This window comes from Carya illinoinensis, chromosome 6 (assembly GCF_018687715.1).
Source record: "Carya illinoinensis cultivar Pawnee chromosome 6, C.illinoinensisPawnee_v1, whole genome shotgun sequence".
NCBI lineage: Eukaryota > Viridiplantae > Streptophyta > Magnoliopsida > Fagales > Juglandaceae > Carya > Carya illinoinensis.
Window position 1 is genome coordinate 33,004,218 of NC_056757.1, and position 127,426 is coordinate 33,131,643.

Genomic DNA, 127,426 nt, shown 5'->3' on the forward strand with positions numbered 1-127,426 from the left:
ACTAAATAAATAAAAAAAGTTCGCCAGTTTTGTCCATATTATAGCTACTTACTTTAAAGAAACAGAACTCCGTTGCCAATATAGAGTTACATGATAATAAGCAGACCAAGACATAAAATAATGCAAATCAAGTGACAAAATCTCACCTCTTGTCAAGCCTGAGTCTTGTTCCACTAGCTAAAAACAGACAAAAGTAAAATGAGTAGCCAATTCAAGGCATTGAAAGTCAAAATTATGTTTTAGGTTGCCCAGAAAAGTAGAAATACATCAATACAAACTGGACTTATTATAACTTCTATTGACAGTAATAATTGACAAAACCTAACTAAAAATACAAAATCTCAAATACGCAATTCATCAAACAGCTCCAAAAACAAACCTAGATACTAAATTCTTCTTACCTCCAACTTATTTCCTTGTTCCACAACACCTACCTATAAAATCCAATCCGCCTCAGCTTTCTTCAGATTACAAACATTCTCCTCTAGCTCAATTATTTGATACTCTGAGATCTGATGACAGATACACAAGATACAACAAAACCATAGTGAAATTTAATGAAGGATTACCCACTTCTAGAATAAGCATATTGAAGGGAATACGAGGAAAGCCCAGATGAAAAAAACAATAAAAGTACCTTCTTGGGAGTGATCTCAGCTTGCTTCTTTTGGACCTGGTGGTAAAATTGTGCTGCGAGATTTTCGCAGATTTCTGGACGCGATTTCATAGTATTTGGACTCACACCGTCATGAGACTGAGATGAAGGGTTCGGTTTTGTGAGGGGACTGAGGCCTTCACAGTGAAGAACAAGAAAGGTCACGATGTGAGGGGGATTGAGGGTTTCAACGTGAAGAAGCAGAAGAAAATTCACAGTGAAGGGAGTTTTCGTTGAAGAGGATTTTGGAGGTGCTGGTGGGGGGATGTTGACGACGGAACGACTCGGACACACGTTCGGGAGAGAGGAGCTCGAGCTCTGTTTCTAAAAAATCAAATGTGAAAATACTAAGGGAGGAAACGGAAAGCTGAGGAGAATTTGGTCATTTATCCAACGCCACGTATGGTGTGCAATTGGCTGCTCTCAAATAGGGGCTGCTCCCAATATTTGTTCTTCCCTCTTCCACTTCATACTTTTTTTTTTTTTTTTTTTTTGGAAACTTCACACTCTCTTATGACTTCAAGAAAGAGAAAAAAAAGGAACAACGCATCGCTGATTGCTGTTGCTTTTCCTTCCTCTTCTTCTATCGCCAACCTCAAGTGCTCTCACTCCTTGAACTCTTAAGAAGGTTTTTTGTTTTTTGTTTTTTTTTTTTTAATGTCTTTTTCCAGTTTTCTTTGGATTTTTGATATCTAATTTTTATAGATTAAGGGTTTGAATGCATTTGCTTATTTTTTGGAGGTTGCTTAGTCATTTTTATCAAAATTTCATATTAGAGACTTTTCTTAAATTTATTTTCTATTTTATGGTTTGTTCTTCGTTTCTGTTTGTCCGAGAAGATTTTTCCTTGAAAATGCTTCTTTGAAAAAAGTGTTTTCCTCAGTAAGCCTACAGGATAGCGATCTTGATTTTGATTTGTCACTTTAAGGTTTTCGAAAATTGGTGGGTCAAGAATTTACTTTGTTTGATTAATTCATTTGGTCCTAGCGGAATCCTTTATCCGTATCTGTGATTAGGCAAGGGCACTGTGTCGACTGTCGAGAGAGTGAGAGACAAAGACAGAGCGGAGAAAAAGAAAATAGAACTGTGAGATGTGTTTTATATTTCGCATCTATTATAAATTTATTATTAACTGTTACGTGTCACCCTATTATTAGAGGATAAATTCTCCAATTACACCGCGTCCGGCCTAGAGGGACACCCTTAAATTTTAGTATTTTAGAGCATTGGCAAATGCAAGTTCAAAATGACTATAATTCTGCATAAATTTATCAGCGACGGCCTGGCTCTAGATAAAAAATTTGACATAAGTGTGGTACAGTAAATCTAAAGAGCTCTCCATGTTTGGCGAGACTCCGTACAAAGACCAAATAATTTTTTAGAAAATTTTATATACAGTTATTTTTGTAGACTTTTTTGTACACTCCAGTGATATGATTGGTTATGTATTAAAAAAAAATTAATCCAGCCAATCATATCAGTGGAGTGCGCAGAGAGTGCGTAAAAATAACTGTACGTAACATTTCCCTAATTTTTTATTTGTTTTCTACTGCCTGCCCCTGTCATTTCCTCTTTCTTTTCTCTCTCCCGAAGCCTGGGTCTTCTTCAACCCGTCGCCGTCCTTCAACCAGCAACCCCAAATCTCTCCAGTGGTTGCCGTTGTCCCTGTGCTCGGCAAGGTATGTCTCTCTTCCTCTCTCTTCCTCACTCTTCTCTGTTGAATACCCGTTCGATGAAGAATCATTGAATACCCACCAACAAGCTCAGAATAAATTCATCAACCCATGACAGATATTTGTATTCAATTCGTCATTTATGAAGCAACCTCTCACCGGCGTGACCGCCCCATGCTGATGGTTTCTTCCCTTCCCAATGCCCTTTCTTTACAAGTGTCTCTTTCTGCCTCTAGGAATGGACCCTCCTCGTTTTCACCATTTGAAAAAAAATATGGGGCTTTATTTAAATTCAGTGCAGCCGACCGAGAGCTTGGCTCATGTTCTGTAGAGAGACAAAAGTGCTTCTTCAGTTGGGTTGTTTGTATCTGTTTGGGTAAATGCGATCCCTTTTTTTTTTGTTCTTGAGGATGAAATGGTATACATTTGTGGTGTATTGCAATTTTTTATTTGAATGACTAGATCTCCACATGCTGTGTCTACGTTTTGATTATTTGAAATGGTATTGCATTTTTTTCTCTGTTTTGGCATATTCTTGGGTTCCAAAGCTTCATTCAGTCACTCATTTTTATCCTTCACAACATAGTTCTAATTAGAAATGATTAGATCCAACAAAAGGGAAAAACTCCAACAAATGTGGCTCAGCATGTTTTTGAGAACCTTTAGGAACAGATCAATAATATTCTGAAGGTTCCAGCCTCATGCTTGCTCTTATTGTATATTTTGAAAATTTGAAGTGTCCTGGGCACGGACTAGGAGACACCATAATATTTTGAAGGTTCCAGCATGCTTGCTCTTATTGTTTATTTAAGAGTTGGGTCATGTATATTTTTAAAATTAAAGAGCAGGAATTAGAAATTGGAAGAGTAAGAATGCTTGTTGGGTTATAAGCGAGTAAATGAACCTTGAAAGAACAAAAAAATAACATAAATGATTTTGGTTCATTCTTAATAAAAACAACAACAAGATATGAGTGTAATTGCTTGATTTCAATTATGAATACCATAGATATTCATCCTTGGTTAGTTATAGGAACCACGAATAGGATATTCATTCTTGGTTAGTTATAGCCAATGTGAAACTTATTGAAAAGCTTTTCTTTTCTTGCTTTTGGAAGTGGAAGCTGATTTTGCATTTTACTCTGCTAGTAACTGATTCAACTTGTATTGTGTTTACTTATTTAAATATTGGAATGATTGGTACCTAATAAAACTGTTTACTTATGACATTCCATATACTCCCACTAGCACCAATCACAGTAAAAAATACCTGTTTCTCAAATGAACAAAAACATGTTACTTATGATATAAGGGCAAAAGCTAGGTGCTTAGCCAATAGAGATATAAAATCTGTTCAGAATGCTGAAAACCAAACTAAATTCATGAACTGACCTGCATGAGTAACAAAGCCATAGCCTCACCGGATGGTGCAAGATAACCAAACTGTTTTGGAAGTGCCGTGGCCAGAATAACAACAATCGCTGTTATGGCTGGGAGGCTGCCCCCTTGAAGGAGAAGTTTGTTGCCAGACTCATTACATGTAGCACAGGCAGTTTGTTGCCAAATTTCCACCTTCCATTACATGTCATTGTTATGGTGATACAATTACATAATTTACATTCACCTGCTACTGCCATTTTCTGTCAACTTAAAATTATTAGAAGCTAGAACAGAATATGAAATATGAAATCCAAGTATTTCCTTTCATTTCCTTAAATCAACTCTGCACATAAATTATGGTTTGGTCTTTCCATTCTTATGTAATTGTTTTGGTAGGATTGTGGATTGTTTTGGTAATAGTGGACTATTTTGGTAATTTTTGGACTGTTCTGGTAATAGTGAACTGTTTGGTTATAGTGGACTGTTTTGTTAATATTATTAAAATAAATAATATTATATTATTTTTTAGACTTGGGGATAGCTAGTCCAATGTGGACTAATTTAATTAGAAGTCTATATTATGGCTAAAACACAACATTCTAGCTAAATTTTAGACTTGCCAATGCTCTTAGCCGTTCTTCCTAAACTCCTATATTCCCTTCTTCCCCTTCGTTCCCCCCTCTCCCAATCGGCCTCTCATCCTCTGCATCTCTCAGCATCCAGCTCAGCGGCTTCACGCCGCCGCATCGCGCAGCACCTCCATTTGAAGCGCCGCCACCATCCCCGTCGCACCCCACCGTGAAGGTAAGCCTAATTTTCCTCTCTCTCTCTCTCTCTCTCTCTCTCTCTCTCTCTCTCTCTCTCTCTCTATGTATATATCTCACTGTTTATTCCCACTCTCTTTGCTCCGTGCCAGCCAACGTGATCGGTAGAGGACGCCGCACCGCACGTCCAGTCGCACTTGACCGTTGCTGGGAGCACATCACGCCATTACCGGTGAGAAGTTAGCCTTAGAGGTAAGAATTTATACTAGTCTTTGTGGTATTGGTATATGGTATCTAAATAGCTCATAAACTAAAATTCTATTGGTTTTAGTGCAATTCTTTGGGAATGGATTTGGACGACCCATTTTGTGATGATATTCTGGAGACAGTTAAAAGTAAACGTAGGTTATTCTGACACACCCCTCTTAGCTTGTTATTTTTAAAACTATTTTCCTCTTTAAGCAGTTTAAAGGTTTGTCAATTTTTTTTTTTCCAGCCAAGGCTGGTGGCAAGTTTCAACCAAAGGCTAAAGCCAGTGTGAAAAATGGGACTTCTACATCAGTTCCATCAGCTCCTTCAGGTTCTATTGATGAAAATTCTGTTAGACTAACCCCCTCAGGCTTAGAGACTAAACAATATGCTCGGCCCGTTGTCGCAGAAGATAAATTGACAACTGCGGATGGAATTTCTGCAGCTACCTCAGAGATTGTATGCATTAACCAGAAATCAAAAGACAATGAAAGCTCTTTTGCTGACAACAAAAGCTTGGAATCAGTCAAGACCTCATCCCAACATGTGATGGGAGAGGATATTGGCTCTAAAGATGCTCTGCATCCAGAGGTTGGAACATCTGAGAGCAACATTGGTTGGCATTCCTGCATAGGAATCTTGTCAGCAGAGGTAGATGTTTGGATATTCCAAATATATTTTTGTATATATGTATTTGTTTGCTGATTGGGAACTCCTTTGGTTTTAGATAGACTCCATGGAATTTGAATTGGAGCCCTTTGGAGGTATTCTTTCTGAGGCTGACGCAACAAATGGTAATGATGATCGGGAAGGTTCCCTTTCTCATTCAAAAATGCCTACTTTTCTTGATTTCAACAATAAGGATTCAGTGGAGCATTTTGGTATTCGGGCATGTAATTCTGTTGACTCTTCAGCACTCGGGCCATGTGATGCTGCAGAGCCTCAAACTCGTCCTGATGCTCATACAAACCAAGATACAGTTACTTGCAGGGAAGCTGGTGTTTCTAACAAGGGTGTAGACGTTCGGATTGATAATGGAAGGTCGGAAACAGAGGTGAAGATTTTTAACCTTTAAAAAAGGACTCTGTTGTTTTTCTTTTGCTAAGTCAGATAAATTTGTGATTAGTTTCAGGAAGCTGGGGCCTTTTCTGGCATGGAAGATCTAGATTTTATGTCTCAGGACAATATTCCATTTGGTATGTTTAGAATCAGCTGCATGCTTGATTTATTCTTGCTTTATGTTGCATTTATAGTTGTTTATTTTCTCCTTCATTTTTTAGGACTGCATGCTGGCAAGTTTCGACCCAAGCCCAAGATGAAAGCAATAAAAGAGAAACCTAGTACTGACACCTCTCACCCAGAAGTTGAGTCTGTTATGCATTCACAAACTCCTGAGTTGGTTCCTTCTTACACTGGATATGCGAATGTGAACTCAGTTTCTGCCTTCCCGGCTGACGATTTACAAGATAACTCCATGAGGTTTGATGATTTTATTACATTGGACCCAACTTCAGAAATTTCAATGAACGAAGAATCAATAAATCTTGCCAAAACTTACTCCGATGGCCCCGTTCCGAGGGATACTCTGCATTCAGAGGATGTTCCTGAAATTCTAACGGAACTGGTAATTCAATTATGTCAGTTTGCTATGGTATTGGTGTTTGATAGATAACCAACTTATTTGCTCAAATATCTTAATACGGTCTTGTCATGTTTCTGCCCTAGGATTCTAACTGTAGAAGAGGAGAAGCTTCTACATCATCAGATCTTCTTCAAAAATGCAAAAGATCTGCTACAGCTGATGAAGAGAACAATGATGGCAAATCATCGGGAAATCTAAACAATGATGGCAAATCGTTGAGAAAGTTAAGGAAAAAAGTATCTTTTCAACTTATCGACGAGCCAGATGGTGAGGTTAATGAAAATGGGGGCTTCTCTGGTGAACCTCCCACTGATTCTAATATAGGCGAAGTTGAGGACCGTGATGATGACGATGAATATAGAGTGGAAAGTGATGAGGAATTTAGAGTGGAAAGTATGTCCCAGAAGAAAAGGGCTCCAAGAAAGTCAAAGAAATCTGGGGTTGAAAATGGTAAACCCGTACAAAAGCGCAAGAAGGCCAATGAAGCAGCTGACCAGTCAACCAAAGAACCTCCCAAAAAATTTTCTCATTCAACGCGTCGAAACAGGAGACGTGGTAAATGAAATTCCCAGATCTGTGAGACTGCAAGATAAAACACTTTCAGATATACATATTTGCATAGTAAAGTATTAACAGAATTGTTGGACTACTTTCTCTTTTGTAGTGGATAAGGTGTTACTTGAAACACCAGAGGATGAAATTGACCCTCAAAGGTTGCCTATCAAGGATCTCATTTTGCTCGCTGAGTACAAGGAGCGACTAGCGGTACATATTCTGCACTCTAATTCTTGTTCTTGTGATGATGTTATTTTAGTAGCAATACTAGTCTCTTTTTCTTTAGTTGTAGCACTACCTTGCTATAATTATTGTGTCTTTGCTAAATTCAACTTTGCTAATTTGCTTTGGTCATCTATGACTTGCCCACTCATGCAGAGCAAAGAGGCAGAAACGTCAAAAACACCCTTGACCAATTTAAGGTACCCTTTTAAACATGACCTAGATGTGGCTAGACCTGTAGAATTGCTATTCGTTTTCTGTATCAAGTGACATAATGTCTGCATTCATAGGCAACTCAAGAAAATTTGAGTTATTATTATTATTATTTTTTCGATGTAGTCTTTGCATGTCTGTGGGATTATGTTGTTCCTCTAAATAAGGGTTTATCTAATGTATATTCTTTTTCTTTTTAGTTTAGGTTCTTACAAGACTACAATTATCAGATAATGTTTCTTGATTTAATGTAAAATTTCATTTTAGGAGTGTTAGGGCAGACCCCCTTGGGGCTAGGCGAGTTTATAATGTTGCCATGTGATTTTATGGAACATGTTGTTTGGCCTGAAAGTTGTTGTATTATTTGATGAAATGTGGAATTTCGAATAGCCCGTAATCTAAGCAAATGTTGTTGGTTGTTGGTTAGTAATTTGGTTTTATTGTACCTGGAATCATATGTAATCCAATGTTGAGCCCCTGGTGGTTGCCTCAAGTGGTAAGAGCCTTGGTCTTGGCGGTATGCTCCCTCTTGGTCCAAGGTTCAAAACCTTGGGTGCAAGCAATTTCTAGGGGCTATGTCCCATCGGTTAAAAAGTCGATGATTTACTTGATCCATGTGATGGGGGGACACATTACACAGGTCTGGTGTTTAACCAGGTAAAGGACATGTTGTGTTTGCACGCTCTCCAGGATTCCCTTTCATAAAAAATGTGATCAAATGATATTTTTTTTCGTGTCACAATTATTTTCTGTGCAGGTCTTACAATTCCTTTCCTAGGGAATCATCTTACAATGGAGAGGCTACTTTTGTTTCAGAACAAGGCAGAGGTTCTGATGATGATCAACCAAGTTATGAGGTTCCAACTGACCCTTTCGTTAATTACCAGTCTTTCATGGACAAAACTCCCAGTACAAGATGGTCAAAACAAGACACAGAACTGTTCTATGAGGTACAGCTGTAACATCTTATTCATTTCTTGTTTTCACTTGCCCCTTCCCCCCCAAAAAAAAAAATCTTGGTTATTTCTTCTTTCCATTAGTAAACCATCTAAAGTATATGATCAGAAAGATGACCAAGTTTTAGTCTTGCAATCACTGTGAAAGCAAATAAATAGTCTGTTTCAGCTTATGAAACTGCCAAAACTGAAGTTAGTTTGATTCAAGGAAATCACAGAGAATTAGTCCATTGAAATCTATGGATATCGCCCAAAGGAACTAAGTTTTGTGCAAGAAAGTTTTAAGTTCATCTAGTGCCGCTTGTGATCTTTGAAATTTTTATTGTTCCTCTCCCTCTAGATACACCATGGTAGACAAATGGGCATCAGCTTGCACACAGCTGCACTTGGGCGTTACCCCTTAATTCTCTCCAGGTAGCAAGTAGATCTACTACCTGTCGAGGCGTAACTGATGCTAAATTGACTGTCAAAGAAATTCAATTGTACCACAGGGTACTAGCAACCTCACAGTGAAGTAGTAGATGGTTTCCCCCCCTCCATTTCTGCACATACAGCACCATCAGTGATGATATGGCTTATATTTTGTTTGTTATGTGCAACAAGTAGATCCAAAATAAATTGGCCAAATTGTTATCTTTTTAGTGAAATTTTGGAACATATGTGGTGTGCGATTATAATCCAAAATAGAGGAAGATGAAGGTATATTGGACATTACAGATGGAAAATGTTATAGGATTAGTAAGGTTGGAGATCTGCTCAGTGGTTATATTTAGTTTACAGTGAATTTTGTGGGTCTGTTGGGAGATAACAGTTTTGGTAATTAATGAACACTTTGCAAGATTTTCGTTTATGTCTCTATGGTACTGGTAGTCTAAGGTTTTTGTGGACTTAATTATTATTTTTTTCTGTATATTTGAAATTAATCTGTATTGTGAGGAGGAGGGAGGTCACCCCATTAGTGTGCTAATGTCCATTGCTTTTCACTGAACTGTTGCCACTACCTGGAAAAATTATTGTTTAGTCATATAAATCTCTTCTAGCTCTTAACTTGTAATTAGGTGTTCTCTGATTTAGACTTTTTGTGTACTTGGGCAATATCTATTTACTTGTTTCAATACAATTTTATATTACTTATAAAAATAAAAATAAAATAAAAAGGTATATGGGCGAAGCCCAAGTACGTAGGAAGTATACAAAGGAGAGCACCTAATTACAAGTTAGGAGCTAGAAATAGATACAAGAAAATCATGAAAACTAACTCCACATTAAATCTCGAGGAGCATGCTGCATTAGCTAGAAATAGATACAAGAAAATTATGAAAACTAACTCCACATTAAATCTCGAGGAGCATGCTGCATTCCAACCTAGAGTTGATTTTAAATCTATAGTTGAGTTTACCATTAGTTGAGCTTTAAAACCAACCCTAGATTTGCAGTACTCTGGAAGGGTTTTGCAGTGTGTCAAGTGATTTCCATGAAACCATATAAAGCATTTTGTGATGTTGTGATTTAAGTGCATCTTCTTTTCTTTTATTCCTTTTATTCCTTTTTTGAAGTGGGTCTTAACAAATAAGATGGATTTTGGTTCCTTCGATCTGTCTATACGAACCTTTCATGTTGCAATTTTCAATCATTTTTATGCTAATTAGTTGCACTAAGAATGGGATTTTATGCATTGACTGCAATGTAAACACCTTCCCTAGCAAGATTCATGTTGATAATGAAGCATTTGTTACCAAAAAATAAGTGTAGCCTGAAAAGCTTAAAATTTGAGATGGTGCAAGAGAGGCAAAGGGGTGGGACAGCATTAACTCCCTAGAGTTGGTTACTGATTCGTCCTTTATCATCCACTGTCATTTTTTTAAATTGGAATAAAGAATTTAATTGCTCTATTTTTTGTTCTTTTTCTCCAGACAAAAGTGGCACGGTCCAGTCTATCAGTTGCCGTTTACATAAAAATTCAACTAATCTCTGTTTTAATATGTGATATAGGCTGTTCGGCAGTTTGGGACAGATTTTTCTATGATACAACAACTTTTTCCTGGTCGAACTCGTCATCAAGTCAAGTTGAAATTTAAGAAGGAAGAGCGTCAATATCCATTACGGCTTTCTGAAGCCCTAACTAGTCGTGCTAAAGGTGAAGTCCTTTATCTTTCTTTTTAATCTCTTTTCTTTTTCTTTATCTCTCATTTGTACCATGATAATTTTAGTAGTCTCAGCGTGATTTAGATTGTATTAAGTCGTAGTCTCATATATAAGCATTGGGAAACTAAGCTTAACCATTTTGGTACTAAACTCAACAGGATATATTTAAAGGTTTCTATTGGAGTCTTTATCAAGGTAATCTTCATGAGTAGGAATGCCGAAAACTTGCCTAATATATAATTTTCTGTTTTAGATCATTCCCATTTCCACTTGGTGATTGAGCGGTTGCAGCAAGCTTCTCAGGCAGAAGATGCTTATGTAGATGACGAGGTTGCAAGGACAGGCAAGGAGGAGGAGGAGATAGTGGAATTGACTACTCAAGCGAAGGTAAGCTTTTTGGTGTTTTCTTTTATCTTCTGCTAAGATAATATGGAACCTGGTCTCCAGGCCCACTAAGCATGCATTGACCATGTTGAGGCATCTTATAGCTTGACTAAGCTAGTTAGGATTATGGTTAAAGGTTTTTCTGGTAAAATGAAGTTTTTTTTTTGTCTTTAGCTATTTCATGCAGTCTTGATGCTTCTTTCTAACCTGATAAACAATAATTGCTCTTATTGATATGTCCACAGGAGGAAGTGGCAAAACCTGAGCAGGATGGGGAAGTAGTCGTTGAAGATCAGGAAGCAGATTTGGGTGAAGTTCATAGTCCTGCAAAGTCTGATGCAGGCGATGATAACCTCTATGACTGGAGTCAATATAAAAGTGATTATTAGCAATAAAAATACACAAATCTATTGGTTTTTTCTTTTTTTAATTTTTTAAAAAATTTTATTCTAATTGAAGTAAAGCAGCCTGTACAGCACTCTGACACATAAAAACGCCCATTGCTTCTTGTAAGAGGTGATCAATTCTTGTCAGAAAATGCCTGTGGTGTCATCAAACATTTTCCTTATCTTTTCCATCCTTTTGACGATGTTAGATCATCACCTTCAGAAGAAAGAAATGTAGCATTTGGAAATCAATGCATTTCTATTTCCAATTAGAAAGAAGAGTACATCCATGAAGGAACCTTCCCCTCACCCACCCCCCACTTGTTAGGATTTCAACATCTAATTGCAATTTACAGGTTGGCTTGTTAGTTTATGCGTTCCATAATTAGGAAGAAGTCTTAATCGAAAGGACCTCATTGCCATTGGTAAGTACTACAAGCAACTGATAATTGGATCGAGTTGACCTTGTAGCACTTAGATTTTAAGCACAAAATTTCTACAACAATTTAAATAAAGATTTGCTGCTCATTAGGCCTGTGCAAAAAAGGGCCTGGCCCGATCAACCCGTTAAGCTCGAGATGGCCTCACCTGGCTAAAATCATGTTCAGCGGGTCAAACCCATTACCGAGTTTATTACCCATAACATCGGTCAAAATCGATCACCTGCAATGAAGAAGAACAACGTCCAGCAACCCCATTGAATCTCATATATTGTGGTGATGGAAGTGGCACAGGCGGGCGCGAGGACCAAGGTTTGACCATTTCTAGCCATGGCGGTGAGCTCATCAACCACCACTAAGAGGAGGAAGCTCCACGTCGAGGAATGGAAGTGCTCTTCGTCGCCATTTTTGAAGTTGAGAAGGAGACGTCTCACGATCAGCACAGAGGCGACGGAGGAGCACCTGTGCTCCAGCTCTACTCAGATCATGACGCGTCACTATGTTGCTAGAGTAATAGATTGAGTTTGCTGCTCTCGGAGGAAGAGAGATTTCTTCGGTATGACACTTGGTTGCTGCCCCTCAATATGGTCTCGTTTTGTCCCATTTCACACAAACCCTAATCCCTCTCTCCTTTCCCAGTCCTCCCTCTCTCTCGTTCTCGTTGAGCTCTTCTCTATTCTTTTTTTTTTCCCTCAAGAATATATTATTGCATTATTAGCCATTTTTGAGATTGATTAAGATAGAAACCCATCTTCTTCTTCCTCTCGCTAAAGCTACGATGCAAAAAGTCATTTTGCCCTCCGTACATGGTAGAACAAACGAGGAGAAAGCGAACAGGTAGAACGGGTTCGACCCGACCTAAATTTCACGGATCGGATTGGATCGTATCAATTGTGTTTTTGTTTTCCCTGCGGTTCGGGTCAGGTCGGATCAAAATTTGAACCGGGTGGTTCGGTGTGCAGCCTGACTGTTCATCATTCCAAACATTATATTTATTTTATTTTTTTTAATTTTATTCTTCATAAACTAATTGATTTTTTCTACTTATTATTCATGTACCTCATATTTAGTAAGGGAACAAAAATTATATGTGGTGTGAGAATAATGCATAGAAATGTTAGTTCAGATAAGGTGGAAGGATGTCTTATTATTATGTCCTCTTAGTCCCACTTTTATTCCCGCAAGTTTAGTTAGTATTTAAATGCAATTTGTCACTTCTTTTGGTTCGTATAAATAAGTAATGTTAGATACAGTTATAAAATGTACAAATCATGTATATTTATTAAAAAAATACAGGATCTATTATTAAAAAATTTATTTTTTATATATGTTTCAAATTTAATCATTTTTTTTTAAACGTAATGAGACTTGACATTAAATATCATTTCTCATTTTATAATATTTATTATTATTAATATAAGTGTTTTATACAATATTAATGTCTATAAATTTTAAAAAAAGCAAAAAATTAAGAGAATATTTTAAAATAAAGTATTAACCAAAATAAATGTTTTAATGTGTTTGTGTTTGTATTGAATACGTTAATAAACAGAATTGTAAACAGATTCATTTCGAACTTTAATCAATAAGAACGTGTAGGGTCTTACCGGGTCAAAAGTTAAAACTCCTTGCACCCCTTTTGGGTTACAAAGGTATGATATTTGTAGGCATGCTTCATGTTGCAAGCTGGTGCTCGATTGCCTTAGTAGCACGTTAGAACATCATTTTTATTAAATTTTAAACTTCTCTTTATTTTTTATTTTTTGTGGTTTGTCTAAAAGAGTCGAACATTAACATAAAGATAAATTACAGCTGGTAGGTAGGAAAATGAAATAAGGGACAATATATTATTATAGTTTGACAATTAATAAAATATAAAAAAGATAGGTCAACTATGGGAATTGAAAAGAAAAATAAAACAACGTGGCTCACCAAGAAAGCTCCATGTGGCTGCTTTTTGCCCTTATTTCCGCCAATAATCTAGCTTGCATTTGGAGAAAATTTCTTTCCAAAGAAGAAGAGGAGCAGTGTTTATGGGTGTTAGGTATTGATTAACTAACAATATTCTGAATTGATTAATATTAGCAAATATCGTGAACTTATTTTTAAAAAAATGAAAATTATCATTAAAAATTAATTTTTTTTAACGTAAATTTTATATTTATTTATTTATTTTTTAAAAAATTACACGATACTTGCACAACTCATAACTGTATTTTATATTACTTTTTCAAATTTCGATTGAAATAATTAAAAATAACGTTAGATATAATTTTAAGTTGGATAAATTTTGCATCACTCTTTTTTTATATGAATTTTATATTTTTTTAATAAATAAGTGTGTAGGATTGTATAAATGATTTTTTAATAAAATTAAATGATTAATATTGAAGTTCATGGAATGAATTTAAATTTTACCATTTCAAAATTTAGAAAATACATCATTGAAAATATATAATCTCAACAAATATAAAAAAAAAAAAAAGGACGGTGCTACTCTGCCACCCAGAGTGCACCGCTCCATTTGACCGCACGGTCAAATTTTTTTTTTTTTTTCATTTTTCGTTTCAGATTTTTTTAATATATTTAAACATTTTTAAAAAATATAAAAAAAATATCAATACACTTAAAATCACTTCCTTAATCATTAAGAAAAAAAAATTAAATTTTTTTTTTTTTATGACCAGCGATCACTTTGAGGAGGCACGGGAAGCGGCACAAAAGCATTTTCCAAAAAAAAAATGCTACTCATTGGAACTTTGTTCAATCAACCACGTGAGTAATAATAACAAGCATGGCTCCTTTAATGCTACCCCATTAGAAAAAGGGAAAAATCCTTTGTAAATACTAACAGTGGGATTGGAGTAGGTCACAGCCAGGGACCAAATCATTGCTCAATCACAGCGACAAATAGTGGTAGGAGTAGCCGAGTAGGTCGCACATAGCTCCGGCTACCGCCGAAGGATCTCTAATTCAACGCATCTGCACTCTCCACGTGTCCATCCTAACCAGGCCCCATACCCCCCGTCATTTATGTCATATTTAACCCCAAAGTTCAAGGTTCCTCACCCTCTCCGGCTCTTTTTCCTTATATCTCTTGAGTCTTCGCCGTGTTTTATCGGCGATTATTTATTAAATTTAAGTAATTTATTTGTCAATTTCTTCGAATCTCCAGCAAATTCCTTCTGATTCGTCTCGAACTTAGCCGATCCGTTACAGCACCCAGATCGGTAAGGAAGGAATTATTGCGACGCATTTATGACCGTGGGATCTTCCTCGTGATTCGTGACGAGAGCTCTCTCATTTCCTTTCTTTCCCCTCTCTCTCACCGAACGTGTACTGCTGCTCCTACTACCACTCGAGGGTATTACTACATTCTCCTCCCTAGGCACCAGGTTGTGCCGGAATTTTGTGCTCTCCTTTTGGGGGTTTCTGAGCTGAATGCGGGTATTCTTGATAAATCCATCATCCTCTCAGCTTGACACGTGACTGACTGAGCAGTGCCGCGCTGAAGAGCTTTCTTCGTGCGAGATGTCGGGCCCTCTGGACTGGTTCGCCAGGCCTTGTGAGTGCCTTCCAATTTTCTTATTTTTTCGTCCTTTTTTTTTTTTTTTTTTTTTGTTTTTTTTCCCGAAATGGAGTTCTGAATGTTTGTCGATCCAGTGCAATAGTGTTCAGCTTGGTGGGATGCTAGGGTTTCACTTTGGCCTCTTTGTTTGGTTGGAGAGTTGTTGAAGTTGTTGAATCTGGTTGTTTGTAACGAATGATTGGGCTGACGTTTCTGGGAATAAGAAACAAGAATACTTTTCCCCCCGAGCTCAAGGAAAAAGAATTATCGGGGTTAGGCTAAGGTGAATGAACCATTTTCTTTTATTGGGTTCCTTAATATTGAAATGCGGGTAAATGTAGAAAATTTTACGAATGTTTTTCTTTTTATCCTTCTGCAAATATTCTCGAGAACCAAACGCAATTGTTTCAAAGATTTTTTTTTTTTAATCAGTAATAAGACATTTTATTAATTCAAGTAAATAGGCATGACCCAAGTAGACAGGGAGTATACAAGCGGAAACACCTAAATACAAGCTAGGGACTAGATACTAGGCAAGGGTGAAAGAAAATCATTTAAATTATCCCCATTCAATACAAGAACTTTCGCACAAATACAAATAGTTTGAAAGAAAAACTCTCTAAATTCTCCCAACAAGCGTTCTCTATCATCGAAACAGCACCAATTCGTTTCATGAGAGTGGCCACGAGTACACTAATTGTTCAGTTTCACTTTTGCCCCTTGGGTTCGAGGCGGCTGTGTGATGTTTATCCAGTTAAGAAGTTGATTCCTTGAATTTTGAAAGTTTTGAAAAAGATGTGGATGCCCATATTGCTTATAATTGTTTTGGGTAAGATAATATATAGCTCTAAAGAATTTCTTGCCTCTAGTGTGCCTACCTAAGTGGGGCAGTAGAGTTGTAATTCAGGCTTTGCCTTTCTTTGATCAATAAAATTGTTTATTTATCAAAAAAAAATATATAGCTCTAAACTACAAGGCTCTGGAAATTCAGCAATATTAGCAAATTTTGCTGAAAGAAAATATAGTTTCTGTGGATACACTTCAATCTTTCATATTTTTGCATTGGTCATTTGCATTATATCGTTTCATGATGTTCCTTTGTGGCAGGCTTTGAAGGTTTCTCTGGTAGTGATGAGAGAAAAGAAAGAAAATCTGATTTTGAGAACTCTGAGGATGAAAGGAGGACTAGAATTGGATCTCTTAAAAAGAAAGCAATCAATGCATCTACCAAATTTAAACACTCACTCAAGAAAAAGGGTAGAAGAAAAAGTGATGGTCGAGTCAGCTCTGTTTCAATTGAGGATGTTAGGGATGTTGAGGAGCTAAGGGCTGTTGATGCGTTTCGACAAACACTACTCTTGGATGAACTGCTGCCAGATAAACATGATGATTACCATATGATACTGAGGTGCTCTCTCATCTTTTTACAATCTGTCTATCAAATCCATACGAATTATTCTTCCATATTGAGGCACTCTCTCTCATCTTCTGTTATTTTTAACAATTTATGAGTACAATTAAATTTAAGAATAAGTCTGTACATGCTTCTATCATTTAGCCAGTTTCTGTACAGGCAACAAGGAAAAGAAAGATTTAGTGCCTTTTTAAAATGACTTTCTTTTCAACTTATATTTTTACGTGCCTCCTGAATATGCCTCATTGTCTTCGATTTTCAGCTTGTAAAAATTTGTAGATGTTTCCATTAGCTGTCCTCCCTGTTTTGAATAGGATTAAATACACTTTTCACTCCTAAATTATAAGGTTTTGTTCACCTTGCACCCTCCAAAACTGACACATTGTACCTTCAAACTACTATGAATTGGCAAACAGCACACTCCGTCTGAGTCTGACCATTAAGATGGAGAAAAATAGATGATGCAGCACATTCTTGACTGTTGAATCTTAATAAAGGGTATTACTTGACAGTCAACTTAATTGGAGGGTGCAATGAGCTGATTTTGGAAGTTTGGGTGAAAAGTGTGAAACACCTGATAGTTATGCTCTTACCATGTATTTTAACCCTTTAAAAGTATATTAAGTACTAACACTCTCAAGGATTATTACAATAATTTCAGGTTTTTGAAAGCAAGGAAGTTTGATATTGAGAAAACAAAGCATATGTGGGCTGATATGCTTCAGTGGAGGAAGGACTTTGGCACCGACACTATTATGGAGGTAGCAATGTTTGACTGGATTTAGAGTGCATGGTAGCTATATTTTCACGTTATTTACCATATTGATGTTTGCACCAGGATTTCGAGTTCAAAGAGTTAAATGAAGTCTTAAAGTACTATCCTCATGGTCATCATGGTGTGGACAAGGAGGGAAGACCTGTATACATTGAAAGACTGGGAAAAGTTGATCCTAACAAACTTATGCAAGTTACCACTATGGATAGGTATGTTAAATACCATGTGCAGGAGTTTGAGAAAAGCTTTGCCATAAAGTTTCCAGCTTGCACGATTGCGGCAAAGAAGCACATAGATTCGAGCACTACAATCTTAGATGTACAAGGCGTGGTATGTGGCCTGTACATAATCATTGCTGATTGCAGAGTTCATGTTTTCGTTTTAAAAAGAAAAATTGTTATTCTTTATTTGTTCATCCTAATATTTTAATCATTCAGGGCTTTAAGAACTTCACAAAGTCTGCACGGGAACTCATCACGCAGCTGCAAAAAATTGATTGTGACAATTATCCAGAGGTACTAAGTCTGCTTTCTTCCAATGTTAGATTATTATATCTTTGCACATTCATCATTAAGTATGTGATAAATTAATTAAAGTCTAATGTCTGTTTTGGAACTTGGTGTGATATTAATCATGCAGACTCTTTGCCAAATGTTTATCATCAATGCTGGCCCTGGATTTAGGTTGTTGTGGAATACTGTAAAGACTTTTCTAGATCCCAAGACAACCTCCAAGATTCATGTATGCATCGTTCCCCCTCCTCATGTGTTTTATGCATTATGGTACAAACTTGTATGGCCCTTAACTTATTATGTTGTATGTTCACGAACAAAAACATGCTTTTGTTTCGAATCATTTTAGGTTCTTGGAAACAAATTCCAGAGCAAATTGCTTGAGATAATCGATGCCAGGTATTTTGAGTTTGATATTTTTATAGTATGTGAATATTTTCTGGTGGCCATACTTTCATGATTTTTACTAATCTTCGTTTCACAAGTGCACTGGTTGTTAACTAATGCAAATCTTTGGCATTTGTACAGTGAGTTGCCAGAATTTCTCGGGGGTAGCTGTACCTGTGCAGATCAGGGAGGTTGCCTCAGGTCTGACAAAGGGCCATGGAAAAACCCTGAAATATTAAAGGTTATGCTGGAGCCTCACTTTTTTATATTTATAAATATGCTTTTTTGTTCACCATTTCTACTTCAGGTTGTAAATGGTTGTTTGAAACTTTCTTGCAGATGGTGCTTAATCGTGAATCAAGGCGCGCCAGGTCGGTTGTGAAAGTTTTGAACAGTGAGGGGAAGGTTATTGCTATTGCTAAGCCGCAGTACCCTATGGTTAGACTCTTTTGATTCACCCGTTTTTATGGATGGAGCCACCTGTCAAGCATTTCTTATCCTACTATGATTTCCCCATTTTTTTTTATTGATGGAGCCATATTTCAAGTGTTTCTTACCTGACATAGAATTGCCACATTTTTTGTCTTTTGTACTATCTCCAAGCAGGTAAGAGGGAGTGATACATCCACTGCTGAATCGGGATCTGAAGCTGAAGACATCACTTCCCCAAAAGCAATTAAGAGTTATTCACACCTTAAATTGACTCCTGTTCGTGAAGAGGTTGGTTTCTCACCTTTTTAATCTATGCTTATGATAACAGAGTCGATGTTTTTCATCAATGATTTGACCAAATGATTTTGGGTGCCTTGATGATATTTCTTTTGCTTGTGGTAAAATGAAAACTAGAGTTTAATATTGAATTTTGGATTTAAATTCAAATATTGGTCAGTTTGGAAAGGGCTGTGGCATATTTCTCTATTTCTTTTGCAGCTTTCCTATTTAACTTAGAGAGATGCTGATTTATAATGTATGTCTGTAATGTAATAGGCAGTTTTATCAAGGAATTTGTACAAAGCCATCTTAAATGTTAAATATGCCCATATTTTTAAGAAACTGATTACTTTTTTGATTTACTTTCATGGATATGCAGGCTAAGGTCATTGGAAAGGCAAACTATGTTGGTAGCTTCTCAGGTTATGATGAATATGTTCCAATGGTCGACAAGCCTGTTGATAATGGTTGGAAGAAGCAAGTTCCCCCTGAGAGGCCTAATGCTCTCAAAGGTTGGAAACTGTACCCTAGATCTACTGGCATCTATCATGTTTGTATATTCCTGCAGTCTTGATATGACTGTGAAGCTAGAGCCTTGTAATAAAACAATTTCAGAAACTTCCTTGACTTTTAATACTTGTTATGTTACTTTGGCATTGTTGTTGTCTTCCTAGAAGAATAACACCCTTTATATCCAATTCAATGGTAAAATGACCTTGGTATTATGATCTAAATTCATTGGAGTACTTGGTATACATGCATAAGAAGTTCAACTTTCCTATGCAGGGTCACTTCCCCTGCCTGAGACTCCACAGACACCTGAAGGAATTCGTGCTCGGATTTTGGTGGTGATTATGACCCTCTTCACGACTCTTTTCACTCTCTTCCGTTCAGTGGCTGGTCATGTGACAAAGAAACTTCCTGAAACACCATCTAATAGTGAGCAAAATATTCCTGCACTCACTCTTGATGCAACAGACAAAGAGGAGTTTCAGCCCCCTTCACCAACTCCAGCTTACAAAGAGGCAGATCTCCTGTCTTCTGCACTTAAGAGGCTGAGTGAGCTTGAAGAGAAGGTTGATACACTCCAATCAAAGCCATCCGAGATGCCGTATGAGAAAGTGGAATTGCTTAATGCTGCTGTTTGTCGCGTGGATGCCCTCGAGGCAGAGCTGATTGCAACTAAAAAGGTACAACAGCTTAAGTCCTAAAGTAGTTGTTTTCCTGCAGGAGCATTAAGAGTATTGATGGGGAGTCCTTTCTCCAGTCAGTGATTAGAATGTGTAGTGGGGGGTTCAGATATTGTCCAGTTGCTGGATTGTCCAGTGCACATTGAAGAGGCATTGTTGGTCATATCTCAAAGGTGGGCACAACATGTAATAGATGGGTGCTATGTGCATTGGAAGCATCCAACGATTGGACGGTATTCAGCCTAATCCATACCTTCGTTACTTTTATGTTTTGAGAAGCTTGGTGGACATCTGCACGGCTTTTTCAGGTCTTTTTATACCATTTGCCACATAACTGGATTTATCATCACTTTGGCCTGTGTTAAAAGGGCCTGAAAATGATGGGACAATAAAGGCATTTAATTAATAAAAGATTAATGGAAGTAATTGAACAAGCACCCCCTCCCCCCAACACAACAACAAACACACACCCACACACACACAAAAGTCTACACAGAGTTTGACTGCAAGTACATTTTTTATTGGTGTAAAAAAGATAATTAGATGTTGTAGAATTCTCCTTTTGTGATGTATGCGCACAATATCTTGACTCTTGTCTTGCAATTGTGATGCATGCTTTACACCCCTCCCCTTTTTCTCGCCTTGTAAATTCCTGTGTTGTTATGCATTTGGAATTTGATTTGAAGATAACAGCATATTCATGCTTCATGTGTTTTTTATTTAGTGCAATTTCAAAAGATGGATGTATTGATTGTGACCTTTCTTGCGAGCAGGCCCTGCATGAAGCTTTAATGAGGCAAGAGGAATTGCTTGCTTACATTGACAGTCAAGAGGAAGCCAAGTTGCGGGTAATGGGATTTGTGTCTACAAACATATAGTTGATCTATTATTTCGTTAATGGGATTTGGGGATTGGTGATTGACATTTTCTTCTTTTTGCTTTTTAATCAGAAAAAGAAGTTTTGCTGGTAAGATGTTTGGCCAATGACAATACTGCAGGAGAATACTTGTTTGTGATCCTGCTATGGAAACGCAATCTTAAACAGTGTATCCATCGGGAAATAGACTTCGCTGTAAGATGTAAAAGCATTGGATGTTCCCAAGTCTTCAGTTTGTTTTTGTTTTGTTCTATGACTTTGTGCCTCCCAATATGATGTTTGGAAAGAGTGGAATTCTTAACCAGAGTTTTCATATCGTTGAATCTAGTGAGTTTGTTTTGTTGGGAGCCTTGAGACTACCAGATTGGAACATTTGACGGGAGACTTATCCAATTATGAATGAAGCACTTTGTCTCAACTCCTAGAATTATAGCTTGTACATTTCTTGCATTTCAATGCATAGATATTCCTGTAATATTTAGAAGTTGGACAAGTTGAACATTTCTTGAATATCTTTGAGGCCAAAGAAGCCTTTTGCACACCGTATATGAATAATAACAAACTAGTAATATTATTATTTTTCTTTAAATATGAAATCAGTAATATTAATGGAAATAAAAATTTTATGTACAGTCAGTTTTGTATATTTTTTATACATTCTATTGATGTAATTGGTTAAAATAATTATTTTATATTAAAAAATAACACAATTAATTGCATCAGTAGAATGATATGATTGGGATTAAAATATAAAAGTTAACTTAATGGGATAAAGGGATTAAAATGGATGAAAATATAATAAATAACATAAGTCTTATTTTTTAATATGAAAGTATTGATTTATAACACTAATTTATAAAGAAGCAATTAATGAATAAAAAAATAAAATTTAAAAGACTATAAACCCTAATACCCAAGTCACTTGACACACTAGAGTGACTTCAAAGTATTTTTCGCGCAATCCTTTCTTCTTCGTCAATGGCCGCCACCAGCTTCATCTCCCACTCCCCATTCCTCCCTAAAACCATCAGATTCCCTGTAAACCAGAAGCCATTTTCCCAAATCCCAATCTCGCCCCTCAAACCCACCCCAAAACCTCTATCCCTCAGAGCCGTCCTCGCCCAAGACCCCACCAAAACGCCAACCCAGACCACACCATTTGAGCACTGTTTCACCAAATCCTCGGATGGGTTTCTTTACTGCGAGGGCCTCAAGGTCGAGGACGTCATGGAGTCCGCCGAGAGGAGGCCTTTCTATCTCTACAGTAAGCCCCAGATCACCAGGAACTTCGAGGCCTACAAGGAGGCCTTGGAGGGGCTGAGCTCGGTCATTGGGTATGCTATCAAAGCCAACAATAACCTGAAGATTCTGGAGCATTTGAGACAGCTTGGTTCTGGTGCAGTGCTTGTTAGTGGAAATGAGCTGAGGCTGGCTCTCCATGCCGGATTTGATCCCACTAAGTAAAATCATATGTTCCCACATTATTGATTTTGAATTTTTGAGATATGTAGAGCTCGATTAGACTAGTAATGCTGTTAGTTTAAGTGCGATTTCGCATTGTCCTGTTTTGTCATTAATTCTTTAGCTTAACTTTTATGTCGACGTTTGGTGTCCGGATGAACAGGTGTATTTTTAATGGGAATGGGAAGCTCTTGGAGGATTTGGTTTTAGCTGCCGAAAAGGGAGTCTTTGTTAATATTGATAGTGAATTTGACTTGGAGAATATTGTAGCAGCTGCAAGAATAGCGGGCAAGAAGGTTAATGTTTTACTTCGGATCAACCCAGACGTGGACCCCCAGGTAGGTTGGGTAGATTATACTGCCTACATAGTCACCGATCATAGAATATGTGGAGCTATTATTAATTGTAAAGAGAACATCTTTTACAGGCTTCAAGTTGAATGCTTCGAAATCTTTGCCTATTGACTGGATTCATTCATGATCTCTGTGAATTCTATACATTAGATGGTCCTTTGCAACTTAACTACACGTTGGGTTTAAATAATTTAAATTATCCCTTATTCAACCATTGTTTTATAGGTTATCATTCCTTATTCAACCAATACCCTTGATGCATATAATTTGGAACTTGTTCAACTCCCTATTTGTTTAAGACTTTAAGTCATTTATACTAGGGGAGGCAGAACAAGGCTCACCAAAATTCTTTCTTTCTTGTTTTTCTAGTAATGATCCTCTTTAAAAAACATTATAATTTTTGTTTTCATTTTAAAATTTGAAACTGATATGAAATATTTATATGCATTTTTATTGTCACTGTTTCACAACTTGTAATCAGATTGACATTTCCCCCTTTTTAAGGATGAAAGCAAACTTCATTGATTTGTTGGAAGATATAATACCCAATTGAGTTCAAGTTGGTCTGCTTTGCATGGGGAATTTTATCTTAATAATGCATCTATTATTTTCATAGGTCCATCCTTATGTTGCTACTGGGAATAAGAACTCTAAATTTGGCATCAGAAATGAGAAGCTGCAATGGTTTTTGGATGCCGTGAAGGCACATCCTGATGAGCTGAAACTTGTGGGAGCACATTGCCATCTTGGGTCCACCATCACTAAGGTATGTCAGCTACGTTGAGTTTGTCTCCTTTAAATTTCTCTGGTGTAACTACAATATAGAACCAAGGTCTGGGAAAGGTAATGCTCTTTGTATAATAATTATTAAATATTGTAATATACATGACAAAACTCTTCAAATCTTTTGTGAGTTGAGTGTGTTTTGGTTGTTTGATGCTATTTCAACTGGTCAGTGGATGTTGCTGTTGAAATAAAATATATTCTCCTATGTTTTTCTTTTCTATTGGCACCGGGTCTTTGGAAGAAAGTACTAACCCCGGGAGTGCACTGGCCCTCGGCAAGTAGTTTCCTGTAAGTGCACAAACTCTCCCAGTCCAATGGCCCATAGAAATTGTTTACACCCAATGGCTTGAACCTTAGACTTGGAAGGAGCATACCAACAAGACCAAGGCTCATCTGTTTTCTCTATTAATCTTGCGCATTATACTCGTGTTGATCTCGATTTCATTGTCTGTCTCTTTCAAATTATGATGTTATGCATTAATTATTTATTTCTCTCATTTTGAATAAGGGAACATATATGTTCTCTTTATCATGTAAAATTTGGAGCTTAGTTTTTTCATATTTTCAGGTGGACATATTCAGAGATGCAGCCGTTATTATGGTAAACTACATTGATGAAATCCGAGCTCAAGGTTTCGAAGTTGATTACTTAAATATTGGAGGTGGGCTTGGGATAGATTACTATCATACTGGTGCTGTCCTTCCCAAACCTAGAGATCTCATTGATACTGTGAGGATCACATCTCTCTATCTTGTTTTGTGGATTTTATTAGTATGGAAATTATGTTTGTATGGTTGTGATAGATTTGTTTCTTGGCCAAATATTTTCTCTTCGTACAACCAAAACTTTGATGATGAAAAGTTTCACTCTTTCCTTCTGGTGATGTTTTGGTGCATGTAGTGGTGAGTTAGTGTTTGTTTATAGTGAGTTATGAGTCCTTCGAAACTGGTGGTTATTGAATCTAAGGCTTTTGAGGTAATAAGGGATGGGAGGTTTGTACACATTACGGAGAAAGGTTGGAAGTTGGTGAAAGAGGTTAGTCTAGGGCTAGGCTTGACAAGGTGGTTCCTTAAATAGGATTGCTTGAAGGCAGGGAGGAAGGAGTTTTATTCTGCGCATAGAGAAGGTGATACGGGCTATGTTCCATAGAGATGCCTTAACTCTTGAGGTCGTTTCATGGAGTTGATAGAGTTTTTTTTTTTTTTTGGGGGGGGGGGGGGGTATCGGAATTTCTTGTTCATTCTAGAGGATAGGGAAGGAAGGGCTTGGAGAAAGCTGGTGGAGGCGTGGTTGTGCAGGTGGTGTAGTGTTTCAGCCACCACAACAACCTCCTTTCAGGTTGTACAGGAAGGTGCTACAACGCAGAGGAAATGTCAGGGGTAGCCAACACTCTTGACATATTAGCAGGCTCGAGAGGAGGGATAGGCCTGCAAAGGGGCGTTGCCGCTTCTGTAGGAGCCCAGGCTAAGGGGGAAGCTAGCAGAGGAGTTGTCGGTTTGAATGAGGAAAGTGTGCTTCGTGCTTTGTAGGAGATGAAGTGCTAGGGTGACATGCTGCAAGCTAATATAAGCTGGTTGATACGATGCACATAGGAGAGAAAAGGGGTAGGTGTGGGTTTGGGTCTGGGAGTGGGCTATGGCCCAAGCAATGATGTTGCATGTGGGTTCATGGGCCAGGCCTAGCCAAGTGGGTCACAGGGCCAGGGAGGAGATGTAGATTTGAAGGGGAAGAGGGTGGTTAATGGGTGAGTAAGAAGCCCACGCCTGGTCTGGCAGAAGAAAGGCCTGAGTTACAGGGTTTCGGGTTTGATGGTAGAGCGCGAAACCTTACTATCGGGCCCAAGCCTTGGGCCGTGTTTGGTACAGAAAGGGTTGACCGTGAGCGGCGATTTAGGTGGTGGTCCCTTAGTCGCCGGAAGTGGAGGTGGGGCAAATTGTTGACGGTGTTGTGCATCTCCCTACCCTTGATGGTTCTGGAGCTACTCAGGGAGGGTCACCTCCTTGTGGGTCGTCATAGAATCCTTCGGCGAGTTCTGGGTCACCAAATCTGGTGGCATTATCCTCGGTCTAGGTGTGGGGGGAAGAACTGGCTCATGGTGAGCCTTTTGAGAGTGTTCGAGAAGACACTATAGCTGTGGTGGATTGTGGGTATTCGTCGAATAATGGGGAAGGTACTCTAATGTTGTATGACCCATGCAATCACTCAACAGAGGGGGAGGAGGTTGTAGGAGAGGATCCTACCCCTTTAAGCATGGTCCCTCCTAGTATTTCCACTGATTGGGTTTTGAAAAAGTTGGAGGAACTTTAGAGTTGCATGGGGATCTCATGTGTGGGTTATGAAGAGCAGTTTAAGGCTCTGATTATAGCCATTGAAGTAGGATAACATGGTCTAGTGTCAAAAAGAGATAGGGAGTTGAAGTGATTGACGTGGTCCATTAATTATGATGGAAAGGAGGGGAGTGCGAGTTTGGAAAGAAACAAGGGGAGGGCTGGAGTAGTTTATAAATGAAGCCCAAAATTTTGAGTTGGAATGTTAGAGGGTTGAATGAGATTAACAAATGCCTTCGAATAAGAGCTCTATCAAGGCAATGGAAGGCGGACGCCATTTGTTTGCAGGAAACAAAGTTGAAGCATATCAATAGAAGAATTATTAGGAGCATTTGGAGTTGTCAATATGTAGGTTGGATATACGTACCCTCGAAAGGGGCTTCGGGTGGAATTCTGGTTATGTGGAAATGAGGGTAGTGGAGAGCATTGATGAGTGTGTGGGGGAGTACTCGATGGGGTGTTTCTTTAAAAATTCTGATGGTGTGTTTCTTTGGGCCTTTGCTGGGGTATATGGTCCTAACTTGGATAGTGAGAGGTGGTTGCTTTGGGACAAGTTGGCTGGCTTATGTTCTTGGTGGGAGGTTCCATGGGTGTATTGGAGGGGATTTTAATGGAACAAGATTTTCTGGCAAAAGATCAAAGGGGGGGACGTCAAAATCAAGCTATGGTCGATTTCTCGGATTTCATTTTTGAGTTAGGCCTTATGGACATCCCTTTAATGGGAGGTGAGTGTACTTGGTCTAATAATCACACTTGGTCAAGACTAGACAGGTTTCTCATTTCCCCTTCGTGGGAGCTTCAATTTCCAGATTTAAATTAGAAAAGGCTCCCGAGGATATGCTCTGATCATTTTCCTGTATTGCTTGATGGTGGTGGTATTCAAGGGGCTAGACGGCCGTTCAAGTTTGAGAATATGAGGTTAAAAAAGGAGGGGTTTGTGGATTTGGTTAGACATTGGTGGAATTCTTATTTTGAGGGCAATCTGAGCAAGGAGTTGGCTGGAAAATTGAAAACTTTGAAGAAGGACTTGAAAACATGGAATGAACAGGTGGTTGATGATGTAGCCTTACAAAAGAAGTGCTTGTTTCAAGAGTTACAAAGCTTAGAGGGTGTAGGAGAAGAGAACAACCATAAAGAGCAAGTAGTTTTTGATCTAGAAAGATTGACTTTAATGGAGGAGATTTTGTGGAGGCAAAAGTCAAGGGCCTTATGTCTTCCGGAGGGGGATAAATGCACTAAGTTTTTTCACCATGTGGCTAATGCACATAGGAGGTTTAATTCCATTGAGTCATTGAGTATTGATGGAGTTGCATCCTCTGATCAGGTGGTGATGAAGGAATATGTGGCTGGCCATTTTTAAAACTTGTTGTCAGAACCTCATGCATGGAGGCCTATTGTGGATGGACTAGACTTTGAGATTATTGATCAAGATGGTATGGTTTGGTTGGAGAGACCTTTTGAAGAGGAAGAGGTACACCAACTACTCAGGAAAATGAATAAAGATAAAGCCCCAAGCCCGGATGGCTTCACTATGGCTTTTCTTCAGACTTGTTGGGAGGTGGTGAGAGAGGATGTAATGCTGGCTTTTCAGGAATTTTTCACTCATGGAAAATTTGAAAAAAGCTTAAATGCTACCTTTATCACTCTAGTCCCTTAAAAATGTTTGTACGGTTGATAAGTCAATTGAAGGAAGAGGGAGTTCCTAATACATAATTAGCATTTGCTTTTGGAACCATGGACACGTTTCAAGCATGGACTACTAAGTTTTAATCTCAAAATTACACATATTATAAGCTGCATGTCAAATACTCTATGGTTGATCTTAGAATGATGAGTGCACAAAAATTTCTTAGATTTGCATTTGCTGCAAAAATATAGAGCACCATATGTATTTGAGGGACAGGATTTTAATTTTGCCATGACTCTCACCATCTACAGTAGGGGTGCTACCCGCACCATACGGTGCGGGGTAGGCCCCCCGCCCCCGCATGGGGTGGATGGGGAAAATCCCCCCCGCCTCCGGTGTGCGGGGGCGGGGTACCCCGTCCCGCATGACGGGGTACGGGTGTGGGGGGCAATCCGTCCGGCCCCCGAGCCCCCATTCTGGACCTTGGGTCCAGAAGCAATTTCTGGGCCGAAAATGACCCACAAGTATGTATTTTTGGCCCAAAAATACCTTGTAGGCCATTTTCATTTTTCAGCCCATAAAATTATAAGTAAAAAAGAAAAAAAAAATTAAAACCCAGATTAAAAGAAAAAAAAAAAATGTTATGTCTAAGAGTCTAATACGTAATAAACTAATAATAATAACTAAGCTATTACAAAATTGAAAGGCTAAACAATTACAAAATTACAAACATAAAAGTGTCCAAAGGACATTGTATCAACATTACAAATTATTGAATATAAAATTTTTACAAATCAATAAAAATTGATCATTCTAAAGAGGCTTGTCAGCTGTGGCTTGTCTTTGAGTTAAGGGGTGTGACAGTTGGAGCGGCCCGGGCTTGAGCACATTTTTATGTTGCAGAGGTGCTAGACGTCTCATGTGTTACTACAAAAATTAATATTAAAATTAATAACGATGAAATGGAAATGAATATAAAAAAATTAAAATAATAAAATAATACAATAAAAAATAATTACCAGGTGGTCCAAATCCAGACTGATCACCACCCTCATCGGTCTCCTTAAAATCTAAAATATCCGGAACATGAATATCATTTCCTATCGTCCAACTCTGTGTGCATATCAATGCCTCTACAGTTGTAGGAGACAATGAACTACGGAAAGGATCCAATATACGACCTCCGGTACTAAAGGCTGACTCTGAGGCAACGGTGCTAATAGGGATGACCAAAATACAGCGGGCAATCTCAGAAATGATGGGATATTTCTTTGAGGCATTCTTCCACCATCCTAATATATCGAAATGATCATATCATCTTGGACCATATCCGCTGACAAATAGTTGTCTAACTCAGAAACGACCTCCGTAGATTGATGGACTAGTGTGGGATTCTGTGCGAGGGTCTTAGTCCACAACATTCTGCGCTTCTTTGTAGGAGGCCCGGTCACGGTGTCTGTAGAAGGAGTTGGGGTCGGTGTATGTGTCTTCGATGTAGTACCACCCTTAATTGCCATAAACTCGTCAAACAATTTTTTCAGGGTATCTCGGGCCAATTCACCAATAATGTCAGTCCATACCTGATCGTGAACAAGTCCCAACCCATATAACAAGCCTGAAACTTTCAGACGGGGATCAAGAATAACAGCCACATATAAGAAAATATTCATTCTAGTCAAATCTCCCCAATACTTGTCATATTTTAGCATCATGGTCACTGTCATCCCTCTCATCCTTTCATTGGAACCCCTACGTATATCTTCTAATTCTTTTTTTACCCTACATATTTGTTGACAAAACTCATGGGATGTAGGGTACAAAGAACCAGATATATTCAACGTGATATCATAAAATAATCCAAGAAAATCAACGAAAGTAGAAACTACCACCCAATCATCATCATTAGGCTTTTGTGATCCCCCGTGCTCATCAAAGTATTTGACATATTGGATGTCTTCATCACCCAATAATTGAAAGGCTGCTTTATATTCTTGGGCCGCCTCCAACATCAAGAAGGTTGAGTTCCATCTGGTAGGAACATCAGTACAAAGACCCTTCTTCGATGTTATGCCCGCAGCTTTTGCAGCAATTTTGAATTTCTCCAATCTAGAAGGAGAAGACCTCACCCATTTCACAGCCATTCTAACTCGTGCAACCGAGTCATCAACATCTTTCAACCCCTCAGTCACAATTAAATTCAAAATATGTGCAACACATCTAACATGCAAGTATTCACCACCCAAGAATGTCTTATTTGCATCTTTAAGATAATTCTTTAGATATCCCAATGCGACATCATTAGACGACGCATTATCAGCTGACACAGACAAAACCTTTTCCAACCCCCACTCCTTTATTGCGGCCTCCAATGCCTTCCCAATCGTCTCACCCTTATGATCAGTTATTTGACAAAATTTAATAATCTTTTTGTGCAGAACCCAATCAGCATCAACAAAATGCACAGTCAACGACATGTAATTCATATTTTGGATAGAAGTCCAAGTATCGGTAGTGAGGCAAACTACCAAACCCGCGAGTTGGCCCCTCAAAACATCTTTATCACGAAGGTACATCTTCTTAATATCCTTTGCCACGGTGTGACGAGAAGGAAGTACAAATCTGGGTTCCAACTCTTGGACAAATTTTTGGAACCCTTTACCCTCCACAAACTGAAAAGGCAGCTCGTCCATGATAATCATACGAGCTAACTTCCTTCTACACTCATCGGGGTTATACTTCGTATACCCCTTCAATGTTGGCCCCCCGACCCCACTACTCCCATCAGCCATTTTAAAATCTAGTCTGAATTGGCCCTTCTCTACTAAGGATTTTAAAATTGGACTCTTCTTGCATTGTTCTTCTAGATGGACCTTCAGCTGGGATGTACCATGTTTCCTATAGTGACATCCATACATTTTCCCACAGTGATTACATTTAGCTTGTGGGTTGTTGGGGTCCCCACCCTCTAGTTTGGTAAAGTGTTGCCAAACTATAGATACAGGTTTCTTGCCCTGTGTGGGCTTCGGAGCAGGGCAAGGTGTACTCGTTATAGGGGTAGAAGTAGGGTTAGTTTCTGGGGAAGGGGTGTTGGCTGGGGAAGGCGAGCTATCACTGAAATCCGAAGACATTCCTGATTTTCCAACAAAAAAAAAAAAAAAAATTCAAAGTGCAATCCAACACAATCAGCAAAAACTACATACATAACTATTATTGATGTATTAAGTACTTTTTATATATAATGATGATAATATGAATGGCTACACTAATAAGTTTTTACACCTCATATAAGCAATTCCAAATAATTTGATTAGGAAGAGTCGAAGAGAGATGCTTCATATTTTTAATAGGCATTATTTTAATAGGCCACTTTAATAGGCATTATTTTAATAGGCCACTTTAATAGACTAATAGTTATAATTATTTAAAACTTTTAAATAAAACAAAAAAAAAAATGATAATATGCTTCATAGTTTTGTTTTCTCATTTTTACTTTTCATATATTTAATTTTATAAAATTATTTTCTTAATAGTTACTGACATTAATATTAGTATATTGGTATATTTTTTAATTTTTTAAAATCTTGAAAGATGTTTAAAAAATATGAAAAATAAAAAAGATCAAAAAGTGCAAATTTGCCAAAAACTTAATTTCATACTTTCAAGAGCAAAAACCCTAGCCAAGAAAAGAAAGATGCCAAAAATCCTAATAAATCATACCGTGCGTCCATGATGATTACTATCTCAAACAAGTTTCACAACTCCATAAATTTATATATATGTATATAAATAATTTATATATGTATATGATTATTATCTCAAACAAGTTTAGGGTCTTTTTTTAGGGGTTTCAATCCATGAAACCCCTAAAAAAAAATTAGGGTTTCGGATTGGAACCCCAATCCAAAACCCTAAATTGATTTAGATTGAAACCCCTAAAAACAAATTAGGGTTTCGGATTGGGGATTGGAACCCCAATCCGAAACCCTAAATTGATTTAGGTTGAAACCCCTAAAAAAAATTAGGGTTTCGGATTGGGGATTGGAACCCCAATCCGAAACCCTAAATTGATTTAGGTTGAAACCCCTAAAAAAAAATTAGGGTTTCGGATTGGAACCAATCCGAAACCCTAAATTGATTTAGATTGAAACCCCTTAAAAAAAATTAGGGTTTCGGATTGGGGATTGGAACCCCAATCCGAAACCCTAAATTGATTTAGGTTGAAACCCCTAAATCAAAATTAGGGTTTCGGATTGGAACCCCAATCCGAAACCCTAAATTGATTCAGGGGTTTCAATGATTGGAACCCTAATTTAATTTAGGGTCCCAATCCGAAACCCTAACCCCTGAATTGATTTAGGGGTTTCAATCATGAAACCCCTAAATCAATTTAGGGGTTAGGATTTTAATGAAATTTACAACAAAAATGGGCAATCCGAAACATTCAAAATGCTTGAAATCCGAAACAATCACACAATTTGACAAATCAACGAATCCACAGCACACAATCCACAAATCCCATCCTCCATCTCCGATTCAACCCCATCTTTCCTCCAATCTCCGATCAAAACTCAAAAAAATATATATATATATAATTTAACGGAGAAAAATTAAGAAAATAATACCGTGTGTCCGGCGTGGCAGAGGGAGGAGGGACGGCGTGCGGCACGGCGACTTAGGCTCGGAGGGGAGGGGATTGGGGGTTTCGGAGGGGAGGGAGTCGGGAGAAGGGTTTGAAGAAGTTTCTGGGTTTCGAACGCCCGCCGGGGGGGGGGTTAAGGGTAAGGGGTATAACTTAAGTGAAACGGCGCCGTTTTGTCAATGACAAAACGGCGCCGTTTCACTTAAGTTATACTTAAACTTATATATATAATATATAATATATATTATATATGATGCGGGGCGGGGCGGGGGAAAAACGGACCGGGGGGGGGTCCGTCCCCGTCCCCCGCCTCCGCTGGGGTTAGCCTTTCCGGGCCGGGGGGCCCCGCCCCGGCCCTGACGGTGCGGATGACCCGCCCCGCCCTTTGCGGGGACGGGCCAAACGGGGCGGGGCAGCGGGTAACGGGGCCCCGCTGCCCACCCCTAATCTACAGAGCCTAAAGTCATTTTTGTTGATTTATATGAAAATATAATGCCAGGCAGAAATAATCATAATTTTGACATGAATGGTACTTGGACCTAATGACATCTCCTATCCCTCTAAATAAAGGATGGGAGGTGAGCTCACTGTTTCAGTACTGTGTTGTGAGTTCTTAACGTACTAAAATAAACTCTTTTGATTATTTAAACAGTTTCTGTGCCTTCGAATCTTCTACCTGTGAAATAGGAGCTTTTTAAAATATATATATATATATAGTAGTAGCTTTGTTAATAACTCCGGTGAAGTGAGCATAAGTATGTAGTAGTTATTTTAAGGAGTTGTTGCCATTGTCAATCTCTACATACATTGAGACGGAAATGATACATGACATGTTTAGTCTTTGACACTTCATATGATATTCGAAGCCCACATCTGTACCCTCTTAGAGGAATTCTCCTTTGATGCCATTATTATTATGTTTTGACAATTATAGTGAGCATATTTGACAATTCTATGCAGTTCCATTGTGAACAAAAAACTTGTGACTATTTCAGAGTCTTAGTTTGGAATTAAATAAGGATGACAACTTAGAAATTAAGGCTTTGCTTCCTAGTGGGCTTTAGTTATCAAGAGAATTAGCAAGGTTCTTACTTTGGTTGCTATAAAGTTCCAGTGAACATTTTAGTTATAAGAAAGAAGTTCCCATGAACATTTTTAGGATATTGGTTGCTGTTGCAGGTTCGAGATCTGGTTCATTCACGAAAGCTTAACCTCATCATTGAACCTGGGAGATCATTGATTGCAAATACTTGCTGCTTTGTTAATCGGGTAACTGGGGTCAAAACTAATGGAACGAAAACCTTTGTTGTGATTGATGGCAGCATGGCAGAACTTATCCGCCCTAGTCTTTACGGTGCTTATCAAGTAAGCGTCGAATTACTCTTTAACTTCTTGTCTTCAATTGTGTTAGTGTGAATTGAGGACAATGGGTATTTAACTTTAACGAGCTTATTTTCATTGTTTTGAGTGTATCGTCAAATGCTTTGATATTTGTACTTGAAAACATTGTTCAACATGTTGCAATTGATCAATAGGATGTTAGTTGTTCAACATGTTGCAATTGACTCGTCGGCGCATGGTTGCAGCATATAGAGCTGGTTTCTCCTGCAGCTGATGCTGAAATCTCAACCTTTGATGTTGTGGGCCCTGTCTGTGAGTCAGCAGATTTCCTGGGGAAGGATAGAGAACTTCCAACTCCAGCCAAGGTATTATTGTGCAGTCCTCTTAGCGGATTCTCAAATCTTTAATTATCTTAACTACTATATTCTTTTTCAGGCTTCAATCTAAAAAATCATGATTGTACTCTTTTACATTGTCTGATCTGAAGTTTCACTTTGCAGGGTGCTGGTCTAGTCGTTCACGATGCAGGTGCTTATTGCATGAGCATGGCATCAACATATAATCTTAAGATGCGCCCTCCAGAGTACTGGGTATGGAAGAATGACTTGTCTTCTCGTTATCTTCTACCACACATCTTTCTGTACAAACGATACCAGTAAAATTGCACTCCTAGTAACTCTTAGAAAGTGTAACTGCTTTTATTATCCCCTAGAAAGTTCAGATCTTTTGCCTCAATGAACTCCTATAAGAACATCTTGTAAATTGTAGATATATTTTTTGCTCTAAATTTTGGAATTCTTACAAGTTATATAAAGTTAACTCTTGGGCATTTTGTAATTGTTTTAGGTTGAAGAAGATGGGTCAGTAGTCAAAATCCGGCATGGGGAAACATTTGAAGACCATATAAAATTCTTTGAAGGGCTTTGATGGACACCATGGTTTGTCTGTAACTGCAGGTTAAGATATCTGTCAGCTGCTCTTAATGCATGGTTTGCTCTATTCCAGACTGGATGTTGATTTAAATATTAAATTTTCAGCCGTACATTATGCTTACAGCAGTCTTATTTGTGAACCTGTTATAATTTAGCTCTCTTGGGAGGAAACAGATCGTGTAGACTGTAGATGGTGATGTGCCTTTTGTATTCTGTTAGATGAATCAATTGATATGTATTTCGAGAAATATTCGACTTAATGTGATGAGTCACATCTAATTTACAATAAAAAAAATAAAAAATAAAAAATAAAAGTGTTTATATTATATATCAGTAATACATTTAAATTTTTTTATAAGATTTATTTTTTAAATTAAATTAAATTAAAGCCTTTTCAAGCGCTTTCAGATTGTCGCCAAAGCGGACGACTGTATAAGCTATGCGTTTTGTTTACCATTCGCGGATACTGACAGGTATCATGCTGTTGGCTGCTGTAATGGATTTCCCGCCTTCGCAGCAATAGCCAGCACGCTGCTTTTGGGCCCCACAGAAAGGCTGCAAAGCAAAGAGGTCTTCTTCTTTTCTTTTCTTTTTTAAATTTTTTTATTTAAGATATTGATATAAGTTTTTCTTTTGGCATCCAGTATTTGGGTTTTTTCTAAGTATTATATTTAAGTTTTTCATTAATCATTTATGACTTCTTTTGGGTTTTTTAATTTAAGTGTTTTCAGTCAATTTATTTATTTTTCATAATTTTAGGTATTTTTATTTTTAGTTTCCAAAACCTTTTTCATTAAATGACTTTATAAATCTGAGTTGACTTTATAAATGTTATGTTTCCATTAGAGGATAAATTAATTTAGTTGATTTTTTTTTTTTTTCCTAAAATTGTTAAAATCCCATTTTAAAATCAGACAACGCAAATCTTAAAAATAATTTATAAATTTTAAACAAGTCTAAAAAAATAATATTTATCATTTCATGTTATTTATTATTCATTTATCATCTCATACTGTAGCATTAAATTATTGGAGAACTCTTTATTATGTATGACTTATTAAACAATTATTTTATATCATGTAAAGAGTTAACTAAAAACATAATAATATAAGTTTTTCTTAAAAGAATAATCCACATCCTCGTAATTCAAGGCACAAAATTTAAAGAAAATTTTTATCTATTATCTTTTTTAATTAGAGTAATAATATATATAGTGATAGAATACGTAAGTATCATGCAGTCACGTTACAAAATGATAAGATTTATTATTTAAAAATTAATATTTTTTCATATGAATCTTATATTTATTTATATTTTAAATAATTACTAGATACTTTTACAATCATGACTATCATTATCATTTTTCTAATAATAATAATAATAATAATAATAATAGGAACCTTACACGATTTAAAAACATGATACATCGCAGTGGACAACTGTGTCATATTTAAAATAAAGGTTTTAAAAAAGAAAAAGGTGGGGGAACATGTTGGTGAATTTAGAGTTTTGTTACATATAAATATAGTCGTATATTAATCTGTATATCAATATTGATTTATTTATATTTGAAATTTAAATTAATAATATTTTTAATAAAATTTATTTTTTAATCAACCATATTATATTAATATATAAATTAATATATAATTATGTTTACAATTATACTTTCCCGTAAATTTATAGGAACAAGTTGTAGGCTTGTAGCCTTTGATGTTTCCAACGACGCCTATATTTTCTATTCGCAGTATATATAGGCTCGGCGACGGCGACATTCCGCGTCAACCGTGCTTTTGGATTTTTCTTTCCCCTCTATTTTTCACTTTTTCCCCTTTTTTCCCCGAGAGAGGGACAGAGAGAGCCCGGGGGAGAGAGTTTGTGAAAGCGGTTTTGGGTTTAGCTCCTGGTTTTCGCAGTCTCTTCCTCTTCTTTCTTCTTCTTCTTCTGCCAGTCGTCTGAGTCTCTCCGAAATGCCGCATAGCTGATAACCAACCACAAGTAAAGCACCCCTCCATTACCTTTTTACCCTAATTTTTCTCATCCCAAACTCCCTCACTCTCTCTCTCTCTGAGTGAGGATTTTGCGCTTCGTTCGAGATCGCCCGTTTACGTTTGGACATTTTGATGATTTTTTTTTCTCCTTTTTGTTAAACGATCTCTTTTCGTTTTCATTAAGATTGTGGGTTTGGTTGCTTTGTTTATTGATTGCTGTGTGTGTGCTGATCAATGAATGCTCCAATATATTTTATCATGACACTTTTTTAGTAAATTAGTAGGTTTTGCTTATTGTTTTAGGATTTCGATGAACGTTTGGTGGATTTCAACTCCCGATAAGCTTCCTCCTACTTTTCCCGTTCTTCGAATTCGCATTATCAGTCTAATTTTTCTTAGTATTTTTTACTAACTGGAGTATCCGATTCCTCTCTCTCATTCATCTTCTTCTTTACTTAATGCTAAAAATCCGATCTTTAGGGTTCGTCAGTAATTATTGTTTACAAATCGTGGGAGTTCTCTGTTATTTATCAGGAAATATGCTGTTTTTGGTTTGAATCATAGTGGGTTCCATATATTGTCTTCGAAGAATGACCTTTCCCTTGAAACCGTTCACCTTTTTTTCCTCTGGGTTGAATAACCGTTGCAATGACACCCATCCCAGGAAAAAAAGAATAGAAAAGAAAGAGATTTTAAACTTTTGAAATAGAAAAATTGAAGGGTTCTTTCGCATGTGTGCATATCTGTGACATGATCCCCTGTGTAAGCTGGGTACCGCTCGTCTATTTTTGTTTATACATTGCTACATTGGTTTGGTTTGATAAGAACTTAAATTTAAGAGGTTATACGTAGTATCGGAATTTCGATTGAATCAGGATTTTTGTTTAGTTGACCCAATTTAGACGATTTGGATTGCTTGGATTACTAAAAAAAATAATAATCGCTTTTAAAAAAAAAAAAAAAAGGTTGGATGATTTCCTTTGCATGCTCAGATGTTTCAAATTGGATTGGAATGCCCTGGACTTACCTATTTTGAAGTGCTTGCAGCGTTCTTCTCTCTTCAACGTTTCCGGACCTTGTTTGTTCGTTTGTCATGTTGTTCGGGTCGTTACTTTTCTGATTGGATCACAGTTGAGGGATGGTTTTCCATATATTTTTATTTTTATTTTTTCTAATGAATCTTTGTGATCGATTTTAGGTTCTCCTGCACTTCTGCAAAAGTTAGCAGTTCGGTCCTCGTTTTGAGCCATCGTCCTAGTGTCGTCAAATTTTGGCTCGATTATGGCTAGTGACTCTTCAATAAGCACTAATGGCCATGGTAATGGCAATGGCAATGGACAGACTAATCCACAGAGGACTTACCAAGTCGTTGTGTCTGCAACCCGAGAAATGGGTATCGGTAAGGATGGAAAACTGCCCTGGAATTTACCCACCGATCTCAAATTTTTTAAGGACATTACCACGAATACGTCTGATCCTGGGAAAAAGAATGCAATTTTAATGGGTAGGAAAACATGGGAGAGTATTCCCGTTGAAAAGCGTCCTCTTCCCGGTCGCCTTAATGTGGTTCTGACTCGCTCTGGAAGTTTTGATATTGCAACGGCAGAAAATGTTTTAATATGTGGAAGCTTGGCTTCTGCTTTGGAATTGTTAGCTGCTCCCCCGTATTGTCTGTCAATTGAAAAGGTGTTTGTGATTGGAGGTGGCCAGATATTGAGGTGTGCTTTTGTTGGTCATTATTGTATTGACGAGCACTTTTTTTTCCCCCACTATTGATCATGTTTATATACAGGGAAGCTCTCAATGCGCCTAGCTGTGATGCTATCCATATAACAGAAATTGAGGCTAGCATTGAATGTGATATATTTTTGCCTACGATTGATTCCTCTGTATTTCAACCATGGCACTCCTCCTTTCCCGTGGTGGAAAATAACATTCGATATGCCTTCACAACACTTGTTCGCGTGAGGAGTTCTGCAGTTGAATCCCTTCGTCAAAATGGTGATCTGGTCTTTGATGGTAATTCGGATTCCCCGAAGTTTGAGGTAAAGAATTTCTCGTTCTTGCCCAAGATGATCTTTGAGAGACATGAGGAGTATAGGTATCTTAGACTGGTTCAAGAAATAATTTCCGATGGCACTCTTAAAGATGATAGGACAGGGACTGGTACTCTGTCAAAGTTTGGTTGCCAGGTAAAATCTCAGATTATTAAGCAAAATTTCTTTGCTTCCATTTTAAATATATTTTGTTTACATACCGATGGCCTTCAATCGGTCGCACTTTTTCCCTTGTACTTCCACAGATGCGGTTCAATCTGCGCAGATCTTTTCCGCTTCTTACCACCAAGGCATGTGAATCTTTCTTATTAAGGAATAAAAAAAAAAAATGTGCAACCATTTGGTTGTACTGCATGTATTTCCTTTTTATCAGTAATTTTGATTAATGACGTGTTGTTGGTCACAGGCTTATTTTATTTAAAAACCAAAATTCTCTTTTTCATCTGGATAATAAGTTGATGCATGTTGTTATCATTTGGTTAATAGAAAGTATTTTGGAGAGGTGTTGTTGAAGAACTTCTATGGTTTATCAGTGGGTCGACAAGTGCCAAGGTGATAATTTCGTTATGAGCCTTTAATTTCTATGGCAAATTAAGTAAAATAATTTCATTTACCCGTGGTGTGCATATTTTAAATTGAGAATCTTCATCTATCTGATGAAGATGAGATCATGGTGAAATGGAATGTATTCATAGAGGTTGGCTTAATGACAGGTCCTTCAGGAAAGAGGCATTCATATATGGGATGGCAATGCTTCCAGAGTCTACCTTGATGGGCAAGTATTGAATTACGATATGAATAAAAACATCTATGGTCATTTGCATCTATCATGTGTGCTCTGTGGCTTGTGCATATAGCTTATGTTGTTCATTGAGTTTTGTATTTATCTTATTTGCCTGTTTCCAGCATCGGTTTGATAGACAGGGAGGAAGGCGATTTGGGACCTGTATATGGATTCCAGTGGAGACACTTTGGTGCTCGGTTAGGAGGATTCAACTTTTTCTGGTTTCATCTTGTGGATTAATCTAAGAAAATTAAATTTCACCAATTTACTCATCCATCTAACATTCTGCAGGTATACTGACATGCATGATGACTACTCTGGCCAAGGGTTTGATCAATTGTTGGATATCATTCACAAGATTAAAAATAATCCTGATGACCGACGGATAATTCTCTCAGCATGGAATCCTTCTGATCTCAAATTGATGGCACTTCCACCTTGCCATATGTTTGCCCAGGTTTGTAGTGAAGTAGTACGTACAACTCTCTTTTTCTTAATTTCTCTTTGTTATTGAGTACATCCTCTTTCTCTTTGCAGTTTTACGTGGCTAATGGCGAATTGTCATGTCAAATGTATCAGCGCTCTGCTGACATGGGCCTTGGCGTGCCTTTCAACATTGCATCTTATGCTCTCCTGACATGCATGATTGCTCAAGTTTGTGGTATGCATTTTAACAGCAATCAGTTTGTTTTTACATGTAGATGAATGAAAAGAGTTTTTGATACTGCATGTGATGGTAAATGTTAAGTACATATGAGGTTCTGAGAATCAATTCACGGATGCCTGACTATGTGATGGTTCCCTGAACATTCAATTTCATGGTTTATCATTCACTTCTATAGATCAGATTAACTGATGATGTGTATTAGGATTGGATATATCACAATTGCTTCAAAAAACTCTTCATACAGTTTCGGAGAGATCTATTTTCTTGGCTCTACTATTTAAATTAATATTAACTTTATTTGACCTAATATTGGGGGTTTTCTTAAGAATCGGTTGTAATTACCATCTGTCTTTTACAGATCTCATTCCAGGTGATTTTATCCATGTTTTTGGGGATGCTCATGTTTACCGCACTCATGTCCGACCTCTGCAGGAGCAGCTTCAGAATCCCCCTAGGCCTTTTCCAGTATGTGTAATAATGTTCGGCCAAGATTTTGGTGACTTGATTTTAATTTCATCTTGAAATATAATGCTGGTTGGGAAAGGGTATGGTTTTTGCTACTTTTTTTTTAACATTATTTGCCCCATCACTTCTAATGCAGATTTTGAGAATCAATCCAGAGAAAAAGAACATAGATTCTTTTGTGGCTGGTGATTTCAAACTCATAGGTTATGATCCTCACCAAAAGATAGAAATGAAAATGGCGGTATAGCCATATTGCAGAGGTTCTCAACTAGATGGCCTCTTCTTCCAGGCAGTACTTCCCCTAGTTTTTTAGGCAAGTGTATGGTTCTCTGTTTTTTTGTTTTCTGTCAAATTTTCAAAATGCCCCCATGATGGCTTGCTTCTCGAAGTCCACGGCGTGTCCACACCATTGCAATGAACATGTTCTCATCATCTAGTCAGCGCGTGTTGTGGTTTATAGTCTAAGTGTTGTCTATGGTCTTCTTGCAATAGCAATCTCCATGATACATCATGCTCGATGCTGAATGGTGCTAGCAAATGCATTTATTAAGTTTTTATTGTATTTTATCATGTAAGACTGATGTTAATGCGCTTTATTTCTGCATTCCTTTACCTCTACCACAATGAGTAGGAACTGATGGCTTTCTTTCTATGATGTTTCAGGCACAACTGTTGGAGGTTTATGTTACTTTGTCAGGAAAAAAAATGTTGGAGATTTATGTTGATACTGAATTCTATACGAGTTTTATTTATTTATTTTAAATATACCTTAAATCTTTGGAGATGCAGTAAGAGAGAATCCTTTTAGTTCCACAGAGTTTGGGGGTTCTAAGGTGATTTAGATTATGTTAGCTTCTGGGTTTTTAAGTTTATTTTTCTCTTCAGCTTGGCCATCACTTTCTTCATAGCTGCAAATACTCTGGTCCTATGCTAGAAAGTAGCCCGAGTTTAAAATACAGTAATATCTTCGCTTTTGTTGTTAGAAGCAACCCAAATTGCTATCATAGGTAGTGATTGCTGTGCTTGCACTCATTAAAAGATTGTAAAAGTAGATTTCAGAAACTGTTATCCGCATATCCAATCCTTAAGGAATGCATTTCCTGAAACTTTCCATTACCCATGTGCTTGTCGGGAAATGGCATCTCCCAAAAGGAATCTTGTTCACAAGGATTAGACACGGGAGTCTTACAAATTTCAAGCCAAAGTTTGGGAGTATTTAATCGAAAGCAACTGTGGTGTAAATTTTCCATTGTATGTTTGTGCTTGTCGGGAAATGGCATCTCCCAAAAGGAATCCTGTTCACAAGGATTAGACAAGGGAGTCTTACAAATTTCAAGCCGAAGTTTGGGAGTTTTTAATCGAAAGCAACTGTGGGGTAAATTTTCCATTGCATGTTTGAAAGAGTAATGTCCACACACTGTAACATCGGAGTGGAACTTGGAAGTAGAAAACTGCTACATTCTTTTAGTAATTTTAAAGTACAACAGAGTACTGTTCTTCCCTTCGAAGCCTTTGCTGCCGGGCAATGAAAGCCTCCACCCTGCGCTGGAATTCCTCTTGATTAATTTCATCCTCAGTATTTGAACTCTTCGTCGTTCTGTCACAAGAGTAGGAACTCTTCCTGAGTTTTTCTGTATCCCGACGATGTGGTACAGGGAGTGATTTCTCACCAAAGCCTCTATTTGAGTTCTGCAAGTAACTTTGAACCCTCCGGTAATCCTTAACCTTAACTTTACTATCGTATGTGCTATGCTCTTCAAGGCACCGGGTCACATTTGAGTGAACTCTTTGAATTTTTTCACTTTTCTTAAAGAACTCTTCGTAAAGATCAAATTCGGAAGTCTTTGTGGTAGAATCTCTAGTCGAAAGCTGGCCAGACTTAGCGAAAAGAGTGATGACTATAATGTTTCCGATGACAAACACGAAGCGAGGACTTGCCAGGGTGATTGTCACGTTTTGGAAATACCCATCGGAGTTCTTGAAAGCAAGTGGGAGTCGCATGGAAAGCCTAGAAATCAAGACAAGAAAAACGCATACCTTGATTATCAGGCATATGTTTGTGATCTTTTGAAGCTGGCGATGCCTTTGCATCGCGTTGGCCTGCTCAACTTTGATGTTGTAGAAATTCAATGAATCCATTCGAATATAGGACTTGAAAAACAAAGGACTGAAAGCTCAGTTTAGTTTTTCTTTTTCTTCTTTGATTTGCGCAGCTTTCACTCAAAAGGGAATTGAGTTTTCATGGAAGCTTCCTTAGCTACTGTTTGTCTGAACAGAGAGAGGACAAAAACTGCTTCCATCATGGAAGAGAAGAGAGCAGCAGATTTGAGGTTTGGGAGCATAGACACAGTTAAAAGGCAGCCCAAATCAAATAGAAATAGTTGGACAGAGGAAACAAGATTAGAAGATGCTCTACTCTCTTTGCCCAATTGGGGATAATTATGCTATTTATAGGGTGTAGAATATAGATACCTTTCACTTTTCCCTCCATTTGTTTCCTTTATTTTTTCTTTTTCTTTAAGATCTATTTACTTTTAGTTCAAACATGGAAATTGTGGACGTTTGTACCTGTACCACTCTTCAAGTGTCTTTATGGCATGTATTTGGTTATCGGATTCCTCTCTCTGTTTTTCAAATTTCTTAACAAAAAAGAAAACATGTCATTGTAGTTCAAATCGATATGATTGCCAAAGGAGGCATCCAATAGAATGCAGAAACTACAATTGATATTGACTTGGCAGCCTTTTAGTTATAAAGGCTACCCAGATTGCAAACATTGAGTGGACAACCAGACACCAGCATCACTACCAGATCCATTTCTTACCTAGTAAGAAAAACAAAAAAAGCCTAGCAACCATGCAACACTATATTTTTCCTTTTTTTCTTTCTTTCAAACTTTCACCTTTATTTAGCAGTCGGTTACACTGCTTTTCCTTTTCCTTTTTCTTTTTCTTTTCATTTTTGAACAAGAGAATTAATTTACTCTGATGCTTCTTCTTCCTAGAACCCACCAATGATCGATAGTGCGGCTTTTTTATCCTTTGCTTGTCTTCTTCTTCTTTCATTTTAGTTGAGACCCTGAATTATATACTGAGATAACTAAAAGAAGTTACTGTTCTTAACATCATATGAATTTGCAGTCGAATAAGTGGGTGTGAAATACCCTTTTACTACTAAAATATTACTCGATAATAAGATAAATTTAAGCAATATTAAGGTGATTATAGCTTATTCTATCTATCTTCTTCCCTTTTTTGTGTTCTCGACAAAAGAGGATAAGAGACGGGTGGTTCGACAATATTAACATTCTGCACTCGTTGGCTTCTGAATATTTATTATCTTCTTCCGAAGTGACGGAGTCTGCAAATTTTAGGTGATAGACAAAAACCTTTAAAGAAGGCCAGAAGTGTACTAATGCTTCTACTCCTTGGTGAGATTTTAGGACATTTGTCTTCTTTAATTAACAAAGAAGCTTAATGCTTTCGGGCTTTATATATGGAGACTGGGAGAGTACTCTCATTGAGAGAAGGGAAAGCAAGATAAAATATATATATATATATATATCAGTGCTGGCAAGAAAGAAGTAGACGAAGAGAACATACCGCAAGTGGGTCATCCAGAGGGTAAAGATGATGATATTTCCAGAAGGAAGTGAGAAGTGAACCCAAGTGATCTTACCCCATGAAGTTATTGTTAGAAAAAATTAGATCGAGTGTACAGCAAAAGCATTTATCTCGAGAGCGGTAAATCTTATATCTGATACGGATTCATTGTTGTTGTTAATCTGAAATCATTTTCATCGATACTGGAGCGTGTAAATCTTAAATGTGAAATATTTGAGAAAGATTGGCGGGCTTTTAAAGGACAGATTGGCTGGCTTTCAAAGGACAGTTCATTCACAAAACCTTTCAATTCATATTCTATCGTTTAATTATTATAATTTTTTCATATTTTCAAACAAAATAAAATAAATAATTTATTTTTTTGAATTCCAAAACAAAATATATATATATTAAAAATATATATTTTAATGATATTTTATTTAATTTTTAACTTTTATCTTAATTCATCTCATCTCATCTATGCAAACAAATAAGATTATATTGAACCATAATTAGACCTGACATGAAAAGCCAAGGCTGCTCCCACTGTGTGCCCCCATTCCTACGGTTATGTTATCTCATGATAGTGTTCTAAATATTGATCAGTTAATCCCAACATGAGTTCTAACATAAATACTGAGCTTCTCAATTTTTTGCATACTTCTCATATCACTATTAGGGTTAAAAGACTTATCTTAGTTAAATGGATTCCGCCTCCTTTAAGCATTCTTAAACTGAATATTGACGGTGTCTCAAAAGGTAATCCTAGACCTGTTGGTTGTGATGGTGTTTTATATTCTAATAATTGCTCTATTATTGCTGGTTTCTTTTGTGTTTTAGGTGTCAGTACTAAAACTTTTGTAAAATTATCTACATTAAGAGTTGGTTTAACTTTGTGTTATAAGCTGAACATCACTAACCTGATTGTTGAGACTGAGTCTCTCATTATGGTTAATTGGCTCACTAAAAGCTCATCTTCCCCCCCTAATTATTCAACTATTTGGGATGACATTTTACAGATCAACAATGATTTTTCTTTCAATATTATTCATATCTACATAGAATATAATACGATAGCAGACAGTCTAGTAAATTATGGTGCAATAGAACAATATAAAATTTTCATCTTTATTTCAAGAGAATATCTTATAACCGGTTGGGCTAATAACCCTAGAATAACAGCCCCTAATTCTGTGATGACACATAGACATCACACCATATGTTTCATGTGGCCGCATTTGAGAGAATTGGAAATTCACATTCATTACCTGGACATCCCTCGCTTGCACCCCTCGCACCGGACCCTCACATGAACCCTCGCTGACATGACCACCCCTTGCATTGCTCGTAGCCGTCGTACCCCTTGAACTGCTCGTAGACCACAGCTTTTGGCCACACCCAAAAGAACACCGTCTCCAACAACAAGGTTACGACCAATCTAGTTTCTGTGAGAGTGAGGTATTGGATTGGATGAAATCGAAATTATCGGATGCATACGACTTAAGAGCAAGGGAGAGAGCACGCATGAAGATGAAGAAAGAGGACACGGTGAAGCTGATCAACGCTGAGGGTTTCAAATTCGTGGTCGATAACGAAGCCACCATGGTTTCTCTGGCCTCACTCTCTCTCTCTCTCTCTCTCTCTCTCTCTCTCTCTCTCTCTCTCTCTCTCTCTCTCTCTTTTCCCCTTTTTAAACTTCTTTCCAGACCGAATACAATTAGGGCTGCCATCCCTTTGCTTCACCGTCATGAAATGGGGAAATCGAGTTGATGAAATGCGTTCATCATTGAGTTCTTTGTTTTTTCTTTTCTTTTTTTTTTTTGGTTCGTTTGGCCTTTGATGGTGTGGTTTTCATAAGGTGCTCACCACTCTTTTCTTTTTCTTTTTCTTTTTCTATTTTTTGGATATGAAAAAAATGAGATTTTTGTGTTACAGTGGTACTGGGTGCTATTGGTGGTGGTGTTAGGAAGAAATTGTGCTCTATTTTTTATCCTAAAAAATAGAGGTTTTTTGGGCGGTTGGGACACAGCGTCTGGGCTATTTTCATGGTGGTTCAAGGTTGGCTACGGAGGTTAGACGTGGGGCTTCGTGGTAAAACTGTCCTTACGATGCCATGCAATGCTTGGTTGTCTCATGGTGCGGCGGTTTTTTTTTTTTAGGTGGCAAGGGTTGGTGGCGCATGGTGGGGCTTTGGGGGTGGGTTAACGTAGGCTAAATGGAGTGCACTTTCTCTCTATGTATGTGTGTGTGCAGTGGCTTCCAAATTTGGGATTGATGTGGATGGAGGGGCTATTGTGGGTTTTATCAAGCGGCGTGGAATTGAGATGGCGTCGGACTGGTGGTTCCGGCCCAGATTGGTTATTAAAAATAAATAATTTTATTTTATCTCATTTAATCATTATAATTTTTTTAAATTTTTATACAAAATATAATAAATAATTTAATTTTTTCAAATCTCAGTATAAAATTAATATAAAAAAATTATATTATAATAATATTTTATTTATTACTATTTAAAACATTTCATTTCATCTTAACTATGTAACCAAACCTAACAGCACGAGTGTAATGTAAACGAATGTAAGGTAAATTTGATGTAATTTTTGAAATGGCAGCACGAGTGTGGAACGCTATTAAACAAAATAAAATAAAATAACTCGACCGCTTAGAAACGGAACTTTTATTTCAGAGCATTGCTACTCATAAGCCCCATACACCACACACCACATATTTTTTATTTTTTTAAATTTTTTTACATTTTTTTTTAGATTTATTCTTTTTAAACTAATTCAATTTTTCTATTCATTATTCATATACTAAACATTTGATAAAATAAAAAAATAAAAAAATTTAAAAAAATGGATGGTGTGTGGTGTATAGACTTATGAGTAGAATTTTTCTTTATTTCAACTCCCCAAAGTATATGATTGCTCGATACACCCTAGATCGTGCAGGTATTTCTACTATTAGGCATTAAATATTATCAACTTTTACCTTATTTTTTTGTACCATCTATTTAAGATGAGCGGTGCTATTCTGTCGTTCTTTTTTACTGCACGGTCATTTTATTTTTTTTTAATTTTTTTAATATATTTAAATATTTTTAAAAAATATAAAAAAAAATACTAATATATTTAAAATTATTTTTTTAATTATTAAATAAAAAAATTTAAAAAATAATTTGTGACCAACGGTAACTTTGAAGGGGCACGGGAAGAGTACATCACAGCATTTCCCATACAAGATATCTATTTCTTTTACGAAACTTGGGAGGTTCTGTCTGTCTTAATTCGATTGGTTTTTGGCATGCAGACAAAGATGCCAGCCTGTAGATGAAAATGCCAGGAAGGCTAGTTTTTGGGTGGTTTTTCTATTTGCTTCGTGCTTTAGATTTTGGAAATATACCTTAGGCAACTTGGCGTACTGGAAGCATCTGAATTAGCATATAACAGAACATGGAATACCTTTTTATCCAGAGAAAAGCGTCTGATCTAGTATTTATATATCCTCTTATACGCATATCCGATCTCTAAGACACGTGTATTTCATGAAATATTGCATCAAGCATCTGCTTTTGACAAATTATTTATGATATCTGATAAATATTCAAGGGCACATATGAGGGAGATATTAATATACATGCACAGTTACGTCGGAATTGAAGTGAAATGCTTCACGTTCTTGAGTAATTCTATGGCACTCTTCTTCCTTACGAAACTTTTGCTGCTGGGTAATGAAAGCCTCCACCTTGAGCTGGAACTCCTCGTTGCTTATTTCATCCTCTGGACATGAACTTTTCGCCATAACCTCATCGGAAGGACCGGTAGTCTTGCTGCATTTCTGTGTCTCCGAACGTCGGAGTACTCGGATTGATTTCTCACACAACCCACTGTTTGAATTTTGCGAGAAACTTTGAATCCTCCGGTAATCTTTAAATGTACTCTCATCAGATACGCTAAGTTTGCCGACGTACGGGGTCATATCTGGGTGAATTCTCTGTTTCTTTTCACTGTTCTTGATGAACTCCTCGTATAGATCAAATCCAGTAGTCTTTGCTGCAGAATCTCGAGCTGAAAACTGCCCCGACTTGGCGAAAAGAGTGAAAATTATAACGTTTCCGATGACAAACACGAAGCGAGGACTGACCAAGACAACTTTAACCTCATGGAAATAGCCGCTGGAGTTCTTGACAGCAAGCGGGAGTTGCATGGAAAACCTGGAAATCAAGACCAGGACAATGCATACCTCAATTACCCGGCACAGGTTTGCGATCTTTTGAAGCTGGCGATGCCTTGACAACGCTTTCGCCTTCTCAACTTTGATTTTGTAAAAATTGATCGAATCCATTCGAGTACAGGATTTGAGAGACAGAAGGGCTTTGTTTTTCAACTTTCACTCGAAAGGTTGAGACTTCATCAAAGCTTCATGAGCAACCATTTGTCTGAACAGAGAAAAGAGAAAAACTGCTTCCATGGTCGAAGACAATACGGCAGATTTCAAGTTTCGAAGCATAGGGAACTTCAGAGGCAGCCACGGTTTCAGGGGGAAAATAGAGAAAGGTTCGGTGGGCAGAGAGAATAGAGTGTCTCGGTTTGTTCGCCAGGGGATGTTCTTTGAAATGGTTTGTGTTGATTTTTATAGGCTCTAAATTTACTCTAAACTTCCCTTTCTTCTTTTCCATTTTTCTCAAAAATCTTTTATAAAAAAGTAATTTTACAAATTAATAACACATCTCGAAAGACAGCATCCAACTACTCCTACTCATTTAGAATGATGTCATCCCAATTATATCATCTAATATACTATCAAAATATTACTAATAATGTTACATGCAGTTTTAGAATATGTAAATACTGTGTAATTATTTTGAAAAAAAGTGAAATCCACGATTAAAAAGTTAATTTTTTTTTATATAGATTCCATATTAATTTTTTTTTTCAAAAAGATTGTACACCACCTGCACAACTACGACTGTAGATATCATTTCTCAAATATTAGACTACCTAAAATATATCATCACAATGATATATGTAAAATTGAAGATAAAAATAACTTTTTTGAGTATTGCTACATCTGCAAATGAATGATACAAAATAATCATACAAACTGATGTAATTTTATTTGATTTATTATATCTATTTTATAATTTGATAAATCACATTAAATCACATCAGTTTTTAAGATTATTTTTATATAATTTATTTCTAGCTGAAGTGTTAAAATTGTTCAAATCGAACAAATTATTTCTTTAATTTTCCTGACGTCAGAATATGCAAATTGAGAGCTATTTGATTGAACCAATGCACTTTGTCGCTTTGGCTAATAGCATTTATCCAGAAAACCGAATAGAATAAATTCTCCATCCCTGGTTTTGGGGTAAGAATATGGTTCGTGTTTAACTTGTATACCAAGAAAACAAATTAGGTTAATTATACATCTAATATAATGCACTCTGCTTTTATGCATGATATGGTATTTAATAATTAGCCACTATTTATTATATTATATTTATGGATCAAGTATTTGATACAATGTCAAATAATATTAAAATGATGACGATAATAATTATTTTTCTTTAAACATACTACAAATTTTACTAAGTATTCACCAATAAAAAGCTACATCAAAATAAAAATAATAATAATTATTTATATATTTATATATATCAGAAAATCTATTTGCAATCTTTAAATATGAATTGCATGTGCAAGCCCTTTATTAAATGAGAAAAACATCATTTTAAAATAGATATTTTTTTAATTTTAAAAAATTTTAAAAATAAAATTATCTAAACCTGCATTTCAGTTCTCAAATAGAAATTATACGTAATATTGCTCTATATATATATATATATATTAAATAGCTTTGATTAGTTTGAGTTGCTTAATTCGGGGTCTAGAAGATGAATCAATTATAGATTAAGCTCTCTTTATCTCTCTCTTCCTTTATATAAATATATATATATATATATATATATATATATATTTCTATAGGATTGGGTTTATTCTTATCATATATGCTTCTTCCAATAGACCAACCCCTCTAAGCTGCTGCTTCTTCTTTTGCTTTTGATTGAGATGAATGCATGATTGGTACCAAATACGCGAAAGTAACACGGTTTTTGTCTTCTGATTGAAGATTCACTGCACGGTTTTTGTCTTCTGATTGAAGATTCACTGCAACAAAATGTTACTTTCCAAGCCATTGAGTTATTTAATTTCATTCTTCAAACCAAAATGTTAGGCCCCTTTTGGTCGTAAGATTCGGCTCAAATCAGTTCAGTTTAATTTAATGTTTAGTTGAATCTAATATTTAAATACTTAATTCTTAAATTACTAAATTTATCTCAATTCAAAACCTCCATATATGTGAAACATATAATTTTTTTTAACTAAACACGTCTTTATACGTAAGACTCACAACCTATTTTAAATTTTTATAAATAGTACTAAACTCATTTTAATATCTAAACACATATAAACTCATTTTAAATAATTCACACATACCTCATTTCATCTATTTAATTCGTTACTATTTATAAAGAATTCAGATCAGTTCAACCCAACATCCAAATGCAGCTTAAGAATTTAATGAATTCTTTATAGTAAAATATCTTCAAAATTCTAGAAAATCCCAATACTCTTTATATGGATGCTAAAAACACAAGGAAAATGTTCAAGTTATTACAAGCATTAAGAAATTAGTGACACATCACCCATACAGTAAATTTTGATTGGACTCGTGTTTTTATTATACTTTGAATTGTATGTAAAATCTATATTTTAAAATTAGCAGTCTAACTTTATCAACTCAAAAATGTGCCCATTAAGAAAATGATATAAGAAGTCTTGAATCTAAATTTCTATAACATGATATTAAGAAAATTAAATTCATGTCCATTACCCTAATTTTGTAAAAAAATATATATATATATATATAGTATTTTGAATAAAAGAAATTCCAACTGTATGCATAATAGACATATATAAAATTTATATATTCACGTGAATTTTTATCGTTAGCTATATGTATACGTATAATTTTGTAAAATTTAATGTACAGATGGGAAAATAATATTATCCTAGCAATGCTACGTATAATTGTTATTTAAAAATTATAGTACAGATCTAAATAAATTTATTTTTAAAATTTATAAAAATATTTTTTTTAAATAATATTTTTTTAATTTAATAAAAAATATGTATAGCAATTGCAAATAGAATTTCTCTTCTGTCATCCTACGTCCCTACTACGCAAAACAATATAGAAAAATATAGTTGTAAGTATAATTGTGCACTAATCTGTACGCTAATATGATGTGATTGATTAAAAAGTAAATTTTATTAAAAACAGTGTTAATTTAAATTTTAAATATGAATAAATCAGTATTGGTATACAGATTAGTGCGTGACTGTACTTATATGAAGCAAAACTCAAAGAATATTGATATGAAGAACGGCGTCGTTGGGAGATGGGTTTTCTTTTTCATATCATCGAAACCCTAGTTGTATAAGTGCCTCCGCTCTTCGTTTGCTGCACACAGCCTCTTTCTATCTCTTGCTCGCTCTCTTCGTCTCCGCGATCCGGTCCGATGGTATGCATCACCGTACTCGTGTTTTTCCGATGGATTCATCGTCATCTGTTAAGTTCCTGACTGCATCGCTCTAACAGTGTTCGGTTTTTTTCCCGTGACAGGCTCCAAAGAAAGACAAGGCTCCTCCACCCTCCTCCAAGCCTGCCAAATCTGGCGGTGGGAAGCAGAAGAAGAAGGTTTGATCCACCCTAATTAGTAGCCGCCGTTGGCTTATTTTATTTTATTATAGCGAGTGGGTGAAGTAGTTTGATGAACATTAGGTGGAGAGGCGAAAAATGGGTGTCTGATAACATGTATATAGTTATTTATTTATTTATTCGGTGGTAAAACAGAAGTGGAGCAAGGGAAAGCAGAAGGAGAAGGTGAACAACATGGTGCTTTTCGACCAGGGTACCTATGACAAGCTCCTCTCCGAGGCTCCCAAATACAAGCTTATCACCCCCTCCATTCTCTCCGACCGTTTGAGGGTATCCCCTTTTTTCTTTAAAGAAAAATTAGTGTCGTTTTGTTTTTCTTCGACGTTGCGGCGTGAATAATTAGTTCATAAGAAACTTTGTATTTTTTTTTTTTTTTTACAATTAGTGGGAATGTAAAGCAGGTAGGCTATTGTTGTATGTGAATATGAGATATAATCCGTTCAATCATGGATTAAAAATCACTGGGAAAGTTAAATAATTTACTAGGAACAAAATAGCTGCCTCCGCGACAGTCAGTTTTTAATTGTGTTAAGATTACATTGTTCATCGGGAGAATCCCTATCTGAGACATAGGTGCTGGTGGGCAATTTTTTTTGGGGGGGGGGGGCGGGAGATGTAGTATACAAACAAACATGTCCTGCTAGTTTGATGCTTTCTACAAGGTTATTATGATTGATTGTGGGTGAGTGTGCAAGGAAAAAAGTAAAAGAAAGAGAAGCTAACATCAGCCATTCTTAAAATTCCTGTGCCCTTCGTGGGTGGTAGGTCTGTACCAAACCTCTGTGGAAGAGAGGAGTCTACTAGGCTGTTAGTACATTGTTAAATGGCTGAGAAGTTGGATTCAATATGATGAGGAAAAGCTCCTTTTGTTGAAGGAGTTATGTAAATTCTTCGATAGATCATAGATTAACAAGGCAATTTTTTATTCTGCAGTTGTGATTATTGTGAAAATTTATATCCATGTATGATTTTGTTAGATTTCAATTTTTTATAGATTGTATGCTTATAGTTTTTCTTTTATTTGTGTGTGTGTCATAAGATAAATTCTCTTCTTTTTTTTCTCTTAGTTTTTTGTTTTTATTCGTTCCTCAACTCATTCTGTTAAAAGGAGGTTTCTAATCATATAAAACTTTCAGGTATATTCATATCTTTACAGTTTGATAAAAGAAAATGTGTACTTTGAATAATTTTCTAGCTGGTAGATATCTAGTACGCTTTCTACTCAATGCTTACACGGTCAAGGCCTAGGCTATTGATAGGGTCTTCAACTTAGTTTTACGTGAGTGTTTGCTTGCAAAGTTGACAAGGATGTCTTAAGTTACGTGAGAGTTTCTTTGGCTCTTGCCTATGCTTATGATCAATAAAATCGAATTTACCGATTAAAATTTACCTTGTATTCACCCCTAACTTCCATCTGTAACTAGGTATTCACATTCGTATACTTCCTGTATACTTGGACTATGACTAATTCTTGATTTAATAAAACTTTATTTTTACTTATTAAAAAGAAAGTTTACAGCTACTTTTACTTGTAAAAGAAAGTCAACAGCTACGTCCTTTTAATGTACTCAACACCGTCCGCTTTGCTCCTTTCTTTCTTCTTCTTATTTTCTTTATTTTTTAATATGTGTTCTTTATATTTAATTTGTCTCATTTTTGTATGGCTGGCACAGATTAGTGGATCACTTGCAAGGAGGGCTATCAGGGAATTAATGGCGAGAGGTTTGATTAGGATGGTTTCTGCACATTCAAGCCAGCAGATATACACACGGGCAACAAACACCTAATCTTTCTTCCCGGTGGTTTGGTGGTTTTATGTAGTGTTTTTGAGTTTGGCAGCTTTTATTATTTCTAATGTTATGACACATTCATTCTGGGTCATCTTCTATCTGCTAGAGTGAGTACATTAGCTTAGTTTTAGACTATCTGCTATCTCCGATTTAAAAAAAAAAAAAGAAAAGAAAAAAGTTATGGATCATCTGCTATCATTTAATCGTGATCATATGGAGTGATGGAGACTTTTATATCCGTGTTTTTCTTCAGAATAGCATCAATTCGTAAAATGGAAATTTGATGTTGATGCTCATGACCTTCGACATCGCAGGCTGACTGACTTGTGCCCTTTTGTAAGCCTAGGGCTAGAGTGCCAAAGAGTAGGTCTATTTGCAAGCTCCTTTATATTAATGCATTGTTGATGTGAGTTTGTTGTAGCAGTTCATATAAAAAATTTATTGATATTATTAACTCTTTTTATGAATATAAGTGGCGAGCTATGTACCAAGCTTGCAAATAGAATCTCTCAAGAAATATGAAGTTTTTATTAGATTAAATACTATTGTAGCAGAAACGATTATCACTTGGAATTAAATTACTTCTGGAATGCCGAAGGAGAGATAAAACAATAATAATAATAGAATGTTTATCTAACCGTTTAACCAGCCGCTGTGTGACGCCCATTAAAAGAAAAAGAAAAAGAAAAAATAACTACTACAGGCGGTTCTGGAGAATCTCATTCTGGCCTATTTATAAAATTATAAGTCTCTTAGGAAACAAAAATTTTATATGTAGTTATTTTAATGTATCTTTTTATGCATTTGATTAATATGATTAATTGTGTATTAAAAAAAATTAATCTAACAATAATATCAATCAAGTATATCGGAAGTATGTAAAAATGATTATGAATGTTAGATGTTGCATTAGGCCCCGTGAAAAGCAAGAAACAAGTCCTCAGTGTATCCTTATTTTACCATGAGTAATGTTTATTATAGATGTGATCGTTTTGAAAAACAATAAAATTTATTAATAAAAAATTAATTTTTATTTTATAAAAATTATTTATTTATTTATTTTTTTAAAATAATCACATGATATTTATATACTGTAAGTATTTTTTTGTTTTAACAAAGTCTACTATTAATAGAAAGCCATCAAAACAAACTAATGGCCCCCATCATTTCCCTTTTACCATTGTATGAAGCTGTTTCTTCTATTTTTTTCTCCTCTTTTCCGACCAATAATATAATAATATCTTTGCGTTTATCATTCTTTCACTAGTACTTGTTTTGTTCTATCAGGGGGGCCACATGCTTGATAGATAGATTGATATTCATGGCTCTTAACTCTTAAAAACCACGGTCTACTTCTATTCTGGGCCCACCATCAAGTGGGCATTAGATTAATTAAATTGCGAGAGAAGTCCAAGAGACAATTTGTTCGATGGATCAGTGCACAATTGCTGTACCATAAAGACAGGTGTACGGCGTATAAACTCAACAACTACGTAAAATCACATGGGGTCACTTGTCTGTCAATCATTAGTAGTGTAGTCGAAGAAATCATCAACCCTCGTATGTTTGGACGTTTCCCAGATTGTTATGCCCATGCCATGACAGATCAACCACCAACTCACAATTCGTCCATCAATTACTTAATCCCTTAGTGTACTGATCAAAGTTTTAATTAAGAATATTCTACGTATCAGAATCTTTCGATTTAAATTATATTAATTTTAATAAAATTTAATTTTTAATCATTCATAATCTAACATATATTTATACTTTTAACTTGATTTTTCTTTTATATATATATATATGCGCGCGCGCGGGGGGTGTCGGCTCTGTCATGCTTTAAATCTTTATTTGTAAGTATATATGAAGGAGGACAAACGCTGGCATCACAAATTGAAATTTTTTTAAATTCAAATATGATAAACAATTTTTCTTACAAATGGGTTAGTGCCATTGTGTTGTTCTCCATGTTGAGTTGCAAGCAAAAAGATTATTTATTATTATATTTCTAATGCAGCAGTTGGTAGAGTTGATTGCTGTGAACTTCTTTTGTTACTGGAAAATCAATTGCGTTGGCTTAGCCATTGATTAAGCAGTAACTGTGACTGCTTTTAGAGAAATAATGGAGCTTGATCTGCTGCTTACACAAGATTTATGTACAGGGGAATGACCTTTGGTCTTAATTTCATCGTATATAATTATAATTTGATATTGATGGGGGGCTCTTAGTGTCGGTAGGGACAGGTCTTGTGTAAAGAGAACCGTCCATGGGGTTAAGTGGTGGTATATGTCTGAAATCTAGTGGAGAGTAATAGACAATATGGACATGATTGAAGAGTCTACTCGTTTGAATCTGTGTTTAATGGGCCCCATGACACATATGGCCTCTGCAATGATCTTCGCAGGAAATCTGAAGAGAAATATCTCTGAAAATTAATCGAAAACATTTGCCAGGGTGATTGTTATCAACTTGGAATTGCTATAAAGATGACTGCAGGTGATTAGATAGAAAACGATTTTCATGTCTTGATGCAAACTTCCAAACCCAACCAAGAAATGAATGACGAATCATGAGATTGCAACCGACAACTGAACCAAAGAGGTTGGTGTCCTCATGGCATTAACGCCAGAAGCGGCTATCACCGTGGAAATTGAAGAGGAATCGTGAAGTAGTCTCTTTTGTTACAGCTGCAATCTAGACTCCATCTAACATATTTACACCTCGATTCAACTAGGTTTTGTCACACAAATATGGCAATATATTATATTTACATCAATAACTCCCATTCGGCGAGTGTCACAGACGCACAGTAATGGGGTCTGTCTAATCATATAGGCTTCTGGAGCCTCATTTTTGGGGTGGACATCTCCACTTCTTTGCTCATGACATGAACAGATTTGGTCCGATTTCATTTTCCCGTTTGGGAACATGATTGTACTGTTTTTGGAAATTATGGAAATAGCTCAGCTTCCCCATCAAAACCGTACCAACTGCAGACTAGAATTTGCATGAGACTAGAACAAGGTTTAGATCCTGCCTGTATGCGACGTGTCTAATGTCCAAGCGTATAAAATGCAACGCTTTTCTGCACCAAGAGTAATTTGACTTGTATCGGTTCTCTACGAGGGTGTCAATGAGAAATATACTGAAAAATGTTCGAAACTAGCTTGCCATTCTTGTGGTTTTTCTTTTTCTGTTTTCGTGTCTTTTTTTCTGGGATCGCGCATCCACAAAAAATCAAAATCAATGTGATAAAAAATTACAAATTTGGGTTTTGAAGATTAAGAAAAACTATATGATATATGAAATCAATCAAGTTATTATCATTCAGCAGCAACATGTCAAATAGTAGTACATGCATAATCCCTGCCGTCAAATGAGACATTAGAACTGCTTGAGAATGCTTGGAGAGGCACGAGAGAATTTCTTCTTGTGCAATCAAAACAACCTCAATTTGGAGGCTTTCATGCTATTTTGTTTTGTTACGACTTTGGGTTGAAAGGGACAGCTAAGTCGAACCTTGAAACTTGGACTAAGACAGAGGTGGGGTCAAGGGCATGGTGCATTGTGGCAAGGCTACATTAATTTATGTCACGGTATTTTTTGATGGTATATAAATACCAAAATAACAAGATTTATCGTGAGAGCTAGCGAATAAAGCTTACCGTTTTCTTCAACATCATTCACGCATTTCACTCCCAATCAACTTGACTTCTACTCCTACTTTCAGGATCCCAAAGCTCGCTGATCACTCTAAATATCACAGCTTTGGTGGTTTGGAACTTCAGGTCACCTTTCTTCTACTAGAATTTTGTTGCTCTGTTTTTTTTAGTCTTAATGTTCATATAAAAAATTCATTCGTGTGTACTGATCACTTCTCGGTGCTTGAAATTCTTGTTTCTTCTGAGCTTACTTGGTCCGGATGCTAAGAGTTTCTTTGGTATTCTCGTTGTTTACCAGATGTAGATTTAGTGCTTCTGAAACTTCATTCTGAGGTTGCTTAGTTTATGGCTTTTCTTTACAAAAATATTATTCCTTGAATAACTTCAATTGTATGACACAATTTTCTTTCTGATACCTTTCTGTGATCTATACTTTCCTTAAGTTTAGAGTTCTACTTTACTCGACTCACTTTTTAAAGAGTTGCACTTTACAGGGATTTGGGTTCAGCATTTTGAGAGAGCATCATTCATCTCTGATCAACTACCATCTGGGTTACTGTTTTTCTGGTTTAGTCTTAGCAGCGAGGCAACTGTAATGGATTCTTGCTGCTTGACCTTGAAACCCAATACCCATTTGGCAAAAGCGAGCAAAGGTGGTCTCAGTCGTGGAAATAATGCGTTCTGGGGGGAGAGGATCACACGGAGCCTAGGTAACAATCTATTTGTTAGTCAGTTGGCAAAAAGTTTGGGAACCGAGAAGAAGGTCACGAAGCTCAAACCAGGTGTTGCTTCTGCTGTTCTTACTTCAGATCCTAAGGAGGCTGTAGTAAGTTAATTCCTATCCAGGATCTATTTGAAATCTATGAAAACATGAAAACGATCGTTTTATTTGTGTTAGCCTCCTTCAAATACTTGAAAATACCGTGTGATCATATTCACTGTGTATATCAATTTAAATCGCATGTTTAGTTTCATTGTCTTTGTCATCTCAATTTGATGGGAGCAGTTCTATGACTGCTATTGCTAATAATCTTGTGTTTGATCTCTCAGACCTTACGAGCACCACCTTTTATTGGACTTACAGCAGACCCAAAAAATGTGGCTTCGGTCATTTTGGGAGGAGGTGCAGGGACTCAACTCTTTCCTCTTACTAGCAGAACGGCTACACCTGCTGTAAGAAAGTAGTTACATGTTTGTGTGTGTGTGTGTGTACGATTTATATATAAGACTAAACTAATCAAGTTGTTTTTCAAGAAGAAGAGTGCTCTCGCCTTTGTTGAATTGTCCTGTATTTTGGTATCGTTATGTGATGATATGGTATGATCTGCAGGTTCCAGTAGCAGGATGCTATAGGCTTATAGACATCCCAATGAGCAATTGTATCAATAGCGGCATAAACAAGATTTGTGTACTCACCCAGTATAACTCTGCTTCCCTCAATCGACACATATCACGCACATATTTTGGAAATGGAATTAACTTTGGGGATGGATTTGTGGAGGTATGGTACCCAGCAGGTGTATATTTAGATGTCAGGATTTTTTTTTTGGTAAATTTATCGATGCTTTAAGCACCGTGGATAAGTTGCCACTTAAAAAGATGAAAACAGCTAGGTCTGATTGATTTCTCTCCTCATGACCATCCACTCATAAAATCTGCATCATTGGCAGATGAGAACGATGTGGGAAGCCTGATGATCTAATTGATCCTAAATAGAGTATTTGGTCATCAAGAGAGGGAGTCAGATCACAATCATCTAATGTTTTCTTTGATAATAATGTTGTGAGTTCCTTGATTTTTAATGACTCAACATGAATCCTCTTGGAAAATAGATTCTGGCAGCCACTCAGACACCGGGAGAAGCAGGAATGAAGTGGTTCCAGGGAACAGCAGATGCTGTGAGGCAATTCCTATGGGTATTCGAGGTGGGTATGGAAGTTTGTATTCACCAAGTAATCAGTATTGCTAGCAGACCCAGACTTAAACAGATGGGCCTTGAGCCTGAATTTTTTTCCTCTGACTTGAAGTGGATTCTGATATATTATTACACTGATTATTGTAGGATGCCAGGAACAGAAACATTGAGAATATAATAATCTTGTCAGGAGATCATCTCTACCGAATGGATTATACGGACTTCATCCAGGTATACCATCCTACTAATTCCCTAATACGATTGCCTCGTTTTATTTTTCTTTTCTTTATCGAACTTGGTTTATTATCTTTACTGAATTAACAGAGCCATGTCGATCGAAATGCTGATATTACACTATCCTGTGCGGCAGTGAGTGACAGGTCTGTTCAGCTTGTTTTTGTCTCATCCTTCAAATTTTATCCATATCGGTTGATTTACTTCGATCATATAGATTTTAACGGTTTCTCTGAATAACAACACACGAGTTTCTTCTGCTGAGGAACTGGTAAAATAAAAAAGTTTTTTCCTTCTGTCGTTTAAATTTAAATGTCATCTAACAAGGAGTGTGCTCTTTCCAGCCGTGCATCAGATTATGGATTGGTGAAGATAGACAGCAGAGGCCGTATTGTCCACTTTGCTGAGAAACCTAAGGGAGCTGCTCTGAAAGCAATGGTAAGCACTAGAGTTGATCACACCTAGGGAAGGAGTTAACTCTGCTTTGCAAATGATTTAAGCCAATGAAGCTCAAAAGTTTCCCAATTGCTCTTGATTTGATCCTTTTGTAACCTAACTGCGGACATCAGAATGATCTATTTTGGAGGTTTACCTTTCAGTTACTTGCATGCTTTATAGAACCCAGATTCTTGTTATCTGATTTTACCTATGCATCTATGCAGCAAGTGGATACAAGTCTTCTGGGGTTGTCCCCACAAGATGCCATGAAAACCCCATACATTGCTTCAATGGGAGTCTATATCTTTAAGACAGAAATTTTACTGAAGCTTTTGAGGTGGAGATATCCCACAGCAAATGACTTCGGATCTGAAATCATTCCAGCAGCTGTGAAGGAGCACAATGTCAATGTCCAAGTAAGAGAACTCTTAAAAGGTGGAAAAAAAGTGTATTTCAAAATTTTAAAAATAACCTCGTTCTTGGAACAATATGTTCCTGAGTAAAGCAAACATATAGAAAATTATATTTTTTATCTCACTTTTCATGCTTTCTACGCATCCTTTGTATATGCATGATGAAGAAAAGGTAATGTATATGACATGTCTCTTTCTTTGACAGGGATACATATTTAGAGATTACTGGGAGGACATTGGAACGATAAAGTCCTTTTTTGATGCTAATTTGGCCCTTACCGAAGAGGTTTGTTGACAAGTTTTTAGGGACATCTTTGTGTATCATGTTCCTGCAGAATATACTCATAAATGCATCAAATGCACATTGATTTTCATTGAGCCATAACTCAAATGGTATTTGCTCTGTAAGAATGTAGAGGACGAGGGCTAGGTTCAAGACCTATTTATAACTTACCCAAATAAAAATTCATGTCTTATCCATTTTTCTTTAGAAAGAGGCTTCCCCATCGGTACCCTGTTGTGGGCAACCTGTTATTCAGATCATAACATGGGTGTCTGGATGTGATATAAATCTGTATTACGGCATTAAGTGCAAACACATTGAAGACTTTGGAGTTTTTACCATAAATACATTTACTGTTTCATATCGCATCAGTACCGTAAATCAGATCTTCCTTCCATTATTCGAAACTTATGTGATTTGTCTTTTTCATTGTAATGAAATTGACGTCTGTGTAGTGACATCTATTTTTACAGTTTCCAAAGTTTGAATTCTATGACCCCAAGACTCCTTTTTACACGTCTCCTGGATTCTTACCGCCAACAAAGATGGACAAATGTCGGGTATGCTAACAGACTTTGTCTTTTGCTTATAGCTTAATTGAGTTACTTGCCTTTCATACTTCACTTGGGTTTTGCAGATTGTGGATGCAATAATCTCACATGGATGTTTCTTGAGAGAATGTAAAGTTGAACATTCAGTAGTTGGTGAACGCTCAAGATTAGATTATGGTGTTGAGCTCAAAGTAAGCTATCACGATTTCATTTTTATCCTAAATTACAAAGAAGCCTAATAGACTAGAGCCCTTTTGTTTTGGTTTTCTCTTACAAATTAATTGAGAGGTCGTTTCCGTTTACAGGACACCGTCATGGTGGGTGCAGACTATTACCAAACTGAATCTGAAATTGCATCTCTCTTGGCAGATGAGAAGGTCCCAATCGGCATTGGACGGAACACAAAAATTAGGTGACCGCCCTTGAAAATCAAGTATCCTCCTTTAATCTAGATTTAATAGTTCTGACCATGTTCATTATTTTCCCTCAGGAATTGTATAATCGACAAGAATGCAAAGATCGGGAAAGATGTCGTTATCATGAATAAAGATGTAAGCATGGTGCCAATGCTCAGCTAGTAGCCTAGTCTAGTCCTTTGGCCTTTTCAACCTACTTTTTTAGAAAACAGGACATTCTTTCTTCCTTCAGTGAGTATAAGCTTCTTGTCTTATGTAAAACGTTCCATCTTATGTTTCCATCCGAATGCTCTGTCATTGCAGGGTGTTCAAGAAGCAGATAGACCAGAAGATGGATTTTATATTCGGTCAGGAATCACCATTATCCTGGAGAAGGCAACAATACAAGATGGTAGTGTCATATAAAGGGATCTCAAGTACTTTCACATGGTGGTTAGGCGATGGGAAAGGAATTATGCAGAGGCTATAACCATGGCAAATGAGGGCGACGCGCCATATTTTCATCTGCAAAGAAGCAAGCTGCAGCTTTGTTACTGCATATAAAAGTAGAAACTCCTTGCCTGTAGAAAATGAAAGTTTAATAGGCAATAAGTATTCACAAATGCAAGAGGGTTCATAAATAAATCAGGGAGCTGGATGTCAAGCAGCTGGGGTTGCGTTATTCCTTTTTATGGGGTTTTCATCAATGCCAGTCTGTATCGATATTGTATAGGACTAATGAATGGTACGAGGTTGGCTCGTACCGGTGTAGAACTTTATTCTATTTTGGTATTCAAGTATGCTACTTCCATAAATAATTATTTAAAATGCAAAAATTTTTTCATACCGATCGACATTTACAAGAGTGAAAGAATACAAATACTTCGAACTAAGAGTATGTAACAATTATTTTGACTACGTGTCTCCATAACACGTGGAACTGTTACTGCTCCTACGCCTGTCCCATAATGCATGACACTCTCGTGACAGAGTGGAGAAGGCAAAAGGATAAACAAAGAAAAACGCAAATTTGAGACAATGACACAGTGATATGGATTCCAGGCAAATGGAATCCTTAATGAAAGACTCAGAAAGTGGGATGTTGGAGAAGAAAGAAGTCCTGATTTCCAACCTTAACACCGACCACGAAAAACAACAACTTGATTCCGGCACTTCTCTCCAACTCTTTCTTGATCGCATCCCCATCAGTTCCATTCCTGGCATCAATAACTCCTCCGGTAGGTTTGTGAGATAAACCCATGTTGAATATGCTAATTAATTTTTTTTTTTTTTTTGAACTTTTGTTTTTGTATTTTTCATTTTATTAAAAGTTCTGGAATTGAAAACTGGGGATACTGTGGGGGATGCGATACAAATGTTGTACGAGAAGGATGTGTTTGGTGTTCCCATTGCGGATATCTTAGACTTGGACCCCGATTATGACCGCAGAAGATTTTCGGATCGGTATATTGGTTTCATTGATTTTGCAAGCATGTTTCTCTGGTGTCTTGAGGTGATTTCCCTTTTCCACATTCTTAGGACCAAACCCCCACCATCTTTGTAATGCAATGGATGATGCCAAGAACTTCTCATACAAAAATGTCTTTTACAGGAGTTGGAAAATGGGGTAAGGCGTGCCAAGGGCGTTGGAGGTGAAGAGATTCGGGGGAATGCCTTTTTCGCCATGCTAGCACAGAATCCTGACATTAGCCAAACCAAGGTGCTTTGTCTTTTCTGTATGTAATTTTATTGGTGTTCTGTTTCTTCCAACAACTATATTCGATCGCCGTTCATTCAATAGGTTGGAGAGCTAGCTAAATCATTCCTTTGGAATCCATTTTTCCCTGTGCACTTAGACGAAACACTCTTTCGTGTTCTGTTGCTTCTTTCAAAACATCCGTTGCAAGTTGTGCCTGTCATAGACCGAGCCAACTCCAATGTCACTGGTTTTATTACACAGGTACGTATATATCTGGACACAAATTTGCTTTGCAAATTCTACTGGCAATTTGAGTGTTCAAAGTCTGCTTGGTTTTATTCTCCGGTTCTTCCTATGGTACATTATTGCATTGAATGAGATAGTCAGTATGTATGATCTTTGGCTGCTTTTTTGTTTGAAGTAAAACAATGCATGAATTATTTTTAGTTCTGCTTATGCTTGGATAAATGGCAGAATGCAGTCATCCAATTGCTTCTTCAATCAAGTGGACTCGAGTGGTTTGATAGCATTGCAAATAAGCCATTATCAGAGTTCCTGTACATCACACTGCTCCCTTGCTAATTTTTTTCTTTTGGAAGATTTATTTACACATTTTAATAGACTCGTTTTGCATCTAATCCCATCTTTGTTCTTTATTCAGGTTTGAGAATGAAGAGCATGTAGTTCATGTATATGGGGACCAAAGCATAGCAGAAGCTCTGCATGTTCTGTGGCGAAGCCGAATTGGTGCCATTGCTGTCCTAAATCGAGAAACTAACAGGCTCGTTGGTAGCATAAGGTGCAGTGATATCTATCTTCTTATAGAGAATGAAACTTTCCTTCATGACAGAAAGTAAGTCTTCACTTCCATCCCTTTTAATTTCCAGCCTTAGATTCCAAGGTATTGAATCACCAACAGAGTTTGATTAGAAAGTTTCGTCCTGCTGGCTGCTACCTTCATCAGCTATTTTAGATTATAAACTATATAAATGTAAAATGAGTATTAGACCCTATAATGCATATCTTTGTTTCCAATCAAATGCATTTTTTACATAACCATAGGAACCTAACCATTGAGGAGTTCATTCACGTGGAAACTGGCAATAAGGGTTCTGATCCGACCATTGAACGGGACCTCGGAGCTCTTTTCTCGGCAGGGATCCTGCGTCTGAAAAATAATTTTCTTCCAAGAATGGACTCACCAGCCATCAACAAGAAAACTGACACACTCATGCAAGTGATGAAAAACATGGCAGAGACAAAAAGCACCTTCAGCTTTCTAGTCGATGATTTTCATATAGCCATAGGTGTTCTCACCCTAAGAGATGTAATAATTCAGTTTGCCCCGCCGTGTATCGACTCGACTATACATGGAGTTGGATTTTTTGAATCTGCTCTGGAACAAACTGGGTGTCATGTCAAAGACGGAACTCTAGTTTGCAATCAGTGACATTCTTTTCTGTATTTTATTGGCTAAGCTTCTACATTTATTGTATTTTTTTTGGTCTTAATTGGATTTTCTTGCCAAGCTAGATGTACAAGTTCTGTCGTCCCTGCCAAGCGAAAGCTATTGTAAGGTGGCCCTTTCATGCTTGGCATTCAGCAAGCATAGGGTTGGCTAGCCTTTGGATGAGATTTTTCAAGTGTAAAATGTGCTTTAAGTTAAGATAAAAGGTTGAGCTTCCAGAGGAACATTCTAACAATTATGTTCAAAAGATGAAGCAACGTGTAGCAAAGAGGTAGGGAAAAGAATTATATAGAATCTGGCATTGACCTCTAAACTGAAGAGAAGACATCATCATTCAAACGAGAATGGAGAGGAAGATCTCTGCTCCTTTCATCTACCTCACTTTCTTAGTTGAGGTTTCCTTCTTTTTCAGCCTAATGAAAAATAGGTAGCTCAAGAACATTTAAGTAATCAGTGGTAGCAGAAGGATAATGCACGTGCATAACTCTTGTCCACTTCAACCATTTTATAACACAAACTAAGAGTTCTCTCCCAAACCGCAGTCATCCAAAATAACCCATCAGGAATAACACAGGAAAAGAAAAACCAAAACAAAGCATATACACATACAGGAAACATAAAAATAGAATTTTTAAGTTCTCCCTCTATTCACATATATACGAGTCTGTCTCTGTGTGGTTGCATGTGAGCAGACATGAAGATGCAGCTCTCTCTTTTCGTTTCTTTTTTTCATTTTTTTTCAATGAATCTAATTCTTGGTTCCTTGGCAGTACTCAGATTTTCACTCTAGTTATTCTGAGAGGAACAGCAGACCACATCAGCAGCAAGGCAGGTGCTTTTGAAATTATCACAAGACTAGTTCTGGTTGTGCCATCCTCACTTCCAAATTGCCATGGTCAAGAAACAATCCTCTTTGGAGTTCCTCCCACCAAGCAGCGAGAAAACATATTCCTCTAAAGAAAAGACGAAAAATAACAGAAAGTTCTGAATCAGAAATGGAAAAGAAAACACTCTACATCTCTTCCCTATTACTAATAGCCAAAGCATTTCTTGCCCTTTTCAACAACTGGAACGGGCAATATTCCATTAGATCTCTTTGTTTACTCTTTCTTTCCGCACATCTCTTTGCTTGCTCTTAAATGAATCCATATTACTCAGGGCACAGTTATTTTACGACCCTTTGGTATTCCAAACAACAAAAGGCCCTCTTTTTGTATACTCACATGGAGGGAAACCACACATAGCCTTCCCCATCAATGCCATAGCAGCAATGCTTGGAAATTGCTTCTTTTGAAACCCATCTAATGTTGCCTTTGAACATTGTGGCTCACAAACCACCACAGCCTCAGGCCTCTTTTGGGGAGAGGCAACCCGATTATGGCACCACCTCCGAATCCAAGGATGTGAGAGTGTTACATATTGACTTTTCTTCCCTGAATCAACAGAAGAGGACTCACCATTCCTTATTAACTTAGCATTTTGACCTAATTCCATCTGTTCCTTACCATGACATCTACCCAGAGAGGGTTCAGAACTGGTTATGCCACATTTTAAAATTTGGCTGAAGAATTTATTGCCCTCTTCATGGGTAGGTGCTTCTCCCATTTTTGAGCTCTTGATACCATGAGCAGAACCTGGAGAACTCAACTTGAGACGTTTGGCCCACCTGCTGCTTGGCTCCGGTCCTAGAAGGTCATCCTGACAACCACTAGGTTTGGAAGTCTCAGGCTCCAGTCCTACAAGGTCATCCTGACAACCACTAGGTTTGGAAGTCTCAGGCTGCTCGGCATCAGAAAGAAGCTGTTCAATGTCCAAACTCTGGGTTCTTGATGAGCTAGTCTCACTGCAACCCATAGGGCTTGCCAAAGCAGAAAGATCAGGAACAGGATGATTTAGATCACATACCACCCCATTCAGGGGTCTTCCCTCCATTTCTACTCTAGCCGAAGCATCTGCAGCTTGAGATGTTTGTGACTTCCCCTTGAGGAACTACAATATTCAAAAAAATTTTATTGCTTTATCATAGCACCAATGTAATACAAACCCAATTTACTTGGAAGACAAATAGATGCATGGATTAGTCAATTGACAACCAATACAAGGACACACCATCCAAAAGATCAAAACACAGCAAGAGTTACCTTTCTAGATGAGGATGAAGGACCACCTGCAACAAACAGGCAGTACCATCAGCTCAAAAAAGGGAACAGATAAGCTTACGTACATGAAAATTCAGGCATGATACCTATAGAGCTATTTGATAGACTTCAGTGAGACCAGAAATGTTATTGTCCATCACCCAATAAAATGCATCTTACTCTCAGTGTAATGCTGTAGAACCTAGAATCCTATCCATATAAAACGGTGCAATGCTATTTGATAGAATCCTGGTGCAGATCCAAATTGATATGGGATATCAATGATTTTGATTTTGACCAAATTTTTTATAGGATTCTTGTTTATTTATGTATTAATTTCTCATACAATAATTTAGACTTTTCCATTTTTGGAAAAATTTTCATAATTTCGAATTTTGCAGCTATTTAAGTCCGGCTCGTGGGCTTCATAAAATAATTTCAAATTTTATTATTAATCAATATTATTCAGAATTTTCTCTATGTTTTGGGCATATCTCTTATCTTTCTTGTGAATTATTTGTTGAAACTAGCCACCAGAATTAATCTAAATTATATCCGACGTCAAATCCAAAATGTCAAATATGGCAAGTGTACATACCGGGAAGATAGTTCTCCTGTAAAACATCCATGTCCATAGTATCAGTTTCAGCTGATGATTCGTTCTTCAGTCCATCTGGAACATTTACATCTCTAACATTTTCTTTTCCCTCACTTTCTGTGGAGCTCTCTAAAGGTTGCAGTTTCACTCCTTTTTGAATGTGGAAACGAAAATCTGGGGATAAACTGAGAATCTCACTTAAAGTTTTTCTTTGGAGTTTTGCAGATACTGTTGACTCCCTTGGTATTTGACGTTTATCAGATAAGTCTACATCGGTCTTTTCCGTGATCATAATATGGTGAGTTGTTTGGGAGAATTTAAAAGGACTTCTAGCTGCTCCTCTCATTGAGTCATTGGTGGTGTAGGTTCTCATAGCCTCCACATCATCAACAGAGTACGGCAGTCTTGCTAGCGAATAACATTCATGATATAATTTTTCTGTTTGGGCCGTCTCTGGGGGGCTGCTCTGTTTACCAACATGATACGCCTTCTGCCTCAAAAAGGACTTCCCAGATGTTATGGAGTCTAATAAGTTACTGAATTTCTTCTCATGTACCAAGATAGTGGAATGGTTGTGATGATTAGTGTCCTGAACGAGTTTTTCTGATGCCATAATGGAGTTTGATTGGTTTATGTCATCTTGTCCAGACAGTCCGCTGTTAATTCCATGTGGCACAATTTTTAAACTTGACCTCATAAAATCATCCTGAAGAGACGTTGAAACAGCTAAGCTGTTCGTTTCAAGATCTTTATGAGATTTCACCTGCTGCTCTGAGGACTGAGAGATGCCTCCAGGTTGAAAACGAAATTCAAGAGTGTCCATTTCAGGAGGAGCCTCTGAAGATTTTGAAGGTAAATGACTCTCACTTCTGTGGACAGAACCAGTAATATGCCCAAGGCTGGAATCATTTTGAAAACTCAGTACTCCCCCATGACGCATGGCTTCATCATTCTTTAAAGCCAAAACACCACCCTGTCTCTTTCGAGAAAGATTGAACATGGGAAAGGATCGGTAACTATGTCTCTCTCTCCTCAATCGTTTTGAAATTGCTGTCATATTCTCATTATCATTGATAATATCAACTTCCTTGGCTTTACTTACTTCTCTAAATCCTCCAGCACAAATTTCTATCGCAATCTCTGGCCCACCATGTACAGGGTGCTTCTCAGCATCATGAACTTCTTCCTTGGACTCGTGATGGATCGATTGTGTAACGTGATCAGACATGGTACTTAATTATGTTTCTCAAGCAATAGCAATTCCTCATCAGCTCATCAAAAGGTCACCTGAACACATCATTCAGCCCAAAAAAAAAATTTCATGGTAATTAATTATGTTTCCCTATCAATAACTATTCCTCAGTCTCTCCTGGGCCTTATCATATTATTATGCCATTTTATATCCGCTTTAACTCTTGGGACAGATGATAATTTATCTTGGTATCTCTTATTACCTATTTAAACTTTAAAGCTACACCCAGAAAAGAAAAAAATCATAACGATAACATGTTGAGCTCGAGGTATAGGTTAACTGTACCACCTTTTTAAAGTCGAAGACTAAAGTACAGGTGTTCGAGTCATATGCTTCTGTAATAAGCGATGATACATCGGAACAAGACGTAGCTGAAGCAGTTTTAACCAAGCAACAATAAAATTAGGCTTAGTCGAAGTGAATTCTTGAGATGATAGTCTCTTCCAAAAAATCAGTTTCAATGTCCACACACTTGTTAAGTCAAAAGGCAACAAAATAAACAAATCAAAAAAGAAAAAAAACTCACCTGAGTCACAAATACAGCGAAGACCACAGATATCGAGGTTCAAGAGAAGCTGTAGATCCAGAAAGAGAGATCGAAACAGAGCCACGGAGAGGGAGAGGGAGAGTTCTTGTACGTGAGGAAGATGGAATTATTATGGACAAGGGTAATAGAACGAATAAATATGAATGGAGGAGAAGAGAGAGCAGAGCAGGAGCAGTAAGAAGAAGAAAAGAGAGTTTAAGGTCGCGTTTGGGCAGTGAGTGATCAATATTACGCGAATAAAAAAAAAAAGTAATGATAAAATATTAAATAATAATAAATAAAAATAATAATAAAATAATAAATAACATTACGAAATAATCATAATAAAAATTATAATTATTTTATATTTTATTATTATTTTATTATTTATATTTATAAAATATCTAAATGTATTAATATCTAAAAGCAAATAAGATAATATTTGAACATTAAGATGAAATGATATAATTTTAAATGAAAGTTAAAAATTAAATATAATATTATTATAATGTATTTGAATAATATTATTATTTTAAAATTTTAAAATATTAAATTATTTATTATATTTTATAAAAAAATTTAAAAATATTATAATAATAAAATAAAATAAATTAAGATATCTAAACCTAGCTTAAGGAAGCTGGGAAGTTGAAGCCGAGCTCTGTTTCGTTTTACTTTGGACGTTTTACGCTGTTAAGTGATATTTGCTGGGTAAGTTTTGTAGATTTTATTTATAAAAAAATAATAAATTTAGAATTTATATAAATATTATTATTATTTGATTATAGATTTTTTTTTTTTAAAAAAAAGAGTAAGCAAAATTTACATATTCTATAATTATATTTAATATTATTCTTTTTAATTGGTATCCTATTTTCTTCTCTCTTTTTTTCTATTTTTAATTTGTTTCTCTCTTGCTCAATCCTAAAAATGGCCCCTCCAATAAAATATTTTCAATTAAATTATTTCACCAAATTATCAAAGAATAATTCTATTTGAAGTCATTTATTCTACATACCATATACGTGATAAAATTTAATTTAGAAGATAAATTTTAAATCTTATAAATTAAATTATGTCATGTGAATAATATGTAGTGTAAAAACTTTCAAATAGTACCACTCATTATAAAATGAAAAATTCTATTTGTCATTTTTGTTTTTATATTTAAACACATACATATACATATGTAAATATGTATATTTAAATATAAAGACAAAAATAACAAATCATATAATAATATGTAGTGTGGGAATGATGAGTAGCATTTCTATTTTTTTCTAAAATAAAAAATAAATTGTTATCCAAATAACATAATTCTGATGCAAAAATGAGTTGTATAGTGATAGAGCAAGCAAATTCATTGTACCCTTTAAAAAAAATTAGACATAATTTGGGACAGATGTGAGATAATTCATTCTTTAATGATGAACCTTATTCTTTTAATAGAAATGCACAAGATTTGGACATTTTATAATTTTATCTAATATTATTATTTTTTATTATGAGTAATATTACATACAGTCATTTTTTTGTACATTCTGTATATTTTATTGATATGATTGAGTCATTGACTGTATTAATTTTTTTAATATATAACTAATTATATTAATAAAATGTACAAAAGAATACGTAAAAGTGACTTTATATAGAATTTTTGTTTTATTATATCAACTACAAAATATGTTATGCCTTAAAAATTCAATTTCTAAGCTCTAACTTTCGCACTTAAATCTAAAATATATTGTTTGAATTTTAGCGTGTCAATGTATCATTTACAACTAGATCTATTATAATTATTAAAATTTTAAAATACCATTTATTAGTGAATTCATCAGGGCTCTGCATCTCACATCATTTGTATGTTTTATTATATCGAAATATAAACTTACGGATAATTATTTTTACTAATAAACTGAGATGCTTGTCCAAAGCCGTACACAAAATTATGGCTGCGGTGGACTTGGCGGCTAGTGAGAGTCGAGCCGATGAAGCAAAGGCTTAGGATGGCGCTGATCTGAGCTGATGGATAAATAATGGTAGCTAGCTATTCGACACGCAGGCATTGGATTAGTTGGACACTGATCACCACGCACTGGGCTAGTTTGTCAGAATGCCGTTCTTTGTGGCCCCCACCAACCATTCCATGACAAATCTTGATAGGCTCATTGTTGACACCCAGACACAAACATAGCCATGCCTTGACACTAGGGGTGGGCTCCGACTCCGACGGAGTCGGAATCGACAATTCCGAACTCCGACTCCGATAGGAGTCGGAGGAAAATTTTTTTCCGACTCCGACTCCGAACGGAGCCGTACTCCGACTCCGATCGGATGTCGGAATTCCGATCGGAATTCGGAATTCCGATCGGAGGTCGGCATTTCGATCGGAGCCGGAGTCCGAACTCCGACTATATTTGGGCTTTGTCCCAATTCCGACTCCGAAAGCCCAATTCCGACTCCGAAGGCCCAACTACGAAGGCCCATACTTAATATTAGGCCCAACTACCTAAATAACATAAATACAAATAACATTGATTAAACAGTCATACGTTACACAACCAAATAGTAGTAAATTAGTAATTAAACAATAACAAAGTCTTGATTCTTGAACATCGAGAAAGGAAAAAAGTCTTGATTCCTGAAATTTAAACCAGTAGCCACCACCATTCGGTATTCATTCTCATAATATTTTATCTGCAAAATAATACATATGAAAAGATTTTAAAAAAATATAGTATGAAATTATGAATTATGAAATTGTCAATAATTTTTTAAATGATTTAAAAATACTAATCTAGTACCTGAATAGCATCACCCATCCATGTACTTGTAACTCATCCACAATTATCACTCATCTGCAACTATGCTAGGGTTCACGAGTAGGTCTACAAAATCATAAAAATTAGAAGTTGAATAATTAAAACATAATAAATATTTAAATTATCATTTAAAAGCATATAAACTATAAATTTACCTGATTCAAGCCTATAGCTTTCGGGATCAATGATATCTACTCCAATGGGCATTTCACATAGCCAATTCTGTGTACAAATGAGGGCCTCCACAGTTGAAGCTGATAATGAACTCCGATAAGCATCTAACACACGACCTCCAGTACTAAACGCCGACTCAGAGGCAACCGTAGTGATAGGAATAGCCAACAAATCTCGAGCTATTCGGGAAAGAATAGGAAACTTGGTGGAATGAACCTTCCACCAAGTTAATAACTGAAATGCATCACTAGGTGCCTCAACATCTTCCATCAAATAGCGTTCAACCTCAGATCTACACTGCATAATATTCCTCGATGCACGCCTTTGATGATATCGCTGCACCAATGGTGATGAAAGAGATGCAGCAGAAGCAGTGTAATCACCGGAAGATGTCGAACTGGTCGGGTGTGAGGAGCTACGGCTACCACTGGCTGGAGTAGGATGACTATTATTGTTGTAGTGACCATATAAGTCATCAATATCCTTTCTCAGCTCTCGAATAAACTCTTCAGCCTTCTCTTCCCAAAGGATGTCAATAAAGAAAAATTGTATAATTTCCAACTTATATCGGGGGTCAAGGATTGCAGCCACAAATAATAATCTATTTATCTTCACAATATCCCCCCAATATTTGTCATATTTTGATTTCATCCTCATAGCCGTAGCAAATAACAATCCCTCGCTATTACCATAATTCTGTTGCAAGTGATCATGAATCCTCGAAAGCTCGTCGAAGTACAAGTTCGCAGTACAATATTTGGATCCAAATATCCGCATAGTTGTATCATAAAATAACTTCAAAAAATCAACGAAACACTTCACACGATCCCAATCAACTGCATCCGGCGCACCGAGTCCCCTTCTCCCTCCAGTAGACTCCATCAAAGCATACCTCAGACCCCCATCCTCGACCTCCATTCGCTGGAATGCCCTTTCGTACTTCTGCGCCACCGCCAACATCATATATGTGGAGTTCCATCGAGTCGGAACGTCCAAGCACAACATAGCGGAACATGGAATCTGAAGTTGTTCTGCTATCGCCTTAAACTTGCTAAGCCTTTGGGGGGAAGCCCTCACATATCTCATAATGTTGCGCACTTTGGTAATTGAATCATCAACCTCCTTCAACCCCTCTGAAACAATGAGGTTGATGATATGAGCACAACATCGGACATGTATAAACTCGTGTCCACGAATGATATCTTCTTTTACCGTTGTATTTCTCTTAAACCACTCAATTGCAGTATCATTGGCACTAGCATTGTCAACTGTGATACAAAGGACTTTTTTAATTCCCCAGTCTTGAATACAATCATCCATCATTGCACCAATGGATGCACCCTTGTGATCAACTATCTCTTTAAATCCAATTATCCGTTTGTGCAGTGTCCACTCACTGTCAATAAAGTGGGCTGTGATACACATGTAGCCCACATTTTGTATGGACGTCCATGTATCAGTGGTGAATGACACTCTCTGACCAGTCCGAGAAAACATCTCTTTCATTTCCGTCTTCTCCTTCAAATGCCTCTTTAAACAATCACGCATAACTGTATACCGTGAAGGCATGGGAAAACGTGGCTCAAGACAGTGCACAAATTTGTTGAAGCCTTTTTTGTCAACTGTGGTAAAAGGCATCTCATCAGTAATGATCATCTCTGCAAGTAAATTCCGCAACATCTTCTCACTATATTGAGGGATTATAAGCTTCTTAACATGTGATCCGCCAGCATCAGTTGCCATTTGAGTTTCGTAACTCAGCTTGGTTTGATCAGTGCCAGTGGCCGCCAATCCCTTCGCAATCTTATACCGCTGGCAACCGGTAAGATGTGCTATCAATACACTGGTGCCTTGTTTCTTCGAATGGCAACCACAAAGTTGCCCACAGTGGTTACATCTTGCTTGAGGGTTCACATTATCACCAGAAATTTTAGTGAAATGTTCCCATGTCCAAGACCGTTTTTTAGAAGGCCGTGGTGGTCGATCTTGCTCAATGGGCACATCTGCCATCTCCTCCTCTTCATTGAACATATCTTCATCTTCTCCTTCTATATCTACTGGGAGTCGACTGGATGCACAGGAAGTAGCTGCTCTAGATGTTGGTCTAGATGCAGCCCTAGATGGGGCTCTAGGGGTGGAAGTACATGCCGTCGTCGGGGTGGAAGCCTCCGCCGGTGCATAATCACTGGCCTTGTCTCCACAATCTCTACTTCTACTAGTAGTAGAATCCATACTATTTGAAATCAAAGAACTTGAAAAATTAAATTAAAAGCAGGAAGTTAGTTGCTAAAATAAAACATGTAAATACTGTAAATAATACAAAATTAGAGCAAGTAAGTATATATGATAATGATATTAGAGCAAGTAAGTATATAGATTGCATATGTACAATATATAAAGTTTGGCCTATTAATTAACACACATACATTTATATAGAATTATATATGATATATAAATATATAAAGTTTATTTATATGATATATAAATATATAAATATATGATAATAACCATGCACCAACTACCTAAGAGAAGTCCTAGCCTGAGAGAGAACATTAATATATATTTTAATATATATATAATCTATAACATCGTGGCCAACAGTTTCTATTTTTATTTTTTCCAATTGTACTTTGTATAGAATATACATAGAGTGGACTTTACTATGCTGGAAAACTTGGTATGGACAGTGGAAAACAGAAAATCATTGGTCCAGTATAAAGCTTCAAGGTTAATAATTCCATGAGCGTACATTTCTATAAGTCATTTAAGTACGCTTGTTGGAGAAATGAACTTTCAAAAAATCTCCCTTTCATAAAACCTTTGATTCTGTTAAATGAATTACAGCGAGCATCGGGAGCACGTGAAGGATCTCTCCATCCTATCAAAGAATCCAAAACGAATTGTCATTATTGATAACAATCCATTCAGTTTCTTGTTGCAACCACTGAATGGAATTCCTTGCGTTCCATTTACTGCCGGGCAACCCCATGACACAGAGGTATCAGGATTTGCATTTGATATCCGAGTTTCTCTTCACCAATTAATTTCACCATTGCCTCTTCACCAATTGATATGTTCTTGAATAATTTGAGTTCATTAAAAAGGCTCCTTTCAGGAGATCATTTGCATATTATATGAGGATTGACCCCAAAGGTACAACTGCCATTACAATCAGGCTTTAAAATGATGTAAAATAACATGATTGTTTTCAGGGACATTTTCACAAACACATTCCGTTCACTGCTCTAGATACAAACACCATGATAAAATTTAACACATATTCACACCATGATACAAACATATTTCTAATTTCCTATATTCTACACAATCCAAAATCAATAGCCATTACAGATTCACTATTTATAAATCCACAATCACAAATTATTTACTAAAAGGCATGAATTTAAATCCCAAAACTTACCCGTTGATGACGGCGAGAACTGGGCAGCGTGAGTCCGTGAGCCGTTAGGCGTTAGGCGTGCGAGCCTATGACGGTGCGCCGTGAGCCGTGTGAGTGCCGACTGCCGAGAGTGTGGACTGTGAGTCTGTGAGTAGTGCGTACTGCGTAGATCGGAGCCTCAGACTTGGTCACTTGAGTGGTCCGAGAGTCATGAGACGGATCATGAAGAAATGGCTCAAGAGGTATGGCCCTCACAGAGCAAAACGATGTTGTTCCTATTTAATTGGAACGGCGTCGTTTAAGATAGAAAGTCAAAGTAGAAACATTAAACACAGATGCAAAACGACGTCGTTTTGCATCTGTGTAATTATTTAAAAAAAACTTCGGAGTTCGGAGTTCGGAATTCGGAGCCACGTTTGGATCCGACTCCGACTCCGAACTCCGCTCAACTAAAAGAACCCCCTCCGATTTCCGACTCCGATTTCCGAAACTCCGACTCTGATGTAGTCGAAATCGGAGCGGAGGTCGGCCGGAGTCGGAAATTTCGGAAATCTGCCCACCCCTACTTGACACCCAGCAAGGTTACCGACTGGGTGCAGTCCAGCGCACGGTCAGGCATGTGGATGCCCCTGCGCCGTACGCCCATGCATAGCACGCTAGGCCAACGCCTAGGCAAGGCAAGGGCATGCGCCATGCAACATCAGGCACGGCACCATACCATGCCATGCCTATTAGCAGATCATGCATGGCACCATACCGAACCCATCAGCAGTTATAAGTCAGATTAGTCCAGCCGTGGGCCATGATTTATACTAAGCTATTTATAAGCCATTGCATGTCACGGCCACCATGGCCTATACAAGTATATTTTATTACTTTTATTTATTTTTATTTAATTATTTTTTTATAGACCTTTTGAAAGTTTTCACTTTGTAATTTCTGTAAATAGAACTCTTAGTTATTTCATTTCCATCTTTTGACATTTTTTCCTTTGTGAAACGATTTAATTTGTTTTTGTATACTTTCGGTGCTTGTACACTTAGGCTCTTTTTGGTACAATTCGTGAATTTCAATGAGAGGATTAACACCTTACAATTCTAGAATAGGTATTGTCGATTTATCTATCTTTATTTCATCACCTTGCAATTCGTAAATATGTGTTAATTCAGTTTATCAATTTCTTGTTTATTTTCTGTTCAATTTTCATATCATCCATTTATCAATCTTTTGCATATTTTCATTCTCTATTCAAAAATTTAAAAATACTTTTATGTTCTTACATTTTCTAGTTTGTTTATATTCTTTCTTGCATTTTCTCTCATATCAAACATGTCTTAAGCCTCCATCTTTCTAAGGCCAAATTCTCATCTCCCAATCATAAATCAAGCACAACACATTTCCACATCTATAGATCTATAATTCTCACATGTCATACCTTAGATCTATAATTTCATATCCATTCCATACACTTTCTCACTTACCAAACACATTTAGCCTCCATAAGATCCAAGTATATATCATATCACTTCCATAAAGCCATAAAACCCTAGATCTAGTTTACACACAAGCATTCATCCATCCAAATTAACCCTAGTCGAAATTCACATTGCCTCCATCATTCCATATATATCTCTTGTCTTAGTTGGCAATCCTAGTCACCTTCATCCATTCCTATAAACCCTAGCCAAAACCACCTAAACTCTCACAAGGTAATTCCTACATTTTAGGAATCCTCATCTCATCTTCCAAATCCAATTCCTAAAATCACTCAATTTCTAGAATTACTCAAGTCAACCAAAACCCTCTCCAATTGCCAAAACCGAAATCTTCTCTTTCCTTGATAGATTACTACAACTTATGAATTTTTCCACAATCATCTCCATCTTTCCAAATCCCACAAAAAATCTTCATCCTCTTGCTAAATTTAAATCCTATTATCTCCAAATCCCTAAACTCTAGGAACAATCATAGACTTATTCAAACACTATCCAAACCCTAGCAAGCCATCCTAGACTCCAACCCTAGTCTATCACTTCCCAATTTTGTAATCCTCCTTAACCATCACTCAAAACCCTAGCTACAGGTCACCATACCAACTCTAACTATCATCCAAGTAGCGCCAACATCAAGGGAAACCATCAAGCCGTTCCACGTTGCATCAAACACAACACATCATCACTTAGATTATCCTGCTACTACATCATCATCATCACCACTTCTATCACTCAAACACTAAACTTTCATCAACCTAGGAACCCTCCATTGCCACGCAAGTTCAAGGCCAAACAAGTTGGTTGGGCACAATCGGTCATCACTACAACAAAACGAGCTTGTGGACCTTAATATTTAGGAACTAGACCGAAGTTCTTAACATAGTTTCCGACCTCCACGTCATATCTTGGAAAAAACCTAGTGTGCCTCAAATTGTTACCGTTCAAATGTACCGCTCGGTAACTTTTTTTTTAATTTAGTGATTAAGCAAGTGATTTTAAATATACTAATATATTTTTAAAATTTTTTAAAATATTTAAATATATTAAAAATATGAAAAAAAAACTAACATGTGGTCAAGTGGAGCGGTGCCACTCAGAGAGTAGAGTAGCCCGCTCAAAATACCACTCCTTTATTTTGAGCGTCATTTTTATAGATTTGCTATTTGAAAATTTTTACTGTACATAAAATAGTGTTGCAATGTAAAAGTTTTTAAATAAAATTATTATTTATAAATATATATTATTTTTTTTCCACATTTTCTATATAACTTATCTGAATGAATCCAAATTTGTCTCAATTGTTGCATAGATTTGCAATTGTTTGTCAGATAAAATACAAAAAATCTTGTATTAAGTCTTAATTTAAGAAAAAGCTAAATTATTGTGTATTACTGCATCAAAATAAAATAGGTCCATCGTAATTACATTTCACATAATTTAGTAAGTATCTAATAGTGCGTGGGAAATTTACATAAATTATATGTAAGGAGGATTTTCAGAGTCTGAGCCCAATACATGAAGGGCCCAAACCGACCAAACAACATACCGACCCAATCAAATGGTCCCAAGTCCTACAACAGAAACCAGTTTATGATCTTAAACACGTGGAAACCCTCTATTTACTTACACTCTACCTAAGACAATACTTACATTGGCATTGGAGACTTCTCAGTCTCCAGCACGGCCCATCTCGTTGTATTTTATTTGTATTTGTAAGTCCAAGACCGAAAATCCGAGTTGCTGAGAGCTCAACTCAAAGACGTATGAAACACGACACTAACACTATAATAAATTTTTCAATACTAATTTATTGTACTTATCTCTCTAACTTTAAATTTTAAAACTCTATTGAATTATAAAATGTCTTAATTTGAAAGAAACAAAATCAATTAATTTTAAAATTTTAGAAATATGACACATCAACAAATTGAAAGTTAGTTTTATTATAAATAAATTTAACGTATTATATAAAACTATACTAATATATAAATTTACTTTTATATAATCTTTTTGTGAATATAAAACTTTCATTTTCAATATTATATTTATTACTGATGCATTAGATATGATCCACAATTTTCATTCAATTTCTGTATAACAACTTCTTTTAACATACAAATAAGAGCAACCACAAAGATCAAATAAATAATTGTACGACGCCGCGAGAACATGACCCACAAATTTCAGTTCATGGTTCTTGCCAACTCAAGCAGATTGCCCATCTCGTGATTTTTGAATATCATTAATTGGTTCTCAGATTTCACACAATTCGGATTTAAATATGTTGATGAAGATCACATGTCTAGGCTATATTTTTTCAAGACTGATTTATGCAATCTTAAATTATTCACAATACTCATAATATATTAATCAAGAATCTCATAACCTGATAGTATTCATCCTGTTATCCAAATAGAAAACTAGGTTGGAATCCCACCCATTTATTAAAAAAAAAAAGAAAAAAAAAAGAAAATAGAAATTATACACAACAGTCTTATATTTTTTCACACTATTAAAAAATATAAATTTATTATTTTATCCTCTTTTATTTTACAGTTAAAAAATTATAATATGTTGGGTGCGTTTCTATGTAGCATGCCTAAAAAAAAAATTTGTACTAAAAAAGAGATTGTCAGCTCCCACTTACAAACAGACTGGGCCCATGTGTTTTATTGTTTAATGGGCCCATGTTTTTCGTTTAGACAACGTAGTGTTTTTGTGTTTCTATTTTTATGTACTTTATTTTTATTTTATTTTATAAATAAAAAGAAATAGATTATTAGAGTTTATAAAAATAGTGTCATACTTCTCCTTTGGAAGAAAGTGGGTGATAGTTTCACTCATCCGTTAGAAGAAGGTGGATGGTTGTACTCCTCCTCATTGAGAGGATGAAGCGTCTTAATACCTCTTTTTTTTTTTTAAAGATCGGTCGTTCAATTTTGTTTTAATAGAGTGTTTTCTCTATTGACTATTGTCAGGTGAGAGTTAATAGAAATTAAGATAATATTTGTCATAAAGAAATTAATGAGCGAGAAAATTCTTAACAGATGAATAATCTGGCTAGTAATATGGATTTTTCTTACATTAATTAATCACAATTATAACTTGGATTTCATTAAATAAAATGAAGTCTATTTAAAAAAAAAAAAAAAAAAAAAAGGTCGACATCTAATAGAAGGAGGAAAATGTCAATGCCCATATATAAGTCTTTTGCCGACAACATAGATGGTCATTAAAAATCAATCGATGTTGTTTGCTAAAAGACGGCACCATTCTTCCAAGAAACTTCTCCTCTTCTTGTCTATTAAAATAAATAAATGTCATTTTTTCATTTAAATTTTGTTATTCTCAATTATCGTATGTGTTATATTTAACATTCATTTAAGTAGTTAACAGATACAACCATTTAAAATGAACTACGTAATATTACATGCCATTTAACTCTTATAACATTAAGCTGATTTAAATGATTTGTATATTAATAAAATTAAGATCAATAAATAATACCACTTCATTTAATCTTAAAGATTGGTTCTAATTGCAAAATCCTTAATTTTAGAGGCATATATTCTCCCTCAATCTAAGATTGAACTTTTAAATACAAATAATTTTTATAAAATTTTACTACATACAAATAAAATCGCGTACTAATTTACGTGTCAATACTGATTCTTTCATATTTAAAATTTAAATTAATACTATTTTTAATAAAATTTAATTTTTAACAAATCACATTAGATTAATATATATATTAGTACATAATTATATTTATAACTAAATTTTTTCATTTTTATATACCTCCTCGCATATATGAAATGCCACACCACGTGCCTCGCATGTCGTAAACGATTTATGGAAAAATGAAAAATAATTTATATAATAATAATAATAAACTATTGTCACCGTCTCTACAAGAAATCGACGAGATGCTGCCCCGTGACTCCGTCTTCAAAGACCGTTCAACGGCGTGATTGTCCGTTATAGTACGAAATTAATATCTCTTTAGAAAAAAGGAAAAGAAAAATAAAAGAAAATAAAATAATACCAAAAAAGAAAGAGAAAAAGAAATAAGGTACTTCTGTCATCTCTCTCCCGCACAGATCTGCTGGCTTTTCGCTTCCTGGCATCAAATTTTCTGTCTTGGCTACCAACGCTCGGAACAACACAGTCATCCAAGGTCAGCTCCCCCCACATTCACAGCTTAAATTTTCTCCCTAATTTACCCTTTATTCATGTTCTGATTTCGATCCGTGCCCTACTTTATGGTTTACAATTTTCGATTTTGTCTGTTTTCTTTTTTTCATCTGCTCTTTTGTTTTCCTCTTTGACGTTGCATTTAATCTCTTTACTGATTTTCTTGTGCTATCTTCTTATGGATCTTGGAGAACATTGTCTGTTCAATATATGTAGACCTAAACCTAACCCTTACCATCTGTTTGGTTTCCGAGAAATGCTTGGGAATACAATGGTCTGGAAAATAAAAGAATGGATCTCGCCTCTATTATTGTCAGGGTGTATCTGGGTTAATGAATGCCGTTTCTTAGCATTTTGCTTGATGTGCTTGAGAATTAATTGAATGTCTGTTTTCATTCACTTAAATCTTGTTACTGCGGAAATTCAATTTATAGTTTCAAATATATGGAAATATATATATATATATTTGTATATATGTATGCATGTATATATTGTACACGCAGATACACAAGCTTAATGATATACATACATGCAATGTATTTCATGGTTTATACTTGGTTTGATTGAAGCTTACCGTCTTGTTGTGAAGGTTGATTTGAATGGAGGGACTTGGGGGCGACAATGCAGCATCAACACCCGTGAACATATTTTGGCAAGATGTGTGGAGGCGGTACCAGTATTTTCTGGATAAGACGACTCCACATGCAGTCTATAGATGGATTGGGACCCTTGTTGTAGCGTTGATCTACATTTTGCGAGTTTATTATGTTCAAGGGTTTTACATTATCTCATATGGTCTAGGGATTTATCTGCTGAATCTTTTGATTGGATTCTTGTCACCTTTGGTTGATCCAGAGATGGAAGTTTCAGATGGGCCTATGCTGCCGACAAAAGGTTCTGACGAATTTAAGCCATTCATTCGCCGGCTTCCAGAGTTCAAGTTCTGGTAACTGAACAATTTTCTTGTTGTCCGGTTTCTGTTATCAAGTGATGTGGTTCTGGCATATTAAAATTTCAACGCATCCTTAGCAACCTATAAAAAGACATTCTTGGTCATTGCTACTATTATTCTGTTCAAAATCTCTGAAGTTTTTTGAGTCTTTTTATGCATGCTTTTTATGCTTAAGGTCATATCATATTTCCCTTGCTTGAAAGTTTTGTTTTCTTTTTCAACAAAATATAACTCCTCTTGTATATCATATTACACATCTAAGGTGACTTATTTCCACATGACATCCAATGTGGCTTAAGACTTCTAGTTTGCTAAACTTGTTTGCTTAGACTTAGCTTTCCCATTACTGATTTACGCATACGGAATGGCTGCCACTTCTCTTTACATTGAATGCTTTAGCTAAATGGTGCAAGGTGCATGTGCTGGTAACTTCCATCAAGTTTGCACTTGAGACTTATTTTTACTAAGGTTTAAGGTCACTCTAAATGATTAGGTATGGACTTGGGCTCCAAAGGTGGACTTTAGTGTGTAAATACTTGAGTATAGGAAAGTGTTGAAGAATCCCACATTACTTGGGAAAGAGAATTCTTGCCTTCATAAGGATTTCAAGGGGTGTGAAATGTGACATTTGACTAGCCCTTTTATAGTATGACTTTAAATATGGCTTGGACTTTCTATTATAACTGGACACCCTTGGAAATCCCTATAAGGGCAAGAACTCTCCTTCCCAACAATGTGGGATTCCATTCACCAATCTTCCTTTTTTTTTTTTTGATAAATGAATTCACCATCTTCCTATACTCAATCAAGGGTGTTACATTGGGCCTCAAAGGTTTCCGAATGTTAGTGTTTGTCATTATTATTATTATTATTTATATAAGTAAACGATTATATTGATATGAATAGGCATCGCCCAAGTACACAAGATGGTATACAAAAGGTAACTCCTATTTAGGAAGAGGAAACAGAAACTAGAAATTCATGAAAGTTGAGGTCATGAAAATCTACAGCTGTGGCCCATAGAAAAAGAGTGCTGACAGAAAAGAATCTAAGTTCTTGTAATGAGCGATCCTTGTTTTCAAACATCTGGTTATTTCGCTCCTTCCATAGGCACCACAGAATACATATCGGAAGCATTTTCCACACCGCTGAGATTTGTGGAGACCTAGTAGATTTGTCCAACTGGCTGTGAAAAAGAGTATTTGTTGTTATTTCTGCACTGTATCAGTGGAGTTGACCATACTGTAACTCCTAAGATTGTCTTACACGTGGTTTGAGTAATTGAAAGAATGACTCATTGAGAGTTAATAGCATGATGCTAAAGGTTTAATCAAGTGTCCTAGGAGGGCCCAAACAGCAGCTGTCTGAAGCTGTGGTGGTATTGCAGAATTTCCGTAGTGGCCTAAGCTCCATTCTCTTGAGTTCTAGCATGCATACAATACCCCGTTCATCCAAATAATGCATGAGTTCTTATTTAATTTACTGACAAGCACTCAAGTTCCTACTTAGTCTTCACTGTGTAACGTGATCATTGCATTGAACAGATTTTAAAATTAAAATGCAAGGAAGATCAGTTTGTTTTCTCTTCAAGAAGTTGATCGATTGTGAAATTCCTGATTTTTTAATTCAACTCGCAATCTCAAAATCTGTCATAAATCTGCCTATTATCCATGATCAGCACTTAGGTTCAAATCCTCGTGGGTGCAAACAATCTCTAGGGGTTATTGAACTGTGGGATTTTCCCCTTGAATTGCTCGAGGTGCACTTGCAGGAAACTCTTTACCGAGGGCTTGTGCAACCCTAGGATTAGTCGGGATGTTGTTCTTGGACATCCGGTGCCAATATAAATAAATAAATAATTAATTAATTAAATTAAATCTAAAAAAAAAATGATCATCACTTATACAACCTACAAAAGCCTTAACAAAATCCTTGCCTTTGGTTTTTCGCCATGTAGTAAGGGAAGACCTAAGCGGTAGAATTTGTCAACTTGAATTCCATGTGTGAGAACCAATTTCCTGTGTTTCTTGCGGTTGATCCAGTTTGCCCAAGAAACATTAAGGAATAATCAGAGTCGTTACGAAAGGGAAAATTTTCATCTCATGGATATCATGAAGAAAAACTCACCTTTGCTCAGTTTAGAGTTGCACAAAAAAATTGCTGCCTCTAGGGATCTCTTCTAGGTTTTGAGGTTGGCTGTTTGGTGTGAAAACTTCTCAAAACGTACTTCTGTGATATTGCAGCAAGAAAAAGAAGAAGATGCTTTGTTTATAGAACCCAGGGTTTGCTGAGAATCTGTATAGAATCGTAGGAGGGATTTACTGGTATGTTTTTTAGAGATATAAAGAGGAAACTTGATCAAAATCTTTGTATTTTCTCACTTTGGAAGGACTTTTATTAAAGAAGAAAAGAAAAGGAATCCTCGCTTTAAAAGGGCAACAGATCTTGGAGATGGTTCTTAGGGATTATCTTCTTGGCTTTTGATGAAAACTTGAGGAAATAGTTTGCCATAGGGGCTGACAGACCTGGCAGTGGAGAGGATTAGTTAATAAACATGTTTTAAAGACGATTTCAATAGAAAACCTACTTGAAACACTTTTACTGCATATTGTTACATTGTGCCACTTATTTGAGTCAATTTTTTTTTTTTTTTATATTTTAATGTTACCCATGTATGACGAAGATGGGTCCACATGCTGGACTTAGTACGGTAGACATTTTCCTAGTGAAGAAAATAAGCATTTTTATCACATGAACTATTAGGATTTCGATTAGGATTAGAATTGACATTCTCTCTCTCCCTCAATTTTGATTTATTGGATTGTCACATGTAATGATTTAATAAAGAGTTCAGTCTTGTTTGAAAAATTCTTAAAGTTTACGTAATAGCCCCCCCCCCCCCCCCCCCCCCCCCCCCCCCCCCCCCCCCCCCCCGCGCGCGCGCGCCGCCCCGCCTTGCCTTTCCAAATGCTGGATGCATGTGCAAAACTTGCATATATAAAAAGTAAGAATATACATTAACCTTGTATTCATTGCTGCATCCTGGTTATCAGCATGCAAGGCTAAGGATTATTATTATTATTATTATTTTTTATATGTAAATTATTATTTTTTACTTATCGAAATCGGTAAGAATTTTTTTTTTTTCGAACAGGCCTCTTGTTTTTCATTTATGACTGTGTTACTCATATTTATGCATCTACTTTCCTTTTGCAAGTATAGATATCTCCTCTGTCTCCCTGGTTCAAAATTTCTGGTTGCCATCTCACACTCTGATGTGAGCATAGGGTTATATAAAGTTCCATAATGATGGATATCTTGTACACTGTTTGTTCTAAGATGTCAATACTTGTATTTGCAGCTGCATATAAATTTAATAGTTGTGACTGAGAAATAAGCTGTCCTATTTGTGCCTTATCTTTTTTGTTGCTATATCTTTGTGATGGCGAAAACTATAGAACAACAGGACAAGAAGTTACTTTCCTCTGTCTTGCCCATTCTTATGATGAATAAAATCTTGTTTACCGATAAAAAGAGTTACTTTCCTCTGTCGGACCTTGATTCTGACTTTTAAGTACTTTTAACAAAGCCATATGTCTAGATGTGGCAGATGTTGGAGAGGTCAGTGCTAACTAGAAAAAATTGCGAAGGATTGTATAAAAACAACCTAATTGATCAAATTTGCTTCCTATGGGCTGATGCATGATACTTCCTTGAAAGTTGGGTAAGCTTGCAATTTGCATTAGTCATTCCTGTATCTCTTTAGCCACTGGAATTATGTGAACTTGCTCGGCTGATATGCATATTTCTCAAGTTACCAAAGCCTTTCCCCAATTTACTAGGGATGGCTTCACAAGTATTTTTGTTCTGAAGATGCATTCATTGGATAATATTTTCTGTTTGCTGTCATGTACTCCTTCAGGTACTCCTTCACCAAAGCTCTGTGCATTGCTTTTGTCATGACCTTCTTTGCCATGTTTGATGTTCCTGTCTTCTGGCCCATTTTACTTTGTTACTGGATTGTTCTGTTTGTCCTTACAATGAGGCGCCAAATTGCACACATGATCAAACACAAATATATTCCATTCAACGTAGGGAAGCAGGTGAGATTCATACGGTTCTAATTAACTTTCTCTATCTGGACTGACCACTTATCCTTAGAAGCAATTTTGTTCCTTTGTCATTAGCTTGTGTTGCTGTAGGAGCAACCTTTCCTGTAAATGATTTCTGGCGGTTGAAAAATTAACTTTTTATCATTGACAGAAATATGGCAAGAAACCTTCTGCGAGTGGCGGTGGCTCCCGTGGTGACTGAACTTCTTCTAATTTTATTATGATTAGGGCAAATTCACCTGATGGCCAAAAAAAAAAAAAAACGAACAAACAAAAAAGGAAAGGCTTAGGGAAGATTTAGGATAGTAGATTTCTTTTTTGTATGGATTGTAATATGAAGTTCAATTGTCTTGTTTTTTCATGATACCAGAAGAATTGCCGATGTTGCAGGGAGACTTTTTATTGTCCATATACAATTAAGATTCAATTATTACGTTTTTCAGATGACTGTTAATGTATCTGCATCTGCATGATGCAGAATATTTCCACCCTTGCATTGTTTCCTCTGTTATTGATAGCAGATTCCTATGCTTATATAAATGTCTTGCAAATGAAAAGAGAGTCATCAATGTAGGATAGGAGTTGTATGGCCTATTCGCTTTTTTCACAAACTCTTTTCCCTGTTTACACTTGCAGTCGAATAATAATTGATTATCGCCGTATGAAAAGATAAATACTTTAGCTACAAAAATTTTTTAAAGTAAATATACAAACAAAAAAATGTTAGATTGTAAAATTATTTTTATCTTAAAGTTTTGTGTTTTCATGATTTTTGTTAAATAATTTTATTCATTAGGATTTAGTGGATGCCTAAATATTCAAATATGAGTTAGAATAGAATTTTTCAAAATAAAATTGTTTTAAATTCATGATTTAATTGTTCTAATAAAGTACCAAAAGGCATTCTTGGATCCATCTTTCTGATGTATGTTTGAAATTGGGCAACATGGCGCATGGTCAGTCGTCTCTAATCCTCCGAAGTGACAATTATTTAATTACAGAAAAATTTTAAGTGCTTTTTCAGTTTTGAAGCAATGGGAACTTAATTAATTATTTGTCAACATAAACAAACGGACCGGACTGGACCGGTCTGGTAGCAAATTTTGGATCTGTGCGGTCATGGCGCCCCCTCCCCGTACGACGAGACCCCATTGGTACAGTAACAACGCCATTTTCTTAGGGCTTTTCAAATTTCAAACGGCGCTATTAATAAATAGCCGTTGGAAGTTTGAAATTTGAAAGAAAGAAAAAGTAACGGTCCGGGCTATGACTATTGTTTTTTATTTTGTTTTGTTTTGCTTTTAGGATAGCATATTTATAAGCTCCAAGAGCTTTCAGATATCTCTCAATACTTTACCGTAACTTTCGAAAGTCAAAAGCACTTTCCCAGAGAAGAAGTTGCAAGTAGCAGTCGAGGCGCTCGTTTCTTAGCACCGTCTTCATCAAGGTTACGTTTTTCTCATATGCATTGTTATTATTGTTGAATTGTACCTGCTACAACATTCACACTGCATTAGATAGCATTCTAGAATGAAAGTCTGTAGGTTTTCAAATCGAGGCCCTCTTTCGTCTGTGTCAAGACTATGTTTTGTTTGGCTGCTGAGAAAACTTTTCAAGTGTGAAAGACAAAGAAGGGACAAGCTCAAAAATTATTTTAGCTTCGGTAGCGTTTTGCGGTTTGTTCGAGTTGAACTTTTGCATTTGCTTCTCAGGAAAGAAACAGTGCGCAAGCGTTATCTCTGCTTGTGGCCCATTCTAGTTTCATTACGTACTTCTTGTTGGAGGGATAAGAATTATGTTTAAAATAATTTAAATATCATCTCAGCCTTTTTTCTCAACAAGTTCGCTTGCTTTTTCAAGGTCTGTATTGTTTGGTACGCATGATCATTGCTTTTCCGGGTTCTTTTTTTATTTAGGCCATTGAAATTTTGAATTACAGGTACTCCCTGTAACTATACGGTGGTCAAGAACTATAGTTCTCTTCCTTTTCTACGATTCTGTTTGGTTTTGGAGAAAACTGTGTGATCTAATTTCTATCTTTGGCTGTTTCGGGAAAGCAGAATAAGTAGTTTTATCTTATGAATGTTAATAATATACATCAAGTCGAGCAGAATTCCCAATTTTCATGGAAACAGAGCAAATTCTTTCACTCTGTTTTATATTTCTTCTCCTCTTCGACCCAGAAATCTATCCTTTCGTATTGTATTTTGCAATGGCCAAATTTAGATCTCAATAGTATAATAAGTTTCTTCGATTACATTCAGGTTGGTGTTTGATCCTTGCAAATATGAATGACCTTATGACGAAGTCATTCATGAGTTACGTGGAACTCAAGAAACAGGCAATGAAAGACCTTGATGCAGAGCCGGACATCGAGATGGGAAAACTTAATCCCTCTGATGAACAGAATCTCTCGCTGTTTTTCGAAGAAGTGGCCGGAATCAAGGCTGATATGGAAGAAATCACCAATCTTCTTCTTAACCTTCAAGACCTGAATGAAGAGACCAAGTCCACTCACAGCGCTAAAGTTGTTCGAGGGCTAAGAGATAGGATAAACTCAGACATGGTCACCATTCTTCGGAAGGCGAAAAACATCAAAGCAAGACTAGAGACGCTCGATCGCTCTAACATAGCTAATCGCAAGGTCTCGGCAGAATACAAAGAAGGAAGCCCGGTTGATCGAACAAGGATGTCGGTGACAAATGGTTTGAGAATTAAACTGAAGGAAATGATGAATGATTTCCAGTCATTGAGAGAGCGGATTGTGAAAGACCACAAAGAAGGTCTTAAAAGGAGGTACTATGCTGTGACTGGAGAGGAACCAAGCGAGGAAGATATTCAGAAGATGATTTTGGGAGGTGGACAGGTGAAGGTCTTTGAAGGGAAGGCAGATTTGGCAATGGAGAATAAGGAACGGGACGAGGCTTTGAAGGATATACAGAGGAGCTTGACAGAGCTCCATCAAGTCTTTCTGGACATGGCAGTTTTGGTGGAAACACAAGGCGAGAAGATCAACGACATAGAAGAGAATGTGGTTCGCGGTGGCACCGACATTAGGGGCGGAACCAAAGGGTTGTTTGAAGCTGAGCAGTTGAAGAAGAGTAGAAGGAAATGGCTTTATTGGATGGTTGGTTTGGTGCTGGCTCTGTTGTTGGTATGCCTCATTTTCATCATAGTATTTTGAACTCCTCTCCTGAGTTCAAAAAATGACTAGAATGCGTGATTCTGATTGCTGGGACGGAAGAAGAGTATGGGAGGTTTGTTCTGTATGGTGGGATATCAGAATATGAGGGGTGATGTTTGTATTTGGCCTTGCATTCTGATACTTGTGTCATTTGGACGGCTATCTGTGATGATATCTCTTCATCTTCGATTTGGATTTTGTGGATGGTGGTGTTCTTCTATTGAGGAGGCTTGTTAGTTGGGTCTTTCTTCCTCTATTTTTCTTTTCATTAAAATTGAGACTCCTAAATTATTGAGGCTTCTTTTCATATATTTTTTTAAAATTTGTTAATTAAAAAATGTAGCTTACTGGATTGGTGGGGCTTTGGGTCCACATTCTATTATGTCGAGAATCTGGTGAACAAGAATGGGCTTTCACAAGGGACAGACTTTCGTACCTGGCCCATGTCAATTGGGGGTTCTCTGTAAAGAATGAGAAATGATATCTACACAACATCACAATATATTTTACAACACGTGTTTTAAAGTGAGGGTATTTTTATAAAGTGATGTTATTTTTATAAAATATTTTACTAAAATACCCTTTATTTGTAATGTATTGTAAGAAGTGATGTGTGTCTATCATTTTTCGTAAAGAATATGAGAAAACTTTGGATCTGAAAATTGGTAGACCAACCGACCTAGACCGATTGGGCTGGTTCCTAATCGGGGTCCTGTCCAGGGCAGCGGTTCAAGACCCGTTCCTATATTGTGCAAACTGGCCGAAATCGATCTAGTTTTGGACCGGTTGTGAAAAAAAATATATATATAAATAATTTTTAGTATATTATAATTTACAACATAAAATTTAATCTTAATTTAGAGAAATATTTTAGACAAAAACTTGCAAGAAAAAAAAAAAAAAAAACTAGCAAAAGTTCCCAAAGCATTTTTAGCGAAGCTGTTGAGGGGGAGATACCCAGTTTCGTCTCTTAGAGCGCATCCTCATTAAAATTTGAATTGTTTTTATAAAATAGTCTCATATTGTTGATTAAAAAACATTTTACATTTTTCCTATAGTCTAAAAATGGAAGGCCACTTTCATTTTCCAAAAATTACAATATTACTTTCTCACTCATACTAAAGTCGCGAGATATGGGAACACCAATATGCAGGAAAGAAACTGCCCTCTCCATTTCATCACCCGAACTCCCTCTCACAATCCCACTCCCAATCTATAAGTTTTCTCAAATGATTTTTTTTTAGGCTTTTGATTTTTCTTGGTTTCATATCTATCGATTTCTCAGTTGTTATTATACTTCAACACGGATGTAGAAGTGAGATTGACAGTTAAGGTTTGCTTGATAACTCTATTTTTCGACGATTGAAAGTCCTAGTAGTCTGCTTGATAACTTTGTTTTATGTCTCCATGATAACTTTGCTTGATTTTCAGTCTGATTGAAAAATCATTTTATGTCTCTCTTCTTTATAAGGTTTGAAGTTGAGTTTGGTTTCAGTGTGGCATATTTTCTTTTGCATATTGAGTGAATGTTCAAATGAAAGAGAGTGGGTTATATATTTGGGGGTTTCCCCCTTAATGTCAATTATTATTTTTATTTCTTGGGTTCAAAGTTGATACTTTATATCGGTTTCATTGGGTGGGTTATGTATTGGAAGGATATATTATATTGTTGGTTTCATGCATGTTGGCATTGTTGAGAAGTTCTAATAAACAAATCAACTCTAGATGCAAAATAAGTATGTTAGGGAGGCTGCAAGCTGGGTTGAAAGGATAGGGCTGAGATAATAGAACTTAAAAGGAAGAAGATGGAGATGGATATCATGAGTTTGAATGTTGATAACATGAATGGGATGCAGCAAAAATACTTCAAGTCACTTCAAATGGAAATCCTAGAGAAATATAGGAATGAATTGAATCAAATGTAGCACGTGGAGTTTCTGTTTTGCACACTTGGTAATATATTATTCATTTTAAAAATATTTGGTAGTTGTTTGTTTGGTTAATATATTGAAGAGTTGATGGTTTTGCACACCTGGAAATCAATATTTGCTATTTTTGGTAAATTCTAAGATTAGCATTGCTTAATTTTGAGCTTAATTATGTGTTTTGCGGGAAGTTCTGATTTCGGATTTGGTTGTTGAATTTTGATGGAAGACTATTTTTTAGAACTTCATGATAGATTTCTTTCTTTTTTTGGTCTAACATCGAAGATTTATGTGGGTTTTTGGTTTAGCATAGCATATTTGTGTAACAACTCATGTGGATGTATTTGGTTTTTTTGTAACTGCTGTTATGTGTAATCTGGGGGTTTCTTTTTGTGCTGCTATACACGGTATGTTGTTAGACATGAACACTAGTATGTTGCTAGACATGGTAATTGAAATGTTGGAAGAGCAAATTTATGTAGGTGTTTTTTGTAATTAAGATGGTGATAGAAGTCCAGATTTATTGTAAGTGTTTTGTAATTAAGAAGGTGTTTTCTTGTAGGTGTTTATGTAGGTGCAAATTTTTTGTTGACATGAATTATGCTAGATATTTAGTTAAGATATTTAGTAATTAAGAAATTTAGATAGATAAAAAAAAGAAATTTAGATAGAATTTTATATGAGTTTAATCTCACCTTTTGGTTATTAGGATTAAATGATTTTTGAAAATATGAGTTTTTAATATTAATTTAATTATTAATAATATTAAATTGGTCGAATTATAAAATGTGATAAAAATAATTTTTTTAAAAAAATTAATTTAATAATATTTTATTATTATAAAAAGAATGAATAGTTAATCTAATATGAAGATTGAATTTTGATAGAATAGACGAATATAAAAAAATATTGGAATAGATAAATTTGATCAAGTCAATGAGAATACTCTCAAGTGCCATTTATATACCCAGGTACTGTAGAAGGGCAAAAAACGCTTGGAAAACAGTTAAGCCAAGTCTCCTAAATCCTTTTTTCTCGTCAGACAATTCTGCTTCTTGCTTAGCACAATCATGCCATCATTTGCGTTTATTATTAGCAAAATTATGGGCTTCCCACCTTCTGAAAATAGTGGTAAAACTCATGCTAATATCGGTTTATTTGTTTTGTTATTACATATGGATTTTTCAAATAAAACAGAAAAATCCATCGACGTTTAACCTTTAAATGATTTTTATGGTAGATTTTTTCTTCTAATAGCATAGTTTTATTACAACAGATTTTTTTTATAGCAGTTTTTTATAATAATTTAAAAAAAAAAATAAAATTGACACTTGATTAAAATCAAACCGAACTGAATCAGAATCAGTAAAAATAGAAGAAAAGAGGTAATCAGCCCATGATCGGTTCTTAAAAATATAAAATTGATATATACCAATCTGATCTCAAAATTTATATAAAACTGAACTGAACTGGATTAATTATATCTCTAGACTAAAAATCACATGGACAACTATGTACTAACAAACGGTAGTAGCAATCTTCGTTGGCTTCATTGTTCTTTGATCTCTCTCTCTCTTAACCCACTCTCACAAAAAAATATCACACAACATTTCTCGATGCAATATACAAAGGATAGATATATGATATTTGTAGTTTTAAAATGTATATTCTTATATTTTTTTTTTTAAATTAAATAAATTTAAGATTCATAAAAAAAAATTATTATTTTAATAATATCCCTACTTTTATCAAAGAGAATAGGTTGGACGTCCACATTTGAAAACCGTATATAGCACTGATTCATCAGTCGTAGAAGATTCTAAGCACCTTTATCTTCTTTGACCCGGCAATTGATCTAAACATTCAAAAAAGAACGTACCTTTATCATTAGAGCGTGATACTTTTACGACAAGTCACATGCCTTTGAAAATTATGGCTAAAATAGGAGACTCAATTTACGTAACTTTTATCATTCATTTTTGAGTTCCACACCCTTGGTTTTAAATGTGTAAGAATATTGAGAAATGCAGTCATCGTCCTAAATTTCGTCTAATACTCTTAATTTTCTGATGTGAGGTTTACCCAAAAAATGCCAACATGTTTTTTATATGACATTTGACTTTCATAGATGACCACCAATATAAACACTTGACAGGATAAGAACAAAAAAAACCCAACACACGTATTTCTGGAAAGAAAAAATAATAATAATCGGGAAGAGGCAAAGAGGCCCAGAGGGAGCGTATTTTGATGACCAAGAGCCTCAGGAAGGGTAGAAAAAACGCCGGAGGACAAGTTAAACAGTTTCGATACGGAAGTTGTTTGGCGGCTGGCACAGGAAACTCCAAACAGCCACCCCATCATTGCGAGGCGACACTCTCAATGTCCCAGCATAATCCAGCCCAGCTAGTTGAACACAAAAATCTCGCGGTTTCAAGAATTTCGAGTGCATTTTTCCGTTGTGATAGGCAATGGATACGTTGCGGGAGGATGAGGAAGAGTACAGCTGGAGAGAAGTGAAGCTGCCTAGTCTGATACCCATAGTGCCAGAACCAGAGCTGGAGAGAGAGAGAGGGGAGAGGAGACGAGGCCGGGACGTACTTATAGCTGTGGATCACGGTCCTAACAGCAAGCACGCCTTTGATTGGGCTCTCATCCACCTCTGCAGGCTCGCTGATACCCTCCATCTCATCCATGCTGTTTCCAGTTAAGTAAATTGCACATCTTTTCATAATTGTTCGACTTGATTTGTTCTATGATTGTAAATTCTTGATTATTAATTTTTGGGGTATTCGTTTCGTTTGGGTTTGTTTAGGCGTGAAAAACGAGGTCGTTTACGAGGTCAGCCGGGGCCTTATGGAGAAGCTTGCGGTTGAGGCTTTTGAAGTTGCCATGGTGAGCCATCTTCTTTAATTTGCTTATTTTCTGCAATTAATTCCAAAACAAAAAAGTACGAAATGCCATGTAAAGATACAGATGTTAGAGTTTCACCTTTGATTGAAAATTAAGGTACAAATTTAAGTAGTTTATCACTTAATTTGGTTGAAGCCCACGAGTTAAGCTTTTGCGGAAGGTGGTCTCCTGACATCTATCTTAGGTCGACATCTAACGGCCCAGCTTCTACACTTCTCTTTAAAAAAGAAAAAAAAAAAAGGAAGAGAGAAAAGAAAGGAAGAAAAAATGGGAACCCTGGGTATCTTACTTTCTCCAAAACGATCCATATTTTGTATGTTAAAGTCATGCACCATCAAACTTTTTCAATTGGTTTAGCTATGATGAATTCTTGGTATCCCTTGCCATTGCTTTGATGAAAGCTTATCAAAACTGATCCTGGGTTGTTTCTAGTTTCAATCTAAAAGGTTTAAGTGAGACGTGTAAATTTTCTCGCATATAATCAAGAACTTGTTTGGATGCTAAAAAATTTGGTCTTTTTGTCACACTGAGTAATTGAGATTTATCTGCTACGCCCTGTAGATAATCCTATCGTTGCTTAGAGATTCGACCTGATATTTTTACCTTTGAAGTTTTAATTTTTAGTTACTGCCTCAGGGACATACTCGTCTTGGCTAATTTATGAAGTGGCACTTCCCTCTAGTGAGTCTAATCTACCAGATATGCTATGACACTTACATGAGAATTATTTCTTGTAGTCACTTATAAAAAATAATAATAATAATAATAATTTCTTGTAGTCAAACTGTCACAGTTTGATGCACATTTGGCTTCTCATCTCCAAACGAGTTGTGCAGACGACTGAATCCTCTTCCACTTAGAAACCCCAGTTCATACCTGAAACTCCTTTGGCACTGCCAAAAGTAAATCGGCTGTACCTTACCACTTTGCAGTTCAGTTTGAATCTAATTTATGCACAAGTAAGAACCTTATATAAGCAGACTTTCCATCCCCCGCATTTTCTCTGTTGCTTTAGCACTCTTCGTTTGATCATGTTCTCCCCTCATGCTGCGGTTATCCCTAAGCTTAGAAGAACCCCTAAGGGGTTGGCTCAATTGGTAAAGGCCTTGGTCTTGGTGGTATGCTCCCTCCAAGGTCCAAGGTTCGAATCCCACTGGGTGCAAACAATCTCTTGGGGTCATCGGACGGAGATGTTTTTCCCTTAAATTACCCGAGGTGCACTTGAGGGAAATTCCTTGCCGAGAACATGTGCACCCCCGAGATTAGTCGGGACACTGTTTCCGAACACTTAGCGCCAATAAAAAAAAATCCTTAAGCTTGGAAGACTGATATATACTGTATCTACGCAAATATAAGTTATCCCCAATTTTCCTGGGATTATTCAGGACTTCGTTCCTTCCAGTGTTTTAATTATCAAGTTTTGATGTTCTTTGTGGAATAGGTGAGGACTGAGGCTCGGATTGTGGAAGGGGATCCTGGTAAGGTAATTTGCAAGGAAGCAGAAAGGTTGAAGCCTGCCGCAGTGGTCATGGGTACCAGAGGCAGAAGCATTATTCAAAGGTTCATCCTCCCACCCCACCCTCTCTCTCTCTCTCTCTCTCTCTCTCTCTCTCTCTCGCTCTCTCTCTCACAATTTTGTTGTTGTTGGGACTTCAGTGTACTGCAGGGAAGCGTGAGCGAATATTGCTTCCACAACTGTAAATCAGCACCTGTAATAATTGTTCCTGGGAAAGGTATTGTCTCTTACTAATGAAATCCTTTCCTTATATTTCCTTTAGAGTTTTAATTCTCAAGTATTTATAACTTGGATTGGCAGAAGCTGGAGACGAGTCATTGATCTAGTGAAATGGCAAACAACTAACTGTATGTTCCGAATGTTGTGGTATTCAACAATAGCTTGCTTGTTGTGGATAGTTGTAGGTTTTCTGGACAATACAGTTTATTATTTTGTGTGAGCTCATTGTATAAGAGTGTTAATGGCACGTTTAGCATGTTAGGTTATTTATGTGAATTCACTGTTGCTATCTAGAGACAATTTGGAGTAATGGATTTTGGTTTCATTATAGCAAATTTGCAGGGCATAGTCCCGTATCTCACAAACATTGAAATTTATGATCTTTAATTTTTGTGACTACCATTACTTAAATCCAACAGCTTGAACGGCACTCTTTCATAGCCAAAGAAAAAAGAAGCGGTCTTTTAAAAACCCGTCCTCTGTGTGGATCAGATCAAGCTTGAACATAAATGATCATTTCTGTAGCTAATGAAGTCTATGTCATCTTTTATTCAGTACAGCTTGACATGCTAAAGCCTTGCATGGAATTCATAAGTCTAATATGGCACAGACCAACGTGTATGTTATAATTGAAGACGAAACTGGAGAACGGTGGCCCGAGAAATAGTTTGGTGATACTACAAATATAGTCCTAATCAAGTCCTTGCCCTTTGAACTCTTCAATCGTATTGTCTTAAGTTCTGTGAGGTTGATAATTCATAAGTTCGACTACATTATTGTTATAAACTATCTTGAATTGTATGATCACATTTATCTAGTCGTCAAATGCATAGTACATAGTGCTAACATAGTACTAGCATAGTGAGTTGGTCGACATATGCATAGTGCATAGTGCTAGCATAGTACTAACATAGTGAGTTGGCCGACATATGCATAGTGCATAGTGTTAGCATAGTACTAGCATAGTGAGTTGGCCGACATATGCCTAGTGCATAGTGCAGCATAGTAAGTTAGCATAGTTCCCTTTGTACGCCTATATATATCGTTGAATTCTTTAAGAAATTCATAAGTTTCATAACCTTTCTGAGTTCTATCTCTTTCCCTCTCCTTTTAAAAGTTTTATAATACGTTATGGCTCTCTCTTTTCTATAATTTCATAACACGTTATCAGCACGAAAGTTTTGACGATTTTGAAGCTAGTAGTCCTCAACTTTAAGTAAGTTTTTCAATATATTTTTATATTCCTGATTTATATATGTAAAAAATGTCAAATCTTACAAAATCGGAATTCATTGCTCTTGACATTTCTGAAAAAAATTATTTATCTTGGATCCTTGATGCTGAGATCTATCTGGATGCGATGAACCTGGGAGATACAATTAAAGAAGGAAATCAAGGGTTCGTGCAGGACCGTGCTAAGGCAATGATTTTCCTTCGGCACCATCTTCATGAAGAATTAAAAACTGATTATCTAACGGTGAAAGATCCACTTATTTTGTGGAATGATTTAAGGGAGAAATATGAACACCAGAAAACTGTAATCCTCCCAAAAGCTCGTCATGATTGGATGCACCTGAGGTTGCAAGACTTCAAGAGTGTTAGTGAGTATAACTCTGCACTCTTTAAAATTAGCTCGCTATTGAAATTATGTGGTGAAAAAGTCACTGATGATGACTTGTTAGAGAAGACATATACTACTTTTCATGCTTCGAATGTGCTCCTGCAGCAGCAGTATCGAGAGCGAAAGTTCAAAAAATATTCTGAACTTATATCTTGTCTTCTAATAGCTGAGCAAAATAATGAGCTTTTGTTAAGAAATCACCAGTCACGTCCTACTGGTTCTATATCATTCCCTGAAGTGAATGGTACTAGATTTACATCATTCCCAAAAGCGAATGGTGCATCTTTTCAAAGAAAACGAGGGCGTGGACGTGGTAGGAAAAACTATAGAAGTGAAGGTCCTAGAAGTCACCACACTAAAAGGGACAATAATAGATATATACCGTACCACCAGAAGTGGTTTAACTCAGAGAAGGGCAAAGGTCCCCAAAACAAATTTTTAAAGAAAGATGAAGATGGATGCTATAGATGTGGTATGACTGGACATTGGGCTCGTATCTGTCGTACAGATAAGTACTTGGTTGACTTATATCAATCTTCTATAAAAGAAAAAATAAAGGAATTTGAAACAAATTTTACTGAACCATCATATGCTTTAGATTCTATAGATGGAGAAGATATTACAAGTCTTGATGTTTCTGATTTCTTTGAGGATTCTAGTGGTAGAGTTGATCATGAAAGTGTTCCTTTTTAATTAATGTATGTCCTTTATCTTATTATAAAATATTTTTATATTCTGCAATATTTTGTAGTAATGAAAGTTTTATTTATTCTTTTATACTTGTTATAAATTATTGATGATATGATTTATCTGAGAATGGAAATGGAGCATCCCTGAAGGATCGCCTTAAATCAATAATTTTATTGAGTATTTCATATGAGTGATACTTGTACCAAAAACTCATTATGATTTATGCACCTGAAGTTGCATAATTGAAATTGTGGAAAGAATATATATTTGAATGAACGTCTCGAATGTGCTCCTGAAGTAGCAATATCGAGTATGCTCCTGAAGTCGCAATATGAAATGCAAACGTTCACAATATATTCTAAATCTGTATCAGTGACTGAGCAAAATAATGAGCTTTTGATAAGAATCATTATTCACTTCTTACTAGATCTACATCATTCCCTGAATTAAATGATAATGAATTTATATCATTCTATTCTCTGAAATGAAAAGAATGATGCGTTTCATTCAAAGAAACTAAGAGATTGGACGTGATAATGAATATCTTTTTGGGCCAGAAGCTCGTATTGGAAAAGCTGTAAGCTTTCTCTTTGAGATGATATTATACAAATTATTGAATCAAATATTATGTTGCATCAAAAGGTGATATGATTCAAAATATTTGTATCTTTTCATGGTTATCTTGATCATCCAAAATCAATTACGATAAGTCGAATGATTTTCATATGGACGTTCATAAAAGAACCAGAAGATTCTTCTACTATAAAGTTTTACCACCAGAAATGAAAAGAAAAATTTGCTTGAAGCAAATAAGATGAAATTATTCGACGTTATCTTGATTATCATATGTGAACCAGAAGTTCAGATGATAATTAAATTTTGGATACAATAAAATAAAAATGTCTCATATTCTAGCTGCTAAAATCCCAGTTAGGATTGAAGCCCCTGTAGGACAATTAAGAAATTCAGCAGTCTAAAGACATGTATAAAGGCATGTGAGACTTATCGATACAAAAGATAGAGTATCTCAAAAGAGAAAGGCATAAATAATTTGGTGCTCCTGAAGAGGCTATACCCACAAAACAAGCAATAAAGTCTATCCAAATTCTCTGTATAAAATTCTCCTATATAAACTCCTGAAGAGGTTTTTCATGAAAATGTATTCCCTTGAAGAGGGACAGGTACCTGAAAATAATGAGATCTCGTTACATTTCATTAATAGAGAAATTATGGATAGAAATAAAATTGTTGTCGACAATGTATTTCCATATGAGATAGCAATTGACATTACCAGAAGTAATGATGAAAGTGAATCAAGAATCGTCGAAGAATACGACGTAAAATATTGGCCAAATTTGAAAGAAACAATTCCTGCAGAATTGATTCACTAGTAAAATATGATGCATCGGGACTTATAGTCCAAACACCTAAAGAGGTGATGCTTGTTGAATGTCAGTGGGTATTTATGGAAAGGAAATAAAAATGTGATATATAAATCACGAGTCAGTTTCTCAATTCCTGCAGAATTGATATCACTAAGTAAAATGTGATAAATATGGACTTGAAAGTCCAAACACCTAAAGAGGTGATTTTTGTTAAACATTAGTGGATATTTATATATATGATATAAAAAGCCTGAAACTTTTAATATGAAAATTAAATATAGAAATCACAAGTTAGTTTCTCGAAGAAACAATATTGATATGATTTTAAAGTGGTTGAAATCATATTGAGATTTTTATTAGCTTGAAAGTTACCGAGAGTTTGGATATGCATGATTAACTGCATATTTATATGGATCATTGGATCATGATATATATATATATATATGAAAATCCCTGAATGATAGAAAATGTCTGAAACTTCTAATATGAATATATCTAGAAATATGTATTCTATCAAGTTTCAAAGATCCTTATATGATCTAAAGCAATCCAAACACAAATGAAAACAAGCTATTATTGCAGTTTATATATATGATTTAAATGTCATTGAGGCTCCAGAAGAGCTCATAAAAACTGCACATATTTGAAATATAAATCTGAAATCCTTGCGGCTTCAAGGGGAAGATGGATGATGTTATTAGTCATGAAATACCATCTTTTAATACAATTAGTATTTCAGATTAATATTATGGGTTTGATATGAAGTGTGCATTATTAAAGAAGAAATAAAAGGGAGCACATAGAACATCTACCAAAAGATAGAAACACAAATATGAATATTTGTGAAATATTATTTTATTATCTTGAAGCAAGAATTACAAAAATTTGAGACACTTTACCTCATTCTTCAAACGCTCTTGTTTTTCAAGAATCTGCATAGCATCCCTATCTAAAGGGGTGGACAATCGAGAAGAAGATTTAAGCAAGGATTTTAAATTCCTATTCTCTTTCTTTATTGATTCTATCTTCATGTTGGACTCCAGAAGAAGTCGCTGAAGTATAGCAATATTCTCGTGGAGATTGTCAACTCCACAAGTTCTGGATTGCAGTCGCTGAGAAAATGCGACAATGGATGATGAGTATCGGGTATTGAGACTCACAAGCTCATAGATAGCTTCATTATCTGACCTACGAGTCAGATCATTATATTTCATGATAGCACCTGTGGTAGAAGCAGGAACAGCTGATGAACGAGGTGCAGAATACCTCATATATTGACCCTGAGAAGATTGCTGAGCCATTGCAGAGAGAGATTGCAGGATAAGAATGCTGAAAGAGATTGTAGAATAAAAATGCAGTATGATTACAGAAAAGTGAAGAAGATGAAATGCGAATGAAGATGAACTGAATATCTCTTTTATAGAGAAAATTATAATACAGCATCTCTCGTGAAGCAAGAGAAAAGAGATGGAATATAGTTTCATAGCTCTGCGGCGCCTGACAGCACGTCTGACACCTACAGAGGAGTTGAAAATCCAGGTGCTTGTCTGATCTTAAAAGGCTGGCTACCGTTTTTATTAAAAAATGAGGTTAGCGGTTTAATGTTGATGAATTCTCCACTAACTGTGTTATTTACAAGAACTCCAGAAGAGTACAACTCCAGAAGAGTAGTGATGAGCAGAAAGATCCAGTTGTGATTATTTTATCAACATGGATCAAGTCCACAGTTAGTTGGATGTACAGATGCGAGTTATCTTTCAGATACACACAAGAAGATCATTGCAATTCATGAGAAAAAAGTTGAAATTGATATCAAGAAGGTACGGTCAAGTAAAAATCTGGCAGATTTATTCACTAAAACATTACCAACTGCAACATTTAAGAAAATTATGCAGAACATTGGAATGCGGAGGTTTGAAGACCTGTTATCATGCACTACCAACTGCAACATTTAAGAAGATTATGCAGAATATTGAAATGCGGAGGTTTGAAGACCTGTTATCATGCACTTTTCAGGGGAAATAATGTCTTGAAGACTTGTGCCGATTGTACTCTTTTTCCTTCGCTAAGGTTTTATTCCACTGGGTTTTCCTTTGCAAGGTTTTAATGAGGCAATCTTAAATCACTCGGTGATACACATGAATACTGTACTCTTTTTCCTTCGCTATTGGTTTTTTCCCACATGGTTTTTCCTTAACAAGGTTTTAACGAGGCATATTCTTTAAATATGGTCATCCAAAGGGGAAGTGTTATAAACTATCTTGAATTGTATGACCACATTTATCTAGTCGTCAAATGCATAGTGCATAGTGCTAGTATAGTACTAGCATAGTGAGTTGGTCGACATATGCATAGTGCATAATTCTAGCATAGTGAGTTGGCCAACATATACATAGTGCATAGTGCTAGCATAGTGAGTTGGCCGACCTATGCATAGTGCATAGTGTTAGCATAGTGCAGCATAGTAAGCTAGCATAGTTCCCTTTGTACGCCTATATATATCGTTGAATTCTTTAAGAAATTCATAAGTTTCATAACCTTTCTGAGCTCTATCTCTTTCTCTCTCCTTTTAAAAGTTTTATAATACGTTATGGCTCTCTCTTTTTCTATAATTTCATAACAATTATTTTATTTTTTCTTTTCTTTTATTTAATAACCTGGGTCGGAATTACGGGTGTTTTCTTGTAATGACTCGGGGAAAAGTCCAAGTCACATCCGGGTCTATTAATCCTTACTTGATTAGGATAACATCAAATCAAGAATATTATCTTAAACATTAGAGATAATATTAAGTCAAGAATTTGATTTGACATTATTCTAATCAAGTGATGTAATTTTTATAATATTTTTGTAATAATATGAATATTTACCTTATCTCATCTCTTGCCATTTTTCTATAAATAGAGAAATACGTTTTATATTTAAACACACTTGAGAATAGTAAAGATGTAGCTCTCAAAGTCTATCTCCCCTCATTATCTTCCTCCTCTCTTCTTTATCTCAATTTCTTTCATATTTTGTATTTTGTATTCATACTTAATTTATAAAACTGAATTTCTATACAGACGGAACTAATGTTGAACTTGACAATTAATGTGCATATATAATAACCATCTGTTATACTTCACCCACTCATTGTCGGACCAAGTGGAGCATTACGTTCCCTATATCTTATACTCTCATCCCTCACCTCTATTCATAGATAGATCTAAGTGAATTAATAGATTATGTTGCTGTAAACTAACCATACCAACTAAGCAGATGCTTTAACTTAATCATCACCCTCGCATTGTCTTGCATCTCTGTCATTCACTTGGATCTTTGGGGTGCATGAATATATCTATCTTAACCATGTTGGTTTCAAATGAATCGTATCAGTTACAGGATGTTCTTAAAAAATCACTTGATCCCATATTAGCCCCCAGGATCGCACTCTTATTACTCCTACACCTTTGAATGATTTTAATTGTATGCATATTAATGAAACAAAAGAGATTTTTTATATTTATTTATTTTTCCTCAAATGCCTTTAGGTGGGTTACGCAGAAACATTCTCAGTTATCATTGTGATGTTAATCCGACATACAAATATAATTTTTCACACACACACACATAAAGTTCTTATACCCAGGCTTGGTGGGGCCTGGGTCTTTTTGGTGTTTAAAAAAAAAAAAAAAAAAAACTCTGTTTCAGGTTGCCTTACCGCATTACTCTTAAAATTCTGATTCCGCTCTGTTTGTTACTCCCAACATTCTTATCTTTCCTTTCTGCTATTCAGAACCATAGAACAGAAATGATTTGTGCAGTCGGAAAATGCAGTCGGCGTGCAGTCGGCTGTATAAAAAAAATTAATACAGGACCTATATAAAAAAAAAAAAAATTATTTTTATAGCTTTTTATAATTCATGCAGGTCTCCCTGAATATAAAATAATTTTTTTATAATTTTTTTTTATTCATTCCGTACAGCCGACTGCACGCCGACTGCGTTTCCCGACTGCGTGTAGCAAAGCCCACCATAGAAATATCTCGTCCTAGAGTAGATTTCCATTTATTTGTATTTTTGTAGGATTCCCCTACAAGAAAGAGACAACTTGAGAGCTCACTGGTGCCCAACAAATGTTGCCAGTGGTACCAATATATCCATGCTTGCGAGAGAATCTTTGTGGGTTTCCCATAGAGTCCTCCTGCGAGTGAAAGGTGGAGAGAAAAACCTCAAAAAAGAGGAAAAAAAAAATTATAAATGGAAGTTTCACTCAAAACTGAAATGGACCCAAGAAAGGGAAAGGACAATATCACCATCTAAGGAGCAAAGAGAATCAAAGAGATCTTGCCTGTCGTTGAGGCCAGCCCCTCCTCTCCTCTCCCTATTACATATGGCTTGAAAATGAAGGAAAGTTGGGTCTATTGTTTACTCCAAAAGCAAGAAGATGCGATGAGGGTTGCCTAGCCAACCGTTTTCGTGGTCCCCCAACCATTACCACAAACCTAACACTGACAACCTCGTTCCTTATATAGTAAAATTAAGATCTAAATGCCTGTGAAAAGTTACAGAAGACAAACTTTTCTTAGAGATTACGGTGATGGAGTGGAAGGAATACTTCATGTCCATTGTTGAGGCTTTGTTTGGTTAAGATCTATTATTATTGCTTCATCCGAACGGCTTATATCTTCTGCATTTTTCTTCAACTCATGGATAATTGCAGATCAGACGAGGAAGGAATACTTCATGTCCATTGTTGAGGCTTTGTTTGGTTAAGATCTATTATTATTGCTCCATCCGAACGGCTTATACCTCCTGCATTTTTCTTCAACTCGTATAATTGCAGATCAGACGTGTATCACCATTTGTACAAAAACAGATAACTCTTCTAGGACAAAACACAGTCGGACGTTTCAACCAACAATTCCTTGTCGTGTCTATTTTCTCTTCGGTTTTTTTCCCCTTCTTTGCAAAGGCCAATATAACTTTTACTGCTGCTGAATTCATTCCCACCTTCCAAGTATCATCTGAAGTTGGTGATGTGTTAGCTGCTGCATAGATGAGTCACTATTTATAGCTAAAACTGCAGAATATGTACATTTGTAAAGGTTCCTATAATGCCTGATTTGCATGAATTATTGTTAAAGACATTCAATTTACGCATCCTTCCTGTACTGACAGAAAAAAGTTATGGCATGCTGACTACTGCACTCTGAATCTTTTTCCTGATTCCTTCAGACACTCAGGGGTGTCTTACACCTATATATTCATACATGCAGACATTCTATATATTTATACACACGCTTGATGTCTAAGAGATTTTATACAAATAAATTTATAAATTGACATAATTTAATATGATACATTAAATTATAATTTTTTTATTAAAAAGTAAAAATATCATATATATATATATATATATATAACGATATATACTTAGCTGACCCTTGGAAAATCCCAAATTACCAAGTCAAGTAATGATTTCATACAGTAGATAGTCAACAACTATCTGCAACAAGATAACTAAGATAATTGGCATAAAGTAATGCTCTGCAACAGCACAAAAAAAGTACTTATGCGACTCAAAGTGTGGAAATGCAAGTTGATGTGATATACTGTAATCCCGTTTTAAAGTGGTAGTAGGGACATGAGACCACTACAACGAATTGAATGTGAAAGGATATTTAGATATCTTTGGTCCTCTCTCCTCTCTTTTTCTATCTGCATCTTTCTCTTTCTCTCCCTCCCTCTCTTCTTTTAAGTGTAATAATGGTCTGTATTCAACATTCTGCTGCATAAATTATCAGCATCTCAATCAAACATATTACTCTTTCCAAAGGGAACTCAGACGGTCCACCACTGTAAGCTCAGTGCTTAAAAGTTGTCGCTCAGTTTCAACCGTCGTAGGGACAACTTGTACCACTCGAATTTAAAGCCACTTATTCCATTCGCATTTATAAATATTTTTGTGACAGTTCGACGCAGCTTTGATTCACTTTTGTAGTGGTTTGTTTATACTTGCGTAGTAAAACACTTAGTCAGAATGGCAAAAATTAACGAGTAATTGCAGAGGATGGCTAACTAGATAGATTGGCTCAAGTCTTTGTGTATTTGCCCTGCCCCACCCTTGGTCCTCTCATCCATCTCCATCAACTTTTATTAGTACCTCTGGCTCTAGCGTTATTAATCTCATTTGTTGTAGTTACAACAGAAAGCAAACAAAAAGAAAAAACCAAGATTTTTAACCTAACAGGCATTGATCTTATTCATACTATGAGGCAAGTATACATACAAATATATACGAGATGTACTTTAACAACGAAAACAAAAAAAGAAAAGAAAAGAAAAAAGAATATGAATCAGAGCATGTGGAGTGAACTCGTTCAAGAAATTGTATGATGGAAATTTCGATTCAGATCTCCATCTTCAAATTGCTAGCTTCGATGGAACCTGCAAAACAATTTAGTGCTGTTAGGGTAAATACTTGATAGAGTAACAAAGATATATCCAACATGAAAGCAAAAAAGAAAGCTTTTTATGCTAGTTCTATATCTTACCTGTAAATGGTTGGTATGGAAATGAAATTGATCTTTCTTGATGGAATTCCAGATTCAAAAGGTTTTGTAAATCAGCATCCCAAGTTGGAGGAGGCTGGAGTTGCTGCAGAACAAGGCTGATCTATTTTAGAAAAACTGACAAGTTTAAAGAGAGAATAGATCATGAAAATACAGAGTGCTGAGGCAATTACTGTGAAGCAGGATGCATCAAGATATGGTTCGGGGAGCGATACGGGAGTGCTGAGTGTTCTTCGAAGTGCCATGTCAGGTGAGTTCAACCCCATCTCGAACCCACAACATGCCGCCACTTGTTGTACTGGATTAAACTGAAGATAGGCAGGATTAGTCATTTCGGATGACATTCCAATTGTTGGAAAATCGGCTGAGCAAGCAGGAACCGTCTGTTGATATGGAAGGACAGAAAATTGTTTCAAGAAATTGACCTTTTTCTAGCCAGCATTTTCCAAGCAAAATGGATAATTAACATGTTTTTGGGCTATTTTACTAAACTTTTCTATACCTCTTTTGCAAAAAGGTCATCAATGTTGAAGTCAAGCCTGGGATTCACAGCAGCTAGTTTCATGGACAGAAACTGCATATATAAATAATGGGAGGAAAAGATTCAGAAATTTAAAGTATAAGCAAAAGCATAAGGACTATGAAGACTAGTAGGTAAAGCCACCTCTACTTGTCGTTGAAGGGATTGGACATAATTGATGATTTCATCGAGCATTCCAGCTTTCCCCGTGATTTTGTTGCACCCTGGTACTAAATCTTGCAGATACTTCATTCTCTCGCTGATCTTTTCCCTTCTCACCTGCATAAAACATTTAAACATGACATCAATTCCACAGATTGCTGAAGGGAAATTGCACAAAGCAAAAAAATCGTTGATTATGACAAGAAGTATGCCTAAAAGTGAAAAAAAATGTCATAAATTCCTACTCACTCTCTCAGCTAAGCTGTGGCTGTCAGTGGCCTGGCCGCGACGTGCCCGGACATGAATATAATCGGGCTTTTGAACCTCGGAAGCTTTTGAATTCTCCTTTGACGAATCAGCAGAAGTCTCCCTATTGTTGGTCGTAGGGGTACTGGTGTTGTTTTTGATTCTGGCTTGCTCTGTGGTGATCTTTGATTCCCCCTCTTCTGCACATGCTTTGCTTCTCTTGTATTTGGCGTCGTCTTCAGCAAAAACCTAAGAAAAGTCGAACAAGGCATTGATTTAAAACAGAGAGAAATCAGGTAACAAGAATTGTTCATTTCACCCCCTACAAGATACTGCGCAGTTAGGAGACAATAAATCAGCACCAGGAAAAAACGCATTGAAAACCTAAGGAGGAATTTTTGCATAGTTTTTATGGTCTTCATGGTAAAAACATCAGAGAAATTATGATGATAAAACAAAGACAGACCCTCGCACACCTTGGTGTTCTGCATCTTATCAGCCTTTCTCTTCTTGGAGCTGTCTCTCCCAGCTGCAGAACTCATCTTCTCCGCCGGCACTGACACTTTGTCTTTCGCTTCGGGCGCCGATTGCGCCTCCGTGGGCGGGCAGCTAGAAGTCTTTGAAATGGAAGAGTTCATCTCCAACCCTGTAGGACTCCCATTCATCGATCCACCAGACCCAAACCCCATATTGGGCAACTCCAACCTGCCCAACTCAAGCCACCCATTTTCCAAGCCCGGGTCCGGCTTCACTGAGTGGGTCCCCACATCATCAAGCACCGAGCAGCTGCTGCCGCCCACCACCAAATCTTGAAAATTCCCAACTTGATCCGCCTGACTTGTCTCCAAAAAGACTCCGCCAAAGTCACTGCCTCCCAAATAGCTCTGCTGCCACCTCACGCGAGCCCTCTGCCTCTCCAGCACCGTCATGTCCGTACACTTACCAGGCCCGTTTAGACAGTGCGACATCTCCGGTAACGCCCTGTTCATCAACTCCTCCGCCACGAACAAAACCAAAAGACCCTTTCAAGAAACAGAGAAAAAAGCACCAGCTTTTGATCTGCGAAAGAACGCAGTGCGCCTCGGTGAATAGAAAAGGTGGTGGAATTGGTAATCGGATTAGGCAAACTTCCACTATCTGATGCCCAACACACACGAGGCTTTTGTGAGCGAGCAAAGGTACTGTGCTGCTGACTATTGCTTGTTACGTGGGCGTAATGTATGTATGTAGAGATGAAATGTTCTCTTTTGCAGGACTAAAATGTATATGGTAAAGAGAAAAGGAGCTAGGTGTGGGGTATATATAAAGGCCAAAAAAAAGTGGCGGGGACGTCTGACAGGGAGGGTATGCCGGGATCTGACAACAACTGGCCGGAATTATTGTGTGAGAGAGGTAGAGAGAGAGAGAAGAGATACGGAGAGAGTGGGTATGTGAGAGCTTACGCTGGGGAAGAGAGCCATCGAAGGTATCCATAACAAGGGCCGTGGGCAGTGGGCCCCACCAACATGACCGCCACGTGGGACTGTCACAGAGAGGAACGGGTCAGCGACCAATTTAGTTTCGATGCAGTCAGGGATTTAATTCGCAGCAGCGAATACATGTAGGGATCATTAAATTCGTTATTTATTAAAGAAAGTGATATTTACCGTCGTTGTGTAAGTAGTGTGTAGTCATTTTGAAAAAAATAAATTAATATGAAATCTACATGAAAAAAAAATTAACTTTTTAATCATGAATCTCACTCTTTTTTAAAGCGATTGCGCGGCGTTTACAATTCCACGACTATATGTAATATTATTATTTATTAAATACCTTCTTTCTTTTTTTTCCAAAAAGCTAAATGTTAAAATAATGTTTATTAGTATTGTTATTATTTTCTATCTATATAATGAAGGATTGAAGAAGCTATTGGTTATCATATAAAGAGTGAAACAAGTCTAGTTTTTATGTATAAAATTATATATATCCGTGTTTAAAACTCAATATTTTATTTAAATAGATATTGAATAATGCTGCATATAGTAATAGAGTACAGTAATATCGTACAATCGTTTTGAAAAAAATTAAAATTTATTATAAAAAAATTAATTCATTTTTATATATATTTCGTATTTATTTATTTTTTTAAATGATTACATGTTATGTACACACTCGCAATTACAAATATTATTTCTCTATAAATAATTTTGACTAAGTTTGCCACTTTGACAAATCCTATAATTGATATATTAATAATGGGGTTTGAATTATTTAGTATTAAAAGATGAAAAACGTTATATATATTGATAATTTTATCCACGTAATTATACCAAATAATGAATATATTAAAATTTAAAATTTAAATAAAAAAATTAATAAAATAAAATATTATTCATAAAATTATAAATATATATAACAATATTGCTGTGATTGTGTTCAAAAATGGAATAAAAATTAGAAATACCTCGATATAGAAAAAAATTCTGAGCTTGAATGATTGATGATGACCAAAAGTTCTCTGCCGGAAGATGTTATTTCTGTTTGGGTTTTCGGGCCCCGCGAAGGGTGGCGGGATGTTACGTTTTCACCAAGACGTGGAACTATGCACGTGGCAGCTTCCTGTGTTTTGGATCTGACAACTCAGAAGGGTGACGTGGAATATGACGAGTCATGTATGGCACAATTTGGTACCTGGGAATTTGTAAAGAGATTTATATTTAACTAATACAAGAGAGAACAGCCTCAGAAGGACCTAACGAACATTTCTTCCCCCTCCCCCACACTCAACTCGCAATACCGGAGCGTGGAATTCACACTAAAGATCTCTGCCGACTACCAGCTCAATCCTTTTCCAAAAATGGTAAGAAGGGCTCTATTTCAGCAGTAACTTCCAATCCATAATTTCTGTTTTAGGAATAATCAATATTTTTTACTTTAAAAAGGCATCAATCAATCAATTCTAGTAATGAATGGTTTGATTACCAAAGAATCTTTAGAACTAATTAAGTAGAGACCAAAAACATAGATTAAGAAAGCTTTATGCATTAATGATGACACCTTTGATCGATGGTGTTTGATGTTGTGGTGGAGGTTAAAGGGTCAATTCCATAAAGTTTTAAGGCAATACAAACTCCACAAAAGGTCTTGATTTTTTAGTTTACTCTTAGATAGTGATTGTTTGGATTGCAAATTTTAAAGTGACAATTAATCATATATTAGAAAATTGAATAATTTAAGACGATCGTGTTCGGTTATTTAAATTTATGTCGTGTTAATTTAATATATATATATCTATGAGAAAAGAAAATGATATATAGTACTGTATATTTAAGAATCGTTTGGATTGAAAAATTTTTTTATCTTATATCATATTATCTTATCATTATAATTTTTTTTTAAATTTTCCCATAAAATATAATAAATAATTCAATATTTTAAAATAATAATCATATTAAAAAGTAATATCTTTACAATATTTTACTTCCATTCTATTATTTTGTAGATTATTTATGTAAAAAATAAGAATTAATCTACTAGTTGATAGATAAGATCGTCTAGTACCGTAGATAGCATAACTTTAAAGCATGTTAATGTTTATTAATTTGTAGGGGAGTACTCGATCCAACATAGTTTGCAAATTTTGGCAGCCACTGGACATAACATTCTATTGCCAAAATCATCCTTTGCTTGCAAAATTATGAAACCAGCTTGAAGCAATGGGGAAGAAACGGGTGGTAGATAGATATAATTTGCCAATTTGGAATGGTGGGAACAGGTCCAGAGAGGATGAAGGCTACTTCCATTATCAACTTATCACCAACTGGACCCTCTCACCCCCCTCTCATTTTCATCTTCCTTTATAGTGTTCATCTCTCTCTCTCTCTCTCTCTCTCTCTCTCTCTCTCTCTCTCTCTCTCTCTCTCTCTCTCTCTCTCACGCGCACACACACACACACACACAAGCGCGCGCGACCTTATACCGTAGCTAAAGGCAGGCAGATGGGGCCTCTCTTTCTCTATGTATGTCGCTTTCTTCTATCACTTTCTCTTTAAATGGTCTTTATCAACATTAAACTAACCTGTAGCCCCCTGTAATTTGTCTTTCTTTTTGCTCACTCAAGTGGTTGCCATTCTTATATTTGGCTTGACTATAGCCCCCAATGGTGCAGTGTATTTATCTCTAGCGCTTCTTTCATTTGGCCACACCATATAATATTATTGGCATATAATCAGGATGGAGTAATCAATTAAGAACTAATCATTTGACCCTTTTTTGGGTTCACTTTAATTCTGAAGATCAGCAAATTAAAAAATATTTCATAAAAAAATATGGATAATAAAAACATGGTTATGTATCAAGATAATGCTATATATCTATATTGAATGGCTTTCCTTCGTAGTGAATAAATATTATAGCAACCAACCCATTATCACAACAACATGCATGGAAATGATGGAATGATCGAGACATAGAAAAAAAAGAACAATTTTGTTGATCGTGATCATGATATGATCGATCGATCGGCCGACCAAGTGGTCCAATCAAATTTCATGGTGAAGATACAAACACCCCCATGAGCCATATGCTAATAGGGAAACCAAAACAAGAGGACAGAGGCCGCCCAAGGTTTTTGCAAATTGCAGCCGAAATACGGCTGCAGAATCACGCGCAGATCAAATTGATCATGGTCTTTCTGACTTTCCTTTTGCAAAGTGTTATCTTTTTTTCACCTGAATTTAGATAACTTGTTCAAGAAAACAAAAAAGCCTTACGTCCCAGCATATTATTATGAAATTTATTCGAGTTCCTAGATCTTATCTTATCTAAATATGGATAAATGAATGAATATACCTTGTGTCTAATAATAGAGGAGCACAGGGAGAGATATGGGTGAGGGGGCAACGAAATATAGCAGCAGATCCGATGTTTAGGAATCCTAGTTCTCAAAGGTTCTGATCTAGCTATCTCTCTATTATAATGGCGATAGAGAAAGAAAGAATACAAAAGTTATAAGGGTCTTTGGCGATTGTGTTCTGTCTCTGGCTCCATTCCCCTTACAACTATATATATTATTTCTAATCATACCATGCATGGGCTTCTTGATCTCTCCTCTAATGAACCAATGCCAATGCCTCCTACCGTTCCACGACTTTCGACAAAGTAATTAATAGTCGCGCACTCGTGCGTTACGAGAAATTAAAATATATATATATTTTTAATTTTCATTAGTTTAATTCTTTTTATAACTTAATTGAGAATTTATTTTAAATTTTGATCACTACTTACACATGAATAAATGACATATCATCATGTGGTGCAAATGATATTATACGTATAACAAAGCTACGTACATTTGGTTCCTCATTTAAAAAAAAAAAAAAAAAAAAAAAGGTTTTGCATGTGGTGCAGATGATGCATGCATAATAAACAATCATCAAAGAAAATAAAAACAAAAATAAAACGACAAGAAGTTAGTACTAGATAGTAGGGTCGAAGATCGAGCAGCTTCCCATACTGCCATGCAAAGCCTTCAATATACCATATTATATATATATATATATGTGTGTGTGTGTGTGTGTATCTCACAGTTCCAATATCTTAATTAATTAATTTAACGTCGACAGGTATCACAGCTGCATGCATGTTCTGAGCCCCGTGTGGTGCCCATAGTCATGGCTCACGTACGTATTATATATGCAACGATTATATGAGCTAGCAGTTGTAAATTACTGGTAAGGGTTGATGAAAATGTTCGATATACTTTTTTTTTTCTTCTCTATTCGATCTCTCTGTTCGACAAAACTGTTCATTTTTTGCTTGGGTACTTAAATTATTGAAAGAAAATATACGAAGGCAAGATCAACGGTATTATCTAAAGCTAAAGCCAAAGAAACCGTTCGTACGTACGTTAATATTTCTTATGTGTATTAGAATAAGGGTTTTTCTCCCTTTCAGAATTTTGTCTTGAAATACTGATCATGGAGTACTACTCCGATCCTTTGTTCGAAACTCAGTAATTTATAGGGAAAAAGAAATTCAGAGTACTCTTGTGATTTATTTAATTAGTAGCAGTAGTTGTCCAAGATGCATGAACCTGCGGTGCGCGCAACAAGACCATACTAGTTCAGCTTTTTTATGTGTAAACTTGTCATGATGTTGGCTTTTGAGTTATATGATCATTTGCCTTTTGCTAGCGACCTCTTGGGGTTTCCGTTTATATAACATCTAATTTTGTATATGTAGACTGCATATTTGTGCTGTTTTCATCTCCCAAATTAAAGGAGGTCCAGAGACACAGACACAGACAGAGAGGCAGATCAGATATATTATATGTGGCCAAGTTTCAAAGCTCGAACTTTTGGAAAGTTACAGGGAATAGAGTGAAGATAAGTAAGCAGTAATAGTGAAGCTTTTTAAAGGAACAAATAGCAAAGTAGGAACAGTGTAAAGATAAGTACATTGAGACATGGGGGGAAGGGGTCGACTTTGCGATCTAATAAAAGGTTATCTGCATGGATGCATGCATGCATGCATTGTGCATTGAATGAGTCAAAACATGGTCCAAGACAATAAATGCCAGCTGCACTAGAATCAAAGATATGTAGCAGAAAGACGAGTTCCAGAATGGCCAACCCATGCAACATGTCACTGATACAAAATCACATCAATATTTTTGTAGCATAGGGCATATATTATTTCTCAATTCAACTCGGATATTATTGGATGCTTCTGTTGTTTACCAGAAAGAATAAAAAACAAAGGCACCAATTAATAATTAATCTCTATTCTCTTTTACCTCCAATATTGAACAGACTCCTCTCAAAACTATCTACTTTTCCCCCTTTCCTAAGTTTCATATCTAAAGTACCATATTTTCGCCCATGAGATAAGAAAACAAAGACGCTGCTAGAAATTGTGTTGGATGATTCCACCAACTTATAAAAGGGTGCTCCCAAAATCAAAGATACGAAGAAAAATATAAACCCATTATATATATACATATATATATATATATATATATATATATATGTTTTATTTTTTAAGAAATCAAATCAGAGTTGGGTGCATGAGATATTAAAATGCTAGGGAATCATGTAAGAGACATTATCACATGAAGACTTTGAGATAGCTATAAAAAACAAAGACATGAAAAGTCTGAAGTGATATCATATGGTTGAAAATTAAGATTTTTGTAGTGAGGAAATGGAGCCGTGTTTAGGAATATACGTGGGTAAGAAGGATTGATGACTGTGGGGAGGGAAACCACGGATCTGCAGAAATTTTTTGGGGGGGGGTTTTGCCACCCTCACAAGGCCATATGGGTGTGTTCCCATTTCATTCTTTGCTCATGTTCCCCTCCAAACCCCTTCTCTGTCCCTCCCTACGAAGACGAACATATCAATTTCTATGTATATGTCTGCGTTACACACATACATATAAATACATACATATATATGTACATATATATATATATATGTGCAGATGCAGTGAGGCCACTTGTAATTGTTTATACCTTTATTACATATTTCCATGACTAGCTTCTTTGTATTGCATGGTTGATAACGTCATGAATACTGAGGTCCCTGTAAAACACTTATATCACGGGGGCAGGGGGGTCATAGAACATGGTGAGTTGAAGCCAGCTGAAGGGTATGCAAGGTGATTTGTTATGCAATCTTATCAGAAATATTGCTTGTCCTACTTCGTATTCTACTCACCATCTTCCAAGTTGCAAATTAATGGCTGAATTTCTTTATTCCGGATCCAATGCCAAATGATTGACCTTTTTTTACCATTAAACCTATTAATAACCAATACTATCGGATTGGCTTTTCAAAACTCTGGTGGTTGGAGAGTTGTTTTGATATCATATCAAATCATCACTTGTATTAAAAGTTTAAAAGATTGGAAGAAATAAATTTAATTATTTATATTACATTTTAATACAAATAAATAGATTTCACATCTCCTATTACTAATGAAAACGGTTTGATAATATGCTATGGTCGTCTCGATTATACTTATTGAGATAAGTTTTTGAAAATAGTGTTAACACTGTGTTTCATACGCTTTGGGCCTGATTCTAGTAACTCGAGTCTGAAACTTTGTACCTGCACACAAATGAAGACAAGGGCAACTTGTTGGAGTCCGGGGAGCCTCTAATACCAAAATTTGTTAATTTTCTTAGTAAATTGTTTGGAAGTGCCTAAGTTTAGATAAATACATCTATACCTAACGGGCAACTTTTGTACGAGGTTAAGCAACGCTTGGGCCCTCCTTTAGGAAATGGGGCCTAGGCTAGATGGGCCCCTCACGGTAATGTATGGGCCCACCCCATGGCCCGAGGAAGGGGGGGAATCTCCCTCACAGATGATTTCCTCTGATTATGGTATTTAGACCTCAGTCAATAGAAGACGATGATGCTCTGGTGACCAAGAAAGAAAACATTAGCTCTTACTGTTTTGGGTTTTCATATTAGAAGTCCATAGGGATTTAAGTGGACAACCAAACATCTAAATGTGGGTATCTCCAACTGTAAATTAAGATGGTGGGGGGGACTTTAGACTTTAGTCCTTCAAGATTATGATGGTGCTTCGTTGGATGCAAAGCAAAAGTCAATATGATTTTGAGAGGGCCAGCTGTGATGAGTTACTGTTATTATTATTATTATTATACTATGATAGTTGTATGCAGATAGAGGTTTCTTCTTGTCCTTTTGAAATTAACACTCGTGTAGAGGAAGTACACTTTCATGGCACACAATGATTTCAAAGGACAGCTAAAAAGGAAAAGGGATCGAAAGTAAAGAATCAAAGTCGCAGTTTTTCAAGGCCGGAATGATAAGCTTTGGCGACAGATGATGGAGGAATTATTATATATGTTACTTCGATTCGATTCGATTCTCTTCGGTCTTGGTTGTACAATGTATGTCAACTCGAACTCGACAAGAACCAATGTACCAGATCAGGTTCAACAGTCAATTATGCCCAGTACTCCTTTGGGATCATCATTCTTTATAGTTTTACACCCACAGAAAAATTTCATAAAATGAAATTGTTTTGTGGACAAAGCATTTTTCAATATATTTTCCAATTTTAAAGAAATATAAATACAATATATGAACCTCTCTATATTCAAGATTCAATGATTGTTTTAGCCGGGGAAAGATCTGGTAAAAGCAAAGGGCTTTGTGGAGTCTCAATTGCCTGGCTCGTTTAACACCACAGCTATTGGGCCTTCAGCAACTTCTAGCAGGGTACTGAGGATTTCAAGTTTTCACCACGGCCCACCATGAATTGGATTGGGCCAGATATGAAAAAGTTGCAGTTAGAAGCCCATTAGATCCTAACCCTGTTTTTATTTAGAGTTTTGCTATATATAAACACAGTTGCACACTAATTTGTATATCAATACTGATTTATTCATACTTAAAATTTAAATTAATATTATTTTTAATAAAATTTACTTTTTAACCAATTACATCATATTGGTGCACAGATTAGTACATAATTATATTTATAATTATATTTTTCCTTTTATTTGAATTGGAAAACGGCAAGATTTGTACAAACAATTCGTCGTGGAAAATTGATAATGTGAATATGTTGACTTCTTGGTTTCTAGAAAGGCCTCTGGCTCAGTAATCAGTGGAATCTCAAGCTGCGGTGAAGTAGAAGTAAAAGCGGCAGCCCACATTTTATCCCAAGTCGTTTAGAATTCTGCCCAAACAAAAACGTGACTTTTTCTTCTGATACATGTCAGCTAGTCTGACTTTTTTTTTTTTAAACATTCGTTGCATATTTATTTTAAAAAAGAGTAAAATTTATTTTTAAAAAATTAATTTTTTTTATATAAATTTTATATTTATTTTTAATATATATATAATATTTATATAATTTATAACTGTAAATATCACTTTTCTTATAATGAGAATAGTGGAAAGGGGAATAACATTCCGGAAGAAGAATATTTTTATCCCTTCCGAGTTTCAAACAAATTTGATCACGACAGTTCGAGTTTTTCCAGCTCGTGTCCTCAGCAAAATTCAATTGGGTCGTATTCATCTACCATTATCGAGAAGTTTCGGGCACATAGAATTTTCAGGAGTTCTTTGTTCATGACTAAATTAGTGCATTGATACCAAAAAATACACACAACGACCTCAACAAAATCTCCCACGCGAAGGAAACACAACCTCACGACAGAGTTGTCCCTGTAATGCACTTGAAAAAGTGGATGGAGTAGAAAAGAAGAAAGCTAAATTTAGATCTTCAATCGTCACCTTTGGGTTTCAACTTTGAAGGAAACTTCTGCTTAAAAGGAATTTGAGGGGAACTGATACATAGCCAGGAAGAAGGAAATTTCCAAAAGGAAATACAACATCATGGCAGGTTTCTCCCTGTAATGCACGTGAAAATGGGATGGAGTAGAAAAGTAAGAAAGCTAAATTTAGATCTTTCCTTGTTACTTTCGGGTTTATACTTTGAAGGAAACTTCTGATAAAAGAAAATTGAGGGGAACTGATAGATACAGCAAGGAAGAAGGAAATGTCCAAAAGGTGGGGACCGTGGGGGTAAGGTTGAGAAGGGTTGATATATAGTGTTTTCCATCATATCAACGGCTTTGTATCAATCAAGATTTATTTGGTAAAAGGATGTTTTATATTTCCCAGAAAAAAGATGAGTAGATAGAAACAAAAGAAAGGTAACTCATTCGTTCTTATTGTCTCTATAAAACCACTAAGCTAAGTTAAAGCATATTAACTTAAAGCAATTGTGGAACAGATCCTGTATCATCAACAAAGCTTTTGATATTCTACTCATCACAGATCCTGTATCATAGTTTAAATCTTGACTGAAGCAGCAAAAGCAAACGTCAGAATATCCGAGTATATGTTATTGCTATTAAATGAATTGTATTCTAACTTTTATGCATTTAAACTCAATATAGCATAATATTTTCGTGCATAATGTCTGACCAGGAAAGGGTAGTCAGTTATCACGCATAATAGTTGGCCAGTCGATCAAGCAATCGACATATTGGGCAATAAGCCAACACCAAACACCATGCTGCATAGGTGGATTCTCTCATGCACCATGATTGAGCAATAACAAACACCAGTAGGCTTGAGCTGCCGCAAGTCAATAAAGTTCTCATAAATATATCAATAAGCCAGCAAATTAAATATAAAAAAAGGTAAGGATAGTGGTGTTTGGTAATATAATCAAGTTCAATCGGCATCTTCCAAGTGGATCGAAGTACTCAACGACTGGCCAAGTTCACCAAGTACAGGTTAGGGAAAATTGTGTAATGAGCAAGGATTGCCTGCACAATATTCACCCAAGTCTTGTATTATGGTACCATCATGCGCCATGAGGAAGCATCGGGAAACTTTGAGGGTTTGAAACTACGAATATTGGTTCTTGTAGCCTCTGTTCCGTTTGCTTCATTGGAATACAGTCCCCAGGACATAAATTGATGTCCTGGTTTATATTTGAAGTGGAATTTATGCATTCAAACTCTGGCACTATCTAAACGAAATGAAGTCCATTTAAATTTGCATGTTTATATGCCCCTTTGAAGTGCATACACCATACTAATCCAAAAAGTACAGTACTGGGCATAAATTTATCAAAACACCATGCTAAAAGAATCAAGGTTTAAGAAACAAAGCCATACAGTAATACTAAAGAATACAACATAACCAGACATGTTATAGCTTTCAAGCCCAAACAACACATACCATGACCAATAAGTTAAAATCTAAAGTTTCTAAACACAAGTAAAAGGGACGAAGAAAAAACAAGATAATTGTCTCGTTCATGGGTATCATGGTATCACTTTTTTTCTAAATTAAAAGCATCTACCCGAATTGTGGCTGAGCCTATGCAACTATCTGCACTGGATACTTGTCAATGCAATCTTCCCATGGACTATTAGGAGACGGTTTCACATTCCGGAGGGCCTCCCAAACAGCACTGTTACATTTGAAACCACTCCCAAATGCAATCTGCCACACACGGTTTCTCTTTCTCATCCTCCCCTTTGCTTCAGTATAAGCCAGCTCATACCAAATCGAACTTGACGAAGTATTACCAAACCGGTGCAGAGTCATCCTAGACGCCTCGACATGTGTTGGGAGAAGCTGCAAATTCTTCTCAAGCTCATCAATCACAGCCCTCCCACCAGCATGTATGCAAAAATGATCGAAAGCGAGCTTGAAATCCGGGATATAAGGCTTCACTTTCGCATTAAGCAGTTTTTTGGTCACCAAGGTAGAAAAGAAAAGAAGCTGCTCGCTTATGGGAAGCACGAGGGGACCCAACGTTGTAATATTAGCCTTAAGAGCTCCACCAGCAATGGCCATGAGGTCCTTGGATAAGGAAACCCCGGTTTTCCCCGCATCATCTTGCTCCTGATAAACACACCTAAAGGCCTTATCATCAGCCCCACGATGAGTCCTCACGACATGTACGAGCTTATACTTAGCTCGCCGCCTATCGGACGATTTGTTCGAAAGCAAAACAGCAGAACCACCGACTCTAAACAAGCAATTGGGTATTAACATTGACTTCTTGTTTCCAAAGTACCAGTTCTGAGTAATGTTCTCGGTGCTAACAACAACTGCATAAGTGTTCCTATGAACTTGCAGCAAATCCTTAGCAAGATCAATGGCTATAACGCCAGCACTGCACCCCATACCCCCCAAATTGAAGCTCCTAATATTACCTCTCAGCTTATACTTGTTAAGAATCATAGCCGAAAGTGATGGCGTTGGATTAAACAAACTACAATTCACAACGAGAATACCGATATCCTTAGGTTTGACATTGGTATTGGCGAATAAGTTATCCAAGGCTCCAAACATGACTTGCTCCGCCTCTTCTCTCGCGGCGGACATGGATGGCCGAGGAGGAAGATAGTGCATAGCTTCAGGGACGTACGTCTCCTCGCCCAAACCGGAGCGTTCAAGAATCCTGCGCTGGAACTCCAAAGAAGAGTCGTCGAAATCACCGGTGAGCTTGGAGTGCTCCATGAACTGGTGGAATTTGACCTGGAGATGCGACGGCGGGCGATAGCAGGAATAGTCAACGAGGTAGACGGATCTCGGTCGGGTCATGATGTATACGGTGGATCCGAAAACAAGAACAACGAAGAAGATTACAACGCTAACAAGGTTGTACTGTAGGTGGAGCCAAAGTAGGTGAAGATCATCGGGATTGAGCTGGGAGGCTTGAATGAGAATGACGGCCATCAAAGGCACTAAACAGAGAGTCAAGAGGTAGGAAACCAGGTAGTGATAACCCAGTTTCACGTACTTTAGATTCACGCTTTGAAGAAAGTCCGGCAGCCTCCGGCTCTGGTGGATCTGAACCCCATCGGAGGTTGCCGTCCGCTCAGATTCGGAGCTCATATTTTTTTTTTTTTTTTAATTTTTTTGGGAAATTTTTGAGGGTTGTCGAACTGCCAGCCAGGGTGCTATATAAACTCTACGAGGCCGCCAGAAAAAAATAAAAAAATAATGAGAAATAATAAAAAAAAAAATCTCTGAGCGTAACGGAGAAAGCTGTACATACGGACGGATCTGTACCTGAGTGAAGAGAGAAAATGTTTAATGAACAGAAATGAAAACTTTTCAAAGAAGATTTTAACAGATTTGTAAAAGTAATCGAATCCATCAAGGAATGGTTTAAAGGCCGTAATCTTCATAGGGTGGTGCTACACCCAGAATCCTCACCTAATGGTATTTTTTTTTCAAATACTTTTTTAAACACTTTAAACATTTTAAAAATATATAAAAAAAGTACAAATTTATTAAAAAATATTTCTTTAATTAATTTTTTTATATATAATTATTTTTACGTATTTTTATATATTTTATACACTCTATTAATTTGATTGGTTATTTTTTTTAATATAAAATAATTATTTTGACCAATTACATGAATAAAATATATAAAAATATATACAAAAATAATTATATATAGTATAATTAAAAAAAAATCCAATCAATCTGTAATAAGTTTTATAGAGAGGAGTTGTGTTTTTTTTTTCCTCATAATGGGAGTAATAAATCATTTAAAATTTTATTTTTTTCTTTCAAAAATATGAAAAAATCAACACCCACCCATTTATACAAAAAATTTAGACCATTACAATCGGCCAAGACTTAACCACCATGGTAGTGACCCAAGGTAGGCTAGTCACCTCTAGCGGTTGCTTTGTTTTAATATAAATGAAATTTGTAGTTATGAAACGTCCAAGCATTACATATTCTTTTAAAATAAATAATAAATATAGAATTTATATATAAAAAATAATTTTTTTAATAATAAATTATAGTCTTTTAAAATAAATACACGTATTTGTAGTGTCTATAATTATATCTATCATTACTTGATAAGAGAAGATATGTTATGTTTGATTATTTAATCAAACTCAACTCATTTCAATTCATTTTAAACTAATCATTGATAGATTTATAATTTTTTAAAATTTTAATAAAAAATTAAACTCATTATAATTAAAAAAAATTAAATATATTTTAATAGAATTTAAAAAATATTATTATTTACAATTTAAATCAATTCTTTTGAATTTTTTGAGATTGAATTTGAATAGTCCTAATTTCGTGAGATTATCTTTTGAATATTTTTTAAAATCCTGATATTTAGAAGAAGCTGATACAACAAGGAACCCTTCACATCATGGGTAGGGGGATGCTGACTTTGATGTTAGGGACTCTGTTTGTTCTGTTATCCTAATGCTGGTTTCTCTGTCTTTCTATTGTTTCAATTTGGAAACAGACGACGGTAAATAGAAAAGTAATAAAAGAATTCTACTTATCGAAAAGAAAGATCTCACAATATAATAATTAAGGACGATGGACAGAAAGTTTCTTTATAATAATATTTGTATTATGAAAGTTGGACCATGTTAGTGTGGGGGAAGAATGATAGACTTACTATTTTTTTATCATTTATTATTATTATCATCATCATCATAATCATCATCTAATAGTTAAAGAAATAACTATTAATGAAATTATCTATTTTTAAAATTTTTTTAATAATTAAAATGTGGCATAATTTGATTTTAAGTATGTCATGTGAATTTTAAAATTTGAATTTGACAAATCAAATTATGTCATGTGAATGGTGTATAGTATAAAGAATTTCAAATAGCACTACTTTAAACAGTAAAAATTAGATATGAGAATATGTGACATAACTCGTTAACCCAACACGATAAAAATGAGTCTGGGTTTAGACTTAATAGGTTCGCATAAAAACGGATTGACTCGTTAAGATACGATTGAACAGGTCACTAACGAGTCAACCAATTAAGAAAGTTAAATTTACATAATTACCCTTATACTTAAAAACTAAAAAACCCTACTCTTGCCGCATTCTAACTCAAACTCCCTCACAATCTCACATTCACCTTATGATATATTGAGTCTCTCTCTTAGTTTTCCATTGAATCAGTTTCATGAGTCACAACCACCTCTCACATTTCATATGAATTGTAATTTTTGTATTTTTAATGTTTGGATGGTAATTCTAGACTCATGTAATTAGTTTAATATTTTGTGGAAATATTATGATTTTAAATTCTATGTAAAATTATGTTAATTAGGTCAAATAGATTATTTGAACCAATTCAACCCATTTATATAAAATGTGTCGGATCGGATCGGGTTAACCCATTATTTTAATAAGGCATGATAGAGTTTGGAAATTTAACCCGTTAAGTTTAACAAGTCATATTCAAATGACCTATATCGTATAATACTCATTAATACGATTTGTCACCCTAATAAAATTTGCTATTATAAGATGGGGACCATAGATTTGAATATATATATATTGAGATACATCATCACGTTGAGATTATAATCTCATTAAATCATATTAGAAAAATACATATGATATTGAAAAAATACAGATTTACTTATTTATAATGTATACCGCCAAATGCTTAAAAATCTAATTCAGTAGTCCTAAACTCGCGTCGGCATTCCCAACATCATTAATTTTATCATTCACTTTTATTGTAAATGTCATGCACACGAATTCAGATTTATTTCACCTAAAAATAAAATAAAAATGAGACAGTTCCTCAGATGTGGATTATGAAAGCTGAACAACACATCCATAAACAATCACGATAGAGTCAGTAGTGATAGATACGTAATTTCCTTCACAATTCTTTAAACAATCGCACCTTTTTAATGAGAGTCTTTTAGTAAAATGATGAGACATTTAAAAATTATTTAACAAATATATATTTTTCACTTAAAACATGATCATACAAAGAATATGCCCTTTTACACCTGACTGCATGTCAAAATAAGCACTATCTAGAGTTTAAGACACTTTATAACTTAGACAAGTAATACTTGCAATCGTGAGAACGTAAGTATTGTGTATTTATTTTAAAAAAATAAATAAATAAGGGATATACATAAAAAATAATAATTTTTTAATAATAAATTATATTTTTTTCAAAACAATTACACGGTATTTATATACTTCACAACTGTATATAGTATTATTCTATAACTTATATAATGTCAACATGTCAATCAAAACTATTAAGCTGATAAGGTGCTATTCTTATTTAATAAGAAAGAAATTATATTACTAAAATATTTTATGGTAAAACGATAGTGACATAAATAATGTTTGCTTACACATTAAAAAAAGAGATATGTTTGCTAACACATTAAAAGTCCTCTTTATGAATTTGATTCTGTCGGTACATTGGATGCTCCGTGTCCCCTCAGACATTGTATTTTCTATTTTCAGATTGTGGTCAAAGATCAAACCAATTATTTTTCTGAAATGAATTGAATAGAAATAGATAACATAGAATATATATGAATCTACGACATTTCAAATTATATACTCTTATAAAATCCAATAGAATACTTATCTATAGATGGGATCATCAATCATCGAGACAGATAAAAAGAACCCCAAAAACCAAAAAAAAAAAAAAAAAACTTAATCTAGAAGGAATGAGTAGGAAAATAGAGATGATGGATTGCATGGGGCCGCTTAGAAGGCACCGGAACTGATCTTCAAAATGGTATCATTGCATACACATATCTGATTTCTGCTGATATAATGTTGGGAAAATGATAGGATTATTACTATTTTACTATCTATTTACTATTCATTTTGTATTTGATTTTTTTTTATTTTTTATTTTACTTAATATTTAAGGAAGTGATTACTAGTAAAATTATATATTTTTTAAATTTTTTCTTAATGGCTAAGGATGTTAAAAAAATATTTAAAAGAAAATGATAAAAAAAAAAATTCATAATACCTTATAAGTAATAAATGAGTAATGAGAGGGTAGTAAGCCTATCACTACCCTGTTGGGTATTATGTTAATCGGTTGTTCAATGTGAATAACACATATTTTTATGAGTAGATCTGATGAGCTCCAATATTTATATTTTAAATAGTTTTATTTCTAAGTCAGTGTGAAGAACGAGCTTTACTACTCATTATCTTACACAATACGCACCACTTTTTTTTTTTTTTTTATAAACTAAATGAGTTTTTTTATTTATCATTTGGTAAGAAAAAAATAAAATAAAAAATTATGTGTAGTGTGTAGTATAAGAATGATGAGTAAAATTTTTCTTTTTTTATTTATAAAACTTAAAAATAAAACAAAAGTAAAAAGTCATACGGTGGGTGGCCATCAAGGCTTAGGGAAATCAAATTACTTGTTGGATTTACTAAGTCCTGATTGCACCTAAGAACTGTAAAAGCCCAAGAGTTTTCGATGAAAATCTCAATTTGCTACAGTTGGGTTTTCTGTCAGTTGAAAGCCTTCGGTTAAATGGTGCATTTGATGGGCTTTGCAGTCAAGCCCATTTAGTTTTCTTTCTATAGCCTATTTTATAATTTGGGCTGCTAAATCTAAATGAGACTGCTGAGAAGTTCTCGCGATCCATTTCAATTTTTTCGAAGTGACAACCGATTTTGAACAACATCCAGCAATTGGAGAGTAATTTCCAGCAAGTATCGCGTTTCTCTTGAATGTTCCTCCATTATTTTTCTCCCAGCACTAGCTTTCGAAGTTGATTGTTAATAACAAAATACCATACAAAACACTCTTATTTTAACTGTTATCGTACCGTATTGATAGTAAATATAATATAATATAAAGAGAGAATGGATGAGAGTGAGTCTGATTCCTGAATTTTTACTATTTTCAATCGTGTTATGGAATTGAATAAATAAATTCCTATTTAAAGAAAAATTACACTGAAATGAGACAATGTAAATATCTTCATTATATTTTAATTTGATAATTATGAAAATCAAGTCAAGATATTATCTCTAATGTCTTCCCTCAATTTTAAGATAGAGAATATTGAAATCTTGAATTTAAAATTTGAGTTTAGCCTTCATATATATTGATTGATTATCAATGAGATAATGAAAGTACTGTTGAATATGTAGCTATTGCCAACAATGAGTTGATAATGGGCCAAAGCCAACAAAGGGCTAAGAATAGGCCGAAAAATTGAATTAATAATGGGCCACATATGATCTTGGTCAACTATAGGATTAAAATCAAAATGCCAAAAATGGATATAAGGCTTCAAACAATGCTCATAATAGGCCAAAACCTAATAAAAAGGCTCACAATTAATAAGGACACTCAAAATGCGTGTGTTTGAGACAAAACATAATTAAATGACGATAAAAATTTTGTGAGAGGTAAAACTAGTAAAATAAATTTAAAAGAAATAGTTAACGGGATTGAGCATGCCTTTAGCACCATGATATAAAATATAATATAATAGAAAATAAGATAGAGAAGAGAGAATGAGGAATAAAGAATTTGAGAGCTATATTTTTGCTATTTTTAATTGCGTTGTTAAATATAAGGCATAGATATGTATTAATAGGGAAATTGTATTGAGATGATATAAGATAAATATTTTAGTCATTATGAAAATCAAAACAAAATAATAATCGCGAATCTAATAGATAAAGTGTAGTGTCCATGTCACAACCATAACTTTTTATTAAAAGTAAAATGGAACGAGAGTGTAGTATATATATAGGGAGAGACTTGGAGCCGCTCGGGTGCTAGGCAGTCTTTTACACTAGAAAATCATCACCAGCCGCGTATGAGATTAAGCAATGTTGAGTATACACCCACATGCAACAAATCACAATATAATTTTCAATCTTGGGCATCTCTCTCTCTCTCTCTCTCTCTCTCTCTCTCTCTCTCTCTCTCTCTCTCCATTGACCTCCTCCCCCCACCCCCATCATCCTTTCAAAGCCCCTGTCGGCCTCCATCGTTTGAAGAATATTTATAACTCTTTGAGGCTAGAAACTTAGTCTATAATTTAATCAGATAAACTAAATTTTAACTTAGCAATATCAAGCTCCAAATCACACAGCTTCAATTATCATCATATGACAATATCAGCCTCCATATTCCTTTTCGAATATGGCAATATCAAGCTCCAAATCACATATCTTCAATCATACAGCTTTAATTATCATCATATTCCAAAAAAGAGAAAAATTGTAACAAGGTACGAGGCTACAAGCTCATCCAACACTGATCTGATCTGAAAGGACCGTAACACGCCGATTACTAAAACAACCTGCAATGCTATATAAGCATTTCTGTCGCTCGAGTTCTCGAAGACCAGAGGTGGTTCTACGGTCACATCCTCTCCTCAAACTCCTCCTTGTAGTATAGAATCTGGCCATGCCTCATGTTCAAGGCTTCAGCGTTAGTGAGGACCCCATGAGGTAGGTCAGATCAAAGAGGAGGCTGAAGTGGGTTTTCTTCTTCATCTCACATGAGACATCTGAGTTTCCAAAAGCCACTCTCATTTCCACTCGTTTCTCTGTAATGACTCAAGCTTAGAAATGCAGAATAGGTGTTTGAGAAATGTTCACTTCGAGATCTGAGGAAAATGTGGAGAGAGGTGGTTCACGGAAATTTTGAATGGTGATCAAAGTTTTGAACACCGTTTTGGTTAGTACTAGAATGAAATATTTCGATATGGCTACCGTTTCGGAA

At 35.9% G+C, this 127,426-nt stretch overlaps 15 protein-coding genes and 1 long non-coding RNA gene across 35 annotated transcripts; 10 read left to right on the forward strand and 6 right to left on the reverse strand.

The window, feature by feature from the left end:
- Window positions 1-2,178: 2,178 nt before the first annotated feature.
- Window positions 2,179-11,375, forward strand: LOC122313586 (transcription factor TFIIIB component B''-like). Of its 12 annotated transcripts, none has more exons than XM_043128718.1 (16): window positions 2,179-2,334; window positions 4,431-4,511; window positions 4,624-4,723; window positions 4,803-4,872; window positions 4,968-5,371; window positions 5,448-5,514; window positions 5,635-5,774; window positions 5,847-5,916; window positions 6,001-6,344; window positions 6,446-6,917; window positions 7,027-7,127; window positions 7,296-7,339; window positions 8,110-8,302; window positions 10,301-10,445; window positions 10,707-10,840; window positions 11,083-11,375. In XM_043128718.1, exons 4-16 carry the CDS (start codon window positions 4,818-4,820, stop codon window positions 11,224-11,226), a joined length of 2,313 nt encoding a protein of 770 aa, XP_042984652.1. In that variant the 5' UTR covers window positions 2,179-2,334; window positions 4,431-4,511; window positions 4,624-4,723; window positions 4,803-4,817; the 3' UTR covers window positions 11,227-11,375. The 12 variants fall into 12 exon arrangements, with proteins under 12 accessions (XP_042984652.1, XP_042984649.1, XP_042984642.1 ...); XM_043128715.1 differs by having other exon boundaries at window positions 4,968-5,051; window positions 5,133-5,371; window positions 5,448-5,774; XM_043128714.1 differs by having other exon boundaries at window positions 2,180-2,334; window positions 4,968-5,051; window positions 5,130-5,371; window positions 5,448-5,774.
- A 3,349-nt stretch (window positions 11,376-14,724) lies between these two features.
- Window positions 14,725-21,515, forward strand: LOC122312979 (phosphatidylinositol/phosphatidylcholine transfer protein SFH8-like). 2 transcript variants are annotated; one of them, XM_043127669.1, is made up of 14 exons: window positions 14,725-15,228; window positions 16,339-16,639; window positions 17,307-17,406; window positions 17,484-17,750; window positions 17,858-17,935; window positions 18,060-18,161; window positions 18,282-18,331; window positions 18,461-18,560; window positions 18,659-18,757; window positions 18,923-19,039; window positions 19,410-19,542; window positions 19,817-20,220; window positions 20,994-21,068; window positions 21,171-21,515. In XM_043127669.1, the coding sequence occupies exons 1-14, from the start codon at window positions 15,195-15,197 to the stop codon at window positions 21,189-21,191; spliced, it is 1,881 nt and encodes a 626-aa protein (XP_042983603.1). In that variant the 5' UTR covers window positions 14,725-15,194; the 3' UTR covers window positions 21,192-21,515. The 2 variants fall into 2 exon arrangements, with proteins under 2 accessions (XP_042983603.1, XP_042983604.1); XM_043127670.1 differs by having other exon boundaries at window positions 18,926-19,039.
- A 499-nt stretch (window positions 21,516-22,014) lies between these two features.
- LOC122312980 (diaminopimelate decarboxylase 1, chloroplastic-like) lies at window positions 22,015-34,812 on the forward strand. 2 transcript variants are annotated; one of them, XM_043127671.1, is made up of 8 exons: window positions 22,015-22,557; window positions 22,722-22,896; window positions 23,528-23,677; window positions 24,266-24,427; window positions 33,471-33,656; window positions 33,878-33,997; window positions 34,133-34,222; window positions 34,479-34,812. In XM_043127671.1, exons 1-8 carry the CDS (start codon window positions 22,076-22,078, stop codon window positions 34,557-34,559), a joined length of 1,446 nt encoding a protein of 481 aa, XP_042983605.1. In that variant the 5' UTR covers window positions 22,015-22,075; the 3' UTR covers window positions 34,560-34,812. The 2 variants fall into 2 exon arrangements, with proteins under 2 accessions (XP_042983605.1, XP_042983606.1); XM_043127672.1 differs by lacking the exons at window positions 34,133-34,222; window positions 34,479-34,812 and having other exon boundaries at window positions 33,827-33,954.
- A 1,517-nt stretch (window positions 34,813-36,329) lies between these two features.
- LOC122313275 (bifunctional dihydrofolate reductase-thymidylate synthase-like) lies at window positions 36,330-41,421 on the forward strand. The gene is made up of 12 exons (XM_043128115.1): window positions 36,330-36,562; window positions 37,754-38,273; window positions 38,348-38,747; window positions 38,858-38,902; window positions 39,099-39,164; window positions 39,326-39,387; window positions 39,519-39,593; window positions 39,688-39,853; window positions 39,934-40,057; window positions 40,422-40,528; window positions 40,665-40,841; window positions 41,192-41,421. Exons 2-11 carry the CDS (start codon window positions 37,837-37,839, stop codon window positions 40,773-40,775), a joined length of 1,593 nt encoding a protein of 530 aa, XP_042984049.1. The 5' UTR covers window positions 36,330-36,562; window positions 37,754-37,836; the 3' UTR covers window positions 40,776-40,841; window positions 41,192-41,421.
- A 478-nt stretch (window positions 41,422-41,899) lies between these two features.
- Window positions 41,900-48,747, reverse strand: LOC122312783. Its single transcript, XM_043127435.1, has 2 exons — window positions 47,764-48,747; window positions 41,900-42,703 (listed from the first exon to the last, which is right to left on the reverse strand). Exons 1-2 carry the CDS (start codon window positions 48,475-48,477, stop codon window positions 42,002-42,004), a joined length of 1,416 nt encoding a protein of 471 aa, XP_042983369.1. The 5' UTR covers window positions 48,478-48,747; the 3' UTR covers window positions 41,900-42,001.
- Window positions 43,192-44,264, reverse strand: LOC122313276. Its single transcript, XR_006243345.1, has 2 exons — window positions 44,131-44,264; window positions 43,192-43,618 (listed from the first exon to the last, which is right to left on the reverse strand). It is a non-coding gene; the product is annotated as an uncharacterized LOC122313276 (long non-coding RNA).
- Window positions 48,748-51,585: 2,838 nt separating the features above from the next.
- On the forward strand, window positions 51,586-53,899 carry LOC122314446 (40S ribosomal protein S25-2-like). Its single transcript, XM_043130061.1, has 4 exons — window positions 51,586-51,724; window positions 51,826-51,900; window positions 52,057-52,191; window positions 53,595-53,899. The coding sequence occupies exons 1-4, from the start codon at window positions 51,722-51,724 to the stop codon at window positions 53,706-53,708; spliced, it is 327 nt and encodes a 108-aa protein (XP_042985995.1). The 5' UTR covers window positions 51,586-51,721; the 3' UTR covers window positions 53,709-53,899.
- Window positions 53,900-57,338: 3,439 nt separating this feature from the next.
- Window positions 57,339-62,418, forward strand: LOC122312465 (glucose-1-phosphate adenylyltransferase large subunit 1-like). 2 transcript variants are annotated; one of them, XM_043127076.1, is made up of 15 exons: window positions 57,339-57,500; window positions 57,869-58,200; window positions 58,425-58,547; window positions 58,705-58,875; window positions 59,207-59,299; window positions 59,437-59,520; window positions 59,614-59,669; window positions 59,868-59,961; window positions 60,186-60,377; window positions 60,580-60,660; window positions 61,131-61,217; window positions 61,295-61,399; window positions 61,514-61,620; window positions 61,699-61,759; window positions 61,928-62,418. In XM_043127076.1, the coding sequence occupies exons 2-15, from the start codon at window positions 57,970-57,972 to the stop codon at window positions 62,027-62,029; spliced, it is 1,587 nt and encodes a 528-aa protein (XP_042983010.1). In that variant the 5' UTR covers window positions 57,339-57,500; window positions 57,869-57,969; the 3' UTR covers window positions 62,030-62,418. The 2 variants fall into 2 exon arrangements, with proteins under 2 accessions (XP_042983010.1, XP_042983011.1); XM_043127077.1 differs by lacking the exon at window positions 57,339-57,500 and adding an exon at window positions 57,545-57,707.
- Window positions 62,419-62,620: 202 nt separating this feature from the next.
- On the forward strand, window positions 62,621-64,830 carry LOC122312466 (SNF1-related protein kinase regulatory subunit gamma-1-like). Of its 2 annotated transcripts, none has more exons than XM_043127079.1 (7): window positions 62,621-62,841; window positions 62,935-63,116; window positions 63,216-63,323; window positions 63,405-63,563; window positions 63,777-63,859; window positions 63,964-64,101; window positions 64,365-64,830. In XM_043127079.1, exons 1-7 carry the CDS (start codon window positions 62,655-62,657, stop codon window positions 64,750-64,752), a joined length of 1,245 nt encoding a protein of 414 aa, XP_042983013.1. In that variant the 5' UTR covers window positions 62,621-62,654; the 3' UTR covers window positions 64,753-64,830. The 2 variants fall into 2 exon arrangements, with proteins under 2 accessions (XP_042983013.1, XP_042983012.1); XM_043127078.1 differs by having other exon boundaries at window positions 62,622-62,841; window positions 63,964-64,155.
- A 417-nt stretch (window positions 64,831-65,247) lies between these two features.
- Window positions 65,248-69,511, reverse strand: LOC122312464. 2 transcript variants are annotated; one of them, XM_043127075.1, is made up of 5 exons: window positions 69,285-69,511; window positions 69,047-69,129; window positions 67,507-68,793; window positions 66,912-66,937; window positions 65,248-66,759 (listed from the first exon to the last, which is right to left on the reverse strand). In XM_043127075.1, exons 3-5 carry the CDS (start codon window positions 68,732-68,734, stop codon window positions 65,941-65,943), a joined length of 2,073 nt encoding a protein of 690 aa, XP_042983009.1. In that variant the 5' UTR covers window positions 68,735-68,793; window positions 69,047-69,129; window positions 69,285-69,511; the 3' UTR covers window positions 65,248-65,940. The 2 variants fall into 2 exon arrangements, with proteins under 2 accessions (XP_042983009.1, XP_042983007.1); XM_043127073.1 differs by lacking the exon at window positions 69,047-69,129.
- Window positions 69,512-72,088: 2,577 nt separating this feature from the next.
- Window positions 72,089-74,512, reverse strand: LOC122312784 (zinc finger BED domain-containing protein RICESLEEPER 2-like). The gene is made up of 3 exons (XM_043127436.1): window positions 72,970-74,512; window positions 72,262-72,798; window positions 72,089-72,172 (listed from the first exon to the last, which is right to left on the reverse strand). Exons 1-3 carry the CDS (start codon window positions 74,510-74,512, stop codon window positions 72,135-72,137), a joined length of 2,118 nt encoding a protein of 705 aa, XP_042983370.1. The 3' UTR covers window positions 72,089-72,134.
- Window positions 74,513-81,192: 6,680 nt separating this feature from the next.
- Window positions 81,193-86,921, forward strand: LOC122313132 (protein RER1B-like). Its single transcript, XM_043127876.1, has 4 exons — window positions 81,193-81,350; window positions 81,957-82,313; window positions 86,242-86,422; window positions 86,583-86,921. The coding sequence occupies exons 2-4, from the start codon at window positions 81,967-81,969 to the stop codon at window positions 86,631-86,633; spliced, it is 579 nt and encodes a 192-aa protein (XP_042983810.1). The 5' UTR covers window positions 81,193-81,350; window positions 81,957-81,966; the 3' UTR covers window positions 86,634-86,921.
- An 800-nt stretch (window positions 86,922-87,721) lies between these two features.
- LOC122313131 (syntaxin-112-like) lies at window positions 87,722-90,015 on the forward strand. Its single transcript, XM_043127875.1, has 2 exons — window positions 87,722-87,878; window positions 88,696-90,015. The coding sequence occupies exon 2, from the start codon at window positions 88,719-88,721 to the stop codon at window positions 89,613-89,615; it is 897 nt and encodes a 298-aa protein (XP_042983809.1). The 5' UTR covers window positions 87,722-87,878; window positions 88,696-88,718; the 3' UTR covers window positions 89,616-90,015.
- A 3,695-nt stretch (window positions 90,016-93,710) lies between these two features.
- LOC122312437 lies at window positions 93,711-97,015 on the forward strand. Of its 2 annotated transcripts, none has more exons than XM_043127044.1 (5): window positions 93,711-94,246; window positions 94,356-94,435; window positions 95,895-96,013; window positions 96,110-96,186; window positions 96,744-97,015. In XM_043127044.1, exons 1-5 carry the CDS (start codon window positions 94,012-94,014, stop codon window positions 96,815-96,817), a joined length of 585 nt encoding a protein of 194 aa, XP_042982978.1. In that variant the 5' UTR covers window positions 93,711-94,011; the 3' UTR covers window positions 96,818-97,015. The 2 variants fall into 2 exon arrangements, with proteins under 2 accessions (XP_042982978.1, XP_042982979.1); XM_043127045.1 differs by lacking the exon at window positions 96,744-97,015 and adding an exon at window positions 96,270-96,523 and having other exon boundaries at window positions 93,716-94,246.
- A 9,088-nt stretch (window positions 97,016-106,103) lies between these two features.
- On the reverse strand, window positions 106,104-108,821 carry LOC122314376 (transcription factor bHLH63-like). 3 transcript variants are annotated; one of them, XR_006243696.1, is made up of 7 exons: window positions 107,845-108,821; window positions 107,372-107,617; window positions 107,105-107,239; window positions 106,943-107,014; window positions 106,614-106,823; window positions 106,423-106,538; window positions 106,104-106,315 (listed from the first exon to the last, which is right to left on the reverse strand). XR_006243696.1 is itself a non-coding variant. In XM_043129909.1 (7 exons), the coding sequence occupies exons 1-7, from the start codon at window positions 108,355-108,357 to the stop codon at window positions 106,278-106,280; spliced, it is 1,242 nt and encodes a 413-aa protein (XP_042985843.1). In that variant the 5' UTR covers window positions 108,358-108,821; the 3' UTR covers window positions 106,104-106,277. The 3 variants fall into 3 exon arrangements, 2 of the variants coding, with proteins under 2 accessions (XP_042985843.1, XP_042985842.1); XM_043129909.1 differs by having other exon boundaries at window positions 106,423-106,525; window positions 106,614-106,748; XM_043129908.1 differs by having other exon boundaries at window positions 106,423-106,525; window positions 107,845-108,819.
- Window positions 108,822-119,006: 10,185 nt separating this feature from the next.
- On the reverse strand, window positions 119,007-121,007 carry LOC122313517 (3-ketoacyl-CoA synthase 4). Its single transcript, XM_043128602.1, has one exon. It carries the CDS (start codon window positions 120,759-120,761, stop codon window positions 119,232-119,234), a length of 1,530 nt encoding a protein of 509 aa, XP_042984536.1. The 5' UTR covers window positions 120,762-121,007; the 3' UTR covers window positions 119,007-119,231.
- Between the last annotated feature and the right edge of the window lie 6,419 nt (window positions 121,008-127,426).

Excerpts from the sequence above, each read along its gene's own strand:
- LOC122313586 (XM_043128708.1), top strand. The coding sequence starts at position 4,818 with ATGGATTTGGACGACCCATTTTGTGATGATATTCTGGAGACAGTTAAA. Across the intron at positions 6,345-6,445 it reads CTGAAATTCTAACGGAACTG|GATTCTAACTGTAGAAGAGG; the intron begins GTAATTCAATTA and ends TTTCTGCCCTAG. Across the intron at positions 7,340-8,109 it reads ACACCCTTGACCAATTTAAG|GTCTTACAATTCCTTTCCTA; the intron begins GTACCCTTTTAA and ends TTTTCTGTGCAG.
- LOC122312979 (XM_043127669.1), top strand. The coding sequence starts at position 15,195 with ATGTCGGGCCCTCTGGACTGGTTCGCCAGGCCTT. Across the intron at positions 18,162-18,281 it reads AGACAACCTCCAAGATTCAT|GTTCTTGGAAACAAATTCCA; the intron begins GTATGCATCGTT and ends GAATCATTTTAG. Across the intron at positions 20,221-20,993 it reads AGCTGATTGCAACTAAAAAG|GCCCTGCATGAAGCTTTAAT; the intron begins GTACAACAGCTT and ends TCTTGCGAGCAG.
- LOC122312980 (XM_043127671.1), top strand. The coding sequence starts at position 22,076 with ATGGCCGCCACCAGCTTCATCTCCCACTCCCCATTCCTCCCTAAAACC. Across the intron at positions 22,897-23,527 it reads ACCCAGACGTGGACCCCCAG|GTCCATCCTTATGTTGCTAC; the intron begins GTAGGTTGGGTA and ends TTATTTTCATAG. Across the intron at positions 23,678-24,265 it reads TTGGGTCCACCATCACTAAG|GTGGACATATTCAGAGATGC; the intron begins GTATGTCAGCTA and ends TCATATTTTCAG.
- LOC122313275 (XM_043128115.1), top strand. The coding sequence starts at position 37,837 with ATGGCTAGTGACTCTTCAATAAGCACTAATGGCCATGGTAATGGCAAT. Across the intron at positions 39,388-39,518 it reads TCCAGAGTCTACCTTGATGG|CATCGGTTTGATAGACAGGG; the intron begins GCAAGTATTGAA and ends GCCTGTTTCCAG. Across the intron at positions 39,854-39,933 it reads CTTGCCATATGTTTGCCCAG|TTTTACGTGGCTAATGGCGA; the intron begins GTTTGTAGTGAA and ends TTCTCTTTGCAG.
- LOC122312783 (XM_043127435.1), bottom strand. The coding sequence starts at position 48,477 with ATGGATTCGATCAATTTTTACAAAATCAAAGTTGAGAAGGCGAAAGCG. Across the intron at positions 42,704-47,763 it reads ACGTAACTGTGCATGTATAT|GCTTTCAGTCCTTTGTTTTT; the intron begins TAATATCTCCCT and ends AAACTAAACTGA.
- LOC122314446 (XM_043130061.1), top strand. Across the intron at positions 51,901-52,056 it reads GTGGGAAGCAGAAGAAGAAG|AAGTGGAGCAAGGGAAAGCA; the intron begins GTTTGATCCACC and ends GTGGTAAAACAG. Across the intron at positions 52,192-53,594 it reads TTCTCTCCGACCGTTTGAGG|ATTAGTGGATCACTTGCAAG; the intron begins GTATCCCCTTTT and ends TGGCTGGCACAG.
- LOC122312465 (XM_043127076.1), top strand. The coding sequence starts at position 57,970 with ATGGATTCTTGCTGCTTGACCTTGAAACCCAATACCCATTTGGCAAAA. Across the intron at positions 58,548-58,704 it reads GCAGAACGGCTACACCTGCT|GTTCCAGTAGCAGGATGCTA; the intron begins GTAAGAAAGTAG and ends TATGATCTGCAG. Across the intron at positions 59,521-59,613 it reads ATTATACGGACTTCATCCAG|AGCCATGTCGATCGAAATGC; the intron begins GTATACCATCCT and ends CTGAATTAACAG.
- LOC122312466 (XM_043127078.1), top strand. The coding sequence starts at position 62,655 with ATGGATTCCAGGCAAATGGAATCCTTAATGAAAGACTCAGAAAGTGGG. Across the intron at positions 63,564-63,776 it reads TCACTGGTTTTATTACACAG|AATGCAGTCATCCAATTGCT; the intron begins GTACGTATATAT and ends GATAAATGGCAG. Across the intron at positions 64,156-64,364 it reads ACTTTCCTTCATGACAGAAA|GAACCTAACCATTGAGGAGT; the intron begins GTAAGTCTTCAC and ends ACATAACCATAG.
- LOC122312464 (XM_043127073.1), bottom strand. The coding sequence starts at position 68,734 with ATGTCTGATCACGTTACACAATCGATCCATCACGAGTCCAAGGAAGAA. Across the intron at positions 66,938-67,506 it reads ACAGGAGAACTATCTTCCCG|GTGGTCCTTCATCCTCATCT; the intron begins GTATGTACACTT and ends TGTTTGTTGCAG. Across the intron at positions 66,760-66,911 it reads CTTCATCCTCATCTAGAAAG|TTCCTCAAGGGGAAGTCACA; the intron begins GTAACTCTTGCT and ends TGAATATTGTAG.
- LOC122312784 (XM_043127436.1), bottom strand. The coding sequence starts at position 74,512 with ATGGATTCTACTACTAGTAGAAGTAGAGATTGTGGAGACAAGGCCAGT. Across the intron at positions 72,799-72,969 it reads TCACTTGCAACAGAATTATG|AGAAGGCTGAAGAGTTTATT; the intron begins GTAATAGCGAGG and ends TCCTTTGGGAAG. Across the intron at positions 72,173-72,261 it reads AAGCTATAGGCTTGAATCAG|ACCTACTCGTGAACCCTAGC; the intron begins GTAAATTTATAG and ends ATGATTTTGTAG.
- LOC122313132 (XM_043127876.1), top strand. The coding sequence starts at position 81,967 with ATGGAGGGACTTGGGGGCGACAATGCAGCATCAACACCCGTGAACATA. Across the intron at positions 82,314-86,241 it reads CTTCCAGAGTTCAAGTTCTG|GTACTCCTTCACCAAAGCTC; the intron begins GTAACTGAACAA and ends GTACTCCTTCAG. Across the intron at positions 86,423-86,582 it reads CATTCAACGTAGGGAAGCAG|AAATATGGCAAGAAACCTTC; the intron begins GTGAGATTCATA and ends TATCATTGACAG.
- LOC122313131 (XM_043127875.1), top strand. The coding sequence starts at position 88,719 with ATGAATGACCTTATGACGAAGTCATTCATGAGTTACGTGGAACTCAAG.
- LOC122312437 (XM_043127044.1), top strand. The coding sequence starts at position 94,012 with ATGGATACGTTGCGGGAGGATGAGGAAGAGTACAGCTGGAGAGAAGTG. Across the intron at positions 96,014-96,109 it reads GGCAGAAGCATTATTCAAAG|TGTACTGCAGGGAAGCGTGA; the intron begins GTTCATCCTCCC and ends TTGGGACTTCAG. Across the intron at positions 96,187-96,743 it reads AATAATTGTTCCTGGGAAAG|TACAGCTTGACATGCTAAAG; the intron begins GTATTGTCTCTT and ends TCTTTTATTCAG.
- LOC122314376 (XM_043129908.1), bottom strand. The coding sequence starts at position 108,357 with ATGAACAGGGCGTTACCGGAGATGTCGCACTGTCTAAACGGGCCTGGT. Across the intron at positions 107,618-107,844 it reads ATAAGATGCAGAACACCAAG|GTTTTTGCTGAAGACGACGC; the intron begins GTGTGCGAGGGT and ends GACTTTTCTTAG. Across the intron at positions 106,316-106,422 it reads TCCATACCAACCATTTACAG|GTTCCATCGAAGCTAGCAAT; the intron begins GTAAGATATAGA and ends ATTGTTTTGCAG.
- LOC122313517 (XM_043128602.1), bottom strand. The coding sequence starts at position 120,761 with ATGAGCTCCGAATCTGAGCGGACGGCAACCTCCGATGGGGTTCAGATC.